The sequence below is a fragment of the Pieris brassicae genome, chromosome 4 (genome assembly GCF_905147105.1).
Source record: "Pieris brassicae chromosome 4, ilPieBrab1.1, whole genome shotgun sequence".
Lineage (NCBI taxonomy): Eukaryota > Metazoa > Arthropoda > Insecta > Lepidoptera > Pieridae > Pieris > Pieris brassicae.
Window position 1 is genome coordinate 6,507,249 of NC_059668.1, and position 123,709 is coordinate 6,630,957.

The following is a 123,709-nucleotide window of genomic DNA, read 5'->3' on the forward strand; positions in this document are numbered from 1 at the left end:
TAACTGTTTATCTAAAACTGTTCATCTAAAAAATGACTAACTAGAAGGTAGGAAACATTTTCCCCATATGCGAAATCAAATTCAAGCATTGTCTAGTGGCTTCAGCGTGCGGCTCTCACCCCTGAGGTCGTTGGTTCATACCTTAACGCACCAATGGACTTTCTGTATATGTGCACAATTAACAATCCCTTGTACGGTGAAGGAGAAATTCGTGAGGAAACCAGGATACTTTACACCCAAAATATTTACGGCGTATGTCAGGCACAGAAGGCTGATCACTTACTTGCCTATTAGAAAAGCAATGATCAACAAGTTCAGAAATCTGAGGCCTAGACCTATTAGATTGTAGTGCCGCTGGTTTTGGAAAGTGAGTCCGAGGCCTCTGCAATATAGCCGCGTTGGTACTAAATATGGCGAGTCAGCGTGAGGTGATTTGATCCCTTAAATAATTTCATCAAGGTACAAGGCATTTTTGTTTAATTTGTAATTAAACAAAAAATATTGGAAGAATAAAAAGATTTATTTGATTACAGCATACATACATAATAAACGAAATACAAACACAATCAGTTCAATCAAAAGTAGGCCCAACTCAGCATTAGGTTGCTGTCACCAGCAACACTGATTTTTAGAGGCTCTTTTCTATCCTTTGAATGTTAGTTTGATATTTACTACAAATCACATATACATATATATACAGTAGAAATACACTTCGAGATAATTTTCTGTTATTGATATCGGCCGTCAATGTATTAAAGTGAAAGTTTACAAAGATAAGAAACTATAGAATAAGGATAACCATGGTTAGATTTGATGTGACATGATATGAAATAAGTTTTTAGAATTTAAGTTATCTTTTATTTTATTGGAATACATTTATATATTTTTTTTAATTTAACGCAAGCACTTCAAGCTACTTATTAATATGTATATTCTTTTTTTATATATACACATATAACAGGGAGTAAACGGACAGGAGGCTCATCTTGTATTAAGTGATAACACCCATGGATACATATTGCCAGAAGGCTCTCAAGTGCGTTGGCTGCCTTTTAAGAATTGGTACACTCTTTTCTTAAACCGGAAATACTTCAGTGGGTAGCTTCACAGAGAAGTGGTGCTCGGTAAGCTGCCTTAAGAAGCGCTCAGTTTTGGAACGACGGACGTCGTGGACGTCCGATGATGAAAATCCTCAACTTCAAACTCCTAACTCCAAATCCTCTGAACACTTTCCACTCTAAATGCGAAAACTGACTATCTACGCAACGCCATGGGATCAAGTCATTTGGAAAGTGGTCGTGGACGATTCGAAACGCTCTTCGTTGAATACGGTCAAGGGGAAAAAGCTGGTACTCGGGAGATCCAGCCCAGAGATGCGAGGCAGTACTCCATGTGAGCCCGAAATTTCGCATTATTGAGTTGCAAGCGGTGAACCAGAGTGAAAAACCGCCTCGCCTAGCTGAGCACAGCACAGCATCTTAGAGACTAATTTAGCTTTTCCTTCTAAATGACTGCGAAACTGAACGTCATTAAATAGAACGCCGAGTATTGCAATGCTTGATGCTTTAGAAGAGTGTCTTCGAAGTGAGGAGTCATCAATGTTTGTTTTTTGTAACTCAAAGATATCTCTCGTAACAACTTTCCGCCTAATTTTTATTTTACAAATTCATCGATTGGTTATTTCATTTAGTTTCTGGTATTTTATAGGCAGACTCTGATATTGTAAAAACAAACACAAAAGGTTATTTGTACGTGGTCCCGACGGGATGTTACTCGTTAGGAGGGAACGCCGTTAACTTTATAGACGCATAAAAATATACCCCTCAGCATAGTTTAAACATTATTAAATGATAATATCTGTGGCAGAGAATACTTGACAACGGGAAACTCGAGTAAAACTGGGTAAGTTGGCCATTATTCTCAAACACGAGCTTTAACCATTATCCATTACATATCATTTTTATACTCAGTATTAAATATAACAAAAACATATTAGGATTTCATTTAAACGTAAATTTAATATATCTCTTAGCCTGCATAGTAATTGTAGTAATGAAACATTGATAAATAGAAAACTGAAACAAATTAAAACATTTTGATTGTGGCAGTGTACGTTTAATGCTGGCAGTACGTCCTCGCAACATACATACGCTAGATAAGAATATTGAAAATATTCTATATTATTTAAAAGTATATTTATGTTTTTCACTTCTTATTTATAGTTATGTATTACACAAAGAAGGTTCCCATCGCGTTTATATTTGGAAAATACAACGGATTTTAATATGTCTTATCATAAATAGCTATGATCCGCATAAGATTAAAAAAAAAATATATATATATATATATATATAGTAAAACGAAATCCCTTTCCGTCTTATGCATTTTTACATTGACATACTACTCCTCTGTTCCAAAATGAACGGAATATCTTTACGTAAATATAACATCTAATTTTTTTTTAATCAGTAATTGTGTAGCTTACGTAAATTAGTTAGTTGAATTGGTAATGTGAAATAATGTTGGTTTCATGAAATCGTACTTCCTTGTAGTGTAGAATAGCGAAATACTGAATCTATTAATAGATTTTATTGCTAGTCCGTCGATATTATGGATATTTTAACCCTATTTCGTAGGTAGTCAAATGGCCGGGCAAGTGTATCCTAAAAAGCAAAACCATGTTGACTTTTACCACACGGTTACAGTTTAAAAGCCTTAAGTGGCAAAGTTCTGCTGATGCTCTCGCCTAAAAGAATTATTCAGACTAACGAAATACTATTTTTCTATGCATTATAAGTGAAATATATATCGCGTTTCTTGTATTTACGCAAACAGTAACTTACAGCTACGATTACAAGCTTCTAGCCTTAGTTCCTATATTGATAGGAGCTAAGAATCGAATCTCATTTTTGTAATACCGAGATAAATATTATTATAGTCTTTATTTAGCAAATAATAAGCATAATTTAAATCAAATTATGTTAATCTTAGGGTTAACTAAGCTATATACACAGGATGAAAGCTTTTAAAAACAGTAAACGGTCAGGAAATGCCTGAGGAAAACTATTCTGCCCAAAACATCAAAACTTACGTGTCCAGTACGAACGTGCCGACTGCGACCGAAGTCGATCCGTATTTCGTACATCGTGAATCGTCTGTCGTCATTGAAGTCGCGACCGCCGAGCGGAGTATACGTGTTATTTCTCCCCGCGCTCCGAAACTTTAATCGCGTTCGATTCGTAAAGTGATACAAAACAGTTTTCAGTTCTTTAGATACTTTCTTGGACAGTTTTGTGTATTGTTTATTTTGTGATCACATTGGAGGTTTACGGTTTATTTTCAAAACGGCCGTCTGTTTATGGTAAGTACGTGTTGAATTTCAATAAATTTATGTATAAACACCAGCTGATTTATGCGGACGAGAGGAGATCGCGCCGTGAACTGCATTATTATCGAAGGTCGGACGTTTCCTTGCAGTTTCTATGTCACTTATTAATACTAGTTTTTAAACAAAAAACATATTTTAATGTATATTGTTCAAAGAAAATTAAAGCATATAAATAGCGCAATAACGTCTAATAAAACTAGTAATAGTATTTTATATTGCAAACCAGTTCCTAATTGGTTCTTATACTTTATTGCATATTAATTATATTTATTTGTGACTTTTTCTGTCATTTGACGCGTGCGTTGAACTCTTTTCTTGAAGGCTTTTCTAAAATCGTTGAACCTGCAAATTGTGCCCACAATCTAGAAACAATTCATTTCCGTATATAATTATACCACACAGTTTTATTGTCCTTAAGGATAATAATTATCCGTGGCTAATTAGATAACGATGAGCTATTCTTTAAACTACCTGGTAGTTGCTTTATCTTTTTAAAGATAGACTAATGACTATTATTAGACGACCAATGACTTCCAATAACGTGTCAACTTAAAAATGTACTTTATAAATCAGAATAGAATACTCATTTATTACATCAAGTACTTCTTACAAAATCGAGGCCTATTTTTCAAAGTGTTATAAAACATTGTTTTGTTGTCCTCCGATAACGGTGAATACAAACAAAGCGACGCAAACTGTTTACTGCATTTGTCACATACACGACATTTACATGCCGACCCTTATACTCATTACACAGTAATTAGCTTGTATTCATTATTTAATTTCCCTATGATTTGGTTGGTATTATCCTAACTATGCAAACTATAGTTGCGTTCGTTAATTACTTCAAAATCTTTACACCTTTTGCATGGCTGAAGAAATTTGGAAGGAAATATTCGATGTTATTTTACAGAAACAGATCACCTGGTGGAGGTGAAGTCTGCTTATTAAATATTAATACAAACTATATTTTTTCAAGTATTCGACGCTAAAAAACAAAAATTAGTCGGAAGACGACTTTGTATAGAATACGTTTTTTATTCGAAATATATTTTCAATTATAAAAAAATTCACAATAAACTAACATTATATGTTATTTTACATTTAGTATTTTAATAGTTAAAATAACTATTGCTATATCATAAACTTGTTACAAGAATAAAAACCACATTCAAGATGAATCCTTTATCGATCATCTTCAAACATCATATATAATATTAAATCTTACAAAGACAAATAATAATTAAAAATTTCTTCATGTTTTGTCATCAACAAATAACAGTATAAATTCCTCAATAAAGTGTTTACAAACTTTGGCAATACTGCAGGATATATTCATTAAATATTTATTATAAGACCCTAAAACCGCAATAAACATTATTCCGTTCTATCTTTATTCTATCTAGTATTCATAAATTATTCAGACATTTGATTACATTAGGCAATAAAGTATGCTTCATGTATTAGGTGTTATTATTTTGAAAAATGTTCCTTAAATATATATTTTTATACACCTCACTATACCATACTAGTTGGTCGATAAAATTTTCGAAGCAATTCGGGGTCCAGTTATAACCCGCGTAATTTCACCTGAAATCGAACCAAAAATATTTACAAAACGCAGCTGTTTGCCAGCATTCTGTTATGGAAGGTAAGTAGTAAGTCACACTTGCCTAAAAGACACCTCACGTGGTAGAAAAATCATTAGAAAAATGATCCAAATTAAATAAACAGTGATCATGACATATACAATATAATTAGTAAGGTAGGGCTTATGTTTAACTATTTAAGCTCAAATATTTCCCCAGGGATAATGGGACACGCAACTAAAAGTATTAACACGTGCGGCGTTAAGAGCTTTTCATCATTGTGAAAATGTTTATATTTTGGTACTTATATGGGATATATTCATAATTAAAATTTATTTTTCCACGGCAAACAATTTCACATCACTATTTGCCCTGTGGAGATCAGTGTAGGCGTAATGGAATGAACTTGCGCCTTTCAAACCTGACGCCGTGCGTTCGAATCACGGACCAATGTAATTTCATTTCTATGTGCGCAATTAACACTCGCTCGTACAGCAAAGGACAACAGCGTGAGGAAATCAGCAGGATGACAAACATACTTGACTTAGATGACTTGATCACGAAAAAGATACAGAAATTTGAGTCTGATAAATGTTGTACCGCCACTGGGTTTCTCTTTTTGTCGTAATTTGTGTTTAAATCTTAACAAAACATGACTCGTCCATCTGATGTGCATTTGTTTTGCATTTATTTTAATAAATTATTAATTAGCATTGACGTGTTATCATTATAACAATGCGATTTACTCAACACGATATTGATAATAACGTTATCATTAAAATCGGAAATAAATGTTATTTCAACTTAATTAAGTAACATCGTTAATTTATATTTTCAACCTTAATTTAATTTTGCATTATTATATACGATTTCAGTTAATTTAAAAAGCATAAATAAATATTTTAACTTGTATATGTTTTGGTTGTATTTTTTTTATATTTTATTTCTTTTTTGAAACATTTATGTTTACTTCAATTGTCATACATTTTGTAAAATATGCAGTAGATGTATGATGTGGTAAACTTTAATAAATAAATAAACAAACAGGCCTTTTAAAAATTGAATCCAAACTAACTTAAAGTTAATATAATTTAATTTGCGTAAATGTATATAGTATAGATTTACGCAAAAATAAACGTAGGTATCAAACGCAAGCCGGTAGTGGCCCTTCACCTTAACCTTCTTATCATTTCCATTGCTAAACAATTAAACTGATGCGCAATTATATCAAAAAATTACGTGCGTTTATTGTTTATTGATTACAATACGATCCAATCTACACTTTTAAATTTTAAGTGATTTTTTATTCCTATTTAATAACGTTACGTTAGTTCGCGCGTTTATAAAATTTACACGGAATTTGATTCCCAAGAAGTAGAATATTTATTAATGCATGCTTGATGATGTGCATGACCAGGCGCTTTTTTTAAATAAAAAGAATGTACGTTTAAACAATTGTTCTTGTGGCTCAGACAAAATTGACTACTATTTTGTTTGTCTTATGTAATCAGGAATAATATTTTTGTGATTATAGTAACCTTATGTAGGTATTTTATCTAGATCCACTATGCACCATAAAATTTATGATCAAGTGAGAAATTTCAGTAGGTAAGGTACACAAAATATTTTTTTTTTCAAAACAAAACTACTCAACTTTAGTTACAAAATGTACTTAAAACTATCGTTTTTTTATAATAAGTTGGCGCTACGAAGCTTTATATTAGTTCAATATGGTTTGAACGACTTTCAACAGGTGTCCTGTCTCAATTTATTACGTTCACTGTAAAGGACAACATACCAATGGGCATATTATATGAAATACCTAGTTCCGTGTTCTCCCATACATGGACTGTGCATGTTATGTGTATTGGTTAAAAAAGTGTCTATGATTCGCACTTTAAATAATTGGGATATCGCTTCAAATCGCTTTAGCCATTCCAAATTCAAATAGATTGGAACTTATATTGAGTTTCTGTCATTGTGTATATTATTTTTTAATCCACAGACTATACTGATAATAATAGCATAAACGTATATAAATGTTTAATATACTTGGTTGTTGTAAGTGGTTCGTTCAATATTAAGAAAAAAGATTTTATAATTGAAATGAAGTGTTCACAAAAATGTTCACATAACCATTTTGTTTCGTCTCCTATTATGTAACGATTGCAAAAATATTTTGAATAGCAAGCTGAGTTTCCGACATTAGATAATATCGTGGGTTTTTTTTGTCTTGGCAAAGATTTAAAACTGGGTTAATTTTCATTAAACCTCTTTTATAAACCACATTGCAATTTACAAATTATATATCAAAATTTACTTTAATTAATTGACTGTCAATATAAGAAGTACCTTGTGAGTATCTTGTGAATAGATTTATTGTAATTACCTTTAAAACCTGATTTTTATTTCAATTGTGCGAAATAATGAAACCTATGTTTTTTCCAGTAACAAATACTTTTTGAAAACGCTTGCATGAAGTCCCGGTACCTAATGGGTGACATGCAAGTGTTTCACAACCACTTAAGATTCAGCAATTTTTATAAGTACTTTTACGGCACTCTTTATAAATTAGATCAACTTACTATAGCGAGTATGATCTATTTCGATTTGCACGCAATACATTCCCTCACTTTTGCACTTTCATACATAGTTCCACAGATAATAACAAAAATCTTAGAAGTACGACCGTGACTTAAACGCTAAATCTTAGAAGCTGCACGCACACACTGACTCCACTTCATAAAGCATACAATGAATAATTAACTCGGAAATAAAAGAAAGTTTAGTGAGAATTTTCATGTCGTGTTTCGTATTTAAACACAAATGTTATACTTTTTGATAGATGTGTGAATTTTTACACTCGGCAAAAGTAGCACATAACAATCGTATGTATAATAAACTATTTGTGTCGATACAATTGAATTAGATTACAAATATCAAGGAATAAATACGGCATTCATTCACCGAGATGTTTGCTTTAAGAAAATATTGTTCAATGTGTCATACATATTGCATTATGTATTGCACACAGCGGCTCTCAATTTGTCGATACAAAAATTTGAGCGTATTATTATTATATTGACCAAAATCAAAGGTTCCGGCTGAATTCTATTGTATTCATTAGGTACTTAATAACAACGTCATCGGATCACTTTTTACGACCAAATATGAGTAATCCCTTCGATGTCGTTATAACAGATTTTGACTATATATATATATATATATGCAAGACCCTTCTACTTTTACGGAATTTGATTTATAGTATGTTATATTAGAACTACGTTATTGTGCGTATATACGTAAAGTAACGCATAGAAACGGTGTTGTCATAAAAGTTCAGTGCTGACTGACAATATTTAATGAGGACTTGTATTGTGAGATACCAATACTTGACATTTGATAATAAGTAGCTACTATGTTTTTTAATATTGGTCTTATAGATTCTATAAATACAGTCAAAATGTATATAGAAAAAAAATAATGAATCAAAATTGTACTTACGAACATTATTTATATTTATACGGATTTTCCCTTAAACAATTTCTTACGAGGAATAAATATTTTCCTGTTTTCGAATTGGTTAAAACCGTCATTGATAGCCGTTACGACGAAACAGCCATGGCCGTGAAGTTTTTACTAGAACAAGTACATTTGTGCAAGCGAAGGTTTACTAGTTAAGCCATCGGTACAATACCCTTTTGCGTATGACATTGGCCCGACCATTGGACCAAACCTGTTCAATTCTTTAAATTATCGACAACTTTTCATATTATTGTGAATCAAACTCATGGACAGAAGACATGTTAACGTCCATCATTATACGCCATGTTATTTGACTAAATTGCGTTTCAAAAATAATAATCTATCAAATGAAAAGTCAACATCGGCTAACGATCTTCCATAAGATTTACAATAAAATCCCGATTAACGCTAGAGAACTAGTTTGATAAATAGACTTTATCCTTTGTTTATACAATAATTTATTTAATTCAAAATTAATTAATTGTCGTTGTTAACAATTATTATTACAAATTTATGGGCCTTGTGACTTAAGCGTGACTTTCTCAGGTCGTAGGTTCTATCCCCGGTCGTACGGTGAAGGAAAACATCCTGAGGAAACCGGAATGCCTTAGACCTAAAGTCGACAGACTATGTCAGGCACAGAAAGGTTACCTACATGCCTATTAAAAAATCAAATGATTATGAAATAATTGGGACTATATAAAATGGATTCCCTTTCAGATGCCTAAAATCACGCATGTATGCGAGAGTTCGGAATTTATTGATAGTTTTGATATCCAATGAGTAAGAAGATTTAAATCTGGAACAGATAAGCCCCTTAATGAGACACAACAAAATACAAACCACAAGAGAATGTATGACGCAATCTTGACAATATTAAACATAGTAATTTGTTTTGCGTAATTTATTTAGAAAAATGTACATTTCTTAAAAGTATGCAACAAATCATTTTATTCTCTGTAAACACTATAAAAGCTGTTTGTTTCGAGTTTATTTTTAAATACTACTTTGGTAGTAGTGTTATTTAGCAGTTTGATATACTTTTATTTGATTAGTGATCTTTTCAACGGGGATATTTTACTAAATGATGAGAAAATATCATATTTATATCCAAACAGGCATACCTTATAAATATACGAAATTGGGTATGAAAACAACATTGATTAACATTTATATATCTGAATTAATGATAATGTCGCTTATACAAAAATATAATTTGAATAAAAGAAAATATAACGTTGATAAAAGTTAAGGTTTACTTTCAGATGAGTCGGTTAGATTCTTGAATTCGCATTTAGGACCAAACTGTTTCATTTATTTCGTTGGTTTAATTTATCAGTATACATTTATTATCTTACTTCTTTATAGTAATGTAAAAAAAATCAATAAATTTTAGTGTTTTTTTGTTTACATACAATCCGTCTTCAGTAATAAAAAAAATTGTTATGTCCAGTTCGTTCACATCGTAATGCTATTTTTCTCCGCGTATAAAATCTCAAACGATACGGCATTGAATTCGACCGATTATATTCCGAGAATGCTCGCCTTGATATGGTCATGATTTGTAATGGTGATTTAACTTTTTATCAATACACTCGCATGTGAACGAAATATGGGAGTGAGATTTTCCCAAGAGGAGGTCGGCTCCCACGCCGCCTTCCGTCTCCATGGACAATAGCTACATGTTGCACACTTTTTCTGCAACATTGGTTTATATTACTCATTAACGTTCTATAAGATTTCCACGAAGCTACTTCTTGTCTCATAGAAACAAGTCTTCCGCGTAACTTTTTTCTCCTCCCGTCCTTCAAACCTGATCCGATTCTGATGTGGAACACTCTTTATCTGCAAAGCTGCTGCAGGTTGATATAATTAATAAACTTCTATACTCACCTTTTACAAAAGTTTTAGAAAGAATCATAAAGTATTCTTAAAACATTTCATTCTTATTTCTTACAGATTAGGAAACGTTTTTTCTCATTTATTCACGCTGATGTTTCCTTATTCGCTATTGTTGTTTCGCTAAATTTGAAGATCGTGATCAACATAGAGAAGTGTTGATCCTATCGTAGGAAAGATTCAATTCAATCTTTACGTGCGTACGCTAAAACCGTTTTCACTGGGAACTGTGCCATGTGGGTGCAGTAAAGGTGACAACCGACCGAGTTTCGTATATTTACGACAACATAATTCTCGATGCGCTTTCTTGTACGAAGTAATCTCTACGAAATTGAGTACGTAAGTGCGAACCAATATAAAACTTGGTATCTGTCTAAATATTGCGATTTTAAGCGGCAAACACAGATTACCGTTGCACTGTATTTTTTTATTCTGTGAAGTATTGTAACGGTGTCGTATCCATTTGTTTTGGTTCGTCACAGCGCTGTGCTTCAATGTCGGTTACATTACATCGTATATTCGAGCTGGCTTAGTTATGTCACACTACTTTATTTGGATTTAGTTACGCGTAAACGCTCTATTAAAATTTTAATCAGACAATATGAAATGGATTTGTAATCAAGATACTGTACTGCTAACGTGAGAATTGTAAAAAGACGTTAGGAATTTGCCAACACTACATTGTAATTTGAACTATTTTCATTAAGTTCTCATTCCTTTTATCATAGGATCAAATTAGCATCTTACTCAATGTTATACATTTTTAAATATTTGTATAGTAAAAAACATTATTGTGCTTTATTAATATAAATTATGAATAAAAGTGAAAAATTATGATATTTTATATGCAAAGTTCCGTCAATATTTTTTTTCATAAAACAAGGTTAACAATTTATCATAACTAAAACAAAAACTTAAGTTGACGTATTATTAGTTGTTAGTTATTTATTCGTTGGAATATGGATTACGGACGTTTTTATGACCTAGGTCGAGAAAAAGAGTCAACTAATAATGCTAATTTCAGTAGAATGTAACTTTTATTTATTGAAATTAAATACAGTAGATCAACTTCATAAATGTCTCATGTGTCGCCGTATAAGGTCGTATGTAGGCACAGGACAAGGCAAGCGGCAGTGAGCAATGAAAGTGACAAGCGCGGTCGAAAGTGACTTGCTAGATTTATTTACACATGTTCTAAATAGACACATCTAAAACTGGTGTACTTTGAGGCCCGCCCGCCTGCTATTAATACCACTACCAAGAACTGCTTCCATCTTCGGTAAACTAGAATACGTTCTCGGCAATCAACGGCAATTAACCACGCACTCGCTTCGATACAGTTTCATTAGTTTTCTTTGTTTAAACAAATAGTTGGCTACCTCTTCCTACCTGTCTTGTCATTTTGTTAAACTCGAGGTCATTGAACTTGCACCCTTGCTTAGTAAATAATAGAACACGCGAGTTTCGAGACTAAGTGCATGGTTTGTTTATAAAATGTTTTTTTCTTCGAATTTGATCGTTAATTTGTTGTCACTTAGAGAGGAAAGAGAGTTATCTGATACAACGTCTTTTTGTTGATCCGAAATATTATATTTTTTCCATGAGAATAAAAAAGATTTCTTCCTAAGTCAATTATAATTAAATAAAAAGTAATATATACAAGGTATTGAAAATTATTGTAATATTGTTTAATTTTGTTAAGAGGCGTAAATAAATTAAATATCAATATTATGCATGCCATCATAAAAAACCTTTAAAAGATATTGTTAAAAATATATAACTATGGACGGAAAGGACAAAGTAGTTATTAAATATTTAAGTTTTGAAAGTGGTTTCATAAATTATCGTTTTCGTGTTTTTTTAATAGAGCACTTTCGTTGTTCATAAATTTGCAGTTTTAAGGTTGAAGTCAATTCACCATATGCTTTCGTTATGGCAATCACGAGATAAAAGTAAAAACGCATTATCAAAACTACCGCGAGAGAAATGGAATGTGTCCATGCAATAATTTCGATTTCCTTTCATAGAAAGTAAGAATTTGATAGTCTGTGGGCTGTTAACGAGTTACTAAACCAGTCGATAAAGTGTTGCCACCTGGCAGATAGCTAATCTACAAATTGTTTTTACCTAAACCTACAAACAGGGTAATTCATCATAAAAACAAAAATAAGTTGCAGTATTAAACCTGTTTAGTTGATGGCGATGTCAATTAATTTAAAATCAAATTCTGGTCATGGGTAGTCATAATTTGGTTCATGGTTTGATTAATTTGTTTTTCAATTTAGATAATTGTATCTGCTTTCGTTCGGAATCAGAATTAGCTGTTTAGTAGCTATAACAGTGATAGCTCAATTAAACTTAATGCCATGTTTCTAATACTTCTTTATTTGTAATTAACATTCCGAAAGTTTTTGGGAAATTTGCGCAAAAATACCTTAAAATACAGTCGTAATGTCACTTTAAATGTATTGTCTTAACAGATGAAATCTATTAATCTATAAATTAAACAGTAATAAAAATGTATTTAGTCTAGGTACCAGGACATAAACTCAAAAAAGAAATATTTTTTGTGTTCGATTTTCAAAATTTCAATTTGGTAACAAGTTCTATTAATTCTTACCAATTTTCTTTATTGATTTTTCTATTTTATATTCAATAGTTTAAGTAAAATTAAAAGAGATTTGTAGAAAGGCACTTTTCACGTCATCTCCATCTGAGTCTCTTAGACCCCTCTATGTTTATTATTTATGTCCTCATAAGTCAACATTGCTAACCTTTTGTCCCAAGAGTTCTCATTATAAAGGAACGCTCCTAAAACTGTTTGTGTCAAAGCCGCCATACATTATGTACCTATGACAGGTACTTACCAGCTTAAAATTACGCGCTTGACATGTGTTTAGAATTTTTATAATAAGATTTTACAAAAAATCCTTACAAGAAAGTGTAAAGTAATCCATCATAACCTATTTAGACTCTAACTAATACGCTATACAGTTTGTAATAGTAACAAGAACTATTGTAAATAAAATCGCTATTTTAGTCTCATGTAACATGGGACAACCTCATAGGCGCCTGTATCCTCTCTGCCTTCTTTAGTTATGGTTTTTCCAAGACCAATTAGAATCACCGGTATTTACACATTATGTATGCAACTGAGACTGTTTCACAATTTTTTTACAAACTTATACGGAAACTATTATACATTGTCTAAATATTCACATATATTTGCAAAAAAGCGTATGCATTCTATTAGCGTTATAACAATAGGCAGTTAATATTATTCTGAACCAGTAACAAATCTACCTATGAGGTATGCAAATCCCCATGGCGTGGTAAGAACATCGGTTCATTCAAAAGCCCAGACCCACTTAAACCGAAATTGCGAGCACTAGTCTCAAGTGAGCCGTCCTCGTAACTTCAATAGCCAGCTTAAGTTTTATTACCATAAAGGATGAAAGTAATAAAAAGTTACATAATGTCTATGCATTTATAGGCCATTTCTATACTATATGCTATCTATTATAGATGGGAAAAGGGAATACAGTACTTGTCCATCGTGTTTCTATTGAGCTCATTAACTGGATCCAGTACAAATAACAACATTTTTGTACAGGAGCTATACAGACTAATCTTAAAGTTTGTTTTTCAGGGCCAACACTGACCTCTCCGTGACTCACTTTATCTGAGGTCATCAAAGTATTTAAAACTTCCATTTGGAACCCATACGTTTAAATATCGGTTTTACGTAGAAAAGTTCGAGTTCTAATGAACTTCGCGTTACGAAATCTAATAAATGGCAACTGCAACGATCGCGATACTGCCCTCGCATGCTCTCTGGGGAAAATTTTTTAGTCTTCCCCTTGTTTTATTTACGCTTGTCGTCTAATCGAGACGGAAAAACACCACAGGTGAACGATACAAAGGGGCTAGAAACATATCTGAATCTTACAATGAATTGGGAAATAATGTATTTTTATATAACTATTTTAATATATAATTATAACTATTGATATTATATCATTCTTACTTTGCTTTATGACGATAAAATTTTGGTAGCGTACATTACGTTACTTTATTTTTTAGCCTTTATCCATATCATTTTTATTAAGGTTTAATAAGGTTATATAGTGCCTATAGGACACTTAACAATAATATTTATAGAATATTATGATTTTTGGAACGAACACAAATATGTATGATTATAATTACCGCTTTTATAATAAAAAGGGTGCGTATAAATTTAATTAACGCAATTTGTTTCACCTATGGGCATAATAATTATCAATAAAAATAAATAGGCATTGTCCGATAACGTTAATTCTCATTCGACGCCACAACATATCTCGTTTCAATATCGTTGTCTAAGTTACAGCCTCACCCTACATTAATCGTAACCAAACTAGATAATATATCATATACCATAACATGGCGGCTAAAATATATTTAAATTTTAAGTGGCGAAATATTTTTCTGTTTATTAATTGAATCATTTTAGGACTTCAGTTGATTGGATTTCCGAAAAAAGGCGACTCTTAACGTTGGATATATTTTTATTATACGCCACGGTGTCGTAACTTTTTATAATTAGCGTTAATTCCAGGTAAATAAAACACCTAGTATATTGACGACTAATATTTGTAATCGTGAAACAAGAGTTTTTATATACAAAATGTGTTTTATGGTTCAGGTTCTTATAAAAGGGTTCCAAAAGTATAAAAAGCAATATTTCGCGATTCAAAGTGCTCGCAAAGCTTCCACTTGTCAGCTGTCACGCACTCAGGCGAGAACATGACGTCTATACTCTATGCTCTATCAAATATGTATTCTACACACACGCACTTTTCCGCACACGGATTTGTCAATTTGTCAATAAGTATGAGTGGCATGCGTGAGTTTGCCTTGAAAGTTTACAAACTTCTACACATGACATTATATATTTAAAATAAATAGTATGTTTTTTTTGGTTAAAATTATTGCAATACTCGAATATCAAAGAAAGAAGAGATCAAATAAAATGACTAAGACCACCACAATAATTTGTTTCTTTAATTCAATAAGTTCCTATAGTAAATACCTACAAGCTTATTATTTGAGGAATCTTAATGAATATAAACATATCTACGCACTCATTTAGTACCTTTCCAAACCACACCTTGTCTATTGTATTTTCTCTGAATATTCGTTTATCGGAACAATATCGGAATACTATTGTTGATAAGATGACCAAAACAGGCTTTAATAAAGACATTATAGACATACATGACACACACAATGGAACCGTTGGGCTTGGTACTTTCTCTTTTACCTTTTTCACGATGAAGATTAATTCTTAATATAATGGCTTCATATATTACTTGGAATTCATTAATGATATAGAAAACGCCAATTATAACATAACCCTCGTTTTATTTACATAATCGCAAATTAACAAGGCATGTAAACTATATTGATAATAGAAATAACGTGACAACATTCTCGTATTTATTATATAATAATTTTTTATCGATTTATTATATCGAAAGATAAAAGGCAACCTGCAACTAGTAAATAACTCCCGAAACATCCGTACCTCATTGATTAATAATTTCTACGAATAAACAGTGTATAATAAATTATGTGTCTCCATGTAACATGTTCATCCTTGCTCGTATACTTCCTGAATTCGTGAGACATTACAACGTCCTCATTTGCAGGGAAGCATGCCAAAAATATTAACATTTATTCCGCACTAATACCTTTCCTAATAACTGAGTATGAACAATTTAATTCGCTGGTGGCAAATCCGTTTTTCTGGACATCCATATAAATACTTTAAAAAACCTAAAGGTTTTCCCAAAATTTAAATAATAAGCGTAATCCAGAGGAGTGACAATAATTGAAACATAATAAAAAGTTAACATTATTTTAATAGAAATAAAATACTCTACTACTGTCAAAACGTTTACCAAAGAGTTCTTAATCTATATTTTTTTATTAACAAGTCTAATAATGTATAAATATATACAAATTTTATACCATATTATACGGGTAAATCTGTATTGACGTGACATTTAATATGAAACTCATATTTTTTACGTATGTATTTATTGTTCGGTTATAATATGGTATAATTATAATATATTTTACTTGATATTTTTGTTATAATCTTTATTATATCTCTTTGCAAATAAACAAACGTGACATAACATTGTGTTACTGATTATAATCGGTATAAAATAAAATAATTATTGGGATAATATCGCCGTATTATTTGAAAAATTGTTCACATAATTATGCTTTATTGATTCATGCTTTATAAATACTTTTAGATGTAAATGTTTACACAAGTGGATGTTATGTGTATAAATTATTTAATTTAAAAACAATATAATTTAATTTAAAAAACAAGATAAACGGTTTTAACACGACGCTTTCTAGCTTTTGTGTAAAATCTTTTATATTATCAATTGTGTACTAATATTGTAGATAATTATATTAAGGAAATGTCGTTTCAGGTGGAACATAATGTCTAGACTTGTATTTAGTGAAGAAATTCTTAATTTTGCTATCAAGGTGAAATATTTATTTAGACTCAGTGATCTAAAAACTCACTAATTAAATATATAATTTTGTGTGAAGTCCTACAAAAAATGACAAATATTTTCTGATCGATTGCTTGATGATTTTGATAGGTGATCAGCATTCTGTGCCTATCAAGGCGAAACAACTATCACTTCGCCAGTAATTGAACCCAAGACACAATGGTCTATATGCCATTTTCTTTATGAACGCTTTTTGGGTTATTATTATTAAAATAAAAAAAAGTATTCTTTAGTTTAACCTTCTATTTATTTATTTGTTTCGCTGTGCCATTCCGGCTTGAATTTTGGACTTTATACGCATGTACTAAGTAGGAAAAGTGGATTTATACATCACTTGTATACATAACAATTTAAATTTATTAAGCTAATTTTCCGTTCTACTAAGTTGAGAGTGTCCAAGATTTTAATGTGGGTAAATTATTTTGAGTCGTCAGATATGACGCCTATTTATTATCTTAAATACTTAACTCATTATGACTTATCACCACGGCATTCACAGTTCCTTTTTTAGTTAATATATATGTCAAAAACTTGAACAATACTTTAAGCCAAATAAACCGAACGGAAGTTTCCATGATATTAAGCTTAATAAGAATATTCATTACACCAAAAACAGGATTTTATTTTATAAACTCGATTAAGATTACTTACTATTATTTGGAGTGGGCGCCTTTCTTGAAATATAAAGTTAATTTGTAATGTATGCCAGCAATAGTTGCAAATAACATGCTTAAACAACAACTTAGTACGCGAGAGTTTTAAAGAATCCATTATGTACAGTCTATCAGATTACTATTCCACCTGTGCTGTATAAAATATTATATGTATGAGTTTTAATATTAGTTGCAGTCTGTAAGACTTAGAGTCAACATACATGTTCCAAGCTATCAATTGAATATATTTAAACATTATCTCCATTCTCCACTAAGTCGCTAGTCGTAATTTGACACCGTTGTTGATTTGTTTGCTAAGTAGCTTCCTTAGTTCGTACAATTAAGTCGCACTGCGTTACGAGCATCTTGATTGACGGCTGCAGATTTACAGCTTCGCGCATATATCCGGTACGATAAGATAACTGGATTTGTGATAAACAATCTATCTGTTAAACTCATCCTCTAATAACAAACTTGAATCATGTTTTACAAGTAAACTGTGATAGAAATGAAGAAATGAAACTGGTTTAATTTGTTAAAAATTGCTTTAAATAACGATACCAGGATGTAAGCTTCCGAACCATAGAAAGTAAAGGCAAGTGCAGCACAGCGACGATATGGAACCTGGAACGTGACGTCCAGCCCGCGGGCGGAATTCTTAATGTTCTAATTTATCATCGAAAGTGAAAACAGAATTTATTCACTGGAAATGATAATAGTATTTAACTTGTCAAAACTATAAATCTTTAAACTGTTACGATGAGTTATTGTATTGAAAATCGAACAACAAAAATACCGATGATTAGGTTTATATTCGGTCCAGACCAAAAAATACTTAGCATATTATTATGATAATAAATATTTCTTTAAAGCTTCATAAATAAAATTTAAAAAATGTTCTATGGCATAACTGTTTATTTATACAAGCAAATGATTTTAAAAAGATTGTAGTTTACAGATTGAAGTACGTTATTTAAAATTCAGTTCAGAAAAATCTATTCGTAAAATGGATCATATTTTGTTTTGCCTAGACAAAACTATGGTACGTACCGGTTGTAAACGTAGTTATGAAATAGTAAAAGCGAAGCATTGTTCTGTAATGGGTATGAATGGTTAATATAATTCATAATAAGACATATGATTCATATTTTTATTCGCAGATAATGATTGTGGTATAGGCTGTGATGAAAGTCATTGTACAATTTATATTATGACAATGTTAATATTGATTATTAAAGTTGTGCTAAATGGAGAATAACGAGTAAGTCGTAAGCATGGTAGTCGATACAGATTATTTCAAAAAAGTTTTATTAATTATTAAGGCAAGAAGAAATTGTTTAATCCAAACATATTTTACATTAGATTAGAATTGAATTCTATTCAGAATATAAATGCATTTAATGTTAAGCATTCATGAAAGTTATTAGATGTTATCTACATTTAAACAAACAGTAAACATAACGGGTGATAATTACAAGTCTGATTTTCTTACTTATGACAAGTTGAAGATTGTACTTACTTGATATTTTTATTGTTTATAAAATAATTTAAGACTAATTCTTAGAGCATATTAATTATCTTTGTAGCTGATAGTAGGATATTCTATTGTTTGATATATACATCATCTTTAAAGCATTTTGTCCAGTTTTGTGAGTTGTTGCAACCAAAACATCTAACCACAGATTCTTTAGATATGTAGTTGAATTATTGTCATAGATTGATAGTAAAGTACTTACAAAGTAAAGTATTTCAAGCTTAATCCGATACAATAATACCCTACTATCAGCCTATGACTAGTCTTGGGTCCTCGATGGCGCCAGCTGGCATTCTCATTGCGGGAGCAACTTTCATGAATAGCTAACCGACTAGTTCAATGTACTGCCACAGATAGATAAATTCTTTATTTTACTTTATTTTTGATAGATTTATTCTATATTCTAGATATTTTTAATTCAATATCTTAAATATATCAGACTTTTGTTTCTCTAAAGTCTAACAGATTATTGGTTTCTTTTACAAGAAAATGCACAGACTAGCGTAATTTAATAAATGATGGTAATAGATATATAATAATCACGCCTGACGAAAAAACAAACGAAAAAAATGGGCCGTTCCATTTGCAATTTAAACTATTTTTAGATTCCCAAGAGCAGTCAGTATTCAATTTATCTCGAAATGGAGGTATTAGAATCAATCTTCTTATCCGCGCCTAGTGCATCAGTGTAAAACAAAATTGCTTGATAACAAAGTAACCATAAGGTTCGACGTCAATTTCAAATTGATTTCGATTATACAAGTTCGACACACAATATTTAAATCAACGAAGCCCAGTTCTAGGTTTGTGTTTATTAATTGTACTGGCGAACCTTAGTTAAGTCATGTCATAAACAACGGAAAATTCCAAATTGGCCGAATTAAAACATTGTTAAACATTAATAATGCTAGTTTATTTCTAGATTGCACGGATTCAATTGTTATTCATTCGTATCTTCTTCTTCGTCATCATTATTGAAGGTCGCTATTAAATCTCCAACATAGAATTCATGAGAAAAGAGATTTTTCGAAGAAGATTTTTTAGAAAAGTAGATTGTAGGTTAGGTTAATACTGTGTTATATAAATCAAAATATGTATCTATGATCTATCCATAATGTACGAAATTTTAATTTCGTCTAAAAAGTGTTTCATAAAGATAAGCAAAAACTTGGTTATTTGATTATTTGGAAAAAGGTTAAAACTACATTAGTCTTAACCTTTTTCATTGGTGCTGTCTATGCGTACTGCATCAAATTAATAAAAACACAAATAGAAGAAAAAAAACGGCTTTTCCCGTAAAACTTTCCCGTAGATGGTATTGACGAAAGATTACGAAGCATTAGTAAAAAACGCCTGTAACATATATTAGTATCCAACAGTTTATTTATTATACGCAATGTAGCAAATATAACTAATTTACTATATAAACCTTATCAATGGAGATTTGACGTAGTAGCATTGTTATTCTTTGGAAAATTTGTACAAAATAGAGCACAAACAATAACATTTCATTTAAATAATATAGGTCATTTGTATCAATTCACTAGACAGCTGTAGGAATAAAACTGGCATGTAACTGTGATTTATAATCTTCTAGTTGACATACGCAATTGAAATCGAGTAAAACGATCATAACTTGCGGAATCTAGAACATTTTTTTGTCGCATATCACAGGGGTGTCACATTTCTATTATTAATATGTGTCATTGCAATGTACTACAATTAAGGCTTAACATTCATAATAATAATACCTTAGTTCTCAACTCCAAACCCCCTCTATAATGCTCGGCCCGTCTTCGAATAAAAATCAATTATCCAAATTCGATAACTGTTTAACATATATATTTAATTCTCTTTAGTCTCCTTAATAAACTTCTTTCCTGTTCTGGGGCTGCGTCCGCGCTGCCAATATAACCCTGAAATTATCAATGTTATCGCTTACAACTCGTTACCTATTAGATGCATTTATAATTGCTCCATTTACACTCCAATGAACGAAAATTTTAATTTTTTATATCGTTATCATGTGACCTTTGCTCTTAATATTTATCATTCAATTAACGCGACCGCTTCTATTACTTAAATGTATTTGTAATTAATGATAGTTAATAAAGAGAAAAATCTAATACAGGTTTTTGATGAGCAAGAAATGAGCATGTGGTTTTATTAGTTGCTCAAACAAGTTAGCTTGTCACGAAGTCACCTTAGTACCTGAGTGAACAGCCTTTTATGCCACGAACAGCCCGTGACATTGTCTACTTAGAATTTTGGGGGACAAAGCTATGTTTTGTTACAAGTCCATTCTATAACATAAATATATTCAACGGAGCGTTTTTAGAAAATTTCAGCAATCAATCTAAACTATAATTAATTTTTAAACATTACAATTAATAAAATTTATAAATTACGTGATAATTTCAAATAAGATGATGATAATTCTTTTAGTTATTATAATAACTTTACCTCAGACTTTACAAGGTCTAAAAGCTTTGAAATGAAATGACCATAGATACAACTTGCTTTACGTGAAAAATATTACGCATGTAGATAATTTGAATCTGAATCGTTTTATTACATTGCACGTGGATGTACTATTGCACAGGTATCCATATTCGGAAGTAATCTAACCGTAAACAAATCAAGCCTAACTCCTAATTTGGCGTGTAATCTATGCATACTTGAGTACACCGCATCATGTGGGAAGCAAGATTTGCAAAACGTATCAACGCAGTCATACTTTAAATACTATAACTAAATGTCCATAGAAAGAGTCTAAAGAGACGAGTTAGTGTAAAAACTAATCTAGATTCCCCAGGTGCAAAAACAAATTAAATGCATTATTAAGACTTGAAATTTGTCAATATTCTTATTTAGCATATTTTGCGTAACGTAACAAAAGCATAAAATAAAAAAATAAAATTATTTTGCAAGTGTAATCATTTTTTTTATGCTCGCTCTACGCCCTTAATTTGGGAACTGACATATTAAAATAAAGATCGTCCTTATATTTAACATTGACGTTCATAAGTGTACATAGTTCCTAATATGATTTTTGATTTGATATAACTAGGTACTTTCTTGTTCACATTCTAATTGACTCATACGAGATACAAAATGTCATTTGAAAATTTAAGATTCAAATGTAACAGGATTTTATGTGTCAGTCTGCTATTTTTCACTTAACTCGGAATTCTTTTGTTTTAAAATGACTTTGTAAGGGATTTTTTCTAGTGATGCTTTCTTTCTTACTTTGTCACACTGAGACAAATGACAATGACTTGTTATGGCTCAAGTGACCAGAAGAAAGGTTACAAGGAATTATTGAATTTACTTTTATTTGTATATTATATATTGAATAAACATTACATATTGTAATGGAAGTAAAACAAACTGTGGTTTAGTTTTTAATATTTTTTAATTTACCTCGTACCACAATCATGTAATCGCCGAATTATTGGTATTCATTGTGACCCATAAATTAATGAACGTCGTAATTTGATTGAAATTTTAATTAAATTCAATCATGCATGAGAAATGAATATCACTTGGTATTCAATTTAAATTGTAATTCCCAAATCCTCTGGTTTTCATGCGGTAGCATTGTTTTCTACACAATAATATACTATATATATATATATATATATATATACAATAATATATAATATAATATATAATAATATACAATAAAATTCCTTTTAACACATGTTTTCTCCGCGTGTTGTTTAAGAGATTTAAAGATTATTCGATTTCGCTGATAACTAAATAAATTCGAATTGGTTAACGTGAAGAAGAATATAAGATGAAGAAAAGGCATGTGATATATAGATATATGTATAGTGGTTATAGAATTGTATGGACTATGGCTGATTCTCGGGAGCCAGTCGATCGAGTCGTGTTTACTGTCCATACAAACTGATATTGACATTCTCTTTGTCTGCATGACGGCTAATCCCTTTGTGGTGAATTCTTCGTTTTGCTTTTATTGCTATAATGAAACTTACCTTTAATCCTTGAAATGTAAATAAAAGCAAATTGCGCAATAGTCCTTGGAGTAAATATACATTACTGCCTATTTTAATTACTCTAAATCACGCATGAGAAAATACTTGCAATAAATACATTTTAATTAGTATTGGTGATTGCGACAATATATTATGATAAAAATTTTACACACACACACCGGACTTACTTATGATGATTAGAAATCTCGACTTATAAACTCAAGTATATAGATCCGGCAACTAACTAAATTTGATAAGACATAATAGTAAAAGAGGGTGTCATTTTCATCAATGCTAAGTATGGGTAATATTTCTGTTTTCTATGCCATAATAAAGATCATAGTTTATATATTTGTATTCCATTTCATAAAACTTTATCGTTTCGACCTTGGTAGTACGAGGACGGCCACTTTCTTAGTGTTTGTATGCCACTGCGCAATAGGTATATCACACATTACTAGAAAGCGTTCCAGACGATTCATGTCTCTGGGACACTGAATAGGAACTTACTGAAACAAGTCTTAAGAAGAACAATTTCTTCTTAAGGCTTGTTTAAAGAATTTTAAGAAGGCATAAAACGTATTGCCTTTTCGAATTCCATACATTCTTACAAGGATATAAATAATAGAATGATCCTTGACGCAATAGTTTTTAATTGTCTTAACTAGTCTAGTGCTGCTAATCTGTGTCAAGTAACCACAGATTATAATATCATATTATTTACTTCCACGACAATTCAATATATCACATCTGAACCAATAATAATAAAATCGGAAGTCTTCGTAAATTTTGTATTCTTATTAGAAAAAAAATATAGTTGTTAGTTAGCATGTTATGTTGCAAGGTTAGGTTAGGTTAGAGTATAATTTAATGTCTTCCATTTTAATCACATGCAGTTTAAGTTTTAGACTCGTGTAATTAACTCATAATCTTCATTATTGATGAAGATCGATTTATGTATGATCTGGTAGATTGTGGATGGTAACGCATTATAGACGTAAAATGTAAAATAAATGAAACTTTACTCGATCAAATTTTACCAGGAGATAGCAATTTCACATATAAAGTAATTTGGAGACAAGGTAGATCTATAATATATTTATATTAAGTTTTTGTTAATAATATACTAAAGATATTATTAACAAAAACACTTATGGCCGATAATTATTTATGGTCAGTATATAAAGGGATTCAGATAAAGTATATCGAGTAGTATCAAGACTTTACGATCAGATCGTATTTAATATAGAAATCGACTTGGCATATATAAATAAAAATATCATGAAGCAAAAATAATCAATTATGTGCTCGAATGTTACGATAACCTTAACTAACAAGATGACGAAATATACTACGGTCTCGAATGAAAATTAACTATTTCCAAACACAGACTAATTTAAAAAAGAATGCAAAAGGTTAAGGCTAAACACACTAAAAACCTATTTATTAAAACTTGTTTTAATGAATAATGCATGGGGTTACATTTAATTGGTATTATTTTATTGTGAAAGTGGAAACCGGAAGTTTGGGTATAAATTAAAATCTGCAACCATGACACACCTACGATGAATTTATGATTCTTATTTAGATCTTTTTATTCTACGTATAGTAATCAATACAAAACCTGTTTAATACAATTTATACGGGTAATTTTGTAAGACTTATTTTATATAAAAATACTGAACTACCAAAAAAAGGTTTTTTTTTCAGGGTATATTCGTGTCTGTAATTTGCAAAAATATACGGTATCAATATTAGTAAAAAGTACTTTTCAGAACGGTTAATACACACATTTTAGTTTTTATCAAAACTTTCGTGTTTATAAGCTTGAGTGGAGCGCCGAGTGATTAATTATTTTTCTGTTTCAGGATCGTGGCCGAGAAGCGCATGCGCAACAGCCGGTTATAATGTGAGCGGCGCACGAACACGCGCGTCTTCCCTCAAGGTAAACACTTTATTTTTTAAAACTTTTTTCATGATCTTTCCCTAGCCCCGAAATGCCGCCAATTAAAATACAAGTTCACTGAAATCACAACAACTGTTATTATTATTATTTTCTACCTTTTTTGTACACATTTATTTCGCCCTTGTCTAAATCTGGTTTTAACTTGATTTTAATCAGTCTTGTTAAAGCTGACAATGATTTAGTAAAACAAGTCCAACAATACTGCTTATTCATGTTCACCTTTAAGATTATACCAGCATTTTATTTATTCAAAATACCTACCAACTACAGACCATTTTTTGTCTTCCTCTTTCCCACTAGACTATTCTATTTATTCTTCTTATTCACAAAATTTGTAAGAGTAAGAGGTGGTAAGTATAGTACTTGGTACTGGTGGTAAGTAAGTATAGTACTTGTTTTATAAATTCCTCCCAATATTTTAGAAGTTTTGGTGCGAAAAACATACACTCTCAAGTATAATATTAGTTTGGATTTTGAGGGCACCGTAACCATGAGACGTGTATAATTGAAGCAAAGTTCGCACCGTTTCGAATGGGGCGATCATCCAAAAATACACTGATGACATTACGATTTTCATTTTAATACTGTCCATTCAACTTTCCAATATGAGACACTTTTTATATATTTGACATGTCTCAAAACAATAAGCATATTTTTCTAAAATATAAACCTTAAACTAGTGATATCTTGAATCGCTCAAGAATCAAACAATACAGATCTCAAATAAATTAAGAAAATAGTTGTATCTACAATTTTTGTGTTCAAGCTTTGTTTTCCGAAAGTACGCAACGTTCCTGAACAGGCCTTTAGGTAAACTTAAATAAATGCCGATCGAAATAAATAAATGACGATCATAATACTTGTAATTATTTTACGTCAAATAAACCCAATTTACTTTGTTATATTATGTTGTACGGGTTCTGACTGTCTTTATATACGAGGCTGATAGGACAAATTAATTAAAACTTATTCAATACGCATACTAACAGCGTTTAATAATAAAATGAAAACCTTTAGTTAAGAAAATTATTGTCAAGTATTTATGATTTAAATGACATAATACCTCATTACCAAACAGGAATTACGTTTGTACCTCGTACAGTTATTTGTTTAACTTCAATTAGTAAGCTTCTGGGGAAAGCTTTAATTAGCATTAACAACATACCACATTTCGAACTGTTCTTATTTGTACGTAGGGGCACATTTTGTAGTAAAATAAACTACTGAAAAAATCCCATATATATATATATTATAAAGAGTAAATTTCGATATTTGTAACGAATAAACTCAAAAACGGACTGATCTCTTGAAAATTCTGTCACCATTAACATTAATTAGTAATATTAGTTTTTTTTTAGAATGTATTTAAACAAATTAATATACAGTAGTTATGCGAGGCCGGTATAGACCGCTAGTTTTTAATAAAAACGATCCTTGCTAAGACAAAGAGTTAAATTATGATTTACAAAAAAATGAAACTTTGTTGCCTAAATGACATCACTACTTGCGAGTTAGCGCCATTTGGTCCATGTTTATTGTTTACTTGTGTATAGGTACGTACAATGGAAGTAAATTCCACAAATTTTTCTATTCGTATCAAATTGAAATTACAATAGGAAAACATAATCATTTATTCTATTGAACTAAAAAAAACTGTATTTTATAAGTATTATCAACAATATTATTGGGAGGCTTTAGTATAAAATAGTATCTTTTATTGTTCACTTCACATTCTACAGTTTCTTTTTTGTGCATAAATAATGTCTGTTTGACAGTTATTGAATTACTTAACCTTCAACAATCGCCTGATGCATTTCTTGAATATCCTGTACAAAACAAACATTGTGCGTTACTTCATAATATGCAAATTTGACCGACATCGTGGCTGACCAGTTAGCAGTAGACACTTTCACGACATCAATGTTTGGTCATTACCATACAATAGGCATTAATGGTTTAGCTTAAAACCTTAAACCTATAGATAATTTATTTCGTTATACAATTTTATTTCAAAAAACAACAATTGATCGTGCTGAAATACAATTCAATGAGATTCGAATCAAACTGATGAAGTTAGTTTTATGTTGTTACCCTTCTATTCTACTAATAACCGTTTAGCATTAAACATTAACTAATTAAGCATTAAGTATTGACTACAATTACTTTTAGCGTTTAACATATAATGTTATGCATCATCGCCTCACGAGCGATTCAAATATTATGTTTTTGTGTAATAATATTTACCTGTATCCAATATCTAAATTCTACTTTTTAATACTCTGTTACTATAAAATATTTAATCTCAAAAGGCCTTACCAAAACAAATAAACGCCTTATATAACCGTTAAGACCATCTGTATACCACCTGTCAGCCCTAAGGAGGGTTGATGTTTAGCCGAGCGTCAACGAAGAAAGTCCGTAACTCACGCTCCCCTACTAGTCTAAAGTTGATTCACGCATTCATTTTAATTAGAGGAAGTAGACATATCGAAATAGGTAAGCGCATTAGAGTGCATTGCGGATAAACAGCGATGCGCCTTTGTGGAGAACGGTCACTCGACACGCGTGTCACTCAACCGAGCCTAACTGGAACGAGTAATTAACTATGGCTATCCTTTCAATTTCATATACGGAATATTCTGAGAAGCACTCGACTCGAGTAAGTGGAAAGTTATTTGTGTGCAACCCTGTACTAACTCTGCGCCCGCGCCGTTCCGCGACTGTCGTCTCGTTCACGCATGCATGTCAAGGTAGGGTTCAACATTCGAGGATCGTCCGTGCTAATAATACCTAATAACCAGGATTATCCCAAGTGTCTGCAATTTGTTACAACACTGGTTTGTGTCAAGGCAGTGCCGTTATCGAGGGTGGATTAATCAAATAAGCTCCAATCAGGCATCTATTGAAACACGGTCAAATCCCGTGAAGCACTTCCGCGTGCGATGCGCAGGCGCCTGGTGCGATCATTGCCAGATGCCGGCGATAGATCGCGGGGTCAACAGCCAATGACCTTGTTTTATGCACTAAATTATACGTTAATGTACCAGATTGTAATAATTTGCCTAAACTGTGTTCATGACTAGGGTCAAGGAAAACATTATTTACACACTCAAATTACCAAAGTATATTAAGTCAACCACTTTTTCATGAATGTACATTATATAAATACTAATATTTGGAAAAAAATGTAATCTTACTGTATCCTTATTTTATTTTTTATAATATTTTTCCTACCCTTTGATGCAAAAATTACTAGACGAAAGATAATCATCCTACATCCCAAATCTGGCTGTGTCGACATTGATACTCTTCTACTACTGCCTACTTATAAACTGATGTCGGTTGTTAAGTTGCTGGAGTCCTCTGCCGCATATGAGAGACAAAAACAAGTATTAGGAAGTTGCTAGTATGCAATTCGAAACAATTAACGCCAAAAAAACTTAGTTCAACATATTTTTTTTAAATTATTCTAGTGCGGGTTTTATTAGAGAAAATTATGTAAATTACAAATAATCTTAACGCTACACATTATGGTACTTTCACACATTAAGGGCTTCAAGGTCAGATTTCAACTAGTTGAATGGTCTAAATTCTCTTATTTTTCGTTAAGTCATCAGTTTAAATACAATCCTAAACCTATTTATCAACCCACACAAGATTATCTTAGAAGTTGTCGGAAATCGAAAGTCACTGTCGATAGAATCAGATCCGTCAACAAAAGCAGGTAGATTGTGGGGTTCCAATGAATAGATGACGGTAGATGCATCTCGTTTATGTCTACGTATTGACACAATGAATAAGGCCGAACCTTGATCCATTTTGTGAATCATTTTATTCTAGATCGTTCACGACATCTAGCTAAACATGACAGGTCTTTAACGGCGCCCATACATAATTTATGGTACCCTTAGTTTAACTAAAGTTTATTGCATTACAACGAATTGCAATGGTAGATATGCATTTTAGTCTACCTACAAAAGCCTCTAAAAAAATAACGACATTGAATAATATATGATCATTACCTTGTTCCCACAAAAAATAAGATAAAGTAGGAAATTCCTTTAGATTATTTATAGTTCAAACATTTCTACGTATTGTAATACACTACTTGCTACTTTATATTCCTAATACCTTAATTAAATTAGCCGGCTAATCATTGTTAGCTTATCTAACCGGCTTTGCTAAATTACCACTAATGATATTTGTTCTTTTAAATAGCGAATGTTTTTACTATTTAATAACAATTATTTATTACATTCCAGGTGTTTGCAATGTGGTACAAGTGGTTCACGTTACTGCTGGTGTCGTGCGCACTGGTGCAGGCAGAAGACGGAGGGTACGCCGGACCGGTGACAGAGGGGACTGGTCAGGTTACAGTCGTAACCGGCCCGGTTTCAGATGTAACCGGTCCGGTTGGGGAAGTAACTGACCGAGGTAGAGAAGCAGATCAAGCTGATTTGATTCGGCCCAGTGCGGCTAATCCTGTCCCTGGTGATATCATCAGTCAGGTCGGAGATGCCAGTCACACTCTTCTAGTAAATGATGCCATTAACACTGATGTAACAGAAATTCCTGGACCAGTCGCAACGACTAGAGCTCCTCCTCGTACCTTAGACAGACAAGCTGCTGAACTAGCGTGGCGCTCGTGGCTTCAAAGCCCGGAAAGCGGTAACCCCAATGGTCCAGCAAGGAGAATCACTACTAAGTCACTCTTTATCACACCACTAATTTGTCCAAAAGGCCAGAGACTCGACAGAAACGGATGTGTGCAGGTAATTAAAACGAAGTAATAAAAATATTTTTTTAACTTTTAAACACAGTCTATGTCATTATAATACGAAATTTGCCATGTAACTTGTATCATCTAATAAGAAGATATAAGTATATATATATGGAATATAAGGAACATAAGTCATAAAAATGTCTATGGCAAATTATAAAAAATAAGTAAAAGTTTAGTTTTTGAAAACATGTATTTTGCTTGTATTTCAGACCGTGACATTAAATAAGGACGAACATGAAAGAATATTACTTGATCAACTAAATGCATTGTTCATGAATTCAACACCTTCTAACAATGCAGAGGATCTTTACGACTATGGGGAAGAAGAACCTGGTCCCCTACAGCTGACAATACCTATAGGCCTGGACCCTCAATCACATCAGGTATATATAACTAGTCACTTCTTCGATTTAAAAGATCGTGGATATACCTACTGTTTAAATAATTATGATTTTAATTGTTTTATATAAAATGTCTTTACTATACTGATCTAGCTGTTTCTTATTTCAGAATATTGATAAAAAAGGTGAGAACGGAATGTTGAATGATGCCAGCATTGAAGCTGAATTAGAGCTACTGAAATTGCAACAACAAAATATGCGCCAAAATGATACTGCTGTGGATAATACAAATATTTTGTCACACAACGTACTAAATAACTTATTGACATACCCTGATAAACCAAAACGGGACAGTCATATACAAAACTCTACCGAATCACAAGAGACCACAGACAAAGGACAAAAGGAGGAAGTTTTTGGACACGTAAACGTAGACCCTGTTTTGTATGATACTGATATTCAAAATGAAGAGCCTGCAGCTTCTAATGACCCCGTTAAAGACATTGGGTCAGTAAATGGTACTAATACTGAGATGCTTAACAAAAACCAAACAAATGCCGATCAGCCAGAGTCTCTGTCATCTCTTACAGTAAAAAATGCAGAGACAACGAAACTTAACCCAGAAAACGATTACTCCGATATTGGAGAAGCAATAAAATTAATAAGTAGATACGCTGAAGTATCGACAGACGATAATTTTCCTAAAGACAGGCTTAGAAATCCGGCCGAGGACTCAGTACTTGGCACACGTACTAAACTTCAATATCGCCGAAACAGACCCACAGTTTCGAACAATTTCAGCGATATTCCACCCTTTAACCAACCTGAGGTAACTAAAGAGGCAATATTAGCTGAATCACTTCGAGGAAGACTTGGAGTATATTACAGATACCCTAATGAAAACTTCGCGCCGCCACCGAACTATCCATTCAAACGCTTACAAGATTACTGGCCCGGAAGAAATCAAATAGGAGGGGTATACAACAATATGCATGAGAATCCAAAGAGACACCATCACTCCTATCCACATTATTTTCGCCCTCGTGGTTATCCAGGATTACCTGACTCTTACTCAGGCTTGTATCCAGCATATCAACTGTACCCACACAAAGTACAACAGAACGCTAGTCCGATTAGATCTCACCCTAACGATCAGGATATGTACAGCCTTCTCGGCCTAAGACATTGGTTTAGCAGCGAGGGTGCGTCAAAAAGATAGACTTCTCGCTTTCTCCTACATTAAATAAAAATTGATGTTACCCGACGACGTATATTGGAAGCTGTGGAAAAATGTCAGAATAACTATTTTGCATTGTGTACCATTTTCATCATAGCTTTTGATATATTAGCCTATTTATTTTAAAGCCAAATATTAAAGTCATAATTATTTTTAAGTCAGTAGCCATGTTAGGTTCTTGTAAATACTATAAACGCATAAAAGTTTTAATTTACTGCTGAATATTTAGTATTATCGTTGTTTTGTATTATGTAAATTGTTGTATTAATATTCATTAATTTATTTTTATTTGGTGTATATTTTTGTTGTTGTGAATTATATTGTAGATAAATAATGCAAGAAGTTTCTGAAAATCATGTATAATTTTAGACCCTATATTAAATAAGAATAATTATTATAATATATCAGGTCTAAAAGTCAAATCCATTTTTATTATAATTTGAAACTGCGATGAACGGCACAGGCTTGCCCCATTATTTAGAAGTAATTTACGTACTTACGGTGTAGTTAATATTTGTGGAATATGTGGCTTCTAAATTTGTCTGAGTTTATTGAGATTAAATTTTAACCTATAAATTATACACCCACCAAGGTACTTAATTAAGAAGGCATTCATGACAATGGTATGTTTGCAAACCCAACGTACTGAAATTAAATAAAAAAGCGCATTAGATCCTATAATAGAAATTAGCTTTAGTATTTTCCACTGTCAATGGAAATTATCTCATAAAAAGCGTGTATTGTCAAAATCGATATTATTTTTGTACCGGCAAACGAACTACCCATTCAATGATCCCACCAAAGCTTAGCGTAAGAAATTAGGTATTAAATCTTGATAGAGTGGTAGGTTAATCTATTTTTAATAATATGAACTTTTCTATGTATTTTTCTATAACAAGTCACTACTAGAAGTTGTTTTGCTATGTCATGAAATAAATACTGTTAAAAACATTAAAATCAAATTTGTTCACACTAATTTGATTGTTCTAAGATTGCTTAGTGTTTTTATTTTGTAGGCTTTTAGTTTTTGTAATTAAATAAAATAAACCGAAATTATTCGTTCAGTTTATTTTATTTAATATTTTCATTTTATAAACAGGTGCAAAGTGTGTGAATTACTTGTATAATATTTACTTGCCAGTTTTTTTATTTAATGGAAAATTCATAACTTATCGAAGAACTATGAACGAAAAGTATATTTTAATACACTATCAAGATTTATTTTGATATGAGACATTCTAAATACATAATTTCTACCTACTTATTTTAGACATTAAATTTATTATTTCAGTGTAAGTAAATAAATATTAGTTCTTAAATAATTAATATTCAATGATTTCTAAATAATGTAATGATAAATGGATAAATTAATATAAAGAATTAATGTTTCCTTATCCTTTAGATTCAAATTTGATTGATTGTATTCATTGTTTGTATAACGCCTATCTGTACAGCGATTCTCCACAAGTTTTTGAATTATTCATAAAGTTTTATTTATTTCAAAATGAAATTTGCCTTTTTACTGATAACTATGTATTTATGTAAGTCATTCAAAATATAAATGTTGAATTAAGACATTTAGTGTCTTTACTATCGTAAAGACAACAATGACAGATGTTGTTAATAATTTTATTAGTTTGTACAAGAACCAGTGCAAATATTTTTTTTTTTTTTCAGATACCTTACAAATTATAATACTTACTGTATAGAGTTAAAATTCGCAAATCTACATCTGCATACTTTCTCCACACTCTGCATCAGTCTATCCAAATCTACTTTCTGATATGTAACAAAATTGTTTGATTTAACATTTCGGCATTATGATAATTATGTAGACACCTATTTACAATCCAAGGCAAGAGATCGGCGTGATTTAAACGTTTGAAATAGATAAAAAAATTGAATGTAGAAAGTGTCAAATAAAATATCGATTAGCAATTCAATAGAGCAAGACAGAAATAGGAAGAGGAGACAAACAAGCGAAATAACGTATTTACAAATTCGAAGGATACAAAAACACAATACACACAAAATTACCTTTTCAAAGACGGATCTTGTTACGTAGTATAGGAAATTTACGGATATTTAAAATCTACGTGATAAATGGAAGTATACATTTATTATCGATAGCTGTCCTGTACAAAACATAACCGTAAAGAGATATTTAATATAGAAAAATATATTATTTTAACTAAGCTCACATATAATTTGTCAGTAGCGCGCTAACTCCCGCAAATCATAGACAATTACTATCATTGCCAGTATTTTATTGTAAATATGTGTTATATTAAAATGATTGAAAGAAAAAATATTGTTTGGTATTCAACAACATTTTTTGCCTATTTTTTATAAAGAAACCCATGTTATGTTTAAGTCATTTTATTGAAAAAAAAATAGTAAATCCTCTGATAACAGATAATGGATAATCTACAATACAAATATATTATACTTGTTCATACCATACAATCCTGTACTTGCACACACTATAAAAATAGGTAACTCCTCTTCTATAATCAAAGAACAATCTACAAAGTAACTAATCAAAAACACTTAACTTATATGCAAATGATTTGTACATTATATCACAATTATAGTTGAATAATAGCTGGCAACATTTGCAATAATTTTGGATCAAGTGCCTTTATCCAAATAGTGCTAATTAAAAAGCCAACTACGCTCCCTCCACTTTGATTGCAATACTAATATAAAACAATATGTTGACTACTGATTTTATCGATAAAGTTATACAAATTAAAAGTATATGCAAGAACAGGTTTAAATATTGTTCATATGTCAAAAGTAATATTATTTATTGATCAATAGCGATACTACAATTGCAGGAGAACATATCTTTCATTATAAATCTAAGCCGGTTTCCGAGTAAAACTTTAAAAGAACATTTAAGTACTCTTAAAATATTCCAACCATCTATGTACTACAGATGTTTCATCTGAACTCGTAAATTTGAATACTGTGTTCAGGAACATGGCTTAATGTCAGCGATTGGAACCTGTAAAAAGTAATTTAGGATTTGAAATAAGTACTGCTTTAAAACATTGTACATACTTTTTTAAAGGAAACCAAAATTACACTTAATGAAGTTCATACATATATATTTTTTATATTAAAATTTTTGGTGTTCAGCCAAATCCTGAATAAATGCATTTTTCATGTGATACAAATAAAATTCTGTACAGTTTGACTGACTGTGACTTACCAGCTATTCAAAATTACACTTAATCTCTAGACATAAATAAACAATTAGAGACTATTGACCTAAATTTAATTCATTGAACTTTAGATAAAACATTACTTACCATTCTGAACTTCTGTGATAATAATAACCTTCTATTGTTGCCGCTGATTTGTGAAAACATATATAATAGAAACCAGCAAATGAAGCACCATTAATATCTTTTATTGTATGGTCTGGAACTAAAAAGTGTTCTTTCCACCTCATAAACACATAATCAGCCTTTGCTAAAGATTCATAGTCAAATGAATCAGAGTTAAATGTCTTCAAATATGGAACAAATAACTCAAATTTACTCTGAAAATATAAAAATATATTCACAATTTATTAAATAAATTGTAACATAAAGTTACAGATAGTATGGGTTCACATTTAATACTCATAACAATAAATAAAAGGTATTATCTGCATTTAATGTTATAAAACAATACATACCCAATGTTTTCTATCAACATCTTCATCTGCATCCCATTTTCTTGTTAGAAAGGGATATTTTGCTGATATTATTTCTCCATCAAAGAATGTTGTCAAAGTTGGAAACTCCTCTGTGAGTCCCTTTATTTTTAAATAACCACAAAGATACGAATTCTCTTCGTCGACATGCTGTAAACCAAACAAGGAACAATTTTTTTTTTAAAAACAAAGAAGTTTCATAAATAAACGACTTATTCAATTATATGAAGATAACAAATAAATATATTTTTGTTCTTGCTCACTATTATTTTATTTCACTTTTTGCGTATTTCTTACTAACCTGCAGGACGACTTCGACCTCATACGAATTTCCTTTGGATTTCTGATGCCCTTGAAACTTTGAGCCGTTGTAGAGTAGAGATTTAGTTACTCCCGGCTGTTTGGAGTTTGCTGGCGGGGGTGGAGTAATATCAACTTTAACAGGCATTCTTTTCCATTAAAACAGTGACACGGTTGTTGTGAAGGGATGCTTTATTATGACTACAGTCCACGCTATATATATGTTGTAAGCACACAGTGAAATGTGAATCGTATGAAATTATACTTGAGTTTGACAGGTGTTCTTTGAGGTTTTTAATTAAAACAATGATAGATAGATTAGCTATCAATAAACGCATATAGTCAAAATATTAGAAATGACTAAATGAATATGCAGTTAATTCAATTTCCATAATCTTTAATAGATCCTTCGCGAATGTAGGAAGTGAAAGCGTAACACAAACACAGCCATCTTTTCAGCTTTATTGGACCCACAGACAAGTTAGAGTAAGAGTATACCTTATACAAAGTTTTGACGATAGATTAGATTAGACATTGCATTTATTCCTAATAGTTCTAAATTGAAACAGTTTAAATAAAACTTCTCTAATCAGCCGATACGACTTAAGACTGGCCATTTATTATTGATTAATATGCGCCGACACGTAAACATTATGTTATGTGGAAATTATTGTCAAGCACAGTTATCATATCAAAAGGAAGAGACTGGCAACCCACGACACAGGGAATCCTAGTGTCCCCCACACTAGGAGTGTTTGGGAGAGTAGGAGTTTTACCTAAATATCCTTTTATTGTGTATGTTTTTATATCTTCTTTAATTTTCTTTTCTTAGAAATATTTTATGTGTTATAAAGTATGAAGAAAAAGATGAAAACCGTAGAAAATGGTTTAATTTTATAACAAACCTTTATAACTATAGTATACTTATACATTAATTATTACTTTAGTAGTCAATATTAAGTAATGTGGTATAGAATTCCCATTCATATATGTATTTAGTTTTATTTGGAAATGTTACTCATTTATACCTAATCGTATTCTATGGATCACATTACCTGTGGATCACACTTTTATAAGTCTATTGTCTGCAAGTATAGTAAATTTTTATCGTCGCTGGTCATCTCGTTGGTTTCGTTGATCGACCAACATAATTTATTGTTTTGTAATTAATTTAATTTAGGGCATCATTTTTAATATTTCATATTCTATTTCCGTTATGAAATCTTCTGCAAAAAGTATACATGTAGAATATCGTAGTGTCATGGTTTTTTAGTTTTGATTGAAAAGCAATAACAGTGTTATTTTCTCTCATAATTATGGTTAACTGACGTTAGACAGTGCATCCTCAATTATGGCAGACCCAGGTTATTACCACAGTGATTATATTCGTCATCCCGTCCTTTACGAACTGGGTGTCAAGTATGGTATTAAAACGGAATGTATTCCAGAAATAGCATTGCCGTCTAAGTTGGAAGAGCTCAAGGATGTTATACGTAGAGAGATACGTAAAGAGTTGAAAATAAAGGAAGGCGCGGAGAAATTGCGTGAAGTAGCTACTGATCGAAGATCGCTTGTACATGTTGGAAACCTTGTCAAGAAAGCTAATATTAAATTGAATGAATTAAAGTCTGACTTGCAAGAGTTAGAATCCCAATTACTGTTATCACGCGGTCAGTCAACCCCTACATCGCCAGAAGACTTATCTTATGATGAAGAGATCATCTTGGCTTCGGAGGCAGCGCAGCAACAACGCCAACTCGGTGAAGGCACCACAGATCGTAAACTTGCTTCGCTTGAAAAACAATTGAACATTGAACTAAAAGTAAAGCAAGGTGCCGAAAATATGATACAAAGCATTACCAGTAGCAACCAGTCAAGAGATAAAAAGTTACTTGCTGAAGCTCATCAAATGCTTGCAGATTCGAAAGCTAAAATTGAGTATTTAAAGCTAAGGATATCGAAAATCTATAAACAGCAGAAAGGTGACAATGCTGGAGCTAATGGAGATGGAAGAAATATGGATATGAGTGGAATTCACCCTCTACTTGATGAACGTATTGCTGAGTTAAGGAATCGTCTACATATAGAAGCAGCTGTTGTTGAAGGATCTAAAAATGCCATACGTCTGTTACAAAGTGATAAAAAAGTTACAGACAAAAAAGCTTTGCAAGAAGCACAAACAAACTTGTTAGAGTCGACTCAAAAATTGGACTTGCTGCGTAGGTCTCTAGATATGCGGCGTCAAGAATTGCCTGCAGAAAGTGCTGCTTTTATAGAACTTGGACATGAGTTACGCAGTACTGGGTCTAGCCCTGGTTATGTTAGTTTATCTGGAGCAACAAATGCAAGACCTCCTTTCATATCTCCCGCGCCCTTAATAAGTCCTTGTGTACAGGTAACTGGAGCATTAGAAGTTAGACTCATGGGCTGCCAGGATCTACTAGAAGATGTTCCAGGACGTAGTCGCCGAGACCCTTTAGCCAGTCCTTCAGACCTTAAATCATTTGTCAAAGGAGTTGCTATACGAAACTCCATGAAATATACATACAGCATCAAGGAAGACACTAGTAATGAAATCATGGCTGTAATGAAATTGGACAATCATACAGTTGCTCAAACTAGTTGGAGGCCATGTTCACAGCAGGCATGGGACCAGAGGTATGTAATTATAATTGTTTGTTCAAATAAATATATTTTGTTAGCCTCTCAAACCTAGATAGTACAACATGTAACTAATTGGATTATTACAGTGCCTTATTTTATAGGATGAATAAGTAGTGCATAGTATTATGTCACTAAGTATTTTAAATTACTTACATAAACATAACATTTTTCAAAGCATGTTATGCTTGAATAAGTAAAAACATACTATAGTCAATAATTACCCTTAACTACATATCTGTTTCCTTGAAGTTTAATCTTTATAATTTCTTAGACAATATGGATTACTCATTGCATCTTATCAATTAGCAAGTCACATATTTGTTGTCTGAGTTGGTGGCATCATTTAACTTTTCAATTTCATGATCCAGTCAGTAATGCTAATACTCATCTTCCTGCTATAAAACAATACCATAGCTACTTACGATTTTTTAAATAAAATAAATACACTTCTGAAAAACTCCTTCATGTTTATTGTTTATATTTCGTAGATTCACAATTAAGCTGGATAAATCGAGAGAACTTGAAATTGGAATACATTGGAAAGACTGGCGAGGCCTATGTGCTGTCAAGTTTTTGAGACTAGAAGAGTTCATTGATGATATTCGACATGGAATGGCTTTGGAGTTAGAGCCCCAGGGATTGTTATTTGCAGAGATTAAGTTTTTAAATCCTATTGTATCAAGAAAACCTAAACTCCAACGCCAGAGAAAAATTTTCAAACAACAAGGCAAAAACATCCCCCGACCATCCTATGGAGAAATGCATATACCTGCTGTTGTTTTAGGCAGATTATTAAAAAGGTCCTCACCATCTGTTCAAAATATTCAAAATGCTCTAAGTCAGAACCAGCACCATAACTTTGAAACACACCATGATAATAAAGATATTGAAAATACCAATGCCACTTTTACGGGCATGGCTGGTGTTAGACCATTGGGTCTACCAACTGTACCACATGTGCCTATTTCACCTCCACCACCACCAAAGCCTACTCTGCCAGTACAACCACCTCCAAATGTCTCTACACTTAGAATGGAAAAGGAGTTACAAGAAGCTTTCGCCTTTTTGGAAGATTCATACACTAGAGATACACAATCTTCTGCTTGCAATACTCCTTTGGTAGAATATCCTCCATCTCCATCTCCTAAATTACTTCTTGAATACCCAAGTAGTGAAGATCAAATTGTGGAAATAACAAGTAATATGCGCCTGTCTTCATCGAGGTCATCATCTGTCATAGAAACTATGAGTAAGGAACCAGATTCTAGGAGGCAATCAGGTGAAATGTCAATGAATAGTTTTAGACTACTGAGTGTCTTAGGAAGAGGTCATTTTGGAAAAGTAATATTAGCTCAATACAAACCAACAAATGAATATTTTGCCATTAAAGCTTTAAAAAAAGGTGATATTATTGCTAGAGATGAGGTTGATTCTCTCTTGTCTGAAAAACGCATTTTTGAAGTTGCAAATGCCATTAGGCACCCGTTTTTGGTAAACCTATTTGCATGCTTTCAAACTGATCAACATGTGTGTTTTGTGATGGAATATGCTGCTGGTGGTGACCTTATGATGCATATACACGCTGATGTGTTCACAGAGCCCAGGGCAGTATTTTATGCAGCTTGTGTAGTATTAGGCCTACAGTATTTACATGAAAATAACATAATTTATAGAGATTTAAAGTTGGACAATCTGCTTCTTGACACAGAGGGGTATGTGAAGATAGCAGATTTTGGTTTATGCAAGGAGGGCATGGGTTGGGGTGATCGTACTGGCACATTCTGTGGCACCCCAGAGTTTCTGGCTCCTGAAGTTTTAACTGAGACATCATACACAAGAGCAGTGGATTGGTGGGGCCTTGGTGTGTTAATATTTGAGATGTTGGTTGGAGAATCACCATTCCCTGGAGAAGATGAAGGAGAAGTATTTGATTCTATTGTAAATGATGAAGTTAGATATCCTAGAACATTATCTTTGGAATCAATTGCACTGATGCGCCGATTATTAAGAAAGAATCCTGAAAGACGTCTAGGTTCCTCAGAAAGAGATGCTGAAGATGTTAAGAAGCAGGCTTTCTTCAGAAATGTTGACTGGGAACAGTTACTTTTGAGAAAAGTAAAACCACCATTTGTGCCAACTATCAATAATCTAGAAGATGTCAGTAATTTTGATAGTGAGTTTACCTCTGAAGCAGCTGTTCTCACTCCTCCCAAAGAGCCAAGACCTCTGAGTACAACTGACCATAAACTTTTTTCTGATTTTACATATATGGCAGACTGGTGCTAGGCAGCTTATTGATAAAGCAAGTTGATAGATTAATAATTCTTTATGAAATACAATAAACCCCATTGCCTTAACTAATATGAGTGAAACTGTATTTTGATATATCTCTAATCTATTCTTAAAAGTATCTTTGGAGATACTCATGTTGACTTGTATTTAATGCAGTTAAATGCAATATTTTATGAAATGTGTAGGTTAAATAAGTTTTTAATAGTAAAAACCTTTATTTTTTTAAAAGCATCATACATATAATGTAGTTATATTTGATTAACCTGAATATATTTCTTAAGTGAAGTGTGTGTCAAATAAATCTTTACAATCATCAGTCAATTCTCTACTTTAAACTGTGAAATAAAGTTATCAACAACAATAATTGTTTATTATTTTTATCTAAGAAATGTAAATTACTATAGTAATTATGCTTTATAATAACTACCACCTAGTTACAATTTGTATTTTTAAGAGGCTTAACAAGGTGTCTTTATTAAGTCTCTTAGTGTTTAAGTAATGACTCACATTAATTATAATTTAAATTTTAGGTCTAAAATACAGATAAACAAAGATGCTATGGTATTTAACAAGGAGGCACTTTGAAATTACACACATTAAAGATAAACCTACTCTTTTGTTTGCTATGTTTATTGGGTCAAATTATAGTATAAGTACATCAAACACGTATTATAATGTTTTACAGAGGCAGTGTCTTTTATTTAAGTTATAAACAAAACCTTAATATACAAAAATATTGTAATCCAAAACATTGAAGGGCATGTATCTGTACTAAACATTAGACTTGGTTGAAATCTCTTTGAGCAATGATTTTATTCACTGGAATATCTCTATTATATAAATTATGAAATATATCTTTCTCAGCAAGTAACAATAATATCAGTCATATTTTATTTTAAATATGGAGATATTTCTTATCTGTTTTATAATAAGAATCATTAATCAGAAAACCAAGCAAACATGTTTGATCATCCAAAGAACATACACCCATAAACATTATTTTAAATACAGCATTTTACTGTAAACAATTGTAGTAATATTCGTCTATTTTACATACAATATATGTTAAGCTTTGTAGAAACTGAGTATTTGGCGGATAATAAGATTGAGAAGACAATATCATTCATCACTTTGGCAGAATTAACTTATATAAGAAGCTGTAAAATCATATAACTGAATTTATGCAATGCATACTTAAAGTTAAAGAATTGTAAACACTTTCACATAACTTCATGCAATATTATGTACAACATTTCACTTAAAATGTCTTAATTATCACTTACAGTATTGATACTTCAAGTGTAATTTCAAATTCTTGAGCCCTTTTGTTGCAGAACCATTGCGCGATCTGTAGGTTCTATGTCATTGCTATTTGGATTGTTACCACATTCTCTGCTAACCACACACAGGAATTCAGCATGGTCTTCACTACCATAATTATATTGAGATCCAATATTTATCAATTGTTCAAATTTCCAACCATCAGACATAGAAGAAACCATTTGCGTCAACTCTTCTTCGTGAAATTGTAAGACTCTGTACACGTGATTTTTGGAGTCTTTCGAAGGTCCTGTTTCTCTTTGAGATATTCGTTCTTTTACTAACTTAATAAGCTCTGTTATATTATAAAATTCTGCTTCTTCTAAAACCCCCTCTTCAGCAATGTCATTGTTGATGACCAACTTTCCGTGCCGTAAGTAATTGAGTACTGGAGAGAAATACGTAGGATCTCTATCTATTAAATAAGCTCCAGTTTCATCCTAAAACAATAATATTCAAAGATTACAAATATAATGCTTTAACATGTTTATAACATGATTATTTCACCAAAAACTAACCCTATCTGAAATTAAGTCACTGTCTTCTTGTACTAATCGATACAAAAATGAGTTAGTGTCCCTAGACAAAGTAGTTTTGGTTGTAAGAAAATATGTACCGCCAACATTAAGTTTAACCCACTGTTTACTACTTCGTCTTTCATTGTTATATCTTTGTATATTTTCATTAGTAAAAGCACCGCCACCTACGTGACCCGCCATGGTTAGTATACCATAAACAAATACAATGGACAATGATGGTTATTAATTATTGTACAGCATAGTTAACAACGCTGTCATATAAATGACAGTTGATTTTTATAACTTGTTTTTCAAAAGACTATAAGGAACTCTAACGATATCAACTTTATTTAAAAATTATCTGAAAATTTTAGGAAACTTAGGAGTTTCTTTAAAAGCTGCAGAGTTTTTTCAATAAGGATAATATAAGTTTTTAGTTTTCGTCTTACTGAAAGCATAAACAAAGGACTTAGTAGTTGCCTCTGCTTGATTTTGATTAATAACAAATGTAAACTGTCAGTAATTACGATTACCTTTATAGTAGACGATCGCGTTTGGAAAGTTCGAAATAAAGCTACAATGTTTTAAACTAAACTAGCTAGTTAATTAATTAAATGGTTTATGGTTTTTGGATGAATTTTGCATGAAAAGCAATATAATGTTTAGTTAGTGTTACATATACTGCAACATTATGAGTAATAACTTGGATAATGATAGGTCTATAACAACTGGCAAAATGTATCCAATCGACTTAGCGCCACAAAAAATAACAATAGTTAAGAATATTTCAAGTGCAGACGTGAAAATGACTCATATAATACCAAGTCAAGGTAAAACTGCCGGAACCAGTCAAATAATTACACATTCTAGCGCTGGGCCGATTGGACTGATGCGTACAGCAACTGGCGCCCAAATAATTTCTTCCGGAGTGGTTTCTCAGGTAAAGTTCTATCATACAAGTAACATTCATCCATTTTCTAATGATTGAGTGCCTTACCAGTGCTGCTCACATTTCACTACCATTCTGTTTATGTATTTACTTTTTACCTATATAAATTACTACTTTCAGGGTACTCAAATTGTTAGTCAAGGAAATCAGTTAATAAGTCAAAATACACAAATACTCACACAACCACAGCTCTTAACAAGCAGTCATATATTAAGTCCCTGCACGCAGATAATAAGCCAAGGAACTCAGCTATCAGGTCAGGTGACAAACCCAAATAACTCCCCATCATTGAATACAATTCAGACAAGTGTAACATCTACAGTGAGTGGGAATCAAATGCTGAATGTAGGTGCACAACTTGTTAGTGGCTCAGGAAATTTAATTGTTAGTTCTTCTGTACGAACTCTTGGTGGAGCTAATGTTAGAGTGCTACCTACAAATCAACATCAAAACTCTAGACCAGGTGAGTTAACTTAGTCTCTACTCTAGTTACTAATATATGTATACGTAAAGTCAAATATTATAGTTGTACTTTACTTTAGTAATTTTGGATATAGTATATCTGAATACTTTTATATATAATAGTGTCATTGCCTTTTACATAATCTTTATAAGGCTAGAATTTATACTACTACTTTAACTATTCTATAGTTAACTAAAATAGAAGTGAAATTTTTCATAACTTTTAATGAAATATATTTACAGTCCTGACGAGTGTTAATGTAAGCACAGCTAGTGTTCTAGTGAGTAAGGGTACCAGTCATGTGCCAAGGGGTTTAGCTGCTGGGGCTTCCCTAGCAGTGCGTCCAGTAACAGCTTCAGCTCAGGCTACTATCAGCCAAGGTGAGAAATATCTCAAATAGAATATCTTATATAGTAAGATCAGCAACAATAGTTTCCTTTAGTTATTGCAAATTAACATCTATGTTTGTATGATAGCAATGGGTTAGTTGTATTGGAGATAAGGAAGTTAGTTATTCTAACAATATAATAGACAACTAATGGTGTTTTAAGACTGAGAATTAAAATATTTTAGTTACATAAAATTAAACATATGTAGGCATTTTAACCCATCTAGGTTATTTAACAAAGAATTAATAGTAAAAATGTATTAGAATATCTAGTTGGCAATGCTTTCACATCTATATATTTTAAGGTTTATAATTTTGCACTTTCTAAAATATAATGAAAATTGCAATTGAAAGTTACACTTCTTTAATTTTTTATTTACTGGTTTAGGCAGTGGTTGGTCAGCAAACAGTCGGGGTCGCGGGGCTTTAGTATATGGATCTCGGGGACTCAGCCGCGGGGTGCCCCCACGGCAACCATCACCAGCACCTTCACCCTCACATACACCCCCACATTCTACTCAGACTCCACTGTCTCCACATTCTGCTATTGTCACCTTGCCAACAACCTCTGTATTGACTTGTGAGTAATTCTTTCTTGTACTATATAAACATCTTATTATATTGACCATAATATAAACAAAATATGATTATTTTATTACCTGATTTTAAAACTTTTAATATTATATTCTGATAAACTGTCTGATTGTGTTACAAATTAGTGTAAATATTATTTTATGTCACTATAAAAACATTTCTAAATGATTTCCAAAATGTCATCAATTATAATTACATTTATAGAATAATTTATTAAAATCGGACAGGCGTCGGTATTCTGTCTGTAAATTGCTATATACATAACGTTTATATGCAATGTAGATGCAGTTCACTGTATATACATCCATAGCAGATGTCGTAACCTTTTTTTTAATCACTACCACTACTACTATTGGGAGTTACTGAGTCTCAATGTAGACCTCGACTACATCTAATATCTTAATGTTATTTTGAGCTGCTGTTGCTAGACCACATTAGTATTACACTGTTTTAACGAAACCTTAGATTTACATCTCCAGTAATATTAGATACACAAGAAATACTATTTTAAAAAGAAACTCACTGATGTTAGAAAGATTATATAGTAACATAACCGGGGGACCGCAGGGCAGAGCCCGTAATGAATGAGAGATTATTTTATAACTGTTACTCCAGTACCACCGTTTTCAATTTCTAGCGAGTGGTGTTATATCGAGCACAATGCGTGGATCAATTGGTGTCGTTAGTGGTGTGACAAGAGCGAAAACACCAACTCCACCACCTCCAGCTCCAAGGCCCTTACCACTCTTGCAAAGGAACTATCAACCTGCAAAGGTAATGTTGTTTTTTTCTTTTTCTAGCATTATGTCGAAGCGCGGTTATGTGCTTTATTCGCAAACATACGCAAAATCTATGTACTACTAAAGTGTTGAAATCAATTGGCTTTGGTTGGTTTAGCTGGTCATCCATATAATGATACAATCTACATAACATTACACCCACTCTCAATAACGACAACAATTGAGTAATAAAGTACTTTTTAAGTTGCAATAAACTTGACTGGAATTATCAGTAATTATTAAGTTTAATAAATGTTCATATCTATGTTTTATTTTTCAATTAATATATATATTTATGTTATTGAATAATATTTGAGTATGATGATGATTAAACATAATGTATACTAAACATCTCTTCCCAAAATGTAACTTCGTCTAAAAAATTGTAATTTATTGAAATTGGTTTAGTTTTTTTTATATATGGGTATCGCTGTAGATATGTATAAAATGGTAACTAGGGAAATATATTTCATTTTTAATTAAAGAAATTTGAGGTATGTTTAATATCTTGAAATTGATTTTTGGCTATCGCAGGTTGTGGGTGTAGCAAATGTAGGCGTTCGGGGTGTTGGCAACAGTGCTCCGCCGCAGTTGTATTACGAAGTGCCGCGAGCTGCGCATCCGCACCACGCAAGGCCGATTACGCCCTACGCGCATACGATTACAACCCAAGGTACTGTAATTAATATATTGTTTTTTAATAAAGTGTAATAAGGGTATATGTTATTTACAATAAATAAAATATCGTCACTAAACTAAATTAGTATCCATTTTAACTAATGTAGTATGTCTGTTTGTGTAGAATTTGTGCTGAAAAATCGATAGTTTTTTATCCTGAGTACACAATGTACACATTAACAGCCTATGTATTGAAGCTTTTCTAACCGTAAGAATGGCGTAAATTAATAAAAATATTTTAATGTTTAATAAACAAATAACATACTATTACGACCGTAAAAATATAAGAGTAAAACTAATTGACGCAGTATTTTTTAATGAATTAATTTAAATAAGGTGTTTTGAATTTTTCAAGGCTCAGCTATTTAACCTTTAGGCGTATACCTACTTGCGTCGATATGTAAGTAAGGAAATATAGTATTTATTTTCATAGTAAAAAAAATAAAATAAAATACACAGTAAAATAAAATACATTAAAAAATACCTGTATTAGTGTACATATTATGCTGGCTGTACTACCTCGCTATATTGCGATACTTATTCGTTAAACGGGAAAAGCATCAGATGGAGTCAACGTTAATTACAACGTTGATTACAATATCTTTAATGTCCTTTTGAACTGATTAAACGCGCTAATATTACGGTTTTTAGACGGCAATTAATTAAATAATTGCACACCCTCATACTTAATAGACTTCTTCAAATAATTTGTACGCGGCTTCGGCAAGATAAGGAAACTCGCTCGATGAATATTGCTATATCTGTTTATTAGCATAAAAAACTTTAGAATTGCAGTAGTCAAATTAAAAACTACAGGGTGTGGCATAATGAATCGGAATGTTAATGAAACAGAAAAGTTTTTCTTAATTTGGCAGTCAGATATTTTTTTATAATTCCTTTAAAAAAATAGTGAGATATGAAATGTGAGTTATATATTTGTTTTAAAAAAATCTATGCATGCACCCCAAAAATAATAGTTTACATTCGATAGCGCATATATCCAGGAATAATATCAGACAAATAGATTGAAAAAAATCCATCATTTGGTATTGGCACCAGAAAGAAGTAAAAATCAAAAAATGTCTCGAAACCGAAAGACCTAAACAAATAGATATTTTTATGAACCGCTACACGTCCTCTACCCGCAGATACCATATTTATTACGCCACAACCATTATATATATTGATACTAGCTGCCCCTGCGAACTTCGTTCCTCCTTAATGTGGTTTTAGTTAGCCTTAGAATAATTTCACTGTATAATCGTCACTGTAATTTGAATTTGATTTAAACGGTCTAAGTAACACGTGGTAACACTAACACCAAAAATTAAGAAAGTAGAAATAATTTAATTTTACGGTATTTTACTACAAAATAAATTTAATTTATACATTAGCCTCAATAACACGTGGTAATCATGATATTGAATTGTAGCTTATATGACACGTTTGTCGGTTTACCATAGCAGTGCCATCTATTGATTACTTACTTAATCCAGTCGAAAAGTATCGACATCTGTTAACATCTTTTGGAGTTAACAGATAATTGTGACTGTCAATTAATTATAGACAAATAATTTGCAACTATAATTAAAGATCTAAGCTATCCTATCTCTTAAGTTGGACCAGACTGCTCGCGGTGTGCCAATTTAGTTTAAAATCGGTTAAGTAGTTTAGGAGTCCATCGCGGACAAACATCGTGACAGGAGATTTATATATATTAAGAGATATATATATATATATATCTTAATATATATATGTTGATGTTCAAGGTGTTGATCCCTATCACCATAGCTAAATATTATCTAGTTACCGAAGGTTGAAATATTATTACAGCTAGTGGAGCAAATGCCGTCCAAACATCATCAGAGGTTCGTCAAACAACAACTATTGCCAGCACACCCGTTCTACCAAGACCTTCTATCTTAAGGAAACGGGATGTTGAGGGGTGAGACTTTATTTTCTTTGCCTGCTTGATTACAAATTTTGGACTACTTATACATATACTATGTTGGGTTTTATATATCTCATGAAATTAACGTGCCTGCACGACTCTTGATTATTAAAAGTTTAAGTAGAAAAAATGACTTAAAGACAATACTGTACTTGACTTTGAATCAAGAGAAACAATTAGTGGACAAATCCCCTTTTTGACGTTCATAAAGTACGTTACGTTCGAGTACGACGTGTTACGTATACGAATGAACGACATTTCGTTTTACATTAGTTCTGAAGTATTTCCGAACCAATTCGACTTAGGGTCCTTCAAGAAAAGCGCGTACCAAATCTTAAAAGGCCGGCAACGCACTCGCCCTCTCGCATTTAGAGTGTCCACTAGTATCACTTAACATCAGATGAGACTCCTGCCCGTTTGCCGCCTGTTCGATAAAAAAAAAGTTTTTGATGTAGTTGGCTCAATACTCCAAGGTGACGCCCACATTCAGTAAAATTAAATTAATCCTTTCAGGTCGCCATCAAAGAACCAAATGAATACGATATCAACTATATCCCAAGTAGGAAACATAGGCAACATAACATCAAATATTGCCAATCTAAGCAATATAGCAACACTGAGCAGTATTGGCAACATTGCTAATGTGGTTGTGGGGAATAACTTAAACGTTAGTACAATCAGTCGTGTCGGTACCTTGAACAGTCTAAGTAACTTGGGTAACATTGACAGTGTGAATACTATGAACAATAGTGCAATGAGTGGGGTGAATAGCCAGTATATAAGTAACACTGGGTGGGAGGACGTGACGACCTCCCAGGGACCGGGAAGCGGGTCCACCACCATGTCAGCAGCGTCGTCACCAACCCCAGATGAACCGGAGCCTCCAAGGCAAACTGATGTCTCACCGAGGAAGAAGCCGCGGAAACAGTTGTAAGTGCATTTTTACAGAATTTTTCAAATAAATACATTTTAGGTCTGGGCTTCTGTATCTGGTTCATGATGATTTTTCAATCTAATCAGGTGATCAGCTTCCTGTGCCTGACACACGCCGTCGACTTTTTGGGTTTAGGCAAGCCGGTTTCCTCACGATATTTTCCTTCACCGTTCGAGCAAATTTTAAACGCGCACGTATACAAAGTCGATTGGTGCACAGTCTGGGCACGAACCTACGACCTCAGGGATGATTCGCACGTCAACACTAACAATACAAAACAAAGATAACAGTAGAAATTATCTTTTTTTTTAAATTGTGTGAGTTTTTACAAATTATTTAATAATATTTTCAGATTAACAAGTGAAGTTCGTCACTGCGACTACGCAGTTGAAGAGAAACCTCCAACGCCTCCTCCTGCCCCCGTCATACCGAAGCGTAAGTTTCCTAAATACTATATAATTCTTGTACTTTACCCTCTGTAGGTGTCTCTTTATTTATTCTCCCATATTAGGGTTGCCTGGAAGAAATCGCTTGTTAGCGATAAGGCCGCCAATTGCCTTATAACTTGTGTAACCTACTTAATTTTTGTTTGTATAATAATGTATACTATGGTAACAAAGTATAAATAAATAAAAATAATAATTGGTTAGAGATAGGAAATAAAGAAAAAAATATGTAGTACTCAGTGTTAATTTAGCCCCAGTCAGTACGCTCGCAGTAGACAGACTAAGCCTGTGAACGCGGCGATAAATACCAATACCAATAAATAAACTAATATATTACCCAAATCCAATAATTTATATGGGAAAAAAACATTAGATTACATTATTCCAAATTTAATAAACTCGCTACCAGCTACACTTCTTACTAATATAACAAGAAACAATATTAAATTTAAATTTAAAAAATACTACATAAATTTAACAATTATAAATTATGCTATATTGCGTCATTTAATACATATTCGAATATAAGAACTCACCTGTATGTGAATGAGAATTCTCGACAAGAACAGGTTTCTTGCATCGGCTCTCTATGGCGCGTCAGTTTAAATTTGTTTGTGACATTTTACGTGCAATTTTAATTGTTTGAATCGTGTACAGTTTGTGTTTCCACCACACCAACTTCCTTTATATTAAGAACATTTATACACAATAAATAAATAAATAAAAAATTAAAAAAATATGAAACCTGCTAATCGGTGGAACACACACAGAAATGTTCAAGTTTGCATAGAATGCAAAATAAAGACAGTTAAAATTTGTGTTTTTTTAAAGGACCGTCACTAACCTCGACGTACGTATGCGGATGGCGTAGTACGGCATTGCACTTCACGCGGCCGTCCGACGTGAAACGACGCGAGACACGCGCGAGGGATATCGTAGCCATCGCAACGCAGAAGCACGTGCTTGTCTCCGCCGAGGGATGGAAGGTGCATCATTTGACCGCGCAGATGGACGATTTGGTAAATTAAATGGTTTTTTTTTCTTCATTGTATACATAGTTTTTCTCAAATAAATTTAAAACTTATTTACTATCACAAATTATATACATTTGTAACATGAATTGTTTGGGAATTGTGTCAGATTCTACAACAGGCTACCGAAGTGTGTAACTGATCTTACGACTAAACGAGTTCAAAAACGTCATCAAAGGAATCCTAATTAAAAAAGCGTATTATAAAATCCAAGACTATGTTGACGATAAAGATGTATGGCGCTAATTCATCTCTGCATGTGCGGCTTCCCTGGCAACTTGCGCTGTGCAAGTGTGTGTATCTCATTTTACACTAATAGTAAAAACTCAATTTTCTTTTGCATTGTATAGAATCTCTGTATACCTTGCATTATATAAACTTCTCAGCCGATTATTATTATTGTAACCGAGTCTTTGTAAGCTAAACCATTGTTGAAAAGAGTGTCCATGGAGTTTCTTGCCGGTTCTTCTCCATGAGACCCACTTTTTGGAACCGTGCAACTAGACGTTTCATAAGAGCCTGCAAAGGCCTATTTGAAATAAAAACTTTTTGATTTTTGAACATAAAATTATGATAATTATATTGCGCGTATAAAACGGCACATTATTACTAAACCCAGTGTTTCCCAACGTGGGGCCACGCCCCACAGGGGGGGGGCAATCAAAATCAGCTAAAATTCTGTGCATCAAGTACAAGAATTTCACTAAATTAATATACAAAATTCTTTATTAAAATTATTTGTAATTTGAATTATCATTCAAATTACATTCATTGTTTTAAAAATTTACCCATTGTTTCGTTAACATTTCTCGATTTTTTCCAATTATTACAAACCTATCGTTTAAATTCCTTAAGTGATCAATTCAATTTTCTAATGTATAAATTATGTATGTTACATGGGGGGGGGGGTTGTATAAGAATTTTAGGTAGGCTAGGTTTAGTCTAAGTTTTATGAAAATCGGTTTCATCGGTTTTTAAATATCCGCTGATGCTCATTTTTGGTGAACAGGCAAGAAATGTTGACACGTTTTCAATTTATTCATGTGTTCTTTTGTTTATTGTACAAAAAAGACAGCGATATGGAGCGCTAGCGGCACGTGCACGTGACGTCATCGCCCCACTACGTTTCGGGTTTATAAAAACCAGAATCGCCGCTGTATCGGCACGCACATACACTAACGGATCCGGACGATCCAATTACCGTAGCTAACAATAAATTAAAAGCCGCCCCTGCGGCCAATAATAATAAAAATAGCCAAAAACAGATTAGGGTAAAAAACCGCCTTCACCGGGGAAGGCGAGCACCTTTACTTCGCACTTCGCTCACTCCAGTGAGCTTCCGTCCTGCCCTTCAGGCGATTAACCACCTCCAAACCGAGGTTAGGGTCTCTCAAGAGACGCCCTTGCGCTAGCCGCGGGATAAAACGCCATTCTGGCCGAGCTACGCTCGCCAAAACAGCCCGATCTGTAAAGACCCTTAAGGCCAACAGCGAGATTCCATAAAAAAATATCGGCACGCATTTCTCTGGTTGCGTCGAGGTGCACGGACCGCAGTTTTAACCGACTGTCACCTCTCTCCCTCACTGCTATTATTTTTATTGATTAAATTATTAATTAAATTGTATGTCGTGCTTTACTTCTGATGTTTGTTTCAGCCAATTCTGACATATCTAATAAATTATTTATTCGGCTCAGGATAATTGTAAACGTCATTATTGACGTCAAGCTCAAAACATTGAATTCTCAATTAACTTTTACTACTGAGTCTAAAGTCAAGGGCCTAGAATGGACGAGAAGAGGGTAATAGACTCAAAAAACGTTTTCTTATCGCCAAACATTTCATTTCACAAGATTCGATCGATCGAAGATCTAAAATCGTTTCGTACAACATATATTTTAGTACTTCTGTGTAACTATGATTTAGACTAGTACCATAAGTGTTCAATACTGATGATAAAAAAAGCTTTTTTTTATAAAGTATAAGATAACTTTCAATTTATGTTTAAACCGTTATTCATTAAAACTAACTCAGTCTAATTTGCACTATACCAAAAGTAGTCCTTCTTCATCACAGCATATTCAGCATTTGACAGAAAGAGACGAAAGAGTACTTCACTAAAGAGTTTAGGTGTTTGTGAACAGGTTTCCTTAGAAGCGGATGTCGGCGAACAGTTAGAGGGAGTACATCGTTTGTTAGAGACAAGTCGCGCTCACAACGCGCTTAAACCACTCTCACACTCGTTACTTGAACTTATAAAGGTATATTTTTATTATATAAATATGTACATGATTGCTTTTTTATTAACAGAAAGACAGCAATGGCTAATGAATATACCACTGAAGTATTTTGCGAACCAACTCTACTTAATGTCCTCCAAGAATAGAGCGTACCAATTCTTTAATAATTTAATAATAATAATTACATTAGGTAAGCCTCCCGCTCAATAATATTTTTTTTTGATGAACTTGAAACTTTTGATTGACTCGCGAGTTCTCTGGCATTTAGTGTCCATGAGTGGCAGTAACACTTAACAACAGAGGAGCATTCTACTCGTTTGGGGCTGTTCTATAAAAAAAAGTCCGACAATATGAAAATGTAAGTAGTCACAGAACAGGAAGCAAAGTAATATCTTATTAATCAGTTTTAATTTAATAAAATTACTAAAATATTGTCTATGATATTGAATATTATGACCACTTTTGGAGATTATATGGTTATGTAGACTAATTCAACAGTCCTGTTTGCAATATCTGACTTTAATGAAAATATACAATTTAGGTTGCAGCCACATAATATCATAATTATGTGTTTAAAAACTGTTGTTTGATAGATTATTTTCTTTATAAAGTATCATATGGGTTGCCTATTTAAAACTAATGGTGGCTTTACAGAAGCCAATGCTTTTTTGTGCAGTAAATAATGTTTATTAATACCAACAGGGAAACATACAAAGGAGTAAAATAGTCTGCGAAGGTATTCAAGAGGCTCGCGAGGACATTCTACGTGTATTCAAACATAGAAATTTTGTCTCTGACATTTTGACCCGACAAGCGGATAAACGATGCTTCCGAAAACATCGATCGCAGTCATAACATAAAATTAAAACATATTTTTGAGAAATTATTTTTGTATTCTGGGCTCAACCCGTAGCTTATTAGTTATGCATCTCAAGTTGGTACTAAAACCTTTTTAAAGTCGAATAGTCAGTGCACATGTCAAACTTTATAATAATCATTGACGTTGACAGACAAAGTTCCCGGCAAATAAATTGGCAAGAGTTCTTTGCACAGACATTTATGAATTTGTGAACTACAGTTGTAAAAGTATTGCTAAGGTAGAAATAAAATTGTCCAATGTTTTTCTTAAATGAAATCGCTGGCCTTAAAATATTTACGCAAAGCGTGTGACTCTGAACTTACCGAGTTTGAGTAGAGATTTAGCGTTAAATATAACTCCCATATGTGAAAAACTTATTGGATTTAACATACGGGAATCATACATAGCACTAAGTCTTGACTCACAATATTACTCTAAGTGACATTTTGATTGAAATTATTGATATACATAAATATTTTTTGTATATCTGTTACTGTAATTTGTTGTATATAATGATTTCTATAAATTGGTAAAAACGTAAGAGATTCATATACTTTTTCTTCAATTGCTGTTCTATATTTTGTTAAAATGACCTGACCATCAAAACTATTTCTAAAACTAGGTGTTGACCCCGGGTTATGGTAATATTGTTGTCAATGGAACAGAATACATTATTTTGTTTTAACAAATAACTGATCTGAATTATTTTGGATTTGTAAATAATAGGTAATAGAATAGTTATGTAAATTAAATCCTAATATACAAGTGCTTTTATTTGTCGTGTGATGTCCTTATTTTATAACTAAGAATAAAACGGACTATGCTGATACAGAAAAATGGTATTTTATTTAACATTTGAATTTTCAGTGTCTGCCCTAAAATATCTTACTTATCGCACACTGCATTTTTGTAAAACATTTCATTTCGTTTAATTTATAAGTAAATAGCTAGTATGTATAAGAAATACACAGTTTTCATATGCGTACATTTATTATTCGCATGCCTCGCATTGGCATACATGTTTTTAAATGAAATAACAACGCCGTCACTGCGATGAAAATCGATCTTGTAACAAATCACTTCGGTTTGAATTATAAGACAAAAAATATTAAGTTACAACTTGACTGTCCAATTTTACAGCCGCCCTAAATTTTAAACATTTTACAAACGTCCAATGCCTGAACAGAACAGTATTTATCGAAACATTTTTATTACGTTTTTGTGATGACACAAACCGCAACTTTGTGGTCAATGGTTGATAAGTCCATGGTATTTTAAATTATTATAGTTTTTAAAGTTCAATTCAATTTTGTGGTCAATAAGATGATCAGATCGTCGCTTCCCAATTTAAATCTCGTATTCAGTCTGTGGTTGGCTATAGATGTTAGACAAAGTCACAATTTATACTTGAAGATACTCTATGATTTGAAGTTGAAGTCTCTCTCTAAATTTGAACAATTTTATGTATTGTATCCTAACCCTATATATCATCAACATTTTAATAACCCCAATAGTATTTTTTTAATAAATATGTGATTGAATTTATACATTAAATTGATTAAGAAAAAACTATTTGGATTTAATTTAATTGCTTTCCCTCTAGTAACATGGCGACAAGTAGATTGGAAAGAATTGGAACAATATGTACAAGGTGAATATTAGGGAATTAAAAATGCTTGCATATATTTTTTTGTTTAAAGTTAAATACATTTAAAGGGAGCGTTGAGGATGATATTCCGTGTTCTTATCTCAAAATGATGAAAGTAACATGATTTGATTTTAAACCTTGTTTTGTCATAAGTTTAGTAAAAGATAAACATTTGCCACCAAACATATTTTCATACATTTCAATTATTTTTTTAGAGCTGAAGGATTGCTTAAACATGGGGCTATAAAACCAGATGATAGGCCCATTTGGTTTGATGTATATCAAGCCTTCCCACCCCTAGTGGAACCAAAGTTTGCAAGACCAAAGCCAGAAAATAAGCCTATAAGACAAATTTTGTACAAAGAAGATACAATTAGGGCGTAAGTGTCTTTGCTAGAAAAATTATGATTTATCTTACACCTTTTTTGCTTTTTAAAGACTTGCTGTTGCTTAAAATGTTTTTTAACAATAATTTGAATAAGCAATCAAATTTTGTATAAATATAAACAGCCAATTTGCTTCCAAACCTATTTTATTGATCATTATTTCTTCTTAGAAAGTTTCATATAGCTAAATAGCTGTGGACACAAAACTTTCTTAATTTACTAATTTGCCTATCATTTCAATGTCATCATTTTAACTATATCTTTGCAGAAAATTTCATATGCAAGGACATGGATTAGGATTGAACATGCTAAGTCCCTATGGAGAGACTCAAATAAAGAAACTGATTCAGAAGTATGAACAACTGCAAAGGGAAGGTGTACAAGATACAGAATTAGTAGAGAAGTCTGTTTCTGCTGTTGTTAGCCACAAGGAATCTGAACAAATCACAATAAAAGCTAATCCAGAATCTGCTACTGCTCAAGTTTTATCAGAAGCAAATTTAAAAAATATTTTTAAGCAATAGATTAGTCATGTATTTTAGATGTAAATAAATAGATTGTTGGTATTTTTTTATTTTTTATATGACAATTCGATAATTATATCAAACAATAGGTAAATCATTCAATATTTATAATATTTTGCCATTTATAAACAGGTCAAACCAATAGGTGTAGCTCAGTTAATTTATAATTTAACATGATTACAGCTTGTTAATATTATCCCAGCAGCACAATAACTAACCAATTTGCCTTAGAAACCTGTACACATACTACCTTACAAGAAAATTTTACCAGTAAAACATGCATAAATGTAGACTTGTGTGAAGGCTGTTAATTCTTTATTGTTATTACAAAAATAAATTCTCATTACAAACTACTGCAATGCAAACCAGACCAGTTATTTTAATAAGTTAAATAATATTTAGGAAGTTACGAGACTGATATTTGATAAACAATTTTATTATTCTTCTAATTTAACTTATATTAAGACCCCCTATCTTTAATAATTAGGTAATTTTCACAGAAATAAAAGAAGTAGAATAAGTGAATCATTTAATCGACCTACATCATCATAGCAAGCCCCTTCTACTAAATACAATCTATTCCTATCTTATCTTAGAGATAAGCACGTTCTAAACATTATAGTCGCAGTTTTGAGTGAAAACATTTCATACTATTGCTACATATAGCATTAAAAATTGATAAACAGTGAAAATGGCACAAAGGAAATCATTATTGTTCTATTTAGCCGTTATTTTCGGTAAGTCGAAATACTAACATGTACTTTTTTGAAGTACATCATAATTAGATGGTGTTGATACATGTACTTATAGAAAATGAAAACCTGTACATATAAATTATGATTCACCATAATCGTCATATTAAAGTACTTAACATACCGATGCTTAATAAAGCACATAAATTGAATATTATAAAAAGGTTGATTGTATGTTTTATAGGCCAAATCCACTAGACAAATTTGCTCTTGCATGTCAGAATTCAAATCATACCTACTAATAACACGATTTTTATAACCACCAACCAATACTTAGTCTAATTACTATGATATCCTATTTGGCATTAGGTTCTTTTAAATTCATAAAAGTTGTATGTATCATAACTGTTTTTTTAACAAACGCTTTTATAAATAAATTATTATTAAATAATTTTATATTCAATTTCAGTGGTTCTGAGCACATTGAGCCATGAAGTTGAAGCCAGAAGGAAAATCTTGCGAGGAAGAAGAGTTATGACCCGCACATATTATCGTAAGTTTTTCGTCACATTATTTTGTAGTGAAAAGTTAAGAGGTGATTTTGTCACTTCGAATACTGACTGACTCAACTCGGCAATTTTAGTCTTATTTGTGTTCATCATATCAAGCTGTTATCTTAAAACTTACATGTAGACTTGTACACATATAACTTACTTCTGCGACCTACATATATGCAGATTTGAAATATGAAGTACACATATTTTTCAGATGGAAACTCCGTGCCTGCTTGGGCGATCAGCTTGATGTCTGGCATCGGAATGTTATTAGTTGGTGGAGTGCTTTACGCAATCATGAGAAAGATGGTACTGTCGGCAGAGACCGGTACATTAAACACATACCAGCCAGCTATGCAGAATGATCAAGTGTAAATTTAAGTTTATTCAATTGAATTAATATAATTTTAAATGGCTACTTTACATTTCATAATATTATGTTCGAAATAAAACATTAATAAAATTTCATTATTTATTTCACCATTAAATATATTTAAAAGGTACATGTACTTTCACGTAAATAATCATGTCAATATGGTAATGGAATTTAATATTTAGAATGAATTAAAATTCTCTTCTATGATATTTGTCAGGATCAAAGTAAGAGGTCACTACGACCCTATTACTGAATTTTCGCCCTGTAAGTGTTTGTTGCGCCTTCTGACAATCAGCAATGCTATTAAATTCAACGAATACCTGAAATAAATATTTCGTACAGAGAAACCAGAAAGCTAACTATATATTGTTATGCTGATATGAGAATTGATATGGTACTTCAACTTAAAATGTATTAAACATTTTCAACTTAAAATATTAGTTGCTGACCATGTAACTAAAATTAGCATAAAAAAAACTTGAATAAGAAAATGTTAACATATTTATCAATCAGTATATATATTTTTTTAATTTGAAATAAATTTCTTGTAAACAATGTATATTCTTGAAAACCTAATAAAATTAATATACCTTTCCACAACCTGGTACATCCACACCTTCTATAGGTCGTGGTATTTCTATACTGCGTACACAACCATATTTGTTACATTCCTCTCTGAAAACATAAAAAATAAATTATTAGCAAGCAGCTGAGAAACCAAATATAATGAAAAAAATATTTATAAAGACTTGTATAATTTAGAACAAGGTTACCAGTTGGTCACCTTCTAGAGACAAGTAGAACTTACTTGATGTCTTCAAGGATATCCTCATATTCTTCTTCATCGCGCAGTTCGTCTGGCGTGACCATGTTCAACAAGCACAGTACTTCCGTGGGCGGACCAGCTCCGGCCAACGTCAAACCAGCTACTTGTAGAGTAACAGGAGCCGCACCCGTCATAGCTGTAAAGAATTTTTTTATATTAAACATCATATAACTTTCATGTCTGCCATTAGTACTACTCTCCGGACCAAAACCTAATGCCCAACTTAAGCCATTTTTGCCTGTCATTCGGTGCCTAAGCCAAGTGTGCATGTGTAGTGTGTGATGTGAAGCAAACTCGCAAAAAATTACCTAATGTTGAATTCTTCGCACCGATACTTGCTCTCTGCACAATTAATTTCTTGTCTCCAAGTTGCATTCCATTAAGACCAGCAATAGCCTGAAAAATTAATTTACTTGAACATGTAGAAACATCTTTCTAACACAAATGATCCAGATTATATTTTTTTTACCTGATCTGTCATTGTTATATCGACATATTCAGCAAATGCATATCCTTTGCTGAGACCCGTGGAAGAATCCTTTACGAGATTGAAGGCTCTCAATTGTCCAAAGGACATCAGAAGTTCCTTCACCTGTGTCACATTATGCATTAAATGAAAATTTCCAGTGGAAATTACACCACATGTACATAATACTTGTAAATAATAATTATATAAAATCTAGTATTTCCAGAACTAATACTTTGTACCCGTTAATGTTCGCTAATGTAATCGACAATGTCTATGAAATAGTAATCTGACTGTCCTAAGCGCAAGTTATAATCAGATATGAACTTAGGAGACTTGCCTTGTTGTGCCGGCGTCTCGTTCAAACAAGACGTATGGGTGAGAATGAGAGACAACAGTGACACGAGGGCCGCGAATGTGCCAAATCTAAGCTAGGGAGGGGCAAAAAGCAAACTTTATCAGTGAGATGTAAAAAGAATGTATTGAGCGCACGCAATTGCACGCTCGTCATGGGTACCTGAAATACCTGAAACGGAAATTATATCGCGGCTAACTGCTGGCAGCACCGTAGCCCTGTCAACTGTTGAATCTCGCCTGAAATAACAGCGGCATCTATGGCCTAAGGGGGACCTAAACTAATCTCTCGATTTTTGCAGGTATAAAGCTATATGACAAAAGATCGCGATTGATTTTGGGATTACTAAATTCCATTATTCCTAACCACAGGATTGCAACTTTATAAAGATGTTCTTTGTGACTAACCTGCAACATACAATGCAAATGTATAAAAGGTTTTAACTTGAATAAATTTTACATTTTAGCCACAAACCAATCCAAAAATTGGAAGATTAAAGAACAGCTTAAAAGTTTGAAAATAACTTGGGATATAACTGGTTTATGCCAATACTGCTTATTTTCTCACTTGTATTTTTAAATCTGTTCTTCAAAATTATTTTCTCAGGAACATTTGAACATTGCCGTTTTTAAGTACATACTGATAATATTATGATTCTTATATAACTTACCTGGTCCTCATTAAGATAATTAGGAAGACCACCAATAAATATTTTATGTGGTGAATCTGGAACAACTGTACTTATGACACCCGCTGTAAAAAAATATTTCCCAAAGTTGAACATACATGTAAAATGTGATATGTTAATAATAAAACTGATACCAGTAAAGCACCAAGCCACATTCACAGGCAATGAAATGAGACAATTCCTCTCTCCTATTTACAAAACAGATGATTCATAGGTGTAGAAATCAAATAAAATTCCTAGATTGTTTTAAATGTGTTAAGTGTAGAACATATGAGTTGAAATACTCAACAGTACCATTGATTAATAACTTATCAAATCTTGCAATTAACAATATGTTATGTGTAGGAGATAGTTTACCTATATAGATTACAATGATTTAAGAGTTGTTTGAGTAGGAGTAAGTAGTTAAATATGAGAATAATCTGTTGCAGTATACATTTTATAAATCTTAATGTGTTTTCAAGTGCTTCAACCAGGAATGCTATCATTAAGCCAAAAAATTGCAAAAAAGAACACTAACAAAATAATTTTACTCTATCCTTAAAACATGCCAACAGTTTCATTATCATCATGCCTAATTACATTAATACATGATATGTCAGGACAAAAGGTAGTAGGTCCAGTTAGTAGCATAATTTTCTAAAAACAACTTAGATGCAAAAGCAAATTACAGGAAGCAAACAAGGTGTTGCCATTAAAAAACTCACCAGGCACATTAATAGATGGATTTTCAGTTCCGGGCATCGGCTGGTAGTCATGAGGACGACGAATTTTCAAACTCTGTCCTTTAAAGTTTATTCCATCAAACGCCATAGCTTGGGTAGTTTCATCAATAGATCTAAACTCAAGAAAAGCAAAATTTTTATCGAGATTGATTTGACACGCCAGGACTGGATTGCCAGCAGCTTGTGCCAACCCAGAAAGGTGCATCTGTTGGTTGAAAAACTCCATAGTTTCTTCTTCAGTCACACCAAACGGTATGTTTCCCACGTATAATCGCCGCGCTTGGCGTGTTATAGTGGATCCTACAACTGGAACAGCTGCTTGCGGAGTGTCCGCCACAATGTTTGCAGGAATCTGACCAGCCGCCTGCATAGCTTTATACTGCAATGGCGTAATGTGTTCAAAACCCGGTGGTGGTACATCCCAGTACAGGGAGGGCTTGCGGCGACGTGATCGTTTCGATGGTGATCTTGACTTGCTTTTTCTCTTTTCTCTGCGATCTCTAGACCGGGAACGAGTCCTACGACGTTCTCTAGAACGTGATCTCCGTCGGCGGTCTGCAATATGCAATATTTGGATGATATTTACTGTTTTATTACACAAAAAAACGTGTCTGAAATATTTTATAGAAATATACCTTTATCTTCACCCATAATGGATTATATTTAACAGTTAATATAACCCAACAATAGCACTCGCAAAATATGTTTCACTGTAGTAAAACAAAATGGCGCTGCAAATCAAGCGCAGCCATTTTTTTTTTTTTAATTTTAGTACAAGACCATAAATACAAGTCCTTCAGTCGAAAGAATAGAGTACAAATTTGAATTAATTAATTGAATTGCCATGGATACTTAAAGTAATAAACCAAATATGTTTCCAGATTTTTGGTAGTGGGATAACATCACCAATACGCAGAAATCTACGATATAATTTAATCTTGGGAAAAGTTTCAATCATCGCGAAGATTTGCTAAAACAAATTTCACATCTTGAGGCCATAAACAATTTAGTTTGCGAATTGAAACGAAATATTTTATAAGTATCGGTAGATAGCATTAAAAGAAATCAGTACTGATTCCTGATGTTGTCATACTTAATTTTGTAGCAAAAATACTTGAATGCGAGGAAAGGGGAGTTGCATGTATAAGTTACCTCGAACATGCGTCTTCTACCCTAACAGTCGAGACTTGAAGTAATTTCTTTAATAACATTGTGTAAATGAATAATATAAACACTAATTTCTCTTAAAATGTTATGTTATAGACTTACTACTTATTAATTAATTAAATATAGATTAATATTCAATAACATATCTTTTTTTGTAATTATTCGCTACGATATCTCATTACTAATTTTAAAGGGACAAGAACATGCAATAACATGGACATCTTATGCCCTTTTGTACTCAAGACATCTCAAGACTCACTCTAACATGAGACAATATAGCTATAATATGCATATTACCAGCTGTAATAATACAAAGAAATATTAATCATGAAAAAATATACATATGCGTACAAACATACAAAAGGTATGCTATGTAATATAAAAGCACTGCACAAATCGAATCAAGTTTTAAAATGTCTATAGCTATCAGACATTTAGTAATCAGAACAGAACACTACAAATTACGATAGTCCGTCACTAGTCACTGTCCCGCGTCGTAGTGTTTAGTATTTGTGTTTTCTTGTGTGTACAAGTACGAGCAATATCTTGTTTGAAAATACCTAAACGTTAAAAGTGAAAGTTTATATAATGTTTTCTTGTAAATGCTATATCAAATCTTGAATAATATTAATCTAAATTTTAATAAGCTGTACTTCACTTTGTAATAATGGTATGTTTAATCTTAAACTATTTAGGTAATATTCTGTATTCTGAAGTTATATTTCCATATAAAAAACTTGTGAAATAGAAAGTGATTACCTAACTGAATGTTAGTATAATAAATCTAGATTTACTTATATATTCTATTGTTGTTAAACTTAAATATTTTTCTTTATTAGGAAGAAGTACACACAAACGGCGATTTAAGGAAGAGAAAGTATGATGATCACGACGCAAACGATATTTCATCGCTCAAAAAGGAGGCAAAGACTGAAGTTACTGATTATCAGCCTTCCAACAATAACACAATTGCTTTAATTTTTGTATCTCTTCTATTGGACCTCCTCGCATTTACGATGATTTTGCCGTTACTACCATCCCTATTGGACTATTATGATAAAGAGGAAGGTCATAAAGTGACTTTATACTCTTCTCTTTTAAATGCCGTCCAAAGTTTTCAGAAAATAACTGGTGCTCCTGAGAGATTTGCCTCTGTTTTATTTGGAGGTGCACTAGGATCTTTGTATAGTTTTTTACAATTCTTGACAAGCCCAATTGTAGGAAGCCTTTCAGATGCTTATGGAAGAAAGCCTTTATTACTGTTATGTCTGGTGAGTTGTAATTCACCGTTCATGTCACATCGTTTATTTATCTTGAGATTGTTATCATCATTATCAACTAAAATTTTGAAATGTTATAAATCCTTTATCTATGATGCTTAGAATATTTTTATCGAACATTTAAATACAATATAAGTTTTCTTGTTTAGAAAAAAAATTGTAAACAAGAGGCTATTAAAAAATTATAATAATTTATTTTTAATTTCAGATAGGAATAGCCTTATCTCATGGTTTATGGAGTTATGCTAGTTCATTCAGCTTGTTTGTGTTAGCTAGATTTATTGGTGGTTTAAGTAAGGCTAATGTTAGTCTTAGCATGGCAATTGTAACTGATGTTTCCAATGATAAAAATAGAGCTAGAGGCATGGTAAGATAATTAAAACTTATAGATAACATAAGAGGTCTATTATAAATACTTTGTCTAATTTATACATGGTTGGAAATTCCTAATTCCCAGTTTATGGCCATACAAATTGAAACAAGTAAATTGAATTTGTTTCATATTATATTTGTTAAAAATATTGCATATTGGGTATATTGCATATAAACAACTTGTGAAATAGAAAGTACTTGATTGGCAACTTTAGTTAGTTTCAGTATGGGGACCTAAAATAATAATAATTTATCCTATAATCCTTTACAGTTTTCACCTATAACTATAGTATACCACATTTTTTTTTTCATGAAAATTGTGTTTTCTTGTCTTCAAAATACAACTCTTGTTTCAGGCTTTAATAGGTTTGGCATTTTCAATAGGTTTTATTGTGGGTCCTCTGGCCGGTGCTTGGTTTGCAAAAAACAATGATCATTCCTGGGGCATGTGGGGTGAACGACCTGCACTGTATGCTCTGTCCCTATCTGTTGCAAATATACTTCTTGTCACTTTTTGTATACCAGAAACATTATCAAAGGTTTGTATTTTTTAAATGCATAATGCATGGATACCTTTCGTTTTTATAAATATAAGGTAGATATATGTTTATTGCAATTAGATGATTAGTGTTTTGTCTGTTTCAACTATTACATATTTTCCCCATAAATCAAACTCAATTCTGAATTTTACTAATAAGCAAAAGGAGCCGATTTAGCATTTTATTCATAGATTTTGATCACAAACGTAGGTCATTTTCAAATATGTTCTTGGATTTACCGTAATAATTTGAACCTGTATGAATAGCTGTCTCATTTACATTAATTTCTTTCAGGACAAAAGATCATCACTGTCACTAAGCCTATCAAAATCCCTTGATTATGTGTCTCCATGGCATTTAATGAGATTCAGTGCTGTGAAAAACCTAACACCCAAACAGAGTAAAGTTCTGTATAAGTTGGGTCTAATTTACTTTATCTATCTTTTTTTGTATTCGGGACTTGAGTTTACTCTCACATTCTTGACGCATCACACATTTAAATACACAGCCATGCAGCAGGGTAAAATGTTTCTAGTGATAGGTAAGTTTTGTACACTAAAAATTATTGTATAGTAATAAAAATACGGAGTTAACAGCGGGAAATGTCAAATGGAAATGTGTGTTTGTTCCTATCTCCTGTCTAAATATGTAGTATGATTGTCTGGATGAGATAGCTTGTTTTGTAATACGGCTGTTTTTCTTATAAATATATCGTTGTCATTAAACCCATGAGAAACGAAGTTCCCCTTTAGTATTTTATCCATAACTTAAAATAATGTTATCATAATTAACATTCTCGTTTTAATCAAGGCCGCCGGTTTTCGTAAATAAATGTAAATTATCCTTCGAAAATAACTAATGCTATTTCACACTCATATGTTTTAAAGACCACAGACTTAATATATTTGAGGAATATAATGCATCCAATTCTGATTAGTAAGTAAAAAAACGTGTCGTATTGTGTAAAGTTTGCGGGTCATTGTCTGACTTGCGGGTAAACAACCTGTATTGATCCGTTTTTTTGGTCTTTTATAAGGATTCTTTTCAAGGTTTTGTGTCAACTATGTACACTTATAAATATTATGATAGTATTGAAAAGTACACAAACATGAAAGATTAAAGGTTTAAACGGAATTTAAAGTAAATAAATAACCTAATGTTATTTGACACACACTAATAAAACCTTGTAGTTTATTCGCAGTTTTATGTAAATACATACATGTATTAACCGCGTAATAGCGGAAATATAAAATGTTTTTCTCGTCCCATGATTATTAATGTTAAAATTATAAATATTTTATTAATCTTTATTTTTCTTGTATTCTAATGTGATGTAAAATCAGACATTAAACTTTAATGTTATTCCTTGTCGTAGGGAGCGTTCAAGTATAACGTCACGCAATTTTTGGAGATTTTTGATCCCCCCCCCCCTTAAAAGGCGCCGTAACGTTTCTGTTTCAAATATTAAAACGTGTCGTGACCAAATCCAATTACTCTTTAAACCTAAAATTTACCATTATTTGGTGTAAAGTACTGTAAGGTAGAAAATAATATTAACAATAACGCGTAATTCCAATCCCCGCATCGTAACGTTTTACAATAGGACCGCCCCCTCCCAAAATTCGTTACATAATACTTCATAATTGTTTAGTCCACTGAAGTATTTCCGAACCAAATCGACTTAGGGTCCTTCAAGAAAAAAGCGTACTAATCCTTAAAAGGCCGGCAACGCAATCGCGAACCCTTTGGTATTGGGAGTATCCATGGGCGGCGGTATCATTTAACATCAGGCGAGCCTCCTGCCCGTTTGCCCCGTTTTATAAAAAATAATATCAGTTAGGTACTTTAATCAGGTAATATTCCAGTTTTTAGGCAACTTAGAAACTCGGTTTCAGAAATTGTATCAGAACAGTAATGTATACGTTTTCTCTTTATTGAAATTTCATTTTCAATTGACATAAATGCGTTTTATTTTAAGCAATTATCTAATTAAATCGCGAAATATTTATCTCACACGCACAATCAACTTTTGTATGACCTATTTTATTATGTATTATATATCGTTTGCAGGTGTTATTATGAGTGTCCTACAAGGAGGTGCGTCACGGCGTCTAGGAGCGCGCGGTGCTGTACGCGCGGCTCAACTTGCATTAGTTTTAACTCCACTTTCCTTCTTATGTGTCGCACTAGCCGCTGTCCCGCGACCAGCTCTCATGAGCCCCCTCGCTTGGTTATGGGCGGGGCTTGTACTGTTTGCTCTGTGTAAGTATATGCTGTTTCAAAAGTAGTTCATTAAGTTGTTAGCTAATATTATATTTTGTTTAATTTCTATTGCGACATTAAAGGCCTAATGCTCACTGAGGTAATCAAATGCTGGATTGAGTCATTATTTTATATTGTGTATTCTCAAACTGAATTATTGATATATCCTGAATAACCCGTGTTAGGGCATTGTAAGTTAACAACACAATTTGGGCCTACGGCATGAAAGTTTCCTCATCATGTCCTCCGTATGAGCGTGTGCTAAATCCGCACATAGTAAGTTCATTAATCCACAGCCGGGGATCGAATCTACGACCTCAAGGATGATACGCTAAAGTTTAGTGTACGTTTATCCACAGATTCTTCGAAAACTTAAAATGATATCTATGGTTAAAATCTTAATTATTATGAGTAATATTTTGTAGCAACGGCTTTTGCGGTATCTTGTATGACCTCCATGGCGGCGTCTCATTCACCTGAAGACTCCCGAGGTGCCGTTTTGGGTACATTACGATCTCTCGGAGCCCTAGCTCGCGCCGCTGGGCCTTTAATTGCTTCCACAGGTATATATCTATACATATATATGTATATTTTTTTATATTGTTATTGACTGAACCATTTCTAGATCTATAGATATATAGTAAAATTGTGATTTATGTTCTACTTAGGTAACTGAAAAGTTATTTTCATAAAAGAGATATTTAGATTGTTTCGGCCTGGTTTAGAGAAAGGTGTAGAATGAAAATTACATATAATAAATATTGAATTTAGGATTATTTGCACTGGACTTGGAAGTTTTGAATGCAAAGTAATTCTCTTTTGGCTTAACATGGTTGATGATTTTTAATACATATATATTCTTAAAATTCATGAACATAAATGTATTTTTTTACCTTACCTCTTAATTCTTTTCAGTATATTGGTGTTCAGGCGCAGCTGTAACCTACACCATTGGTGCTGTAATTCTTATCATTCCAGCTGTTATGTTGTGTAGACTGAAAACGTAAACCTTCAGAAGGTTCTTTATTATTTTTCACTGCCAACAAGTTTGTTTAATTTTTCTGTATAAAAACGAACAGTTTTGAATGGGAACTTCAATTCTAAAATATTTTATAGTATTGTCTTTTGTTAACATAGGTTTTATACATTTAAAGAAAACACTGTTTTACCGGATTAAAGCTATGTATTATTATAAACTTATGCTTATTTTACATAATTTTAAATTTATCCCGACGTTTCGCGTCACCGTGACCACGCACGCTGTAAAGCACGCAAAATAATTATAAGTTTATAACAATACATAGCTTTAATCCGGTAACACAGTGTTTTCTTTAAAAGTTCTTTTATTAAGTAAGTTCTAGAGTCGAGGTTTTGTGGGAATCATGTATATGTTATGATGGGGTTATTGTTCGCTCTAAGTTTCGACTCTGAATCTTATTTCTAAATTATGTTATAGATTATACAAATTCGGGCCGTTCAAGTATTACATAAGCACATACGGGGGGAGGTTTGTTTCTTCGATTTTCTTATTTGGTGCTTACGTCGACAATAATTATTTACTTTTTTACATATATTACCCACACATTGAAAACGAAACGAACAATTTATTATTCGAAATTTTCTCCAAAAAATTAATACGTTTTTGTACTAATATTTTTAAGTGGGGGGGGGGGGTAAGATACATTGAAACTGCTTACGTAATACTTGAACGGCCTCTTAACGCCCCGGCGGAACGGGTCCTTCAATGTGCAAATGTCAAATGTAATTTTATCCGCGACGAACAAAAATAATTTATCTAAGCCCGTTGATATATTCATATTGAAAATGTATGTATGTTGATCTATAAGTGTAATTGTATGATTGTTTTATTTATGAACAAAGTTCTATTAACTTTAAATTTCCGAAGTATTAAATTATTATTTGAAGTATTTAGTATGTTACATTTGAGCAAATGGAGTACTGTTAAGTACTGACTGAAATAAAAGACTATTTGTAGTGTTGCTAGTAAAAAATTATTAGATTAATAAATCATCATAAACAAAACGGAAGTTAATATTCTCTTGCAAGATCCGAATATTTTTATAAACAGTAATTATAAGCCGTGTTATATATTTATTAATTTCGTTACATATTTCTTGTTTAAAACATAACGAGACTTTTATATCAACTATGAATTTATAATCTTCATTTTATTACCATATCTGGGGCCTAGACAAAAACGTTTTATAGCGAGCGTGACCAAGATTCGAATTTTACTTGTGATATTATGGATATACAATCTTAAAAGGCCGGCAACGCACTCGCGAGCCCTCTGGCATTGAGAGTGTCCATGGGCGGCGGTATCACTTAACATCAGGTAAGCCTCCTGCCCATTTGCCCCCTATTTTATAAAAAAAATATATAATATTCAAGTGTTTTACACTATTGTTTACATACTTTAAATGTTTCCAGTTTGTCTTATCTACAATATTTCAAATGTATTGCCCTTTTAAAAATAATATATCAGTATTAAAGTATGTTGTTTTATTGCGGTACTATCCTTGTAGAAAGGATATTTTTTAATAACCAACGCCAAGCTCATTCTATGAATAATAGAACGTAGGTACCATACATTTATCGAATATGATGATGAATATATTCTTTGACATTTCATAATTCTCGCATTTTTATCATTCATTCACAAGGATCAGAGGAGCAGCTTCCAAAACCAATTAAACTGCGCTCTTCAGATTATGCAACTACGTAACATCATAAATGAATGGGAACGACTTCCATAATGAAACGCGACTATAGTATATTTCATTACAAGTGCGGAAAGCCTGTCATTGCGAAGAGTTCCAACAAATTTCTACCCGAGCCGAGGCGCAGCCGAAGGTGACGGTTGACAGTCGGAATTAGTTGCAATGACGGTGCCGCACTTGTAATGAACAACTATTTTTAATACAGTTGTGAAAAAATTAAGCATTTTTTTTGCAGAACCATCAATCAATTTTGTATTAAAAGGTAATCAGTCTTGTATTTAAAGGAGGCAAGCATTTTATTAAAAATATTTGCTTTTTCTCCTCTCCACGCAATAAATTGTCGTATGTAGATATGTAGCGACTTTTTGACTTTTCTGGTGAAATGTTCTCCGTAGCATTTTGTGCAATTACACTGAGTTCGGGTGGTGTTAATTCAAATAAAATATCGTCGAAATGACTCATTTTGTCCAACAAACAACTAAACTCGCAAGAACATTTTTGGAAAATGACGCCGACCGTATAATAATATAAGCAGAGATTTTTTTGTTTTCTTCACCCATTCTGGGTAAGCAAAAGGAACTATGCCCATACAGCCAAGTCTTCAGTAGAATTTTTTATTGAAATGAAATAAAATGAAACCTTACGTAACTACGATTCAATGGAATCAAATCTTTAAATCTGATATTGAAACAAATTAGTAGCTTCTTTTTAGAAATATTTGCATGAATTATAAAAACTTCGTGGTTGGTTTTTTCTTTTTAGTAGACATTGTTTTGACAGTTGGGAAAGAAAACGTGTGTGAAAACGCTCTATTGACGTATAGCTATATTAGAGCTATATTTTGTTTTATTATTTCGTTACCATGACAACTTTAGTAGAACTAAGTTTTTATACTACCTTGGAACACGTATTTAATAATAATGCCATTATTTAGCAATAAGTTTTCACCTAAAAGTATTCCGGTAAGAAAATTTGATACTTCGGTCATAAGAAATGAATTTGGTAGTGATTATGCCGCAAAAGAATTATCTATTGACATTCAACCGCTTAAACTAAAATTTGGCGATTTCGAAATATCGTTTGAGGATGGTCATTGGATACCAGGTTAGACATATATTTACATTTACTCATTCTTTCTAGAAATTTCAATTCTGATTAAACTCTCAGCTCTACTATAAGGTTGTAATGATATTTTTGTGTAGGTATTTATTACTAAGGGCTCGGCTCGTTCGAGGCTATTTTAGCTTAAGGGCTCTGGCGTAATTGTTAGTTTAAATCTCCGACCATCAATAGTTGGAAAGTTATATTATCAACTCAAAAGATCGAATATTAACGTGTTTTTCGTATTCTGTAGCTTCGGGAAAGGCAGGATTAACTCACAAAGAGAATATAAGACTAAGAAAAGAATTGGAGCAGCTGGAGGAAGAGAATAATATGTTGCGACTAAAGTTTGAAGTTTTGCTCGATATGATGACAGATAAGACCGTGGAAGCTGAGCAACAGGCAGAAATACAGCGGTCTCAGAGTATGAGTTCTTTGAAACAGAGAAATAAAAAATATAAATGGTGAAAATTCGTTTTACATTTTATCATTTGAGACACTGTCCTGAGAATTCAATTCAATTACTAACGATTGTTAATTTTTTTAAGTACGTCCAACTTTAATTGAATTTCGCACTAATAGGTAGTAGGTAACGTACGTTACGCCAAAATTAACAAATAATTAAATTACGTTACATTTTCTAGTCGTCAATAAATTTTGTATTACACATAAATGTAAATAAATAAAACAAATTAGTAAACAAATCAATATTTTATTCTTAACGGAACAATTTACTTTAACGATCACTAATAATGCAAAAGTAGTTTAATTAATACGTTTAAGCTTAATAAATAAAAACGATGCTCAATGTAGAATTTCCGTTTATTGATTATTAGGACATATGTTTTTGGGTGTCCCTCTTACGACCATTCATCTGAACTAGAAGTACTATAACCGCGAACACGTTTCCTACTTCCCCATTCTGCAAAAAATAGTTATATTGACTGATATATCTAGAACAAATGCCATGTAAACTCCCTTTTAAATTTGGAATGCTTTGCTCTGTGGCTAGCACCAGGTCGACTATTTAATATCATGTTGGGAACAGTTAATAAATAAGGATTTTGGCAATGTAGGCATCGCAAGCGTGTCACTATAAATCATTCATAAACACTATTTAATTTCATCTTTAAACCTTCCTTAAACTGTGGAGACTATCAGCTTTTTAATTAACGGTAATAAAAAAATCGGTCATCTATTATCGTTTTATGACCATCATACGTAGTATGATGATGATATTCCGGCTGTCATGTGCTCGAAATTAAGTCATAAAATAGAGATGGGCCTTTTCCATTGGGGCACAGCCGGAGATCGAAACTAAGACCTCTGGGAATAGAGTTCCACGCTACCACAAACCACTGGGCCAACACTGCTCTGCTTTCTTTGTTATAATCAGATAAATTCCTGGAACAACTCAGGGAACATTCTATTCAGTAGCTTTATAAACATTTCCGCGTCGCATTCAGTTGACATGCATTTGAAGTCGGTAATTTTTTTCTAAATGACAATTTAATTCGTTATTTTTTTTTAATGAACGCACTAAATCATTTAATCATTATTGAATTCTTTATATACTTATAGAGTATTTCTCATAGAAAATAAAATTCACCCGAGCTGGTTGAAGTTTCCCCATCTGCCCATCGAAAAAAATTGCATCGTTTGGTGAGCATCTTGGAACAGTCGTAAAAGGGACGCCCTTTATTCGGACCTTGTTTTTGGACAGTTATCCTATAAGATAGAAAAAATGACAGGGTAATAAATACTTTTAAAACACGAAGAAGTTTTTCGCCGGGAACTAATGTTAGTAACTGTACTATGTCAATCTAGTTTATTGGCGGCAGCTCTATACCTCGGTTACTATTTTTTACAAGATCATAAGAAATTATTGTAATTTCTTGACGTCATCATAAATATTATATAGAGCTACAATTCCACGCTGGTTTTTCAGACAACCCACCTTCCCATCTAAAGTCCAAAAAGGAAAAGTAAGGGGGGAAAAAGTATTTTCGTATTATAGTGATTGTAATAAAATCTCTTTTGCTATACTATTTGTATTTGGCTGGTTTTCGTATCCAACTGGTTTTCGTAAGATAATTCCAAATTCATGCAATGTTTATAGACCTAGTGCAGTCTCTGTGAGAGTAGCACAAATCTGGAAATGTTGACGTTACTCGGGACGGCCTATTACGGATGCCATGTTTGAAATGGAGCAAGATCGGCATACCAGTAATTATGAAGTAACTGAAGAACTGGGAATTGCCCACAAAACAGTTTTGGCGCATTTGAAAGAAATTGGGTACACAAAAAGCTCGATATTTGGGTACCTCACGAGCTCTCTGAAAGAAAACGAATGAACCGTGTACTCATTGTTACTCTGTGATTCTTTACGACCTAATGAAACCGAAACATTTTTGAAGAAGCTGATAACTGGTGATGAAAAGTGGATCACGTACGACTTGAACGTGCGAAAAAGTTGGTGATCAAAGGCCGGTCAGGCTTCACAGACTGTGGTGAAATCCGGGTTAACTCGCGACAAGGTGATGCGGTGTGTATGGTGGGATTGGAAGGGCATTATTCATTCTTGAGCTGTTACCACCAGGCAGGACCATCGATTCTGAATTTGAAAATTCTTCTCATCAGTTGTTAGCAGTAGAGCTGCTGAGATTAAAGCAATAAGTTGAGAGAATTAATCAACTGAAGGGGTGTGGTTTTTCATCATGATAATGCTAAACCTCACACATCTTTAGTCACTCAGCAAAAAATAAGAGAACTTGGCCGGGAGGTGTTAATGCATCCGTCCATTTAGGCCTGACCTTGCACCTTCAGATTTCCACCTTTTTCCATATTTTCAGAATTCTTTAGGCAGTGTCAGGTTAACATCACGAGAGGACTGCCAAAACCACTTGTCGCGATATTTTGATCAGAAGCCTCAAAATTTCAATAGAAATGGGATCATCTCCCTACCTACAAGATGGCAAAAAGTTATCGAACAAAATGGTACCTACATTCTTTAGTTAAATGTAAATAAAATATATGTATTTAAAAAATGTTGTGAATTTTCTTAAAAAATGCGAAGACACTTTTTCCCCAACCTATTGTAACGGGTAGGAGGCTGTCCTGGTGCTAAGTGATACTGCCATCCATGGACACTCACATTGTCAGAAGGCTCGCATGTGCTTTGCCGGCATTTTAAAAACTGATACGATCTGTTATAATGCAGCTCTGTACAGAATACTACTGACATCTCACGTTTTCGCCAGAACATCAATTCATAATAAAATGAAGATGGAAATCGAATATACCATATTAGTTAGAGCATAGAAGTTTGTACGTACTTTTTACACGGAAGCCTGCAATGACATAATGTGACATTATCTTCATTGAGTTTTAACGGCTTTTCGGGAAATCTCTCAGCAACAGCGCTATCTATTTTATTTGCTTTCCTTATAACATTTAAGTATATTTCTTTGTATTTCGCAATCTGTAATTTCAGACAACCGTTAAATTGGACTGATATTATTGGAGAAGTGGCCAGTCCTCTCGCGAGTTTTCCTAAGAGAAAAATAGATATTCAGTATAAGATCCCGCATCACAAGCGTCGGGGATATTAGGAAGACAAACTTGGAAGCTGGTATGATCTGCCTGTTATATCGCTGCTGCTTTTGCTATATATTTATTACCTGTTCTGCCAAAACAGCTTGTGGGTGCTTCCTTCCTTCGGATATCGCTTTCAAATCGGCTTCAAGTTGCGCTCGCAAATGCGGTTTTGATAGATTAAGACCCATCGCGTCATATCCTTCTACTAGCCCCATACCCAACAGGTCTGGGGCAAAATGTATGTTATCATCTAATTTTACATAAGATCTTTTTTTTATTGCCTCAATGTGAATTGCGTGTGTGGCGTCCGTGCCTAATAAAAAGAAAAAACCCCATAATGTTATTGATAATTTTTTTTTATAGAACAGGGATTAACGTCCAAGAAGCTTACCTGATGTTAAATGACAAGCCCATGGACACTCAAAGACAGTGTGCTCGCGAGTACGTTGCCGGCCTTTTACGATTTGTTTGCGTAATTTATTGGCAATCATTTTTTGCCTTACATAAAAAAACCATTGATGTGCAGCAAGGGTCTTTTATTTATAAAAGAAATACAAAAATGTTTGAAGTTTGATGGCCAAAGTCAATCTATTTTATAAATTCTTGATATTTATAATTTTAATTACTTACCAATGCCATCTTTTTCCATGAGCTCGATAAGATCCGCTTCCGTTAATAAGTTCGGCGGTGACGTAGTTCCGACCACGAGATCTATACTTGACGGGTTAAAAATTTGTCCTGACTAAAATGCCATACATATTTTATGTATTAATTTTTAGAAGTAATTACTGTTTGTATTTTTATATCGATTACGTGTTAAAATTATGAAATACAAAAAAAACAATTATCTGAATAAACCGAGGATTTCATCTACGGGGACTTAAACATATAGTTTTTGTTTTTTTCAAGTTATAAATATCTGTTTCTCCCTTATGGGGCATACAAACCTGATAGACATGAATTTCCGTAGACGACCAATCATCATATGGATATACGTCCAAATAATTCCTCGCGGTTATCATAAGCCCGTTTCCTGAGAATACTTCATTGGCAATATTAATAGTAGCTGTGGTCTCTTGGCCTTGTGCGTCTTTGGAACAACAGGCCAGAAACGAACGAACTATGAACTCGTATAGTTGTAGCTCCTTGCCTTTTAAATCTGACAACACAGGCTAATTTAAGTCAAATAATCCTATAACCAATGCCAAATTACTTGTATTCAGGTCATGGAATAAACTAATTAAAATGGGTTATTTTGGGCCAATGGACTTGTATCTAGGACATGTAAATAATTTAAGTATCCACAGGCCAACTATAACCTGTCCCTCGGTTTGAATTTGAAAATGAAAGAATGCTCTTTAATTATTACTATTAGTTGTCACTGCACAAGTCACGCAGAAAAAAAAATACAAAAAAAAACTCACTTTTAATATATTTTGTGGGGTAAATAGGCGGATGGGCCCCATCAGTATTATTTCCTTGTCTGGGAGTTGGTCCACCATTATCCAAAATATTCTGCGCAAACGCACCCCACTTGGGATCGTGGGTGTGTAGACCCACCAAATGCCTCAGGTTCATTTCCTCTGGAAATTTGTTTGTTTCTGTACGAGGATAGCTTGTCAGCCCATCGCTATATAACTGTTGCGCCATTTTCATAGTTTCTATGGCGCTTATTTTTAATTTTCTTGACGCCAATTTTTGAAATTCCTAAAATGTTATTTTATAGCATTTTAAACAATGTAATATAATATTGTTTTGATATAGTGCAGCATATCGCCGAAATATATACACAACCAAACAAAATATTACGAAGTTAGTCTCGACTAGTATAAAATATAAGCTGTAGTTTTTTTTTGAAGAATCTTTTTGGTGTACGAGAAAAGTAAAAAAACATAACGCGAATTTACGACATTATTTTGTATTATCATATACAGCGGTTTGTCGAAGAATTTTTATTATACGCATTATCCAAAGCAAGCATACAGAATTTAAAAACGACATTATTCGTACACATATTTTCCATAAAAAAAACATGCATCTTTTCTTTATACAGTAAACAAAATTTGCACTGGTCCAATTCGAGTGCTCTACTGAGTGTGTTATATGTAAATACTAAAATTAATAAACTAAAAAATACTGGCCACAGTGGTTAACGGCAAAGGGCGCCATTTTGATGTAGGTTCCGTATTGACGTCAGTTACCGTAGCAAGAGGATTCTCTCTACATTTGTCGCGTAATACCTGAAATTTAAATATATTTCCTAACAAACTTTAATTTATTAAATTATGTGGAATTGACAGTGAAACATTAGCTAGCTATTTAAGGATTATAATATGCATATGGACGAGGTTATTTAACACTAGACTATTAGAGTAAGATTCTAAGCCGAGACTTCGCATATCAGTTCCGTATTGAATTTTTACATAATAGAGAGATACTTACTACAATTAACTATGTAATATGCCACCAAAGCGGTGAGAAATATTTCAGGCTGGTCGTAAATTACTTCGATAGACACAACCTATTATGGGTAAAAATAAATAGGGTAAGCAAGAAACTACATAATGTTGTAACTTAAACAAATAGAAAATAGTAAGTATAGCTGTCGCGGATAGCAAAATCGTATGAGACCTCTGAAACTCAGTGTCGCTGGTGACAGCAACTTAAAGCTGTCTTTGGCCCATTTCCGATTAATAAGATTTTTCTTTCTACATAAACAATTACAACATGATTTTTTAAATTATATTAGGGATACGATGTGGACAAGTGATGCTGAATTAGTAGCTGTTGAGCTTATATCAGTTTTTTTAATGAACGTTTAATACATACCTGGCAAGCTTCTTGATCAAAGAGCCTCACCCTTTCCCAATTGAAATCGACGCTTAAGCCATTTATTGTATGATTTACTGGGAATTAAAAAAAAAGTATTGGCTTGAATATGGGCGTTCGGATCACGGCTGCTAAGTAATGGACTTTTGTACATGCTCAAATAACACTCACGAAAAAACTTAGTAAAAAAACCGGAATGCCTTAGTCAACGTGTCAGGCGCAGAAGCCTGATCACCTACTAGCCTGGTTAGGATAAAAAATGATCATGAAAAATGTATATACAAATTTGAGGCCAATATTTAAGAAGTTATAGCGCAATTATTATTGTTTTATATAAATTATATTTTGTTAATTATAAATTTGGAAAGGAGCTCAAATCATTTCGTCACAGTCTGACAAAAAGAAACATGAAATTGTTGTACAGACAATTCCAGCGCAGAATTTATTCTTAAACTTAGGTGGAGTAAGTGGGGATAAGACAACAAATCTTCTATAATACCCATTTTAACGTATTTTTGTTAAAACAGCTAGTTTCTAACGCTCCAAACCACTGTCGAAGTTAGCCGCCCAGAGTGCGTGGAGTGCGTGAATTTGAATTTGGATAATTTCTGCGTAGTGAGTTTTTCGTGAAATTTTCAAGTGATTTAATCATACTCCATGCACTGTGTCTTTAATTACAAGAGGTAACTAATCAAAGCCATTAATTAGTACAGGTTAATATTTGTTGTTCTACTAGAGGTTCCAACACATCTCTGCTCATTTCATCAAAACACTGTGTAATCGTTCCACTCACCCTTAATAAGTTTTTTTTAAATTTTAAAATATTACTGAACTTATTTTTTCATTCTAAACATTTTAGTATTTATCATCGAACAATAGTTGAACAATTTTCATTCACATTTTCGCGATGGAAGAAAAATCGACATATTTCCCACTCCTCAATCCACCACCTTAACTAATTTTTATGCATTTTTCAAATTTATTTCGTAGTAATGAGGATAGGTCGCTAGGTGATAATATTAACTGTTTAGAAATAATTTAAATCAACTCGTAAAACCAAATTAACACAAATAAAATCAGGACAGTTATATTGTAAAATATAACCTTTTAATTTCCAAAATGGTTCAGCTACAAAGTTCTTAACAGCCCTATATCTTTCCACCACATATCCCAGAGTTGGAAACTGACAAGAACCATAACTGACAACACCCGTCCCTATAGTTTTCGGGAAAACCTTCCGGAGACGTAGTGTTTGGAACCGAGTGACTGCAGAACCTGCAATATCCTTAAGTTATTATTCTGCAATTTCTGTTCAGCAATAGCTTGTATTTCAGGTATAGTGGAGTAATATATAATATATTGAATTATGTATATCAATTACAAATATCTTTACTATGGCAATCCTACATTATGTTAATTTTATTAAAAAATATATTATGTAATTGAACTGTCACAGATGTAACAAATTAGCAATATTTATTTAAAAGTGTGAAATCTTACCAATTCTTAAGTCCAACTCCTGTCGCACATCAACTGCATCACTAATATCCTTGTTAGGTTGTTGCAAATTCTGTAAAGCTCTTTTCACAGAAATTCCCGTTATGACAGAGAACTTTGCTCTGAAAATCTTCAAGTTTTTCTCAACGGCAGAACATACTTGAATAATCTCAAAACCTGTGTTTTCACCTTCCCTATCACAATCTGTCCATATAATGAGCCCTTGACAACCACGGACCTCTCTTTCTAATGTTTTCTGAAATTATTTGAATATAATTAATTTAAGCTCAACTAAAATAATACTACAGTAGTAAAACAACTGCTAAATTAATTATCTATCACTTTATCGAGTGTGAAACGAAACGCAAACAGCCATTTTGAATGTAGATTTTGACAGAAATCATATGACAGATTAATTTCGTTACTTTCAAGTTAACATGAAAGTTATTTGGATTTTTTAAAAGGAAATTTCAGAGCAAAATCGAAAGTTCCCAGAAATACAGAAAAGTTAACACACACACACACACACAAGTTAACACTAAATTAAATTTTGAAATGCTCATTAATATAATTTATTTCTGTAGAACGTTAACTCATTAAGTCAAAGAAATCTGTTTTGAGATAATAAGGATTAAAGTTTGTTGGTTGGTGGTTGGTTGCCATAACTTTTGCATGTCATTACATATTTTTATGTTTTTAGTTTCATTTTAAAGGAAATCAAATTAAGTTGCTAGTTGCTAGCTAGCTAAGCTAGCTAGCAACTAGCAACTTAATTTGATTTCCTGCTAGCATCCTTGCTAGCTTCCTAGCTAGCATGCTAGCTTCCTTAATGCCCGGTTCACATTATTCCAGTAGCATTCCAGTCTAGCGCTGGAATGCTACTGGAATAATGTGAACCTGCACTGGAATGTACCATTCCAGTGATCAATCCAGTCCAGTTGACTGGAATGACGGTCTATTTTTCATTCCAGCTAACCCAATCCAGCGCCACTGGAATAGTGTGAACGGCCAATCCAGGGCTTGAATACACGTTTAACAGTGAACACACATTGTTGTTATTTTATGGAATTTTATAGGTAATTCCGAACAATGAAGTTAACTGAAAACCAAACTCTTCAATTTGTTACTTTGTACAGAGAACATGTGTGTTTGTGGGATATCACTTCGGAATTTTATAAACACAAAGGCATGCGCCAATCCGCCTTGCACAAAATTTGTGATGATATGCAAATAGAAGGTTTTACAGTATAGTAAAATATCCGATGTAGTGGGTTGGATTTGGAAATACGTCGCCTGAATTTGATGATACTGATTATGTAGGTGTCTCGGTGGACCAAAAAAAAAAAAAAAAGGTTAATTTAGGTTAGGTATTATCTATTTTGTTTTCTATTATTTTTTATTAGTTTCCGGCCCGTGGAAGTGGTTGGGGGTAAAAACCCTACCCCTTCTTACCCCGTCGTCCCACCCCCAAAAATGGCGACGTATTTTTGTTGTACCTACAAAATTTAAAGTTAGACAGTAAATAAAGAAACAGATATCGTTTTTTTTGGCATAGATAACTCGTTTTGTTTTTTTTTGACTTAATTAGTTTTCGCTCTACGTGGACGAAGTATTTCAGTTTTGTTATTAAGCTTATTAATACTTATGAATCAAATTGAATTGGGTTAGGTGTGCAATATTTTGTACCTTAATTTTCTCAGAGTTTTCTGGACAAAACTTGAAAACTGGAGCATCAAAAAGTTCAAAGGGATTGCAAGATTGCCAGTACTTAAAAGCACTATCAAATTCCAAATCTAGAAGATGTCCAGACACAGAAGTCATGACCATTTGACTTTCTTGCCCCAAAACTTCAGCTTCAAATTCGTATATCTTGTTATATTTCGATAAGCCTTCCTTCTATAACGACAAAACAATATTATATTATGGTCGTATCGTCGTCGTTACGTATATTACTATAAAATATATATTATAAATGAATTATTTACCCATAGCGGAGTTTCACCTGATAAATGGAATGCAATATGTTTTGCTGCACTATTTTTTTCTGCAACATTTAGGTACTTCATAGTTTCTTAGTTCAAACCACGCAACTGATTAATAACGCATATATCAATGCACTTAAAATATACGTGCTAGTTTCTAAAGATAAATTCGATTCGAGATAACAATATCATTATCAATTAAGTATTGCTTTATATCATTCTAAATTCTATGCGGCACGTAAATAATTTGCACTGTAGTACTTATTATTAAATATAATAAAATGGAATTATAGTAGCAAATAGATAAATTACTGATTTGATTTGATTTTATCGTCCAGTTATAATTTACGTTGGCAGTAGTTTTGACGACATTATTATCATTAAAAATAAAATTTAATAATCAATTGCCATAAATTCTTAAAACATACTCAATACTTATTAAGGCATATAATGTTATTCTTTGTTGAGCCTAAGAAAGTTCCTTAGAAAATCCTTGATAGATCAGCTCGGGATTTAATTTATTTAATATAAGTGTTTTGTTTTTACAAGATTTAGTAGTTTATTATTTTTTCGAATTTAGTATATAAGCATGTTCACAAAGAAAAAAAATCACAAATGTAAATAATCTGTCTCATTTACCCAAACATATATTATGTAATTTAATAATTTATCCTGAGGTTCAGATTCGAGTCTCAGCGACCAGACTCACCTCTGGGTAAATCTGTCTAGTCTGTTCTACTTTATCTATGACTATGATTATGAATCCAATTTTAAATCTACTTGATCTGCGAATCAAAATATGATTTCTGTAATGGGGATATGATTATTCTATACGTTATATATGTATTCAGATAAGACGTGGGTTGGATTTAGATATACGTCGCCTGATGTAATGTAGGTGTCTCTGGAGACCTTGTTTCAAGTATTTTTTTTCCCTTCAAGTAATTTTGACTGCCGGAGCTGCGTCTAGGTATAAAAAAAATATAATTTTGTCCATTGTATTGAAATTCGAATTCGTTAAACTTTTCTATTCATTATTATAATATTTCAAGCAGCGTGTATTTAAAAACATGTGAAACGAAACGCAAACCGCTTTTTTGATTGTAGATTTTGACTGAAATTACACTGATAGATTCATTCCGTTACTTCTTTACTTCCGTTAACTTAACTACGTGAATGTGCTTGGCTATATTTGACACTGATTTCACGCGATCACAGCTTGTGATGGCGTCTGGAAATAGTGGATGTGGACGTGATCCAGAACCTGAGCCGTCTACGAATTCTATGCTTGGTAGCCGACCGGCTTTTGACGGCGGATGACTTTAAGGACGATGGGCCCACTGTCGATCGTCACCTCTGTAGTGAAGAAGTGGTCATGATTTGGAATTTGGCAAAAGTTGTGAAATATGGCAGTCACAAAAGCAATGTAGAACACATCGTGTTCCCATTAAAATTTCTATATCGGCGAATAAATCATTTGGTTCATGGTGAAGAAATTGCAAAGCAATAACTAAAGTTCCTAGAAATACAGGAACGTTTTTCGAAAAAATATATAAAATGGTACGCTAGGGTGGAGGGGCTGCATTTTCCGTAGCATAAACCTATTATTATCACATCAACCGTAATCGGGTTTGTACAGATCTAAAAATAAACCAGTAAAGAACAAAAAAAAAGTGTTGGGTTAGGTAATATTTTTTTTGGAGTTTTTTTTAAATAACTGTTTCCGGAGCGTGGAAGTGGTTAGGGGTGATAACCCTTTGAGGTTGAAGATAAGAGTTTGAACATCTTAAATCAGAGGCAATCAAGAGATACGAAGTGACCACATACACAAAAGATCTAAGAAGAGTATTCTGATGAAGTTAAGACGGTTTCATCGTTAATTATCATGCAGCTATTGATTGTCTTAAAGTGCACTTAAAAAAACCGGAAAATTATTTATAATACAGTAAACACAACGTTTGGTTTCTTACGGAAACTGAACTGAATGAACTGAAAAAAAAAGACAGTGAATTTATTTGAAGTAAAGCAAAGGAGTTAAAACAACTGCAAACAACAATGCCATTGTTTTTCTCAGTTTTTAAAATTTGACACCGAGGCCCAGCATTTTATTTCTGCCAGAATCCCAAAGGGTATTTTGCAGTTAATAAAAAGTATTAATATTTCTTGCATGTTCCCGGATGTGGAGATATTATTAAGTTTTTTTTTGATAGTGAGTGGTTACCAACTGCAGGTCTTTTTCTCTCCAACTCCAACTCAAGTTGCTTGCGCTCCACACTCCGCCAGCAAAAACTTGCAGCGCTATCGCTTATGAAAAGTATAATTCTTTACAAACTATTAATGTATTAATATTAAAGTGCCTTTTGTATAAGCTAATAATAATTAAGTACTTAATTACTGTAATTTCATAACAAGGACCAGGGGAACAGCGTCCAAAACCAATTGAACTTCGCTTTTCGGATTATACGACACTCGTAACATCATAAATTAATGGCAAAACATAAATTCACAACAAGACTAAATTTGTAACGTCAATAGAGCAATAATGTTTTATTTATTAACTTTAGTAGAACCTAGTCTATACGGGTTACGTTGGAACACGTATTTAATTGAAATGTCATTATTTAGTAATAAGTTTTCACCTAAAAGTATTCCGGTAAGAAAATTTGATACTTCGGTCATAAGAAATGAAATCGGTAGTGATCATGCCGCAAAAGAATTGTCTATTGACATTCAACCGCTTAAACTAAAATTTGGCGATTTCGAAATATCGTTTGAGGATGGTCATTGGATACCAGGTTAAACATGTTGTATTTACATTTACTCATTCTTTCTAGAAATTTCAATTCTGATTAAACTCTCAGCTCTACTATGAGGTTGTAATGATATTTTTGTGTAGGTATTTATTACTAAGGGCTCGGCTCGTTCGAGGCTATTTTAGCTTAAGGGCTCTGGTGTAATTGTTAGTTTAAATCTTCGACCATCAATAGTTGGAAAGTTATATTATCAACTCAAAAGGTCGCATATTAACGTGTTCGTCGTATTCTGTAGCTTCGGGAAAGGCGGGATTTACTCAAAAAGAGAATATAAGATTAAGAAAAGAATTGGAACAGCTGGAGGAAGAGAATAATATGTTGCGACTAAACTTTAAAGTTTTGCTCGATATGATGACAGATAAGACCGTGGAAGCTGAGCAACAGGCAGAAATACAACGGTCTCAGAGTATGAGTTCTTTGAAACCGAGAAATAAAAAATATAAATGGTGAAAATTCGTTTTACATTTTTTATCATTTGAGAATTCAATTCAATTACTAACGATTGTTAATGTTTTTAAGTACGTCCAACTTTCATTCAATTGAAATTCGCAATAACACGTAGTTGGTAACGTACTTTACGCTAAAATTAACAAATAATTAAATTACGTTTGATTTTCAGCGTTCGTACATGTATACGTCGTCAATAAATTTTGTATTACACATAAATGTAAATAAATAAAACAATTTAGTAAACAAATTAATATTTTATTCTTAACGGAACAATTTACTTAAACGATTACAAATAATACAAAAGTAGTTTTATTAATACGTTTAAGCTTAATAAATAAAAACGATGCTCAATGTAGAATTTCTATTTATTATTAGGACATCTGTTTTTTGTGTGTCCCTCTTGTCGGCATACGCTACACTTTCTACGATTATCCGAACTAGAACTACTGGCCCCGCGTCCACGTCCCCGACCTCTTCTATTGGTGCTACTGCCCCATTCTGCAAAAAAAAGACCTTAATAAGTCCAAAAAATTATTTATAATGACTGATATGTCTAGAACAATTGCCTTGTTATCAAACTCCTTTAACCAATTTATCATTATCATGTAGCGTTATCATTATTTGCAAATTTAATAAGTTTTAAGAAAGTTCGCGTTTACATTTGTTTGTTATTTTTCTTTTCACTTTTAAAGAGCAATTTGTTAGAAGAACATAATATATATATATATATATTATTAATTTAATAAAAATGTGTGCGTGTACTATTGTACACATGTAAGAAGTGAAACTTCTTATTTTCCGAAACATTATCTACTATTGCATATACTTTACAGAAATTGGTTAAATAGAGGTAAATTAGATAAAGTTTAACAAAGGCCTTTTAATATCATAGACATGTATACAAATAATACAATTATTTCTTTTTACCTTATTACTAGTAAGATTATTACAGAATTTCATTAATTGTATATATTTTATTATTAATGGCTTCGAATCTCTATAACCTTTTTTAACTCTTCGAATCCCGTGTTAGGGACAAGAAAAAATGGCGCTTAACGGGAAAATATGACGCGTAACTGAAAAATGTGAGCTTCAATTTTTTTACAACTTTATATATTTAGACTGCAAAGAACTACGATTGCTGATGAGGCTGTCATGTACTCGAAATTAAGTCATATAGAGATGGGCCTTTTCCATTAGTGCACAGCCGGGGATCGAAACTAAGACCTCTAAGAGGCCACTGGGCCAATACAGCTCTGCGTTCTTTGTTATAAATTAGTTAAATTCCTGGAACAACTAGCTTTATAAATAGTTTAAAGACGTATTTCTCGTTGAAAATAAAATTCACCTGAGCTGGTTGAAGTTTCCCCATCTGCCCATTGAAAGAAATTGCATCGTTTGTTGAACTCCTTGGGACAGCCGTAAAAGGGACGCCCTTTATTCGGACCTTCTTTGTGGACAGTTATCCTATAAGATAGAAAATATAACAGGGTATATATTGCCTTACAAGTCGAAAGTGTTTCGCCGGAAACCAATTTTAGTCACTGTTCTATGCAAATCTAGATTATAGGCGGCAACTCTATGTCTTGGTTACTAATTTTTTTTTACTATATCAATAAATATTATTGTAATTTCTTGACGTCATGATTAATATTATGTATAAATATATTTAACATTGCTGCTCTTCTCAAATTCCACGATGATTTTTCCGAAAATAGGCTTTTCATATAAAGTCAAAAACATACTTTTTTTTATTATATAATGGCAGCAAACGGTCAGGAGGGTCATCTGATGTTATATGACACTCACATTGCTAGAAGTCTCGCAAGTTCTTGCTGGCCTTTTAAGAATTGGTAGGATCCTGTTAAGTCGAATTATTAATAATAACACAATAATTTATTCAGAAAGTAATCTATTTTTATTCCTCCTAATATCAAATAACCCTATAATCTAATATTATGTTATTGACGTATTCGAGAGAAACCTAGAATTTCGTCTTGTTTCTTCTAGAATCAGAAATCGAATAAACGGAATTCGTTAGCCCATAGAAATTCGTACGTACTTTTTACACGGAAGCCCGCATTCACACATAACGTTATCATCATTGGGTTGAAAGTCATCTCTATTGTAACTCGATGCGACGCCCCAACCTCTTGAAATACCGGAGTCTGAAGTACCCCTGGTATTACCAGGGGCAGAAGTACCCCACGAATCGTTTTGGTCAGAAATACCCCTGGAACTACCAGGAGCAGAAGTACCCCAAGAGTCATTTTGGGCGGAAGTACCCCTGGAATTACCAGGGGCAGAGGAACCCCATGAATCCCCAAGAGTTGAAGTGCCCCGCGAGGCATCACTTTGAACGTTAGAACCTATTGATTCTGGTGCCCAAAGAAAGAAATCACAACCATTGTTATCTTTGCCTGCTTGGCATTTGTAGAATTTCTTACCTAAAAATAATTTCATTTAAACACTCAATAGAACAAAATGTATGTTACGTCACAATAACACCCTTAACTAACTTAGCCTTGACTGTGACTCGCGTATGTCAAAAAGATTGTATTTGAAAGACGTTAGTCAAAAGTCTCGAATGTTACTGAATAAATAGATACTTAAAATATTTAGATCAAAATATGGATGAATAAAAACTAAGGTGAAAGATAGTATTGTCTTTTGTTAACATAGCTTTTACACATTAAGAAAACACTTTTTAAACGGATTGAAGCTATCTATTATTATTAAAAACTTATAATTATTTACATAATTTTGCGTGACCACGCACGCTGAAAAGCACGCGAAACGTCGGAAAAAAATTTAAATTTAAAATTATGTAAATAATTATGAGTTTTCAATAATAATACATAGCTTCAATCCGTTTAAAAAGTGTTTGCTTAAGGTGAAAGATTCTAAAGCGCCTTGGAAGATAGGACGGCTTTGGTATGGGATGCTACTTATTTGGACACGATTCAGACATGCAAAAATCCTGGGGCGGCCGCAGAGGAGGCGGAAAATAATAAACTCAAATATAGGAGTCTTTTCTCCAACTTCGATTTTGTTCCCTTTTGAGTAGACTCTTCGGACTTGGGCTTCCGGTACACAGGCGCTAGTTAAAGAAAGGTGGCGCCTGGTAGATACAACCGGTGACCCTAGAGCTGCTGCTTACCTCGCTCAACGAATAAGTATATAATACAGCGAGGAAATGCTGCCAGCGTTAAAGGTACACTGCCTCAGGGACCAAACTTTTAAAATTTGTTTTAATTTTCTTTTTAATTATTTTTACTATGGAGGTTAAGAAAATTGTAAATACTATATTGATTGTTATGATTACTAATAAAGAAAAGATTAGTAATGTGAAAGGAATTTCAGAAGATTAAGTATGCATAAATACAAGATTAATCAAGTGAAAACTTACCAAAATTGGCATTTTGCTTTCTAACAGTCAACAAAATGGCCGGTTTATTGCACCCACATATAACATTATTATCATCACTATCTCCAGGATTTGGATTTGGGAATCGTGGACCATTTCCCACATTTCCTGGTACTGGTAATCTTGGTATTTGTGTCGGAATTTGACTCCTATTTGTATTAAGAGGCGGAGTAAAGTGCCTTGGCTGTGTTTGTCGAGTATTAGGTAAACTCTGACTTGTATTACGTATACTTTGTCCTGCATTAGGTATGTTTTGTCCTGTATTAGCTATGTCTTGTCTTGTATTAGGTATGTTTTGTCTTGTATTAGGTATGTTTTGTCTCGTATTAGCATTATTCGTTGTTCTATTGGATATATTTTGGTTATTCTCAGTTTGTGTAGATCGGACACTATTCAAGTTTATTCTGAGCAGTTCTAAGAAAGTTGTATCACAACCACCAATACATGCAGTGTAAGGTGGCGGGTATAAGTGATTGATTGAATTATTTCGCCACTCGAATTTGACCTTTTTGTAATTCGGCCCACACTAAAAAAAACTTATCGTTTTAGTTATTTGGCATTCGTCATTTCATTATACTATATGTATTTATTTTTATTATATATATGTCGCAGCCAACTAGCTTAATATAGCCTAGCCTGTTAATTAAACATCGCTGTTTAACTAGCGGTCTGAAATATATTTAGCCAGTTGATCAAACACCCAGGAAAATGACTTGGATACATTTGTCATTACTTGCCTAACCAGTTGACTGTTAATTTAAATTTAGTTCCACTATCTGCCACTCTCAACTGGAAACAAAAAAATCTTCAACCACAACTGTGATGGTGTTTTCCAAAGTTTAATGGAAAACAACAAGCACAATGGAAGAGTGTAAAGACAATAATAAATTTAATTTAGCTGTGACTGACTTAAGCAATTAAATTTTAGAAGAAATATTTTACATGTCAGATGTTTCAACCTTTTTTTTTCTGCCACGTGATCACTCTATCGTACGAATGGCCTAAGCATTAGCCGGCCAGTTTATTACATGTTACAAACGCTATATATAATATCTTTCAGGCTGCTAGTTAAACGGCGCTGTTTGGTTAAAAGGATATGTTAATGGAACGGCTTATTAAGCTACTTGGCTGCGACATATATAAGTAGTGCGATGTGTAATTCCGGTTTCATACATACCATAGATTTAAGTTAACATAATTTCTACAATAAAATGTGTGCGAGTACTAGTGTAGACTCGTAAGAGTTGAAACTTCTTTATGTCCCTATTTTCCGAAAAATTATCTACTATATGCAACTTTACAGAAATTGGTTGAATAAAGTTACATTAGATAAAGTTTAACAAAAGGCTTAGAGATGAATACAAATAATACAATCCTTTCATTTCACCTTATTACAGAATTTCATTAATTGTAATAGGATTATAACCGTTATTATTCTATATTATTCATTGTTATCGTTATTATATGTTTTTGTTATTAATGGTTTCGAATCTCTTCGAATCAACCGTGGTAGGGACAAGAAGACGTAAAAAAAATGTAACGCGTAACCTAATAATGTGACGGTAATTTTTTTACCAAGGCCGATAAAGAAGTTTTGCTTCAAAAACACAATTCATTTCATTCGCAATTGCATGTAATATCAAATTGTATTCTTGGGCCTTATTACTGTAATCTAATTTAATAATAAAACTAAGTTATTAAAAAAAAATACGATATACATTTTTCTGCAATGTTATTAAAGGTGAATATGAATTTACACACATTCGTCATGCGAGGCCCATTTATTATTTCTACTACATTTGTACAAAACTAACATGTTCTCAGACTAAATTATATTTTAAAAAAAGACAGTGGTTCTAGTGGATTCAGCGTATAACTCTCATCCCTGAGGTCGTAGATTCGATCCTGGCTGTACACCAATGAACTTTCTTTCTATGTGCGCATTTAACATTCGCTCGAACGGTGAAGGAAAACATCGTGAGAAAACCGGCTTGCCTTAGACCCAAAAAGTCGACGGCGTGCGTCAGGCACAGAAGGCTGATCACCTTGCCTATTATGATCAATGATCATGAAACTGATACAGAAATCCGTGGCCAAGACGTAAAAAAGGTTGTAGCGCCATTGGTTTTTTTATTTTATTTCCCATTCCACATTCTAACAAAAAAGTAATAATGAAACATTCCTGCTAATAGGCTCTGTATTGTTACCGCGTGAATTCTATTTCGATAGTTTCATAATGAAATAGCTGCCCCCGCGAACTTTATTTCGCCTTAATATAATTTTTAATAGCACTATTTACTGCTACCACATAGAGATTTTACCAATTTTTCCCCTCTTCCTCAGAGTTTAAGGAAAAAATTAAAAATTTACTCGAATTGAACCAGGCGTCTTCGAGTTTTGCGTAACAGATTTTGAGATTCATTTTTATTTATAAACATTTAGGCGACTATAGAACCCCGTTAAAGTTACGTAAGCTTGTCGAATCTTTAATATACCTAATGAAGTTAACGATTATCTACTTGATAAAAGGGTCTGGGACAAGTATCCATTTTGTATGATGATTGTAGAGTTTGTTACGCCGGCTTTTTCTCTTGGCCTACACCCTCTGTCTTCTTTGCCGATGAGTAGTATGATATATTCCATAGTAAACATTTTTTTTACAGTGTGCTCTTTATGATTTAGGGATATGATTTTGAAAAAAAAAAGATTTACTTACTGTTAGACATGCGTCTGGTAGGACTTGCAGGGTTTTTACAATAGAAGGCAGCCAGACAGCATTTTTGCAATTTGGGTACGACATACAACTTATGTAGAATTCATCTGTATTGTTTTTCTTCTGTCGCAGTATCATATCCGACCCACATTTCGGACATTTGAACACTGAAAATGTGTGTATACTAATTGTATTGGTTCAACGTTCGAGCTCCGGTGATAAATATTTGCATTGTACATTTCAAGTTTACATTTACATTGTTAGTAAAACAGAATGTAGAATCAGCTTCCGATTCAATTCGACTGAGATTCAAGAAAAGAGCGTAATGTTTAAAAGACCGGCAACACTTGCGAGACGTCTGGCTATGGGCGGCGGTATTACTTAACATAAGATGAGTTTTCGTTTCCTGCCTGTTATATTTTTAAAAATAGAAAGTCTTAATTGATACTTATAAGAATTATTATTATTATGATTTATCATAAGACAATAAAAGTATATAATTCATAATTTACCCGAGGGCATATTATTAGAGCCATTTTCACTGGGCGTATAGTCTAACGGCCTTTCGGAAAATCTCTCAGCAAGAGCGCCATCTATTTTATTAGCTTCCGCTGTAACTGTTAAGTATACTTCTTTGTATTTCGCCACCTGTAATGTTAGACAACCGTTAAATTGGACTGATATTATTGAAGAAGTGGCCAGTCCTCTCGCGAGTTTTCCTAAGAGAAAAATACATATTCAATATAAGATCCCGCATCACAAGCCTCGGAGAGATTAGGAAGACAACCTTGGAAGCTGGTATGCAGGTATGTTATCTGTTATAGCGCTGCTGGTTTTTTTTCATATACTTAGTCTGGCCATAAATACTGTTACAATTGAAAATTAACAAAATATTATATTTGACTTTGGAATCTGTCATTTTTATATCATTGTTCATTGGGTTTTCTCATTTTGGCGCCAATACATCGTAATGTTGTACAATGTTTTGCGACATTAAAATGGAGTGTGGTGATAAAGAGAACTGAATCGCTGTGCTTGCATTACACAAAGTAGGTATGCAATTTTTAAAACTCTCCATACGTTACATTAGTAAAATATTTGTGTACCGGCCTTTTATTAGGTACAACAAGACCTCCTCTGTTTGTCACAGAAAAAGATCTGGCCGTCCACGTAGTGTTCGTACGAAAAAGGTGGTCAAAGCAGTAAGGGAAAGAATTCGAAGAAATCCTGTCAGAAAGCAAAAGATTTTATCTCGGGAGATGAAGATAACATTTAGAACCATGTCGCGTATTTTAAAAGATGACTTAGGACTTGTAGCCTATAAGAGACGTACTAGTCATTTCATAACTGATATTTAAATATATAGGATGGTAAAACACCGAAACATCTACTGAAGCTAATTTTAACAAACAATATGACCGTATTTGTGCTCAAAGCTTTAAGGAAGCTTTATAATTAGTTGACAGGGCCACGTGATCACTCCTACTTCAGTGATGGTTTGGTAGGGCTAGCTATGAAGGAGTGACGGAGCCATATTTTTGTGAGGTACCAAAACATCGGCACAAGTGCATCAAGATACCAATCTTGAGAATGTAATAAAGGCCCTTAACAACACCATGTTCAATAACCATAAAATGGTCCTTCCAGCATGACTCGGCGCCGAGTCACAAACTAGAACCGAGAAACTAACGTTCGAACTTCATCAGAGCTAAAGACTGGCCGTAGTCTAGTCTCGATCATAACCCATTATGATTTATGATCAGTTTTAGAGAGTAGGGCTTGATCTAACACAATCCGTACGATTGGCAGTGAAGAATTTTCCAATGGAAAGAGTGCGTGCTTCTATTGATATCTGGCCTCAACGTTGAAAGGACTATTGCAGCCAATGGAGACCACTTAGAATAGGCCTTATATTTATGTATTAAACTAATACACTATAAAAGTAATAAATGTTATTTGCAATAATTTTTTTCTTTGTTTCAGTATTTATGTCATACCTGTTCTGCCAAAACAGCTTGTGGCTCCTTTCTTCCTTCGGATATTGCTTTCAAATCGGCTTCAAGTTGCGCTCGCAAATGCGGTTTTGATATATTAAGACCCATCGCGTCATATCCTTCTACTAGCCCCATACCCAACAGGCCTGGGACGAAATGTATAGCATCTGCTAATGCTACATAAGATCGATTTTTTATTGTCTCAATGTGATCTGCGTGTGTTGCGTCAGTGCCTAATAATAAAAAGAAATTCAGTAGTGTTATTAATTTTTTTTATAGAACAAGGAAACCTGCAGCAGGCAGTTCATCTTATGTTAAATGATAAGCCCCTGGACACTCAAAGCCAAAGGGCTAGCGAGTGCGTTGTCTTTTGAGATTTGTTCCAGTAATTTCTAGGCAATCATTCTTTGCCTTATATAAAAAAAACAATTGATGGGCAGACAAGATATTTTATTTATAAATTAAAAACAAAATTTTATGCAGTTTAAAGGCTAAAGCTACTTATATGAATGTTTGATTTTTATAATTTTAACTACTTACCAATGCCATGTTTCTCCATGAGCGCGATAAGATCCGCTTCCGTTAATAAGTTCGGCGGTGAAGTACTTCCGTCCACTAGATCTATACTTGACGGGTTAAATGTTTGCCCTGACTAAAAATTGTTTCTGGTTGTATTTTTAGATCGATTACGTCTTAAAGTTATGAAAACAGAAAAAAAATATCCAAATAAATCCCTATGGAGCATACACACCTGATAGACATGAATTTCCTTCGACGACCACTTATCATATGGATATACGTCCAAATAATTCCTCGCGGTTATCATAAGCCCGTTGGCTGAGAATACTTCATTGGCAATATTAATAGTAGCTGTGGTCTCTTGGCCTTGTGCGTCTTTGGAACAACAGGCCAGAAAGGAACGAACTATGAACTCGTATAGTCGTAGCTCGTTGCCGCTTAAATCTGGCAACACAGGCTAATTTAAGTATATTAGTCCGATATCAACCCGGCCAACGGACTTGTATCCAGGTCATGGAACAAACTAATAAAAAAATCTGATACACCGGCCAATGGACTAGTATCCAGGTCATAGAATAAACTAATAATAAAATCTGATACACCAGCCAATAGATTTGTATCCAGGACATGTGAATAATTTAAGCAGTCAGAGGCGAATTAAAACCTGTCCTCCTTGTTTGAATTTGCTCTTTAATTATTAGTAATAAGTCACTTGCACACGTCAAGCAGAAAAAAAACAATACAAAAACTCACTATTAGAATATTTTGTGGGATGAATAGGCGGATGGGCCTTATCACTCTTATTTCCTTGTCTGGGAGTTGGTCCACCATTATCCAAAATATTCTGCGCAAACGCACCCCAATTGGGATCGCTGGTGTGTAGACCCACCAGTTGCCCCAGGTTCATTTCCTTTGGAAACTCGTTTGTTTCTGTACGAGGATAGCTTATCAGACCCTGGGTATATAACTTTTCCGCCAATTTCATAGTTTCTTTGGCGTTTATTTTTAATTTTCGTGACGCCAATTTTTCAAGTTCCTAAAATGTTATTTTAAAAGTTATGAGAGCATTTTAAACAATGTAACAATATTGATTTAAAAAAATGTAGAATATTACCGAAATCTATATGTACACAATCACACAAAATATCACGAAGTTAATTTCGACTAGGATAGAATATAATCTGTAGTTTTTATCGTCTTTTGACGAACCTCTTTGGTGTACGTGATAAATTAAAAAAAATCCTAAGCGGATTTATTACATAATTTTGTATTATTTTGTGTGAAGCATTTTTGAAAATTAACAGTGGGTTAGATGTCAATTGCCATGATAAATCAATTATTGATTAAATTCGTTTTGTTAAATGCTTAAATGTCATTGCTTCAATGCGTCGGGTTGTCTCTCTCCCTAGAATATGGCGAGGGGGCCGATGGCTGGCCATGCGTGATACCCGCTACTTGTGGTGACTGGTCGTACTTGAATTCGTGTATGCGGTGATGTTAGTTATTTGAAAATACTTACCACAGTGTCTAACGGCAAAGGACGCCATTTTGATTTAGGTTTCGTTTTGACATCAGTTACCGTAGCAAGAGGACTCTCTGTGCATATGTCGTGTAATACCTGAAATTTAAATATATTTCGTTATAAGCTTTAATTTGTTAAATGATGTTTTGGAAATGACACTAATTTAAACTAAACATTAGCTAGCTATTTAAGGATTATAATATACAAATGGACGAGGCTATTTAACACCAGACTATTAGAGTTAAATTCAGTCGAGACTTAGTATGATTCCGTATATAAAACCGTATTATAATTTTACATACAAGTCTTTTAAAAAACCAGTGTTGCTACCTTTTAGGTCTCGGACGCAAATTTTTGAATTTGTTTTTTTCTAACTGGCAAAAAGGTTCAGACTTCTGTCTGACACACGCCCAACACTGCTATTAAATTTTTAGAAAGATTTGTCTGGTGAAATCTTCTTTTTGATCATTTTTCTTCTGCCTCGTAATAAGCTTGTACTTATGTATATTAATTGTGACACATTGAACCCTTGGATTAGATTTTACATTTTTTACATATTATTTATGTTTTGTTTTTTTGTTTAGATTTTATTTTAGTTATAGGTGTTAGGGAGCGTTCAAGTATTACGTCACGCAATTTTTGGAGATCCTTGACTCCCCCCACCCATGAAACACGCCGTAACGTTTCTGTATTCAATAGTAAAACGTTTCGTGTCCACCCCAGTGACTATTTATACCTAAAACTTACCATTATGTGCTCTAAAGTACTAGAATAATATATATATACAATAACGCGTAAATGAAGCCCCGCCCCGCATCGTAACGTTTTACAAGAGGAACACCCCCCCATTTCGTTACATAATACTTGAACGCTCCCTTATATGTTATGTACTTATTGTACTTTACCCTCTGTAGGTGTTTCTTTATTTATTCTCCCATATTAGGGTTGCCTGGAGGAAATCGCTTGTTAGCGATAAGGCCGCCCGTTGCCTAATAACTTATATAAGCTGCTTTTTTATGTGTGTGTATAACGCAGTGTAAATAAAAAAAATTGTTTGAGTAAAATTATATACCACAATTATTAAGAAGACATATCTACTTAAGAGATATATCTATTACATATGTAACTAGCGGACTTAGCCTACTTCGTCGGGCTACTTTTATGACTACAATACAGAAGTTATAATGTTGACATGACATGGAAGCCAGGACTGACGTGAGTCAGAAATATTTCAGGTTGGTCGTAAATTATTTCGTTAGACACAACCTTTTAAGGGTAATAAAAAAAAATAAGGTACGCAAGAAACAACATAATATAGTAACTTAAACAAACAGAAAATAGTAAGTATCGCTGTTACTGCAAAATCGTATGAGACCTCTGAAACTCAGTGTCGCTGGTGACAGCAACTTAAAGCTGTCTTTGGCCCATTTCCGATTAATGAGATTTTTCTTTCTACATAAACAATTACAACATGATTTTTTATATTATATTAGGGATACGATGTGGACAAGTGATGCTGAATTAGTAGCTGTTGAGCTTATATCAGTTTTTTTAATGAACGTTTAATACATACCTGGCAAGCTTCTTGATCAAAGAGCCTCACCCTTTCCCAATTGAAATCGACGCTTAAGCCATTTATTGTATGATTCACTGGGAATTAAAAAAAAGTATTGGCTTGAATATGGGCGTTCGGATCACGGCTGCTAAGTAATGGACATTTGTACATGCTCAAATAACACTCACGAAAAAACTTAGTAAAAAAACCGGAATGCCTTAGTCAACGTGTCAGGCGCAGAAGCCTGATCACCTACTAGCCTGGTTAGGATAAAAATGATCATGAAAAATGTATATACAAATTTGAGGCCAATATTTAAGAAGTTATAGCGCAATTATTATTGTTTTATATAAATTATATTTTGTTAATTATAAATTTGGTGAGTAAAATATCATTTCCTCACAAAATTTTCGATTTTACAATAAAATTTTACAGACAATTCCAGCCCAGACTTTGTTCTTAAACTAAGGTAAAAAAGTTTTTTTAACTTTTTAATTATTACTGGACTCAATTCTCCTTCATAATATTAAAACTATAAAGAAACATTCAAGTATTTTTCATCAACAATATTTTTATCATTTTCATTAGCCTTTGGAGCCGTTTAAATATTGCGTAAGCCTTTTTACTACAATTTTTATTCAAGCAATACTGCTTACGTAATACTTGAAGAGCCCCAATCCACCCTGGTTACATCCTGATGAAGTAAAATCTACATATTTCCCAATCCTCAGAAGCAGCTTAACCTAATTTTTATTAATTTTTCATGTTTATTTCGTAGTAATAAGGATAGGTCGATAGATGATAATTTTATTTCTTAAAAAAAAAAACAATTCAAGGAAGACTGTATCTCATTACAACCAAATAAACACAAGTGAATCTAAAACACATAGCATATTCTATAATATAACCTTTTAATTTCCAAAATGGTTCGGCTACAAAGTTCTCAACAGCTCTATATCTTTCCACCACAAATCCAAGAGTTGGAAACTGACAGGAACCATAACTCACAAGGCTCTGCGCAAGAGTGCTTGGGAAAACCTTTTGGAGACGTAGAGTTTGGAACCGAGTGAATGCAGCACCTGCAATATCCTGAGAGGGTATTTCACATTGAAGCATAATATTAAGTTATTCTGATATTTATATTCAGCAATAGCCTGTATTTTAGATTATCAGGTATAATAGAGTAATACATTTAATTATTTATATCAATTGCTAATATCTTTACTATGGCAGTCCTACATTATGTTAATTTTATTTAAAAAATATTATGTATTTGAACAGTTACAGGTGTAATAAATTAGCACTATTTATTTAAGTGTGAAATCTTACCAATTCTTAAGTCCAACTCCTGCCGCACATCAACTGCATCACTAATATCCTTGTTAGGTTGTTCCAAATTCTGCAAAGCTCTTTTCACAGAAATTCCCGTTATCTCAGAGAACTTTGCTCTGAAAATCTTCAAGTTATTCTTAACAGCAGAACATACTTCTATAATCTCAAAACCTATGTTTTCACCTTCCCTATCACAATCTGTCCATATAATGAGCCCTTGACAACCACGGACCTCTCTTTCTAATGTTTTCTGAAATTATTTAAATATAATTAATTAAAGCTAGACTAAACAAATATTACAGTAGTAAAACTACTTCTAAATTATATATCTATCATTTTTATTCACTGTGCTAAATTCATTTTTGTTATTAAGCTTATTACTATTTATGAATCAAATTAAATTGGGCTAGGTGTGCAATATTTTGTACCTTGATTTTCTCATAGTTTTCTGGGCAAAACTTGAAAACTGGAGCATCAAAAAGTGTAAGGGGATTGCAAGATTGCCAGTTTTTATAAGCACCAACAAATTCCAAAGCTAGAAGGTGGCCAGATACAGATGTCATGACCATTTGACTTTTTTGCCCCAAAACTTCAGCTTCAAATTCGTATATCTTGTTATATTGTGATAAGCCTTCCCTCTATAACAATATTATGTTATGGTATTATAAATATCACAGTTTATTTACTATATTTAATGCATATATTTTTCAACAAGTATAACCTAAGATTCATAATACGTATATTACTACAATATATATATAATAAACGAATCATTTACCCTTCGTGAAGTTCCACGTGATAAATGCAATGCAATATTTTTTGCTGCATCATTTTTTTCTGCAACATTTAGGTACTTCATAGTTTCTGTGTTCTTACCCCGTAGCTGATTAATAAGGCATTTATTTACGCACTTAAAATATAGGTACTGCTCTCTAAAGATAAATGCAATTCGAGGCAACAATATCATTATAAAAATATAAATTAAGTATTGGTTTACATCATTCTAAATTCTATACTGCACATTAATAATTTGCACTGTAGTACTTATTAATAAATATAATAAAAGGAATTATAGTATCAAAAAGACCAATTAATGATTTGCTTATTTGAGAAATGCTAATACATATATTTAATCTTAAAATTTCTATATTAAAAAAACAAACAAAAAAAATTATCCGCGCCAAATCAGTTGTACACACAGACTACTTATTAGATATAAGTAAAACTATACAACTGAATACTAATAGATTATAAGTGAAGAGACCACAGAGGGCATAATGTGATGTCTGCTATGTGCTAAGTATATAACGAAGTTATTTTATAAACCTGTCTATGACTATCTAGGAGTCACGCTCGATAGCGGCATGTGTTTTCGTAAGCATATAGCCGCCGTTCGCAAGAAGGCCTCTTTTGCCCTCTCTCGCCTCCATTGCCTCCTAAATAAAAGGAGTCATATGTCCCTTAGACAGAAGATGACATGGTACAAGCCCTGCATCTGACCCATATCCACCGGCTGCAGTTGCTTCATTGCGGGGTTGCGGCCATCTACGTAAGAAACGTTGATCTCCACCACGATCTGGAGCTCCCTACCATATGGTATATCCCAATGAATGAAGTTGGCGTCCACACGACAAAGCTAAATATCATTCCAACCCGTTGGTGCGTAAAAGCATCAATTACTATCCCTTCCCGACAAAAAAGGCTCGAAGATCCCAGACACATACTAACGGATCCGGATGATCACGTTAACAATAAACTAAAAGAGTGGCAAATAATAATAATGACCAAAAACAGATTAGGGTAAAAAACTGCCTTCACCGGGGAAGGCGAGGACTGACCTTCATGCGATTGACCACCCCGCGACGGCACTATGAAAAAAATCACAAATGGAAATAATTTGTCTCATTTACCCAAAAACATAGTGAAAAAAAGAGAAAACCTTTCATGAGTATAGGTTTTAATAAGCTAAAATTAACAAACAAATATGTTTTGGTTACATTAGATACATTGACATAAACACTAACAAAACAGAGTGACAATGTCATCAAGTTATGGCTGATAGTTTCAAGCAAGAAGTTTACATCATTTTCCCGCACTAATTTAAAACATAATCTTTTAAAAATTCCGGTGTTTTACGAACGCCGTCAGATCTACTAAGTGTTGGCTCCAGCTGTGGTGATGACGGTAACTCAGTCGCTAGCTCTCTGCTATTTTCAAGTACCACAGGTCCCGTTTCATTAGATGGAGGAATTTCCAAGTTTTGATCTTCTGTTTCTGGAAGTGGTTCTGCGACGTTATCATAATCAGGAGTATGTTCATTATTTATTCGCAGATCTACCCCTTCTGAACCCAATGGTGCTAGATGTCGATTCGACAGCGTTGTTTCTCGGCCATCTGGGAACCGAATGTCAGGATTGCTGTGTATCAATTCAACCTCTTCTACTAATTGTTGATATTTATTTGTACGATTAAATTTCTTCATCAAGACTTGTCCAGAATTTGTAAGCCACGATGGAACAGAAGTGCCGTTAGTAGATCTTCGTGGGTGTCTAAACATTCTTTCATGTGGACTGCAATTTATGGCTGTACAAAGTAATGATCGAATTGAATGTAAGGCTTGTGGCTTGCTCCCAATTTTCTACCGAAAGAAATGCTGTTCCGCGATCTGAATGAACGTAAGAAGGCATGCCGAATAACATAAACAAGTTGTTAAGGTGTTTAATCACTATTTTCGAGCTTACATCTGAGCATGGGAAAGCAAACGGGAAACGTGATAATTCGTCGATCACGGTTAGTATGAATTTGTTAAATATTAAACTTTATGTAAAACAAAAAAATATAATATTTGCAAGGCACATGTTAGCAACAAGGAAACAACGACTAGAAGAAGGTATTGACACATATTTACAAGCTTTAAACCTGCTTTCTAAAGATTGTGACTTTGCGCCTGTTGATGCAGAAACAAATAAAAACGATAGCGTCCGTGATGCATTCATATCCGGTATATCATCGCATAAAATCAGACAAAGGTTTTTAGAAAACTTAACTCTTACACTTGATCAAGCTTACAACCAAGCACTCTCTGTAGAAACGGCAGCAATCAACTCTCAAAGCTTCAATACTGTATCTTTAAATGCTGTTGCTACAAAAGCACCAACATTACAAACTGTGCACGACGAGCCCTGCTCTTCTGTTAATAATCCTCGACGGCGAAAATGTTTCTTTTGTTGGGGACAAATACATCCTCGTAAGAACTGCCCTGCATTTGAAAAGACTTGTCAGCTCTGCAACAAGAAGGGGCACTTTGCCACTGTGTGCAGATGCTCTTCCAAACCTACAAACTCTGTGGTAGGTACTGAAGATCTTTCCGCTTGTATCACAGCAGCGTCACCTTCTTCACTACGTAAAGCTACTGTACCTGCTAATATTCGAGGAATAAGAGCAGAAGCACTTCTCGACACCGGCAGCTCCATCAGTTTTATAAATGACAGCTTGTAGTATCGCTTCTTCGTAATTCGTGGCTTCGCTTATATATATATATATACATATTTGGTGATATATGATTTACCAAAAGCTGAAACTTTATGCTGTCCCATTCTGGCGGAGGAACCGACTGTGCATCTGTTTCTGAAGCGGTCGGTTTCTGCACGGAAATGAAGCTTTCGAAAGTCTTACGCCAGTGTATCCAAGCTCTCGTACTAGAGCTATCAGGGCGAAGATATTTATCCATGTTGCGTTATTAGCTTATTAAATTTAAATAAGAGAAAACCTTTCATTAATATAAGGTTTTAATAAGCTTCCAAAGAGTAGAACTTCATAAAAAATTAAATAATAAAAATAATAGTAGGTTTTAATAAGCTAAAATTAACACTAAATATGTTTTGGTTACATTAGATACATTGACATAGACACTAACAAAACAGAGTGACAATGTCATCAAGTTATGGCTGATAGTTTCAAGCAAGAAGTTTACATCACAACTTAATAATTTATCCTGAAGTTCAGATTCGAGTCTTAGCGTCTAGTCTCAAATGTGTCTTGTTTATTCTAATTTATCTGTGACGTGTGGTTAACTGTCATAATTCGACTATGAATCCAATTACCAATAACCAATTTTACATCTACTTGATCTGTGAAACAAAATATGAATTTTGTAATTGAGATATGATTATTCTAAATGTTTTATTTATGTAGTTAAAATCTTTTTCGGTGAGAGATGTAATTACAGTAAAATAGAAACTGCAATTCAGTGTTTATAGAGTAGAGGTAGAAAGTGCCTGATAAAAAATATACGTTGTATAAGAATAAACACACTTTCCTTTATTTGATAAAAAAAAGTGAATGATAATTCTTAAGTGTTAAGGTTAAAAATATGCTTATATCCAGTCCGATAACTCGGCGAGATCTAAACTTTTCCAAAATGTGCTTTTTGATAAAGTGCCTTAAAAGATTAAAAAGTTCACAACAATGGTTAAGTCGACAAAGAGCGGACCCATACGTAGAAAGGGCTAAGATAAGCAACTACAGGTATATATATGTGTACTAGTCACAGTTATAAATAGATATTGTATTATTATATAGGGTAAAACGTCACTTTCAGAATTCTAATGATTTAATTTTAGATGTAGGAGTGCCTTTAAATTATTAGAGATGAACGAGAAAACTAATATTTTACATCCTGGTCTCACTGTTGTTGACTTGGGAGCTTCACCTGGCTCTTGGACTCAAGTTGCAGTACAAAAGACTAATGCTGATGGTGCTGATTTAACAAAACCAAAGGGAACTGTGTTATCAATTGACAAGCTCCAAATATTTCCAATACCGGTATAAAAATAATATATTTTTTTCTTAACATTAAAATATATGTAAATTTGTATAATTCATTTTGTTGTTAAAATTTACCATTAACATTTTTATAATGCTTACAGGGTGCAACTATATTAAGTAATATGGATTTCTCCACAATAGAAGCTCATGATAAAGTGGTAAATATCTTGGATGGGAAGCTAGTGGATTTAGTACTTTCAGACATGGCCCCTAGTGCCACAGGTATAAGAGAATTAGACAAAGATAGAATTTTAGGTCTGTGTTATATGGCAATAAGATTTGCTGCTCTTGTTACAAAAATTGATGGAAATTTACTTTTTAAAGTATGGGATGGAAAAGAAGTGCCTATTTTAGAAATGGATTTAGAACGATTTTACAAAAACATAAAGATTTTAAAACCAAAAGCAAGCCGCTCAGACTCTTCAGAAAAGTTTATTTTAGCTAGAGGTTTTAAGGGAATTCAGAGGCCATTACAGAATGGCCGTTGGGGTTGAATAAATGCATGTTTGTATATTGTGCCATAGTCTCTTGGTTGGTTTTTCAGTTTACATATTAGTAAATTTAGTTTGTAGAATAGATATATGGAAAAACAAACCATTTACCATTATATATTTAAGATGAAGCCAATGTCAAATTTGTATTGGTAAATGATTTAAAAGCCTTTATCTTTGGTTAACATAGCTTTTACATATTGAAAGAAAAAAATTTTTTAATCGCATTAAAGCTGTTTGTATTATAAACTTATCATTATTTTACATAATTTTAAATTTGGTCACGGTGACGCACGCCCGCTGTAAAGCACGCGAAACGTCGGAAATACTAATACTATGTGCAAGAGTATGGACTTGAAAGTCTTTGTTATAGAATAATGAATTAAGAAATTTATATGTATTATATAGCATTTTTTAATTTAATACTTGTATGAAATGACAATAGCGTGTTTACCTAAATAAATGTCTTCCATTTTATTGAATAAGATAAATCATAGAAGACAGTAGTAAATAAGTAATACAATTAAATAACTGTTCATAGATATCCAAAAAGATTGTTTATTTTGTAGTTATTAATTTTATGAGCATAAAAGTAGTAATATTTATTGGTATTACTTTAATTTTTATCAGTTTTCAAATTGCCAACTTGGCTTGGCTTTTTTATTAAAAAACAATATTTTTCTTTATATTTTTATTTGACTGTAGCAGAATTATGAGGAGTAATTAGACCAAAATCATATTCTTAATTTACACATAGCTGAACGTATTTATACGAAAAATATAATTTTACTCTATGTATTTTTTTTAATTTAAAAAACACTTCTTAAAATAAGTGATCACATTTTAACACCAGCTAATATAAAGTCACAGAAAAGCTGGTGACATACTTGTGCATGACACAACCGAAAAAATAATTGCTAGATATCTACACTAACGATAATTTGTTTTTTAAATATTTTTGACGAAAACTGAAGTTTCATTTAAAAGCTCTTTAAAGGCGGTTTAAACAAAGTGTGTCCTAGTGCCATGCGAAAGTTTGTTTAATTGCGCCGCTGAGAGTAAGCTGGAATGAGCTGCATGATCCAAAAGTAGCAACCTTTCCCCTCTTTCGTCGTTGTTGGTGATACTTTCATGACAACGTCCACCAGTCTCGAGGGCAAAACTACTGACTGCGCAAATTGCGTAGATAAATGTTAGGACGAATAACGTGCAGCCGAAATCTGAAAACGAAATGCAACTAAAGTTTTTTTCGTGAGAGGCGGATTCATAAATCATTTTTTTAAACATAATATACTAATTTCATATGTATTAAACGGTTTCTGGGTGCATTTCACCCTTTTATGTATAATAATAGGAAAGCCATCCGCATTATGTTAGATCCCAAATATGTAGTTGACTCCCCGGAATTAGGCGATTTGAGCAATATTTCATATTAAATATTCATTTAAAATGATCTAATTAGTTATTAGTAACTTTTCGTCACAAGAAATACTTACGATAAATAGTATGACCGCCGAATAGATTTATGATGCACGGATAGCCATCGAAGACAATGATGAAGTTAATAAGTAATACTACTGCAATGCAAGCTGCCATTATCCATGGTAATACGTATTCCCTCTTATATTTCACGGCACCGTATAATAGAGATATTGAACACATAAGGTAAATAGCCGTTAATATTGTACTTGTATACAAAATAACGACGGTTACTGAAAAATACGAAAGTTTATTAATCAAATTTGTATAAGTATTAATCATTGATTAGGTCTTACAACAAACCTGATGCAAGATGCTGTGCTTTTACAAATCTTGCATGATTCTTTGTACTTATTACATCACTTTCGTGGAATATGACTTGGTCGCCGTATCCCACGCCATAAAATCCTCGTCTCTCTTCGTCATCTTTCATATCATTGTCAAGCAATTGTAACATTTCTCCAAGATGAGATATTCCAACTAATAATATTATAAGCAAAAACGACGATAGCGCCTGCAAAAATGTTGAAGCGTTGTTTGTTAAGGTTCTTTGCTTTAGTTTATTCAATCATAAATACTTACGATTTGATGGACGGCAATCAAAATTGTGCCTTGTCGTAAATTAAATACATACAAGAAATTATTTAAGCGAATCATAATTTTGTTACATTTCTTTGTTCTGGTAAACATTTGTTTTATTTATAGCACTACAGCGATGATAGTGAGAGTGAAAACATAGTTTCGTTGAATGTTTAAGAAGTCTAAATGCGCATGTGATTTTCTATCGATTTATTTTCAGCGCGCATGGTAACGCTGTGTCAGAAATAATTTGCACACTATGGAATTGCCACCTATTGTCTGGTAGCGGCGCATAAATATTTATTATCATACGTGCACGAAAATAGGCTCATTTAAAAAAAAAACGCACCCACGGCACAAAACACACCACTAGACAGTATTGTAAACGGAATACGCGTCAACATTGTTGTTAAAATCCTTTTTAGTTCTTTTTTCATAACTTGACCTTTTGATTAGAAACCATTCGTTTCAGTGACAATTCTTTGTAATAACTGAAGCATTTATAGCTCGTGTACTTTGTAACATTTTACCTTTTAATTTTAAATAAAAGTGTAATGAAGTATAAAACTTAAAATATAATTTAACAGGACCAATTTGTGTCCCAGTATTATACAATTGTTTCTATTATTCTAAAACTTTTTGAACGGATAGGTCGAAAACATAATATCATAGAGCCCATTTGTGACTTTAATTCTGAACTCCTAGGAAATTTGGCTTTGTGTTTTTGGAAAGCTTTCTCTTTCGCCTTGTTTCGTATGTTAAATAAAATACCAACTATTTATTAAATTAGTTTTATTTCACAACTTACAATAGAAGTGATAACGTTATTGACTGTATTCACCGAACTTTTAGCTGGTTTAAGTATATTTGGATTATATTAAAACTATCACAAATAGTTCAATCGAAACCATACTATGTACAAAAGATAACTTATTAATTTTTAAAGGGTATATAAATAAACAAATCAAAATAATTTTGAAGGAACTATTTACAAAAAATAACATGAAAATATTTTTGGTTTGAGTAATTTTTCGCACCTACAAAATTTGATGAATACAAATTGATTAAAATTATGACTTAGGAATTAGGATTAATAAATACATGTACTTCATGAAGCTTATCCTATATATTAAATTTGACATGCAATGGGTACAGTTTCAGAAATTTAAAGAATATTTCTTAACTTATAAAAATTGTTAAGAAAAAGTTACCTAGGGACGGATTTAACAAAATTTATTAGTTTTGCGTAGTATAAAGATACACAGATAAAAAATACTTGACGCCCATGAATTTAAAAGTGCAGATTTATCCACGAGGTTAGTAAATGATTAGTCGAATTGTCGAAAACGTTCCCGTTTATAATAAAGCAAAATTCGTAAAAAAGAATCATTTTTTTATTAGTTGACTTAAGGTCCTATTTTAAATGGCATCGTAAATTATTGTTACGTTTATCAAGGGAGCGAATTCAAAAGAATTATTCGATATAAGCGTTCCTTTTTAGATTGTTCGCTGAAATTTATACTAACCCCACATACTTAAGAGAATTGGTGTTTATTTAGCGTACAATAGTGGACTTATTTATAATTCTATGGACTCAGAGCTATGCACCAAGGCTGAATCAATGAGGCTGTGAAATCTTGTAAAAATTGCACCATAGTCTAACCTTACCACTAGGCACATGACGATACACGAGTTTGAATAATATGGACAGAGGGCGAAATGCCGTGCTACAAAATATTCACATAATACTAATAAATAACACATATTCACAAGTTAAGTACCCTAAATAGCTTACAATAGTCACAAATCCGTTGTCAATTACAGCCAGTATTTTGTCAATTCGAATCTCGCATATTTCGCTAGTATTCGTCAATGAATTATCCATAAAAAATACAAAGAACATAATCTATGCCCAACTTTGAAGTATAACCTCAAAATTCATAGACAAAAAATTGCGGTTGCAATTACTGAAAAATAGATGGTGATCAATGTCTTTTTTACAAGAAATAAAAAGTTCTAAGGTAATTGAGGGCAAACAAATTCAGTCTATAAAATATTTGAAAACAAATAATGCTTGGAAGTTTTGCACGTGTTCTAGACCCATAATACTAGTCGTAATTCGTAATAATTGTTCTTTTACATAGAAAAAAATTACTTGTTGCAATTACAACTGATATTAGGATTTAGAAGCTGGGCGGTTTAAAATGGGTATCCCCATTTATATTATATTATAATGACTATTTACCGCAAACGCTTACATATACATTAGACAAATTAGTGGAATAAAAACTTCAAATTCTTCATACAAATGTGGTCAGCTTCATAATTAATCTGTTCTTATTATAAACTTCGAGAAAGTTTTTAATACATGATTGATGTCATTCATTTATATAACAAAAGTAAGTATGACGGAAAGTTGAACAAATTTGCATATCGAAGTCTAATAATTTGTTAAATAATGACGCCATTTTTTTTAACTAACCATTATGTGATACTGCAAGAATTTCTCCCAGTACAGTTGAGTCGTGTATGGTGCGAGTGTTTCGAGGGCCTAGCGCGATGTCTCGATGGAGCGGCTGATATCGCATACGACTTGAGATGAGACTTGAGCGTGCTCGGTAAGGGAAGTCTTTCGAGTCCATATACGGATGTTCGTGCTACGATCGCACGGCAACATAGCTCTTGGAGACTGAGGACTGAAAATATAATATAATTTTTAGGTAACTCAGTGCAGTGTTGACCAGTGTTTAACGGAAAAGGTAAAGTCTAGACACTTAAAAAGATCATATAAAGGATGGATTTGTCGCTGGAAAATTAGGGTTAATTGAATTTAAAATTATGTACGTCATTAAAACATATTCGAATATAGGAACTCATTCTGTATGTGAATGAGAATTCTCGACAAGAACAGGTTTCTTGCATCGGCTCTCTATGGCGCGTCAGTTTAAATTTGTTTATGACATTTTACGTGCAATTTTAAATCGTTTGAATGGTTTGATTGTTATAAATTTACAGTTTATATGTCACTGGCCTTAGTATATATATATGTTAATGATTTAAATATGTTCGACATCCTGGTGGATAGAAAAACTGTGTACAGTTTCTGTTTCCACCACACCAACTTCCTTTATATTAAGAACACTTATACAATAAATAAATAATAAAAGTAAAATAATTATAAGTTTATAATAATACAAATAGCTTTAATCCAGTTAAAAAATTGATTTCCTCTATTTGAATGTGGTCAAAGCTTACTTCACTTTACATATTGAAAATTAGACAACTGTAATATAACAGAAACCAATTAATCTAGTTGTATTTATCTTAAAATTAGAAAACCAATTTCTCTTTAAATGAATGTGTTTCACAAGAGATTGCTTTTGTCCGTTACCCCGAATACATTTAATGAAATTAATTATATTTATATAAGTCAAGTTGATGAAATGCTTTGTTCTTTCCTACTTTAATTTCAATTCTTGTTTTGCCAGGGATCAAACTGAAATCCATAAACAAAAAAATTGTGGTTTTGATAACCATAAACAATAAATAGGAATTACCTTTATTGCTCCTCCACAATCTTTCCATGCCATTACGATGTAGAGCCATCCGCGAGAGCTCACAAAAACTTTCCCTTATATTGAAGTCACAGAGCGGACTCACTTCGAAAAAGGCCATGTGATTTTTAGCTGCATACATTTCAGCGTCGCGTTCTTGTACTTGTCGTTTAAATGCTAAGTGTAACCGATTACCCACTAGCACCTTTGGTACTCCTGGGGCGTGCTGGAATATACATGTACATTTGTGAAACAAACTCGCCAACAGCAGCAAGTCGAAGCCAAGGTGGCTTTGAACAAATAACTCTAGAACGAATTGAAAGCCTTTACCAAAACGTACACTAAAAAGATCCAGACAAATTAGATATATTTCGGATATTTCAGTTTCATTTAATTTATTCATCTAACCCTATTGCAATTATGGATATACAAGGAACATTTTTTATTATAATATATTTCAGATTTAATAGAAACTATAAAAATTTAAACAATCTGTAAGCCTCTCAATGCAATTTTTTGGTCTTTGTCACTCTCATGTAATCCATGATAACGCCTTTAATCACTATGAATGCGTTTACAAAGTGACAACCACATACAAGTACTCTTAAATTTGAAAACATGGTTAATTAAATATTTCTTTAAACAGGTGGATAAAAAAAACATTAAATTACTTTTGAAAGTTTACTTCAATGTTTGAATTATTTAAAAACTATTATCATAACCTTGAATGTACTACTGAACAAGTAAAACATGACTGATAATTTTAAGTGTCTTAAGTACATACTGGAAATTTACTTTATTACCCATGTATTATCTACATTACCTTTGTAGCTTGCAGTGAGTGTAGGTTTTTTCTAATTGGAAACTTCAATATTAAAAAAATTAAACAACAACTGTAGAATAGACACATAAATGACGTATTCATATTATCATTAACCTTATTACATTTAATTAATTACCTTTTCAACTTCTTCAAGCCACCTGTCAATACTGTCAAAGGACCATTTATTTGTTATGTCATATACAAGTAGAATTCCCTGAGCACCTCTTGAATATGAACGAATGATTGTACAAAATCTGCCTTGTCCTGAAGTATCCCAGAGTTGTAGCTTCACTCTTTTGCCATCTAAGAGGATTGTTGTTGTTTTGTATGCTAAAATTAAAAGTTTATTACCTTATTAATCTAGGTTTTAAGTTAAAGAATATCAAGTGATAGTAAATATTTTTAATGGTACCTAAATTGAAATCCAGCAGCTCATTTGTCCATGCTAAATATTATTTATATCACGTTTTCTGTAGCTAATGGATAATAATGGATGGATTCTACTGTTTTCAAATTTTCATGAATCAGGTATTGAAATAGTATAACAAACAATGTACATACCACTGCCACTGCAAAAAGGCGAATCAGCAGAACCATCCTCTAAATCCTGCAAAATCTCTTGTTTACCAACATCAGAATCCCCCACAAGTAAAACTTTTAACAAGTAGTCATATGATTTTGGAGCTGCAGGTGGACGGCCTGGAACAATTTTTAAAATAATTAAAAGTAAAAACTATTCTAAATGTTTACCATATATTAATAAACTTGATAAATTATTTAGTTAAAACAAGTAAAAGTAAAATTACTAGTTGATAATAATAAAATAAACAACAACCATGAATATGTGACAATGATTATGGACAAAATATTTAATTTACATTTTTAACAAATGTTACATGAAATTGAAGTTACCTGGTCTCTGATGGTGTGACCTAGGCAGGGTGGTGCTACCGATTGATGCGACCTGGCCCGTCGCTTGTTGCGGTGCTGCTACCATACCAGTCGTGCTAAACATACTTTCCATAAATTCCTGAGGCCCAGGTGGTTATTACCCCACACAAATGTATACATAATATCGTTCAGTTCTTAATCCTTTGTGTGTCCCATGTATAAGTCAATATCATAATAAACGTAAAATGTTTGAAACAATTAATTAAAAATAGCAGTATATAAAATAATTGTTTCTAATTCTAAATTTTAACGAAGTTAGTAATACGCCACAGTTTACGAACGCCTTTGCTTTGTTGTAAAAGTTGTAAAAGCTTTTATGTTTGAAACAACTACAAGAATTCCTTTATTTTGTTATCATTCATTATAATAATGGTAATCATTTTTTGTACAAAAACAACACAATCACAATTTTCACAAAAATATATGGTCGACAAACGTCACACGCAACAGACTACGTGCCGGACATAACGTCCACAGAACAAATATAGTAGTTCTACCATATTGATTTACTACCATTTTCTTTCAAGTAAATAAAAGCATTAAACAACTAGTTTATCCTTTTGATGTCTTTCTTTATTTTTTCTTGCGTGTAGTTTCCCAACCTTTTACTTAGACTGGCATAAAGTTAAAATAAAGCCATAATAAAAAAGGGTCAAACAGAAATCTCTAATTCAAGTGAACATAATTGAATTTGAAAAAATTGGCACCTTTGATTGACCTGAGTCGCTTGTACATTCAAAGTCAAAATAACTTTATTCACATAGGTAAACAAGTTCATAACGTCAGAATATAAGTTAAATTAATTCTAATTTTACATTTACTACCAGTTCACAGGTCAAGGGCGTAGAGCGGGCAAGAAGAACTGGCAAGAAACATTTCGCCACTCTTTTGAATCAAATTGAGAGCAAATCAATCCCATGGATTAAGATCATTTACATGTTCGTCAAACTTATAAAAAGCTTTATTTACGTTTAACGAGAGCTTTTAATTTATTTAGTGATAATTCTCTAATTTCGCTTATAATAACGAATACAATTTTCATATATTTCATGGTTTATCTTCTGGACCCGCAGCAGCACCCCACAGTAGAATACCGTATGATATAACGCAGTGAAAGTAGCTATGATACACAAGTTTAGCCGTGTACTTATCAGTAACCTGTCGGATTTTCTTTAGTGCATATGCTGCAGAGCTCAGCGTATTCGAAAGAGTCTCTATGTGTGGGCCCCACTGGAGTTTACTATCTATTGTTAAGCTTAGAAATACAGTTTTGTTAACAAAGATTAGTTCACTGTCCTTAACTTTAAGGTTACCAATATCTCGCTTTACACTAGTAGTTGTAAATTTAATTGTGTTTTATTCTCATTAAGCAGTAAGTTAAACCTGTTAACTATACTAGTTAACCATACGAGAGATAGAATTTACATCGTCCAATTTTCCTATTCACTTTAACTAGAAGTGAAGTGTCACCAGCAAACAATACCATCTCATGAACTCCGTTGACAAAGAATGGGACGTCGTTTATGTAAATCAGAAATAAGAAAGGCTCAAGAATCGGGCATTGGGGGACGCTGAATGACACCTGCAAACCCGGAGAGGTTTCTCCATTTACATGAACTCTTTGGATCCTTCCCTTTAAATGTGAATTAATCAAGCTGGAATCATTTAATTACCGTTCAACTAAAAACAGTTGAATAAAAGTCCACTAGGTTGTGCGTCTGTTATCATTATTTTAAATAATGTTTATATATTTTTGAAGTTATACTTCTTTTCGCGCGTTGGGGAAAAATGATGAGAGTAAATTTTTACGAGGCGCGCGCTGTCACTAAAAACCGACATATATATAATGTCAATTTCTATACGTTTTTTTACGCCAAAGAAGTATAACTTCTAACGCGTGTATATAAATAAGTACATACATATTTTTATTGTTTACCTAGTGTAACGATATACGATTTACACAACAAAAATATTGGTAACGAATTCATGATTTTATTTTTATCGATAAAATACGATACTAGCCCGAAAGAAAAATTACAAACATGCCAACCTACGTAAATTAAAACGCAATAATATTGTTTTATCTCAATTTTACGCATTAGAATGGCGTAAGAAAATAAAGGACCAATATATATTTTCATTGGTTATATTCTTATATAAATCAAGTTATAAAATATAATAAACTCGAACTTCATGAAAATCATATTTTCGTCTTACGCAACTCAGGAACAATCTGGATTTAAAAAATAAAATCAGTACTAAGATACAGTTATTTATTAAAAATAGAAAATATTATTATACAATAAGAACTATAAAAATAGTTATATAACTAATTGAAGAGATTCCTTACGTTTATTTTAATGGAACATGTTACAACTTCGAAATTTTTTGTTTAGTGGTGATCTAAAATGAATAAACATTGGCAGTGAGTAAAATGGTTGATGAAGGGGTTTTAAATACCAGGCGAAGAAATTTTTTATTACTTTTGAAACTCTACAGACTGTTTCAATTTGATGATTATGTTTAAATAAATAAGTTTGCTAGTCTGTTGCATATTGCAGTTTCTAAACTGACAACAACCAATAAAAGCGTCCTTAGAATTCTCGCTTGCAAGTTATTAATATACAAGTTAAATATTTTTTATAACATCTCTTATAGTGATGTAAATATAACATAACCCCTTATCAGAAAAAAATAATATAGTCGAAATTACATGCTTTTAACGAAAATTATCGCCTAGTAAAATTGCGTTTACGGGGTGATAAATCATCTGGTTTTAATTAAATCATTGTAATTAGACAAAGTTGCTTAACAATAAGGTGCGACCTCTATTAACAAAATAACTCTAATAACAATAATAAGTGCTAATAAAAAATGGTCAACATGAATTACATAGAATTTTTAACTAATAGTCTTCATATCCAGGCAGTGGGAAGGTTCGGCTGTATTGCTCAATGCTCTCCTTTAAATTTTGCACCTTTGCTTTAATATCAGCGTTTTCTTCAATCACCTTGTTGAAATCAACAAGTTTCGGTCCAGATATCTTTGTGATTTCGGCAGCCAGTTTTAGCGCCTTGTCTACATAGTCAACAACTCGATCGATGTCTGTCTCCTTGAGGCCACGTGTAGTTAGAGCTGGTGTGCCTGATATGAAAATGAAAAATTGACTAGATAGAAGTAAATCGTTATGTATAAAAATTGACAAATGACAATTTGCTTTCGCATGGGTATATTTTACTTTTTTTTATATTACTTGGTAGCTATATCACGTTTAAAGATACATAAGAACTGCGTCTTACTAGTCAATAGTATTAATACGGCATTAGATTTATTATTTGCCGGTGAAATATACGTATGTTTGTTCAGATAAGTCCTCTAAGCAACATCTTATTCCTTATCAATATATTATTCATAAATATGAAAATAATATTGTTTATTGAGTAAGGTTGATTAAATGCCCTATTTATGTTACAGTTGATTAGTTTTTGCGATAACACAATCACGCAACGCTTTGACGCATTAAAAATCGGTGAAAATATTATTGAAGCTCAAAAGTCAATAGTAGGTTATATTTAAATTAATATCGGAATTATTTATGCCGTTATTATTACGTATCCAAAAGACAGCAAAATTCAACGAACTTTAAATCAGTTTTTTAATTTAAACAACAGTATTTTAAGATACTCCTATTATAGAATACATCATCTCCACATTTAAATAGACTAATAGTAATTTAATAATTGGAACACAAATTATTACTAGCAACGAATATCTTAGGAAATTTCTGGCATTGTGTCAGATTCGGCACATTGTTTGGTCATTGTCATAACCTAAGAAGGTCTTAAATATTGCAAAATCGAATACAACTATAGCAACCTCATAGGCCTATTAATAAACTTTTATTTACAAAACGCAGACCTTTCAAAGCCGAACTACAGGACTTTTAATAGAAGGTAATAGTTACCAAGTCGAATTCCGCTAGGATTCAAAGCACTTTTGTCCCCCGGAACGGTATTCTTGTTGCAGGCGACACTGCATAATTCCAATATACGTTCTGCGCGTGCGCCGCTTAAGCCGATGTTACGAACATCGACTAACACAATATGGACATCGGTCCCACCTGTTGCTATTTTGTATCCACGAGATATTAGACCTTCACAGAGACGTTGGGCATTCTTAATTACCTGAAATCAGACAATTAAAAAATAATTTAAATGTTAATTTACATCCAGTTCTCAAATCAAGGACATAGAATAGACGAGAATATATGAAATGAAATATATTAATAAAATTAATTATAAATTATCAAAACAATAATTGTTTTGGGTTGAAGGCCCAGGTTGATTTGACTCTCTTTAATTTGATATCTCTTTCGGTGCAAACAATATATACAAATAAATACAAATCATGTGTGTGTATGTAAATTGTGTAATTAATCTCGGGTTTATATACCAATAAGTATTTTTTATTTAACTGTCCACATTCATTATTAAAAACAGCGAAATCATCCGAAACTCACCTGTCGTTGGTAATCAGCGAACTCTGGTAAGGTGGCTTGTTTCATTGCTGTCGCGATGGCTGCAATCGCGTTGTTATGCGGTCCACCTTGAAGACCAGGGAACACCGCCATATTGATTTTATTCTCGAGATCGTACATAATCTTTTCTCCTTTCGCGTTCACCGACCGAACCCCTTTGCGGTAGAAGATGACGCCCGCTCTTGGCCCACGAAGGGTTTTATGGGTGGTTGTGGTTACTATGTCACAGTACTCGAAAGGACTCGGTATGACACCTGTAAACGTAATTAATAATAATATATATCCCAGCTTAAAACCTGTGTTTTTTAATGTTTAATCGGTTTACCGGTTCAGTTTGGTGTATATTTATTCGGTGTAGTTTAATAATTTGAAACGCGGCTTCAAAAGAAACAAAATATGTAAATGACGACTTTGATAAGATATAAAAGTAAATTTCAGAATTATTTTGTATTCATATGGACTATCCGGCATGGCTGGACGTTGTTATGGACAACAAACTCTAAATTTTCAAGAAAATTAACGAAATTTTGCCCGTATCCCCTTGACATCCAGAATATGCGAACTGGCTAAACATTTTCGGACGTTTTGTCCTTCAAAAAACGTATATATCAATTCTTAATAGGCCGGCATAGACCCGCGATTGTCCTGGTAGAGTGAGTATAAACAATCTAAATAATACCGCCGCCCCCATGTGCGGATCAAAAACTATCATATCACCATTATTATTATATACATTGCATAAGTTAAATAAAAATATTTATAAAACATAATTTACCTGCTGCAACAAGCCCGGAAATATGAGCCATATCACCCATTAACAAAGCGCCATTTTCGTTGGCGATTTCCTTAAACCTCTTATAGTCCAGACAGCGGGAATAGCAACTGATTCCAGCTATTATAAGACGTGGTTTAAACAATTTTGCTGTTTCGGCTAATTTGTCATAATCAATGAGACCTGTGGAAGGATCCACCTACGAAGAAATGTATATTTCAGTGTGGCTGAAATTACTTAAGAAGGAAACACATTCCAAGAATAATCGTGAATCAAGATGGGTGAAAAGTGAAAAATTTAAGTGTCTCGATTGTTTTAAAAGAGTTCGTCTGCTTCTCCGCATATGCTGAGCATAAGGAGACGTGCAGTCCAATTCTATACCAATAGAATTCTTACCAAACAAAACTTTTACATACGAGTTAAAAATATTCTTACTAAATGTAACATTAAATATACTTCAAGGCTTATCTACTAATATAATATTTAGGCCAATATTGTAAGTGTGTTACCTATATAATAATAAACCACATGGAATTATGATTTTCTGCTTAATAAATTCATATTATTATTATAATAATTAAAACGAGAGACGAGAAAAGTTATAATACACATGTTAGACGTCTTTGAATTTTATTGGCAATTTACGGGCAGATGAGATACCATTTACCGTGTAAGGCATCGTTTCTAAACCGTTTTATGTTTCGACCCAAGTGTATGTTAAGTCTTGCGACTCCGTCACTGTAAAAGTATGATAATATGTATATGTGAAGGAAAACATCGTGAGAAAACCGGCTTGCCTTAGACCCAAAAAGTCGACGGCGTGTGTCAGGCTGTGGCAGCTGTCACTGAAGGCTGATCACCTACTTGCCTATTAGATTAACAAATGATCATGAAACAGATGCAGAAATCTGAGGCCTAGACCTAAAAAGGTTGCAGCGCCATTGATTGAATTATTTAATTTTTTGTACCTATATGTAGTTTGTATTTATTATTTTTTAACAAAATGACCCTTTTATAACAAACTCGACCCCCCGCTTGAGAAACGATGGTGTAGGTGTATATTTGTGGACATCAAGAAGCAAAACAAAATAATTTCTTTCATAACATAAGAGCAAAGCTAAATTAATTTTTAGAGTAAAAAATTGTGGTTAGAGAAAATGGTAAAACTTACAGTACTGGTTTTAAAAAATGAAGGTACACTCCTTCGACATATAAATTTTAGCATTCTATATTTACCAAAATAGCCGGGCTTATTTGCAACACGCTACTTTAGCTAGAGTGAACGTTATTAGTAATCATTAACTTTCCAATACTTCCTAATATGGAGCATTTAATGGCATCGCAACTGACACCGATTATGTAACATACATAATCTGTTGATTAATTGAGAAACATAGCCTATCTTATCCAGTCATATATATTCTATATCAATTAATAATGATGTCCAGAAATTGCGTTGGGAGTTATAAACCTTTTTAAAGGGTAGTGTATAATAACAATACAAATTTTTCCATCTGTCAAAATCTCTCACTGGAACACTATAAGTTGCGTAGGAATAAATGGTTACAATTAAAATAGGATAATAAAATATTAATTCCTAGAAATAGAATTAATAATGTGCATAAATTATTGCTGTATTTGTAAGGAATAGACTGGTGTTCATTTGCATATGAGGTCTGTCTGATACCTTATAAGGCATGCTTTCGAAGAACATAGATGTTGCTGATATTTTCTTTGTGGGAGTAAAAAATCCATGGGTTAAATGGCCGCCATCAGGAAGATCTAACCCCATGATTCGTCCATGAGGCTCTACAACACCCGTGTACACAGCAAAGTTTGCTGGAGAGCCTGAAAATTTTATTAAAAAATATATATTGTCTTATGATGTTATAGATTATAATTGTAGTACTAATCTGTACACATAGCTCCTTAAATAAATAAATAGGTATGTCAGTGTGATTGTATAATTTACCAAAAACCATATTATTTTTAATTTTCGATAAATATGACATCTTATTTATAACTACACATAAATCTTTAGCAAATAATTAAATTATTCAATTGAAGTTGAATCTAAGAAATTAATTTCAATAGCTGTTTAATAAAATAAAAAACCAATATGTATTTAAATTGAGTTTCAAAATTCAAGGTTGAATTTCCACACATTTTATTGTTTAATACTGGAGTAATAACTGATAAGAGAGCAGTAACTTACTATGCAAGAATAAAAGTTATTTAATAAGTATTGAAATCTTAGTAAATGCTCATTAAGTAAAATACATACAATATTTGTTTTTTGGTATGGTTATAAATATATTTAAATATATTCTGCTCCAAATAACTTTCAATTTCAATTAACTTGGAAGATTTTTTTGCATGTTCACATGCGATTAAAGTTAGTCAGTAGTAATTTATTCATATGGTTATTTAGACATACCTTTTACACTCACCAATTTTTGTAATCCAAGCTTATAATAAACACTTATGATAATTGAAGAACAATACTACATGTTGTCTGACATGTACTATGTTCCTACACATTTAAGTAAACCTTCAAATACTTTTGAGATATTAAGTTATTATATATTATAGTTATACATTGGTTAAAGAATTTCTTTTTTAATTATTAAATTTCATTATATCTAAGTGTGTATATATATACATACTTCTACATACCAGAGTAAGGCTGAACATTAACACCCCATTCTTCAGGATTCAAACGATAAGCTTCTAGAGCTCGGTTCTGGGCTAAGATTTCTATCTCATCAATAAATTCATTGCCCCCATAGTATCTAAAACCATAAAGTCAATTAATCATATATCTTTTGTAAAAAGCTACATAAAATTATTTATGATTTCATTAATGCTAACTGGTTGTTATCATATGCAAAGTGTAAATTTCCATTACATATGATAAAGACAAGTTACACTTTACATATGATAAAAACAGGCTAATAATAAAATAACTGTTTTAAAGAAACTAAAGTTACACATCATAGATGGTTGCTGATCTCTATTTTAGATACAGAAAAAAATATACTTTACCTTTGATTTGGCATTCCCTCCGAATATTTATTATGAAGACAAGAACTCAGGCATTGCAAAACAGGAATAGATGTAAAATTTTCAGATGCAATCATCTCCAGACCACTCTGTTGGCGATGCTTCTCATTTTTAATAATTTTATACAATTCTGGGTCTGTGTCCCGAAGATTTCCATTCATCAGTTTGTTATTCATGGTACTTGAAAATCTACTATTATGAAATTTACCCTAAAATATATAAAGAATATAATTAATAATTAAATCTTATTTTCACTGATACGAGATGTGTCTACAATTGATATGGTTCAATATTGTGAAGATACTTGATAGAGGCTTAAAAATACCTTTGAGGTCAGAAAAGCATTGACATCATACTGATAAGTGCCTAACGCAATACAAAACAAGATTGATCGATACTGAGATTGTTAAAATAATAATTATAATTAGATTTTTGCACATACACAAATAGTTTTGGCTTTGCAGTAGTTAAAAATATTAAAAAGAACATACTTATCAACAATAAAATAAATTTGCGTGTATATCCGTTAAATATTGCACTTGAGCAAATAAAGTATGTTAAGAGTATTAAGGCTACCTTAATCAATACGAATCTAAAAATTCACACTGCAGCCTGCTGAACATTAAATTAACCTCAATCTCAATGTTGAATGTAATTCAAAATTTACTCAACTTACAACTAAAATGTTTCAAAACTTTTTATAAACTTACCACAGTGTAGATTTTCCTATGAATGTTTTCCGATGATTCCCGCAAATATTGTAAATAATAAGGTTTTAAACACTGAGAGGCATCTTTGAAATAAGATTTTAAAATTATGTTCCACATTTCTTATGCTCTAAAAATATTATTTAAGTAATTTATACAAACAGGGACTATTTTTTCGTGAAACAATAATTACTTTTATCAACATTGATAACCCATTATGAACTTTCGAGCGATCTTATACAAACTCGCGCCCGCTAGCGGCGGTATCACCGCCACTTTGACATATTATATTCTGACATAATTGCTATTTGAATTTTAGCGCCTTATTGTGAAGGATAAGTGAAAACTGCTTCAGTACGATTGCAGCCTTTGGAGGGGGTTAATTATCTAGAAGGTATAAAAGTTAAATCTAAATTGTGCAGTTTGGCATGCCTACAACGAAAGGGTAGTTTCATTCACGTCGCTAGAAGAAGTTCTAGTGACGTGAAGATTGAAGAAATGGAGAAGATAGAAAGTCCAATAGCTTTTGAGGCTATAATAATAATATAGTTAAACATTTTATATCTTATACATATCTGTTGTTAATAAGAGTTAGAATTTAAGCTTAAAATCTATGTTAGTAAAGTTAGCCGTATATCTATTATTATACTGACTCAAAGACTATATATATATATATATAGTTAGTTCAAATTACTGAACAATTATTTAATACCATCTTATTCAATATAGCACAAACATATTATTTTATTTAACGTATATAATAGTAAATAGGAGGAAATAACCATTGTCGAAGTGTAGAAATTTCTGAAAAACAAAAGTTTTAAATAAATTGACGTGTGATGAAATAAAAAATATATACTTATTTTAAATGTATTAAAATTATCAATGAAATTTGGGGTTAGTATTTTGTACTACACTAACTAAAGGATATAACTCTAGTCGCCAAAGTACAACAGTAGACTTTTCTGTGCAGAAGTACTTTTTATGGGGCATGAATCAGACGGAGAATAGGATGCTGAGGTGCCATGTCTTTGTTAGGACATGTTTTTTTATTTGTTTTTATTCTTAATGTATGATTAGGAACATTTCCTACAGACTATAGAAGCAAACAATACCTTTGCACTTATTTATGTATTATAATTATACCGTTCATTTCATCTCATTGAATGCATAGTGTTTGCGAGTCATTGAATGCATAGTGTTTGCCTTATAATGACAAGATTAAAAAAAATCATTTCTGATTATTTATTAGTGATTACAGAACTTTCACGAATTGTTATCTTTAATCTAGTTAAGTATTGGCTTTACTAAGTACTCATAATTTCAACAATCCGTAGCTACCATGCGTGTAAACACGTAAACAAACTTCATGGTTAGGTTCACTGACAAATTAACACGTAATAGTTTATTAATTATTTCACTAAAAAAACAGTCCTTAATGAAATCAAATAATCTATTATATAATTCAAATTCACAACATTTTTTTATATAGTTTATTTACATTTAAAGTATGTAGATACCATTTTGTTCGATAACTTTTTGCCATCTTGTTGGTAGGGGTACATGATCCCATTGCTATAGAAATTTTGGGGCTTCTGATCAAAATACCGAAACAATTGGTTTTGGCAGTCCTCTCGCGATGTTAACCTGACATTGCCTAAAGAATTCTGAAGAGACCGAAACAGGTGGAAATCTGAAGGTGCAAGGCCATGACTATACGGCGGATGCATTAACACCTCCCAGCCAAGCTCTCTTAATTTTTGCTGAGTGGCTAAAGATGAGTGAGGTCTAGCGTTATCATGATGAAAAACCACACCCCGTCTCTTGATTAATTCCGGCCGCTTTCTCTCAACTTCTTGCTTTAATCTCATCAGTTGTACGCAGTAGAGTTTAGAATCGATGGTCCTGCGTGGTGGTACCAGCTCAAAGAAGCCTGACCGGCCTTTGACCACGACCTTTTTCGCACGTTCTTGTCGTAGGTGATCCACTTTTCATCACCAGTTATCAGCTTCTTTAAAAATGATTCGATTTCATTACACCGTAATAAAGAATCACAAATGAGAATTTCCAGATTGAAAACGCTTAAATCAAATTTGTGCTACTCTCACAGACACTGCACTAGGTCCATAAACATTGCAAATTTTTTTCGCGGCTTGCGTTGCATTTTTACCTTTTTTGTAGTAAAATTTTATAATGTATCGAATCTCTTCGTTAGATTCACTCATCTTGACAGTACGCAAAATAAATAAAAATCACACATTTTCCTAATTTGAATTTGGAATTATCTTCTTTTATATTTTAAGTTTTAATGATACCAAAACCAGCCAGATACAAATAGTATTGCCAAAGATTTTTTATTACAAGTTCATACTAGACTTTTTCGCCAACCTAATATACTAATCTCAATAACTATTTATTTTTCATACTATCAAAATTGTATAGGATATTTATTGCCTTTCAAGTTTAGTGTTCATTAGGTAAAGTGGGCGTTAAATAGTAAATAAAGTTACTATCTATTCACAAACTACACTACTCGATTCTAAAATTCAACTACTTACGGAGTGTAAAAAGTTATGCACTATATAATTTAAGCGTGATTACTAAAGTAGGAAGAAACTGCAATATACCTAACTCCTATTGTAAGTCAAGTCATTGTCTGGTTGCAGGAAATCGCTATTAACCTTGTAAGGTATAATATCAAGACAGGAGCGAACTTACGATTTTAATAAATTCGGATTCCTTAACATTATGCTATTTATTATTAGGGAACGAAATGAAAACGGTAATTCATGAAATTTTATATAACCCTTTGGAGTTCTTCTTTTATTAAATATCGTGACGCAAACGATATTGTGGACCAATGTGCCAAAAAAATACGTAAGGCGAATAAATTTTATCGAACTCAAAATATTTAGTCGAATGGGTAAAAAGAAAGGGAGGGCTAAATCCATTGGATCGGGTTCTATTTAAGTAATTATTTAAATATGTGCGTAATTTTAGAGATTATTGAAGTAAAACTTCTTTGTCGGCGTTGCAAAAAAAATTACCGTCACGTTTTCGGTTACGCGTCACATTCACACCATCTTTCAGTTGTCCCTACCACGGTTACCAAAACAACAAACAAATATATAATAACGATAACAAAGATAGTAATAATTATATTACAATTAATGAAATTCAGTAATAATCTTAGTTGTAATAAGGTAAATTGAAATAATTGTATTATTTGTATTCATATCTATGAAGAGAAAGTAGCCTTCTGTTAAACATTATCTTATTTAACTTAATTTCACCAATTTCTGTAAAGTTACATATAGTAGATCATTTTTCGAAAAATAAGGTCATAAAGAAATTTCTTACGTGTTGTACACACGTTTTACAGTACTAGTACACGCACACATTTTTATGGATAATCTTTGATACTATAATATTTAATTATTTTACATTATTTGCAGACTAAAAACATTAAAAAACACAAATACAAATAATATATCGTACTGATAATTGTTAAGTCTTTAAAGTATTGTTCGACTTCAAATCCACTAGAGTTCAAATCCAGATGGGGACCTGAAATCTTTTTATTTTTTTCAAAATAGAAACGTTATTGTGACTGTTTGAAATATCAGTGGTAACGGTTAAGCCGTTTGCAAGATAACCTATTGTCAAATGACGTTGCCTTTTAGTTTTTCTTTTAATTAAATGAGTTTAATTAAGTGTTTTATTAGAAAATCTTTTGTTTATGATATTGATTTTCCAAAATACAAAAAAGTATGTTATTCTTATATTCTTTCTTTTTAATATAATATTAGGTGTGCTGTGGTTTACTAGGTAGATATAGCATTTAAAAAAATTAGTATATGTATAGGCAAGATCCATGCAATTGAAGTAGATACTATAGTTATAATAGAGATTTTCTACATTTTAAGTCCAACCCTGGATTGAGTTTCCAGTAAGATCCAAAATACAACAAACATAAAGTGAAAATCTATTGAATGGCATCTATAATTTTTACAACAATTAATTAATGTAATATATCAGCAGACCTGACAGACGTTCAAACGTCTTAAATTTAAAAAAATCTAAATTATTCTCGAATCCACTTATACCACAAGAAAAATCTTTATCGTAGTCGTTCCAGCCGTTTAAGGGTAGTTTAATAAACACACGCACAGAAGATTTATAATAATACATAAAGTAAGTAATATATATTTTTTAAATGAAGTGGTAAGGTATTATATAAATGACAAAGACGTCATTTATGCGATAAATATTCTAATTATCTTAATTGCGACAACATTTTATCTTGTTTTTTACAATACTTAGTTAATAGCTGGAATGTTAAATGGTTTTTTAAATCTACGTATATAACTCAGGCACTTGTACAATGTCGAGTTAAGGGGAGCGTGAATATAATTAATTTTATTTGTGTTTTATGGCACGTTAAGTTTGATAAATAGCTAAAATTTTTCAGATTTCTCAAATCGATACGATAACCAGAGGATTGACATAACTCCATCAGAAATTCTAGCTAATTATGAGTCTGACGTCATAGATAAAGACATTTATTTAATTTTTTAGTTCTATAACATTACATGCTTAAAATATGACGTTTCAAGTTTTACACATAATATGAAATTACAAATTAGCACTGTTAAAATCAAAACGCATGTTTAAACTAAAACTAAATAGAAACTTAATTAAAAGCGTAATAAACAAAATTACGGTAAGAAGGGACTCCCTTTGTTGGGATTTTGTTGTGTGAATCTTTTGAAATATTTTCATGAATGTTAGTAATTAAATTGTAATAGCGACATAGCATATTCACAGGAGTATTAAAAGTAGAAGAAAAGCGAGCCGTAGGTACGTATAAAATACTTATTTCTAGTAACTCTAGGATACAAAGAGATGAATAGCAAGAAGGTTTGTATGAATTTTTAAATTTAAATATTTTATACAAATAAGCAAGGTCAATGAAGACACGTCGGAGTTTTTGGGTATCTATCTAACTCGAAATAGTCTTAATGAGCGTCGTACGTTAATAATAGACTTCTTTTTTGGGGAAATTTATTGCGCGACGCGACTGCTTAGTGCGGAAGAGTTATGTGGGACTCGGGATTGTGAATATCCACTAAAACTTCAAGGCACCACCAACAATCGCATTAGGCGAGATGCGGAATAGCAGAGCCTTATCCGTTTCCTGACTTGTGATGCCGCGGTTGTGAGCCTCTCTATGCCCATTGTTAGTTTGTGAAAACTTGACACATCAAGTATCCTTCACAATCGGGGCCATTCGCTTTTAGTAATAGCTAGTGCAGTTCGATCGTATCCATTACTTGCAAGGATAGATCACCATCCCTTCTTTTGAACGCATGGAGCCCTGGTTCACC

The 123,709-nt window shown here is 32.6% G+C and overlaps 13 protein-coding genes across 25 annotated transcripts; 6 read left to right on the top strand and 7 right to left on the bottom strand.

The window, feature by feature from the left end:
* Positions 1-3,183: 3,183 nt before the first annotated feature.
* On the top strand, positions 3,184-32,751 carry LOC123708841. Its single transcript, XM_045659766.1, has 5 exons — positions 3,184-3,361; positions 25,039-25,115; positions 29,399-29,908; positions 30,129-30,302; positions 30,430-32,751. Exons 3-5 carry the CDS (start codon positions 29,408-29,410, stop codon positions 31,477-31,479), a joined length of 1,725 nt encoding a protein of 574 aa, XP_045515722.1. The 5' UTR covers positions 3,184-3,361; positions 25,039-25,115; positions 29,399-29,407; the 3' UTR covers positions 31,480-32,751.
* Positions 32,752-33,860: 1,109 nt separating this feature from the next.
* LOC123708929 (glucose-induced degradation protein 4 homolog) lies at positions 33,861-36,095 on the bottom strand. Its single transcript, XM_045659947.1, has 4 exons — positions 35,505-36,095; positions 35,186-35,353; positions 34,815-35,047; positions 33,861-34,507 (listed from the first exon to the last, which is right to left on the bottom strand). Exons 1-4 carry the CDS (start codon positions 35,649-35,651, stop codon positions 34,444-34,446), a joined length of 612 nt encoding a protein of 203 aa, XP_045515903.1. The 5' UTR covers positions 35,652-36,095; the 3' UTR covers positions 33,861-34,443.
* Positions 36,096-36,603: 508 nt separating this feature from the next.
* LOC123708065 (serine/threonine-protein kinase N) lies at positions 36,604-40,739 on the top strand. Its single transcript, XM_045658553.1, has 2 exons — positions 36,604-38,161; positions 38,656-40,739. Exons 1-2 carry the CDS (start codon positions 36,855-36,857, stop codon positions 40,451-40,453), a joined length of 3,105 nt encoding a protein of 1,034 aa, XP_045514509.1. The 5' UTR covers positions 36,604-36,854; the 3' UTR covers positions 40,454-40,739.
* A 136-nt stretch (positions 40,740-40,875) lies between these two features.
* LOC123708066 (BTB/POZ domain-containing protein KCTD5) lies at positions 40,876-42,533 on the bottom strand. The gene is made up of 2 exons (XM_045658554.1): positions 42,298-42,533; positions 40,876-42,219 (listed from the first exon to the last, which is right to left on the bottom strand). The coding sequence occupies exons 1-2, from the start codon at positions 42,496-42,498 to the stop codon at positions 41,767-41,769; spliced, it is 654 nt and encodes a 217-aa protein (XP_045514510.1). The 5' UTR covers positions 42,499-42,533; the 3' UTR covers positions 40,876-41,766.
* A 303-nt stretch (positions 42,534-42,836) lies between these two features.
* Positions 42,837-53,631, top strand: LOC123708649 (integrator complex subunit 6 homolog). Of its 3 annotated transcripts, none has more exons than XM_045659461.1 (12): positions 42,837-43,237; positions 43,367-43,709; positions 43,952-44,089; positions 44,486-44,677; positions 45,329-45,465; positions 46,005-46,143; positions 47,982-48,093; positions 48,613-49,029; positions 49,386-49,468; positions 50,311-50,498; positions 52,653-52,769; positions 53,451-53,631. In XM_045659461.1, the coding sequence occupies exons 1-12, from the start codon at positions 42,989-42,991 to the stop codon at positions 53,601-53,603; spliced, it is 2,268 nt and encodes a 755-aa protein (XP_045515417.1). In that variant the 5' UTR covers positions 42,837-42,988; the 3' UTR covers positions 53,604-53,631. The 3 variants fall into 3 exon arrangements, with proteins under 3 accessions (XP_045515417.1, XP_045515418.1, XP_045515419.1); XM_045659462.1 differs by having other exon boundaries at positions 43,979-44,089; XM_045659463.1 differs by lacking the exons at positions 52,653-52,769; positions 53,451-53,631 and adding an exon at positions 50,620-50,752.
* A 1,426-nt stretch (positions 53,632-55,057) lies between these two features.
* LOC123708511 (28S ribosomal protein S23, mitochondrial) lies at positions 55,058-56,207 on the top strand. Its single transcript, XM_045659267.1, has 3 exons — positions 55,058-55,258; positions 55,471-55,635; positions 55,910-56,207. The coding sequence occupies exons 1-3, from the start codon at positions 55,215-55,217 to the stop codon at positions 56,163-56,165; spliced, it is 465 nt and encodes a 154-aa protein (XP_045515223.1). The 5' UTR covers positions 55,058-55,214; the 3' UTR covers positions 56,166-56,207.
* A 1,662-nt stretch (positions 56,208-57,869) lies between these two features.
* On the bottom strand, positions 57,870-61,596 carry LOC123708571 (splicing factor U2AF 50 kDa subunit). Its single transcript, XM_045659345.1, has 8 exons — positions 61,483-61,596; positions 60,830-61,402; positions 60,105-60,187; positions 59,083-59,205; positions 58,922-59,009; positions 58,596-58,749; positions 58,378-58,462; positions 57,870-58,107 (listed from the first exon to the last, which is right to left on the bottom strand). The coding sequence occupies exons 1-8, from the start codon at positions 61,496-61,498 to the stop codon at positions 57,976-57,978; spliced, it is 1,254 nt and encodes a 417-aa protein (XP_045515301.1). The 5' UTR covers positions 61,499-61,596; the 3' UTR covers positions 57,870-57,975.
* Positions 61,597-62,502: 906 nt separating this feature from the next.
* On the top strand, positions 62,503-67,640 carry LOC123708786 (major facilitator superfamily domain-containing protein 10). Its single transcript, XM_045659673.1, has 8 exons — positions 62,503-62,684; positions 62,854-63,285; positions 63,503-63,661; positions 64,023-64,205; positions 64,500-64,746; positions 66,276-66,467; positions 66,893-67,030; positions 67,383-67,640. Exons 1-8 carry the CDS (start codon positions 62,682-62,684, stop codon positions 67,472-67,474), a joined length of 1,446 nt encoding a protein of 481 aa, XP_045515629.1. The 5' UTR covers positions 62,503-62,681; the 3' UTR covers positions 67,475-67,640.
* Positions 67,641-71,005: 3,365 nt separating this feature from the next.
* LOC123708064 (DNA topoisomerase 3-alpha) lies at positions 71,006-97,634 on the bottom strand. Of its 9 annotated transcripts, XM_045658543.1 has the most exons (16): positions 97,318-97,633; positions 96,968-97,177; positions 96,537-96,789; positions 96,116-96,286; positions 95,226-95,302; positions 93,650-93,748; positions 92,884-93,166; positions 92,363-92,574; positions 92,152-92,263; positions 91,615-91,844; positions 90,130-90,265; positions 89,621-89,784; positions 86,887-87,430; positions 85,540-85,924; positions 84,826-84,944; positions 83,743-83,975 (listed from the first exon to the last, which is right to left on the bottom strand). In XM_045658543.1, the coding sequence occupies exons 1-16, from the start codon at positions 97,504-97,506 to the stop codon at positions 83,839-83,841; spliced, it is 3,321 nt and encodes a 1,106-aa protein (XP_045514499.1). In that variant the 5' UTR covers positions 97,507-97,633; the 3' UTR covers positions 83,743-83,838. The 9 variants fall into 9 exon arrangements, with proteins under 9 accessions (XP_045514503.1, XP_045514504.1, XP_045514506.1 ...); XM_045658545.1 differs by lacking the exons at positions 85,540-85,924; positions 86,887-87,430 and having other exon boundaries at positions 83,845-83,975; positions 97,318-97,634; XM_045658544.1 differs by lacking the exons at positions 83,743-83,975; positions 85,540-85,924 and having other exon boundaries at positions 84,873-84,944; positions 97,318-97,634.
* A 3,016-nt stretch (positions 97,635-100,650) lies between these two features.
* On the top strand, positions 100,651-102,516 carry LOC123708169 (rRNA methyltransferase 2, mitochondrial). Its single transcript, XM_045658710.1, has 3 exons — positions 100,651-101,066; positions 101,162-101,363; positions 101,468-102,516. Exons 1-3 carry the CDS (start codon positions 100,912-100,914, stop codon positions 101,858-101,860), a joined length of 750 nt encoding a protein of 249 aa, XP_045514666.1. The 5' UTR covers positions 100,651-100,911; the 3' UTR covers positions 101,861-102,516.
* A 53-nt stretch (positions 102,517-102,569) lies between these two features.
* LOC123708168 lies at positions 102,570-104,212 on the bottom strand. The gene is made up of 4 exons (XM_045658709.1): positions 103,919-104,212; positions 103,640-103,850; positions 103,354-103,569; positions 102,570-103,077 (listed from the first exon to the last, which is right to left on the bottom strand). Exons 1-4 carry the CDS (start codon positions 104,024-104,026, stop codon positions 102,860-102,862), a joined length of 753 nt encoding a protein of 250 aa, XP_045514665.1. The 5' UTR covers positions 104,027-104,212; the 3' UTR covers positions 102,570-102,859.
* A 506-nt stretch (positions 104,213-104,718) lies between these two features.
* Positions 104,719-109,678, bottom strand: LOC123708167 (ras-related protein Rab-40C). Its single transcript, XM_045658708.1, has 5 exons — positions 109,205-109,678; positions 108,854-108,991; positions 108,429-108,622; positions 107,473-107,695; positions 104,719-106,611 (listed from the first exon to the last, which is right to left on the bottom strand). The coding sequence occupies exons 1-5, from the start codon at positions 109,314-109,316 to the stop codon at positions 106,400-106,402; spliced, it is 879 nt and encodes a 292-aa protein (XP_045514664.1). The 5' UTR covers positions 109,317-109,678; the 3' UTR covers positions 104,719-106,399.
* Positions 109,679-111,502: 1,824 nt separating this feature from the next.
* On the bottom strand, positions 111,503-118,571 carry LOC123708274 (serine hydroxymethyltransferase). 3 transcript variants are annotated; one of them, XM_045658923.1, is made up of 8 exons: positions 118,326-118,571; positions 117,598-117,824; positions 117,229-117,344; positions 116,240-116,400; positions 114,556-114,751; positions 113,763-114,034; positions 113,208-113,427; positions 111,503-112,387 (listed from the first exon to the last, which is right to left on the bottom strand). In XM_045658923.1, exons 1-8 carry the CDS (start codon positions 118,440-118,442, stop codon positions 112,149-112,151), a joined length of 1,548 nt encoding a protein of 515 aa, XP_045514879.1. In that variant the 5' UTR covers positions 118,443-118,571; the 3' UTR covers positions 111,503-112,148. The 3 variants fall into 3 exon arrangements, with proteins under 3 accessions (XP_045514879.1, XP_045514880.1, XP_045514881.1); XM_045658924.1 differs by lacking the exon at positions 118,326-118,571 and adding an exon at positions 118,107-118,262; XM_045658925.1 differs by lacking the exon at positions 118,326-118,571 and adding an exon at positions 118,192-118,239.
* Between the last annotated feature and the right edge of the window lie 5,138 nt (positions 118,572-123,709).

Excerpts from the sequence above, each read along its gene's own strand:
- LOC123708841 (XM_045659766.1), top strand. The coding sequence starts at position 29,408 with ATGTGGTACAAGTGGTTCACGTTACTGCTGGTGTCGTGCGCACTGGTG. Across the intron at positions 29,909-30,128 it reads ACAGAAACGGATGTGTGCAG|ACCGTGACATTAAATAAGGA; the intron begins GTAATTAAAACG and ends CTTGTATTTCAG. Across the intron at positions 30,303-30,429 it reads TGGACCCTCAATCACATCAG|AATATTGATAAAAAAGGTGA; the intron begins GTATATATAACT and ends TTCTTATTTCAG.
- LOC123708929 (XM_045659947.1), bottom strand. The coding sequence starts at position 35,651 with ATGCCTGTTAAAGTTGATATTACTCCACCCCCGCCAGCAAACTCCAAA. Across the intron at positions 35,354-35,504 it reads AGGTCGAAGTCGTCCTGCAG|CATGTCGACGAAGAGAATTC; the intron begins GTTAGTAAGAAA and ends TTTGGTTTACAG. Across the intron at positions 35,048-35,185 it reads ATGTTGATAGAAAACATTGG|AGTAAATTTGAGTTATTTGT; the intron begins GTATGTATTGTT and ends TTATATTTTCAG.
- LOC123708065 (XM_045658553.1), top strand. The coding sequence starts at position 36,855 with ATGGCAGACCCAGGTTATTACCACAGTGATTATATTCGTCATCCCGTC. Across the intron at positions 38,162-38,655 it reads CAGCAGGCATGGGACCAGAG|ATTCACAATTAAGCTGGATA; the intron begins GTATGTAATTAT and ends TATATTTCGTAG.
- LOC123708066 (XM_045658554.1), bottom strand. The coding sequence starts at position 42,498 with ATGGCGGGTCACGTAGGTGGCGGTGCTTTTACTAATGAAAATATACAA. Across the intron at positions 42,220-42,297 it reads GTGACTTAATTTCAGATAGG|GATGAAACTGGAGCTTATTT; the intron begins GTTAGTTTTTGG and ends TTATTGTTTTAG.
- LOC123708649 (XM_045659461.1), top strand. The coding sequence starts at position 42,989 with ATGAGTAATAACTTGGATAATGATAGGTCTATAACAACTGGCAAAATG. Across the intron at positions 44,678-45,328 it reads AACAACCTCTGTATTGACTT|CGAGTGGTGTTATATCGAGC; the intron begins GTGAGTAATTCT and ends TTCAATTTCTAG. Across the intron at positions 48,094-48,612 it reads AGGAAACGGGATGTTGAGGG|GTCGCCATCAAAGAACCAAA; the intron begins GTGAGACTTTAT and ends TAATCCTTTCAG.
- LOC123708511 (XM_045659267.1), top strand. The coding sequence starts at position 55,215 with ATGGCGACAAGTAGATTGGAAAGAATTGGAACAATATGTACAAG. Across the intron at positions 55,259-55,470 it reads ATTGGAACAATATGTACAAG|AGCTGAAGGATTGCTTAAAC; the intron begins GTGAATATTAGG and ends TTATTTTTTTAG. Across the intron at positions 55,636-55,909 it reads AAAGAAGATACAATTAGGGC|AAAATTTCATATGCAAGGAC; the intron begins GTAAGTGTCTTT and ends ATATCTTTGCAG.
- LOC123708571 (XM_045659345.1), bottom strand. Across the intron at positions 60,188-60,829 it reads TCCATCTATTAATGTGCCTG|CGGGTGTCATAAGTACAGTT; the intron begins GTGAGTTTTTTA and ends ATTTTTTTACAG. Across the intron at positions 58,108-58,377 it reads ATGTACCAGGTTGTGGAAAG|GTATTCGTTGAATTTAATAG; the intron begins GTATATTAATTT and ends TATTTATTTCAG.
- LOC123708786 (XM_045659673.1), top strand. Across the intron at positions 64,206-64,499 it reads TACCAGAAACATTATCAAAG|GACAAAAGATCATCACTGTC; the intron begins GTTTGTATTTTT and ends AATTTCTTTCAG. Across the intron at positions 64,747-66,275 it reads TAAAATGTTTCTAGTGATAG|GTGTTATTATGAGTGTCCTA; the intron begins GTAAGTTTTGTA and ends TATCGTTTGCAG.
- LOC123708064 (XM_045658543.1), bottom strand. The coding sequence starts at position 97,506 with ATGATATTGTTGCCTCGAATTGCATTTATCTTTAGAGAGCAGTACCTA. Across the intron at positions 91,845-92,151 it reads CATGGAGAAACATGGCATTG|GCACTGACGCAACACACGCA; the intron begins GTAAGTAGTTAA and ends TTTTATTATTAG. Across the intron at positions 89,785-90,129 it reads CTCTAATAATATGCCCTCGG|TGTTCAAATGTCCGAAATGT; the intron begins GTAAATTATGAA and ends ACACATTTTCAG.
- LOC123708169 (XM_045658710.1), top strand. The coding sequence starts at position 100,912 with ATGCTTATATCCAGTCCGATAACTCGGCGAGATCTAAACTTTTCCAAA. Across the intron at positions 101,067-101,161 it reads GCTAAGATAAGCAACTACAG|ATGTAGGAGTGCCTTTAAAT; the intron begins GTATATATATGT and ends ATTTAATTTTAG. Across the intron at positions 101,364-101,467 it reads TCCAAATATTTCCAATACCG|GGTGCAACTATATTAAGTAA; the intron begins GTATAAAAATAA and ends TAATGCTTACAG.
- LOC123708168 (XM_045658709.1), bottom strand. The coding sequence starts at position 104,026 with ATGTTTACCAGAACAAAGAAATGTAACAAAATTATGATTCGCTTAAAT. Across the intron at positions 103,851-103,918 it reads TGATTGCCGTCCATCAAATC|GCGCTATCGTCGTTTTTGCT; the intron begins GTAAGTATTTAT and ends ACATTTTTGCAG. Across the intron at positions 103,570-103,639 it reads AGCACAGCATCTTGCATCAG|TAACCGTCGTTATTTTGTAT; the intron begins GTTTGTTGTAAG and ends CGTATTTTTCAG.
- LOC123708167 (XM_045658708.1), bottom strand. The coding sequence starts at position 109,316 with ATGGAAAGTATGTTTAGCACGACTGGTATGGTAGCAGCACCGCAACAA. Across the intron at positions 108,992-109,204 it reads GTCACACCATCAGAGACCAG|GCCGTCCACCTGCAGCTCCA; the intron begins GTAACTTCAATT and ends AAATTGTTCCAG. Across the intron at positions 107,696-108,428 it reads GGCTTGAAGAAGTTGAAAAG|CACGCCCCAGGAGTACCAAA; the intron begins GTAATTAATTAA and ends TGTATATTCCAG.
- LOC123708274 (XM_045658923.1), bottom strand. The coding sequence starts at position 118,442 with ATGTGGAACATAATTTTAAAATCTTATTTCAAAGATGCCTCTCAGTGT. Across the intron at positions 114,752-116,239 it reads TCGAAAGCATGCCTTATAAG|GTGGATCCTTCCACAGGTCT; the intron begins GTATCAGACAGA and ends ATTTCTTCGTAG. Across the intron at positions 113,428-113,762 it reads TCGCTGATTACCAACGACAG|GTAATTAAGAATGCCCAACG; the intron begins GTGAGTTTCGGA and ends GTCTGATTTCAG.